At 33.9% G+C, this 144179-nt stretch overlaps 5 protein-coding genes, 1 long non-coding RNA gene and 2 pseudogenes across 9 annotated transcripts in view; 2 read left to right on the forward strand and 6 right to left on the reverse strand.

Moving 5' to 3' along the window:
• Window positions 1–1579: 1579 nt before the first annotated feature.
• Window positions 1580–64305, reverse strand: LOC144575385 (uncharacterized; annotated as a pseudogene). Its single transcript, XR_013518436.1, has 3 exons — window positions 63127–64305; window positions 6088–6612; window positions 1580–5562 (listed from the first exon to the last, which is right to left on the reverse strand). The product of XR_013518436.1 is annotated as an uncharacterized LOC144575385 (transcript).
• Window positions 43943–46023, forward strand: LOC144575337 (uncharacterized). The gene is made up of 4 exons (XR_013518399.1): window positions 43943–44363; window positions 45475–45541; window positions 45747–45845; window positions 45941–46023. It is a non-coding gene; the product is annotated as an uncharacterized LOC144575337 (long non-coding RNA).
• An 8908-nt stretch (window positions 64306–73213) lies between the features above and the next one.
• On the reverse strand, window positions 73214–83704 carry LOC144575386 (Spc97 / Spc98 family of spindle pole body (SBP) component). Of its 2 annotated transcripts, none has more exons than XM_078325499.1 (21): window positions 83432–83704; window positions 83201–83262; window positions 82983–83028; window positions 82333–82467; window positions 81733–81864; window positions 81577–81660; window positions 81230–81328; window positions 80574–80665; window positions 80387–80459; window positions 79977–80129; window positions 78801–78920; window positions 78626–78679; window positions 78157–78240; window positions 77829–77903; window positions 77565–77711; window positions 76373–76498; window positions 75492–75599; window positions 75338–75400; window positions 74992–75066; window positions 74436–74623; window positions 73214–73562 (listed from the first exon to the last, which is right to left on the reverse strand). In XM_078325499.1, the coding sequence occupies exons 1-21, from the start codon at window positions 83504–83506 to the stop codon at window positions 73433–73435; spliced, it is 2121 nt and encodes a 706-aa protein (XP_078181625.1). In that variant the 5' UTR covers window positions 83507–83704; the 3' UTR covers window positions 73214–73432. The 2 variants fall into 2 exon arrangements, with proteins under 2 accessions (XP_078181625.1, XP_078181626.1); XM_078325500.1 differs by having other exon boundaries at window positions 82333–82427; window positions 83432–83679.
• Window positions 83705–88813: 5109 nt separating this feature from the next.
• Window positions 88814–106129, reverse strand: LOC144575994 (uncharacterized). The gene is made up of 9 exons (XM_078326265.1): window positions 105284–106129; window positions 103794–103835; window positions 96120–97257; window positions 95373–95544; window positions 95258–95313; window positions 94673–94753; window positions 92640–93379; window positions 91035–91076; window positions 88814–90195 (listed from the first exon to the last, which is right to left on the reverse strand). Exons 1-9 carry the CDS (start codon window positions 105942–105944, stop codon window positions 89084–89086), a joined length of 4044 nt encoding a protein of 1347 aa, XP_078182391.1. The 5' UTR covers window positions 105945–106129; the 3' UTR covers window positions 88814–89083.
• On the reverse strand, window positions 90483–116998 carry LOC144575513 (LEAF RUST 10 DISEASE-RESISTANCE LOCUS RECEPTOR-LIKE PROTEIN KINASE-like 1.2). Of its 2 annotated transcripts, XR_013518457.1 has the most exons (3): window positions 116182–116998; window positions 112427–112913; window positions 90483–90520 (listed from the first exon to the last, which is right to left on the reverse strand). XR_013518457.1 is itself a non-coding variant. In XM_078325678.1 (2 exons), the coding sequence occupies exons 1-2, from the start codon at window positions 116939–116941 to the stop codon at window positions 112831–112833; spliced, it is 843 nt and encodes a 280-aa protein (XP_078181804.1). In that variant the 5' UTR covers window positions 116942–116998; the 3' UTR covers window positions 112373–112830. The 2 variants fall into 2 exon arrangements, 1 of the variants encoding a protein (XP_078181804.1); XM_078325678.1 differs by lacking the exon at window positions 90483–90520 and having other exon boundaries at window positions 112373–112913.
• On the reverse strand, window positions 110974–112176 carry LOC144575512 (LEAF RUST 10 DISEASE-RESISTANCE LOCUS RECEPTOR-LIKE PROTEIN KINASE-like 2.5 pseudogene; annotated as a pseudogene).
• A 9741-nt stretch (window positions 116999–126739) lies between the features above and the next one.
• Window positions 126740–133055, reverse strand: LOC144575769 (putative clathrin assembly protein At5g57200). Its single transcript, XM_078326002.1, has 15 exons — window positions 132858–133055; window positions 131876–131945; window positions 131607–131704; window positions 131011–131149; window positions 130353–130483; window positions 130044–130136; window positions 129888–129938; window positions 129715–129780; window positions 129539–129604; window positions 129378–129458; window positions 128975–129049; window positions 128558–128743; window positions 128026–128104; window positions 127591–127709; window positions 126740–127378 (listed from the first exon to the last, which is right to left on the reverse strand). The coding sequence occupies exons 1-15, from the start codon at window positions 132945–132947 to the stop codon at window positions 126968–126970; spliced, it is 1755 nt and encodes a 584-aa protein (XP_078182128.1). The 5' UTR covers window positions 132948–133055; the 3' UTR covers window positions 126740–126967.
• Window positions 133056–142798: 9743 nt separating this feature from the next.
• Window positions 142799–144179, forward strand: part of LOC144575702 (xyloglucan glycosyltransferase 4-like) — a 4352-nt gene continuing 2971 nt past the window's right edge. The window contains exons 1-2 of the mRNA XM_078325936.1: window positions 142799–142857; window positions 143267–143859. Of these exons, the coding sequence (XP_078182062.1) occupies window positions 143290–143859 (570 nt within the window). The 5' untranslated portion in view covers window positions 142799–142857; window positions 143267–143289. The remainder of the gene's footprint in view (window positions 142858–143266; window positions 143860–144179) is intronic.

Genomic DNA, 144179 nt, shown 5'->3' on the forward strand with positions numbered 1-144179 from the left:
CTTAATTCATCATTAATAAAGTTTTATTCTTTGCAAATAACTCTCTACTTTATGAGGAAGGAGAACATAGACATGAAAGAAATTAATTGCATCCACAGATACAAAAATATTTTGATACGGTCAATAGTGGTGGATTTGACCCGGCAGAGGCGTGCTCAAGTATTTATTTTTACACGTTGAAATATCCATTCATACATGTAGAAGTATGCAATCTCGGCAGAGGCGTGCTTGATTGGGATGGAGTAATGGATGATCTCCGGCAGAACGTCCGTTGGAGCGGGAGCTGCAGGCATAGATGAGAAAAATGAAGGCGGAGGTGGAGGTATGAGAGGGAAGGAGCTTATCGTATTTACTATTTCGAGGTGGGAGAGGGTGAGAGGTAGGAGAGGGAGATAACTTATTGATGGAAAACGGAGGGGGAGGCGAAGGTGGGAGAGGGAGATAGAGGTAGAAGTGGGAGAGGGAGGTAGAGGCGGAGGTGGGAGAGAGAGGTGAGAGAGGCAGAGGTGGGAGAGAAAGGCAGAAGCATAGATGGGAGAGGGAGACGGAGGTAGAGGTGAGAGAAGGAGGTGGGAGAAGAAGATTAAGGTAAATGATAAAAGAAATAAAGGTTGTTAGAAATGGTAATTATAGTTAAAATAGAAAGTTAGTTAGTTGGGAGATAAATGAAGACTAAATAGGTGGAGAATATTATAATTACCCTTTTATTTATTTACGACCACAACAACTATTAAAATAATTACTAAGATAAGAAAATATTTCTGTTTAATTCTAAACCGTCTGATTAGAATCTTCATGAATATTAAAAATATTATGTACATTTCAATCAAGCCGGATCTACCTCAAGTTGAGTTATTTTAAATGGTTCGGATCCTACTGATATATAGTCTCCTAAGCTATGTTACCATCATATATACTTTATATATGGTCCCATATTGTATCCGATACGTATCGTATTGTTGTATCGATATCATACCCATCGCCCAATACCCGTATCAGGTTGAAAATTTCCATATTATCATATCATCTATCGTATTCAGGATTCTAAATAGCTAACTATAGCTATGCAATAGCTGCGCTATAACTTATACAGATCTCAAAAGGTATATAACACTATTAACAGCTTTTCTTCGAAAATAATTTTAAATAGCTAGTTATAGTTGCACTATAATCGCTATTTAGAACCTTGATTGTATCTGATACGATACCCGTTACCCATATCCATAAAACATAACTCCTAAGATATCTGACTTTGTAGAATACTCACAACTGATTTGGAATTTTCAATGGTAGATTTTTAACTATGTTTTGATAAATGGTAAAGGAAATTTTAAATTAACCTTTTTGTTTTAACAATTCGGATGATGAAAAATAACAATATTTATGAGATGTACCATAAAATAGATGCATGCTAGTACCAACCACAGACTAATATTTCAGTTGGCGCTTAGTGAAAAATAGTAAAAATTCATCTCGTACGTAGAGGTTTGAGCGTGGGCTTCTTAATTGTTTATAACTTTATATGCAATTATCAATATGGGCTTATGTTCTTGTAAAATTTGCTATATGGGCTCCATCAAATATAAAATGTACAGTTTATAACTTTAGAATATTAAATGTCCAATACATACGCTCAATGAAGATTTCAACTTTCTATGGAGACATCAAAATAATCCACTTACTGTGAAAGAAGCCAAATCAGCTACCAGCTGCCTAAAGAGAGCAGATGTTGAAAATAAAACACATTTTATAAGAATTTCATGAAAGCAAGTTCAAAGTTCAATGAAGCAGCTACTTTTCCCTTGTAACTTCACCTATCTTGTACAGCCCATATATCATAGATCGAAATAGAAATCATCATGCAGCAACTAATTTGTCTTGTCGGTTTCATCTTTCATGCCCAACCTATTTATAAGAGTGTTGTAAGTACATTAGGCTTGAGCCCTTTGGATATCATAATATGCAGCACCTCATTTGCCTTCTCAATTTCACCTTTGTTGCACAAACAATCCATAAGAGTGTTGTAAGTCACGGCATTAGGCTCGAACCCTTTGGAAATCATGCTATCAATCACCTCCATTGCCTTGTCAATTTCACTATTCTTGCACAACCCATCTAAAAGAATGGTGTAAGTCACGACATTAGGCTTGAGCCCCTTGAAAATCATGCTATGCAACACCTCCTTTGCCTTCTCAATTTCACCTTTCTTGCACAACCCATCTATAAGAATGGTGTAAGTCACGACATTAGGCTTGAGCCCCTTGGAAATCATGCTATGCAACACCTCCTTTGCCTTCTAAATTTCACCTTTCTTGCACAACCCATCTATAAGAATGTTGTAAGTCATGACATTAGGTTCAAGTCCTTTAGAAATCATGCTATGCAGTACCCCCTTTGCCTTATCAATTTCACCTTTTTTGCACAACCCATCTATAAGAATGCTATAAGTCACGACATTAGGCTCCACTCGTTTGGAAATCATGCGATCCAGCACTTCCTCTGCCTTACCAATTTCACCTTTCTTGCACAGCCCATCTATAAGAGTGTTGTAAGTCATGACATCAGGTTCAAGCCCTTTGGAAATCATGCTATGCAGTACCCCCTTTGCATTATCAATTTCACCTTTTTTGCACAACCTATCTATAAGAATGCTATAAGTCACGACATTAGGCTCCACTCGTTTGGAAATCATGCGATCCAGCACTTCCTCTGCCTCACCAATTTCACCTATCTTGCACAGCCCATCTATAAGAGTGCTGTAAGTCACGACATCAGGTTCAAGCCCTTTGGAAATCATGCTATGCAGTGCCCCCTTTGCCTTATCAATTTCACCTTTTTTGCACAACCCATTTATAAGAATGCTATATGTCACGACATTAGGCTCCACTCGTTTGGAAATCATGCGATCCAGCACTTCCTCTGCCTTACCAATTTCACCTTTCTTGCACAGCCCATCTATAAGAGTGCTGTAATTCACGACATCAGGTTCAAGCCCTTTGGAAATCATGCTATCCATCACCTCCTTTGCCGTGTCAATTTCACCTTTCTTGCACAAACAATCCATAAGAGTGTTGTAAGTCACAGCATTAGGCTCGAACCCTTTGGAAATCATGCTATCAATCACCTCCATTGCCTTGTCAATTTCACCTTTCTTGCACAACCCATCTATAAGAATGGTGTAAGTCACGACATTAGGCTTGAGCCCCTTGGAAATCATGCTATGCAACACCTCCTTTGCCTTCTCAATTTCACCTTTCTTGCACAACCCATCTATAAGAATGGTGTAAGTCACGACATTAGGCTTGAGCCCCTTGGAAATCATGCTATGCAACACCTCCTTTGCCTTCTCAATTTCACCTTTCTTGCACAACCCATCTATAAGAATGTTGTAAGTCATGACATTAGGTTCAAGTCCTTTAGAAATCATGCTATGCAGTATCCCCTTTGCCTCATCAATTTCACCTTTTTTGCACAACCCATCTATAAGAATGCTATAAGTCACGACATTAGGCTCCACTCGTTTGGAAATCATGCGATCCAGCACTTCCTCTGCCTTACCAATTTCACCTTTCTTGCACAGCCCATCTATAAGAGTGTTGTAAGTCACGACATCAGGTTCAAGCCCTTTGGAAATCATGCTATGCAGTACCCCCTTTGCATTATCAATTTCACCTTTTTTGCACAACCTATCTATAAGAATGCTATAAGTCACGACATTAGGCTCCACTCGTTTGGAAATCATGCGATCCAGCACTTCCTCTGCCTCACCAATTTCACCTATCTTGCACAGCCCATCTATAAGAGTGTTGTAAGTCACGACATCAGGTTCAAGCCCTTTGGAAATCATGCTATGCAGTACCCCCTTTGCATTATCAATTTCACCTTTTTTGCACAACCTATCTATAAGAATGCTATAAGTCACGACATTAGGCTCCACTCGTTTGGAAATCATGCGATCCAGCACTTCCTCTGCCTTACCAATTTCACCTTTCTTGCACAGCCCATCTATAAGAGTGTTGTAAGTCATGACATCAGGTTCAAGCCCTTTGGAAATCATGCTATGCAGTACCCCCTTTGCATTATCAATTTCACCTTTTTTGCACAACCTATCTATAAGAATGCTATAAGTCACGACATTAGGCTCCACTCGTTTGGAAATCATGCGATCCAGCACTTCCTCTGCCTCACCAATTTCACCTATCTTGCACAGCCCATCTATAAGAGTGCTGTAAGTCACGACATCAGGTTCAAGCCCTTTGGAAATCATGCTATGCAGTGCCCCCTTTGCCTTATCAATTTCACCTTTTTTGCACAACCCATTTATAAGAATGCTATATGTCACGACATTAGGCTCCACTCGTTTGGAAATCATGCGATCCAGCACTTCCTCTGCCTTACCAATTTCACCTTTCTTGCACAGCCCATCTATAAGAGTGCTGTAATTCACGACATCAGGTTCAAGCCCTTTGGAAATCATGCTATCCATCACCTCCTTTGCCGTGTCAATTTCACCTTTCTTGCACAAACAATCCATAAGAGTGTTGTAAGTCACAGCATTAGGCTCGAACCCTTTGGAAATCATGCTATCAATCACCTCCATTGCCTTGTCAATTTCACCTTTCTTGCACAACCCATCTATAAGAATGGTGTAAGTCACGACATTAGGCTTGAGCCCCTTGGAAATCATGCTATGCAACACCTCCTTTGCCTTCTCAATTTCACCTTTCTTGCACAACCCATCTATAAGAATGGTGTAAGTCACGACATTAGGCTTGAGCCCCTTGGAAATCATGCTATGCAACACCTCCTTTGCCTTCTCAATTTCACCTTTCTTGCACAACCCATCTATAAGAATGTTGTAAGTCATGACATTAGGTTCAAGTCCTTTAGAAATCATGCTATGCAGTATCCCCTTTGCCTCATCAATTTCACCTTTTTTGCACAACCCATCTATAAGAATGCTATAAGTCACGACATTAGGCTCCACTCGTTTGGAAATCATGCGATCCAGCACTTCCTCTGCCTTACCAATTTCACCTTTCTTGCACAGCCCATCTATAAGAGTGTTGTAAGTCACGACATCAGGTTCAAGCCCTTTGGAAATCATGCTATGCAGTACCCCCTTTGCATTATCAATTTCACCTTTTTTGCACAACCTATCTATAAGAATGCTATAAGTCACGACATTAGGCTCCACTCGTTTGGAAATCATGCGATCCAGCACTTCCTCTGCCTCACCAATTTCACCTATCTTGCACAGCCCATCTATAAGAGTGCTGTAAGTCACGACATCAGGTTCAAGCCCTTTGGAAATCATGCTATGCAGTGCCCCCTTTGCCTTATCAATTTCACCTTTTTTGCACAACCCATTTATAAGAATGCTATATGTCACGACATTAGGCTCCACTCGTTTGGAAATCATGCGATCCAGCACTTCCTCTGCCTTACCAATTTCACCTTTCTTGCACAGCCCATCTATAAGAGTGCTGTAATTCACGACATCAGGTTCAAGCCCTTTGGAAATCATGCTATCCATCACCTCCTTTGCCGTGTCAATTTCACCTTTCTTGCACAAACAATCCATAAGAGTGTTGTAAGTCACAGCATTAGGCTCGAACCCTTTGGAAATCATGCTATCAATCACCTCCATTGCCTTGTCAATTTCACCTTTCTTGCACAACCCATCTATAAGAATGGTGTAAGTCACGACATTAGGCTTGAGCCCCTTGGAAATCATGCTATGCAACACCTCCTTTGCCTTCTCAATTTCACCTTTCTTGCACAACCCATCTATAAGAATGGTGTAAGTCACGACATTAGGCTTGAGCCCCTTGGAAATCATGCTATGCAACACCTCCTTTGCCTTCTCAATTTCACCTTTCTTGCACAACCCATCTATAAGAATGTTGTAAGTCATGACATTAGGTTCAAGTCCTTTAGAAATCATGCTATGCAGTACCCCCTTTGCCTTGTCAATTTCACCTTTTTTGCACAACCCATCTATAAGAATGCTATAAGTCACGACATTAGGCTCCACTCGTTTGGAAATCATGCGATCCAGCACTTCCTCTGCCTTACCAATTTCACCTTTCTTGCACAGCCCATCTATAAGAGTGTTGTAAGTCACGACATCAGGTTCAAGCCCTTTGGAAATCATGCTATGCAGTACCCCCTTTGCCTTATCAATTTCACCTTTTTTGCACAACCCATTTATAAGAATGCTATAAGTCACGACATTAGGCTCCACTCGTTTGGAAATCATGCGATCCAGCACTTCCTCTGCCTTACCAATTTCACCTTTCTTGCACAGCCCAGCTATAAGAGTGGTGTAAGTCACAACATCAGGTTCAAGCCCTTTGGAAATCATGCTATGCAGTACCCCCTTTGCCTTATCAATTTCACCTCTTTTGCACAACCCATTTATAAGAATGCTATAAGTCACGACATTAGGCTCCACTCGTTTGGAAATCATGCGATCCAGCACTTCCTCTGCCTTACCAATTTCACCTTTCTTGCACAGCCCATCTATAAGAGTGCTGTAAGTCACGACATCAGGTTCAAGCCCTTTGGAAATCATGCTATCCATCACCTCCTTTGCCGTGTCAATTTCACCTTTCTTGCACAGCCTATTTATCAACGAGCTGTAAGTCACAATACCAGGTATAAGGCCAGCAGCATGCATCTGTTTATACAAAGTAAATGCCTTAACAAGTTCACCCTCCTTGCTAAGCTCAGCTATAACCGTGGTATACGTGACCACATCAGGTTCACACTCAGCACCATGTTTAACCATTTTAAAAAACAACTGAAGAGCTAATCCAGTGTTGTGCTTGGAGCGTAGCCCCTTGATAAGAATGTTATATGAGATCACATTGGGTATGCATCCCATTTTAGGCATTGCGTCGATCACAATGGCTGCAGCCTCACCAACCCTATTATGAGAACAAAGGCCCTTGAGTATTGGAGAGAAAGTCGTGGCCCCAGCTATGAAACCTTCTTTGAGGAGCCGTCCGAGAAAAGAAAAGGCTAGGTTGAGCCGATTTGTTTGGGCACAGTAATTGATCATGATCCCATAGGTATAACTATCACATATGATTCCTTCAGTTCGGATATTTCGGTTGAAGAAAGAAAAAACGGTGGGATCAGAGTTGCGGACCAAGGAGGCCAGGTGCTGATTGAAACGACGGATTGAGTGCAAATCGCATGAAGCGACTCTTTCATACAAATGGCGCCCGCCTTTCATTGTTGCTGCACGTCGTTCCAAAACAAGAAATAGAAAGAAGGAAGATCAGCATATGTAGAATCTATATAAGAAATACAAGTTAACAATGGCATTAAACAGGATAAAAAATTACTTAAATTGATACTGCTGTTGCAGAGTCAGCAATGGGTCTGAGAGAATAAGTCATATAAATTAAGTTATAATATAAATTGATACTGCTGTTGCAAAATATTGTTATGTAACCCTACTGGTACTGATAAATCTCCTGCTTCCAAGTTCTTACCAGTTCCACAATCTGATACTGACAAAATTACAAATACTTCAATTAAACTCAATAACAAACAATTAATCACAACAGAATTTCAAGGGATTCAGGGGATCGATTTCCATGTTCCATACCAAAAGCAAAGTCTTAACAGAGCTCAGCCCACACACAATTGAAAAGGAAAACATAAATCAAAGCATTTTATAATTTACCGGTTAAATGCTTCCAAATCGTGCTTTTCCGTGGGTCGGTCGGTAACCAAGGCAAGCTAGCCGACCTCCTCCCACCTCGCTTCCGGCCAGGTGATCTTGGAAAAGAGGAGAGGGATAAACCCTAGATCTGATTTGGGAGGGAAAAACGTGAAAGAGAGGAGGGAGAGAGAAGAGAGAGACAGAGCCGGTTCGGTTACTGGGAGGGTTCAGCGTAGTAATTTGGTTTGAGCAGACACTTCGGCCGGTTCAGATATTGGGGTTTTTTTTAATTATAAACCAAATCAGATTACAGAAACCGAATAACATCAAGAATTGAACCGAACCAGTTCAATTTAACCGAAACCCTAATCATTTGAACCAAACTTTTACGATTCGGTTAAAATTCAAACAAACTGGTTTCGATGAGTGTATCAGCGTACTGATTAATTGTTGTTGAAGGTTTTGTACGATTTAATATAGTTTTAGACTTATATTATGATATAAGAGCGATGTATATAGAATTTTTATTTATTTTTGCATTCCATTGCCATTTGCTTATTTCAAATAAACATGAGATACAGTACTTTGAGGAGATATATTTTTTTTTATTTAATCAGTGTGTTAAAATTATGAAATACAACAACAACAACAAAAAAAAACGAAATTAAGGCACCTTCTGTTACTCTAAACGTAATTGTTTTATCAAGTTTATGCTATTAATTGGTACAAAGTGTTATGTTAATTTTATTTTACATGTTGAGAATCCAATTCTTACATTATAGTCTTTATTTGATGTCCATGTTTTTTGCAACATTATGTTAATTTGATTGGGTGCATAAAATTACAGCTTCTTCAATATAGTTTATATTAAAGACAAGATAAAATCGATAAATGTTTGTGTGAACTATAATTTTATCCTATTATCAATTTCTGCTTCAATTGTAATTTGTTCAACAAATATTTTTGTTTTGATTTCAGTCAGAATTTGGTACCAGTTAGAGCTATAGTATGTACCAATTATATGGAAGCTTGATTTTGAAATGCTTATAAAAACAACAAATAATCTCTCAATCGTTGCATACATGATGCAAGTGTAAAAAAAAAAAGGAACCTAAATTCCATATATAGCACAAACTTTTAAAAGACATTAAATAGAAAATCTCAAAATTTAATATATAACAGGTTTAATGATACTAAATATGCAAAATTTGATACAATGGATTGTAAGTTGAAATAAAAATACAATATCCACACTGGGTCAGGGTCATACAAAGGTTGTACCAAATTAGAAGGGGCTTTTTAATACCAGTAGGGGCATATCATTAACCAACTGGGAGTGATCAGTATGTCTTCCTAAGCAACATGGTGGAATGGGAGACGCAAATTTACAGACAAGGAACTGGTCATTTTTGATGAGATGGTTGTATAGTGTTGAAAATAATAAAGAATTGGAAGGTTGATCTTAGTCGTTCATCATCAATCAAGCAGTCTAGGATCAATCAAGGATAAAATATTTGTTCTTTTTATTATTTTTAGAAATAGATATAAAGTAGATGAATAGTACCGTTGGTACAGTAAATAGGAATAGTACCGTTGGTACAATAACGGCTAGTTGAGCCTTGTAAGTTATAAATACTACATAAATCATTGTAACAAAAAAATGAAGATACATCAATACAAAAATGCATTTTTACCATAAACCATTCTCTCTCTCTTCTCTATTTTTCTCTAAAATTCAACATGGTATCAGAGCGGGATATCTAATTCTGTCTCAATTCCGCAAATAACAAACTACAAGACTGCAGCTAACGAAGAACTGCAGCACCATCAAGGCTCGAAACACTGAGTCAGATCATACCAGAAAAAAATCAGAAAATCTGATCACATACCAGAAACCCTCAAGCATATCTGTTCTTATCAAAGTTCAGATCCATTCCGCAATCAACAAAACTGCAGTTAACAAAAACTGCAGCACCAACAAAAAACCCACAAAAGTTCAGATCTGAACAGAAAACAACAAAAGAAAAAAGGGGAAAGAGAAATGGTTTGGTGCAGCAGCCAAAATAAAACCTGCTCTAACCCGAGCTGAAGAAGGCTTTCAGCCATAAAATCAAAGAAAACAAGAAAAGAAAGAAAGGTTGACCTCAAGACTTCAAATCTTAGCCTCGCCTCTATATGGGAGAAGCCCAGTGACAGAGAGCAAGAGCCAGAGAAGAAAGGTGAAGTGCAAACGAGGGGGAGAAAATTCAAACCCGTAATACAACAACAATCTGGTACAAGAGGCAAGAAAATGGGTCTCAACCCTCAATCAAGGTAAAACGAAAAAGAAAAAAAGGAAGATAAGTAATATTTTCCTTTTTTGTTCTAACCAACAAAATCAATCAAATACCATAAAAAAACAGCCAAGTACCACCCAAACTAGCGAAGCTAGTCGGTACTTGAGAAACCAGCCAAGTACCACCCAAACTAGTCAATCTAGTCGGTACTTGAGAAAAACAGCCAAGTACCACCCAAACTAGCAAAGCTAGTTGGTACTTGAGAAAAACAGCCAAGTACCACCCAAACTAGCGAAGCTAGTCGGTACTTGAGAAACCAACCAAGCACCACCCAAACTAGTCAATCTAGTCGGTACTTGAGAAAAACAGCCAAGTACCACCCAAACTAGCAAAGCTAGTTGGTACTTGAGAAAAACAGCCAAGTACCACCCAAACTAGCGAAGCTAGTCAGTACTTGAGAAACCAGCCAAGTACCACCCAAACTAGTCAATCTAGTCGGTACTTGAGAAAAAACAGCCAAGTACCACCCAAACTAGCAAGCTAGTCGGTACTTGAGAAACCCAAGAGCCGTAAAGGCCATCCAAACAAACAAAATCCCAGCCGCTGAGAAAACAGAATACAGTTTCTTGGTATTGATTATTGGGTCAGAGTGGATGTAGAACCCAGTTAAAAAACCAAGTGCCAAGAAGGCCAGCAAGTGCTGAGTACACTGTTTCAGCCATCCAAAATCAAAACAACAACAAAAGGCCAATCAGGCCACCAAAAAACCCAGAAAACCAAATTTACCAGCAAAACCAAAACCCTCATACTGATATCTGTTCTTATCAGTACCAGAAACAAAAAGAAAAACCAGAATCAGCAGAGACTGAGCTATACTAGAAAGTCAAAAAAAAAAAAAAAAAAATTCCAAACAAAGAATCAACAAACAGGTACAAAAAACAGAACCGAAAAAAAACCAACAGTGAATATTTCGGATCTCTTAAAAAGAAATGGGAAGAGTTAAAAGTGTACCTACCTCACATAACTCGAGCTTGATGCGGTGAGATGACAAATTCCTCTCACAACCGAACTACCACCATATCTCTCAGCCGTATCCGCTATGATTCAACCAGAAGAGCCACGGCGCAGAGCCATGGGTGACCCGTAAGTCCGCTGAGGCAAGAGACACGAAACCCAGGCCTTTGCGGTAGAAAACCTTGCTCCCGTCAAACCCTAGCTCCAAAATTGAGACCGATAAGTGCACAAATAAAAAATGAAGGGCATGTGGTTGATCGGTGTTAGTTTCTCCATTTCCATCTTCGGCCAAAGAGAGGAAGGCAGCGGAGAAGGAAGGGGGCGAAGAAAGGAGAAATGGAGAGAGAAGAGACGGGATCAGAAGGGAGAGAGTGCGACAGAAAGAAGGCCAAGGGGTGCGAGAAAGAGAGAGCAGGCGAAGCAGCTGGCGCACAAGAGAGAGGAAGACAGGAGGAAAATGGTCAAAGGTGAGAAGATAGTCTCAGCGCGTTTAACAAGTAAAGCGGATTTAAAATTTATAAATCAAATCCGTTTAAGGAGTACTCCGATAATCAAATTATGGAATGATTGATGGAATCAGACGGTGGATGTGCCCATATCGAACCCAGAACTGGTCCAATTGGCATCGGAACAAGTTATAATCTCCTAAAGTTACTCAATTTTTTAGTTTAGATCATGACCGTTAAATTTGAATCGGACTGTTAGATTAGTTCGGATTCAAATCGGACGGTCTTGTTCTAAACTCAAATATTGAGTTACTTTGAGGGGATCCGGACCCCATCGGAACTACTCCCCTCCCATTGAAAATTAACAGTTTATTCTCTCTTTTTTCATCATTTAATCGTTGGTTAAGCTAATTTATGCTGAATTATATATATATATAATGTATAGATTGGAAATTTTTTGCCTATAGAAATAATTAAATTCAAACATATGAAGTATCTCGTTTCTAAAAAATCTAATTTATTGAGTCCGATCCAAATATATGGATCGAACTCAATGGTTCAGATCCATTAATATATTTTCTATTTTTTAAATGGTTGAAAAGGAAAGTAAAAGTACCACATTTCATTAGATCATAAGTGGATCGTACTCAACCAAGTCCAACTGAAATAGCTTTTTTTTTTTTTTTAATTCGGTATAAAAGAATAATCTATAGCTGTCATATTTAATCAATTCAGAATTGGATCTTCTTAAGGCTGATCCACATAGTATTTTTTTTTTTTTTTGGCATCCATATTCTGATTTTCTGTGGCATTCATATTTCAGATTTTCCTATCAACGTCTATTTTTTTTTTTACAAGAAAAATATATCAATGGATCTGGACCACTGAGTCTGATCAATATATTTGTATCAGTCTCATTAAATCAGATCTTTCTATATTTGTTGAAAACGAGTTACTCTTTTTGCTTCTGTATGTCTAGATTCAATAGATTTAATAATTTGTATAGATAAAAAATTTCCGTATAGTTCGGTAGATAAGCCAGATTTCTTATCTGATTTTAAGGTTGTTATTTTTATTATAACTTAGATCACTCTTAGAGTCTTAGTACATAAAATGCTCGAACATCATCAGGTAAAACTTCACAAGTTTTGAACTTGAAAATCGGGCAATAAACTTTCTTCGGCTTCTAATTCGGATGAAATTGTTGATACATTTGTAGTCATCCATTAAATAAGCAATCAAATATTTAAATTAAAAATATGACAATAGTTTTGAATCGAATTGCATGGTAAATTGATCCTATTTAACAAACTTTTGAATCAGATTCGCACACTCCAAAAACATCTTCTTCAGGGACATAAATATGACATTATTGATATAAAAAAAATGTTTTTGATAAAAATAAGAATAAAATATGAAGTCATCCGTTTTTTTGTTTACAAAATAGAAAAAATAATGAATTTATTTAATTCGTGTGTGTGTTTATAATGCTCGAAGGTGATGAAAAATTGATAGAATATATATAACTACGACGCATTGAAGTTTCGAAATTTTCTTTGTCTTCTCCGAGTTTTAAAATATTTAACAACACTATATCTACTCTTTAATCTGAACACAACTAAAATAATATATATTTTTTTATAAGTGCATGTGTTCAGTCTTTTTGTTTTGAAACATAGAATATCTTTTGTGAGTAGAACCGGGTGTTATTAAGTTCACCAAACTTCTTGGTGAATTCAAGTCTAAAATCCATCAAATCAGCTTTAAACGATGGATTTGAACAGTTAAAATCCGTCTACTTTACGAGTGATGGGTCTACATGTAAAAACTTTTAATTTTGAAATTAATTTTGCATAGAGTCAAGTGGTCAAAAAATGTTCAAAAAATGAATGCATTAAAATTAATTTATTAACCTTTTAATTTTGACCGCTTGACTTTATACTAAATTAATTCGAATGTTTAAAATTTTCACATGTAGACGTATCAATCATAAGGTAGGCGGGTTTCAACGGTTCGGATTCGTTATTTGAATCCGATTTGATGGATTTTAGACTTCACCGAGTTTAAACGTTTAGAAACTATTAAGAACACCCTAGTTCTACTCATCTTTTGTAACGTTTTTCAGTTGTCTGAATGTATGTATGTGCTTAATAGAAACTATTGAATTAACATATTGTTTAGAAAATAATCACAGTATAGTAAAAGTATTTAAAATAAAAATTATTAACTTTTATTTTCTTAGAAAACAAGATAGACAAAAAAAATTATAACGTTTTTAATTTTCAAAGAGTCAATAAACTAAAGAATTTTGTCTGTACACAGCAGACTGAAATACAGTTTACAGAAACACAGTTCATAGAGAGACCATTAATTGGTGTGACTGTCATTTTAAGTTTGACCAATGATCAGGTCTTGAGCCGCAGGCGAATCCATATCCACTGAGGTGACATATTATATATTTCTGTTTGGATCACAGCCATCTGATTGAAATCCGGATGGTCGGAGGTAGAACGCTTTTTATTAATAATCGTGTAGATTTTAATTGAATGGTCCATATTCAAACAAAAATATTTTGTTACTTTAGATGATACGAACTCAAGGCCGCAGCGCGCACCACCCGAACGCATGCACCGTGTTGATTTGGTGTTAAATGATAATTATCACGTTCTCTCAAAAATGTCAATGTCACGTTTTCTCAACAAATGTCAATATCACGTTCCCTAAAAAAAATGAGTGCGTATCCTCTGAGATATCTCAACTTTTGCGTGACCTACGTGTCCGGTTCCTATTCGGGGGTGATGTAGGGGGTCAGAATTATGTGTTTTGAGATTCGCGGAAACGTATTTAAACGGTTGGGATTTTCCATAAAGTCACGCAAAGTTTGAGATATCTCAGAGGATACGAATTCCAAAAAAATGTCAATATCACGGTTGTGCCCAATACGGTGGCAGAGTTGTGTAAGATGGTCCCAAGGACCTAAGGTTTTATTAGAACGTTAATTCCACCTCCAGTCCTCGCGTTCGAAATGCGAATCTGTCCGTTGTGTAAATCAGTGCGATAGGTTGTTAAGTTGACCCTGAGGTTTATTAGACCGTCGGCATTTCATGTGTCCCGGTTTTAACGTTCTCTCTTGCAATTCTGTTGGAGTAGCGTTAAGATGGTCCTAAGGTTTTATTAAACTTTTTCACTAGAAATCCCTTATCCAGTCCTCGCGTTCGAAATGCGAATCTACCGGTAGTGTGAATGAGTGCGATAGCTTGTTAAGTTGATCCTGAGGTTTATTAGAACATGCATGTATGGGAAAAGGGAAACGCGCGGGATCATATAAATAGCAACCTCCATTTGCAATCAGAGCTATATCAGAGCTAAAGATAAATTTCTACATTGCTATCAGAGCTATATCCGCTGGTGCAGAGTTTGGATTATTACTGATCAATTTCCTAACATGAGGTACTTGCTCATCCTTAATTTCATTTTTATTTCATTTGTTTTGTTATATATGCTAGCTGGAGTTAGGGGTTTTGGGGTTATAATCTTATTGTTGTCAGTTAATTACTTGTTTCTTTAACCAATGTTTAAGTAGCTAGTATTCGTGTCCATTAATTTTTGTTCGTTATAGGAATAATTCAAGTCTCAGACTCAAAAGAACTTTCCATATTCTGGATCATGTGATGTGTAATTGTACTATTAATTTCAAATTATCAAGTAATTAAACTGTAACATAACTTTCCCACCAGATCATAATTAACTAATTAAGAATACTCATCCAAAATAACCAAGAGAAAAAGGATATATAAGGAGAGTAGGACTAGCGTGTTCTTAAGCCCAACAAGCTTCTTTGTGAGCTTAAATCAAAAATCTATCAGATTGGATTCAAACGACACATCCAAACTGTTGAAACCGATTTACTTCAAGAGTGATGCATATACATGTCAAATTTATATATTTTCGAATTAGTTTTGTATAAAATCAAGCGGTCAAAAATGATAAAAAATGAACGCTTTAAAACAAACTTGTAAACTTTTTTTTTTTTTTTTTTATCATTTTTTGACCTCTTGACTTTACACTAAATTAATTTAAAAAATTATAAACTTGACAAGTAAATGCATCACTAGATCGGTTTCAAAGATTTGGATGCGTCGTTTGAAGACAATCTGATCGGTTTTTGAGTTAAGCTCACAAAGGGGCTCGGTGAAATTAAACTAGAAAAAATGCATTTATAAAAAAATAAATCATGACAGATCGATGTATATAAATGCATGAAACCTAGAATAATTAAGCTCTAATTCTTGCATGCCATATGCCACTTAATTCAAAGATAGCTTTAAGCATAATTTCATTCCGTTTGTCCTCCCTATGCAAGATGTCTGACATGGTATTATAGCTCGTATTTTCCGACTACTGAACTGTTTCAGTCTCAATTTGGTCTTTGGATTCTCAAGAGAATTATCTGAAACCTTGACCAGTTCTTTTCGCCAAATTTGCCTGTGAATGTGATTACCTAATTAAGTGCCTCTCACCTTATATGGAATCCACATCCTCTCCAGTCTCCATTACCTGAAAAGGAAATCTTTTACAATTAGCGGATCTGGACCGTTCTTTTTAACTTGGCACGAATCACAAAGTCCAATAATACTAGTTCTGAGATTTTAATTGAGCTCTTTTCGAATTTCTCATTTCAAGACCCAGCCCAAAAGTTTCACATATTTTCCCTTCAAAGTCAATGGTACCTAACCATGCACGGTCAAGCCTCTTGTTGTTTCAAATAGTAAAAACCTTTTCATATACATTGTATAACTTTATAACTAAAAGTTAGAATTTAAATATATTGTATCTATTATGATACCAAAGAACAGTTGTCAGTCAACTGTCTAACAATTTAGAGAAAAAAACAAAAATATGGACGACGCATAAATCAACGCACCAATTAAATACATTTGGCTTAATTATTTCTATGAATGGCCACCTGCATTTCATTTATTTTAAACAATAAATGAAAGTGGGACTACGTATAGTCTACGATTTAATCCGAAACCTGCTTTTTCTATTATTTTAATTTTGTTGTAAATTTATCATCAAATTATGTCCTGATATTTTTAAATTTTAAATTAAGATGCCATTTTTTCTTGGTATGTAATGTTATTCATTGTTAAGTTATTATATTTTACATTATTCCTAATATGAATGTAAAGGAGTCAAAAGATATTAATTTATGTCATTACTTAAGCCACACAAACTCCAATCCAATAAGAAATACTTTAAGTCATATTTAATTTTGATTCAACCAAACATAAAAAATTTAAACGATCTTGAATAATTTGAGGAGGGTTTCAATATCTCATGTTTTTCATATCCCATCATGCCTCATATTTTATTATCTTTGTTTTCAAAGTGTAAAATATCGATCCGAACCACTCAATATGATATCCATATTAAAATATGCATGGAGACCAAATATTATAATTTTGAAACTTTTTTACTATTTTTTCAAATAGTTACAAAATCATTGTTTTTGAACAGTCCAAAAACAGTGATTCTGTACCTATCTTTAAAAATAATAAAAAAAATTCCAAAAATTATAAAATTTCCTCCCTAGACATATTTTAGTAAGGATATTATGTTGAGCAGTTCAGATCAACGATTTGAATTTTGAAAACGAAAATATTAAATATAGAATATTATGAGATATGAAAAGTATGAGTTATTGGAATCCTATTCAAATAATTTACTTAGAACTCTTTAATTTTAAATATCAATCAAACACTCTCAATAGAATTGAATTGATTGACATCATAATTGACTCACATGTATTATTCTTCCAGCAGGGCACTTGCAATTGACATGACCTCCGGCCAACTACAGTATTCAAATTCATCAGATCTGACACAGATCAATAATGACATTGTAGCAAGGCCTGCATCAACCAATCAAGGCGGGCTGGAGAACGGGCTCAGCGTGTGGCAAAAAGTGAAGATAATCATCACCGTAGTGTGGCAAAAGGTGGAGAGGATTGTCACCGTAGTGGAGAGGATCGTCACCGTAGTGGAGAGGATTGTCAACATAGTGGCAATAATTGTTTCAGTGATGAAGTATTTTGGTCCGGTTTGATTTACAATAGTTCCTTTTCTTTTCTTTTCTACATGTTCAGTGTGATTTATTTTATGTATTGGTAACCACCGCTGCCTAGCGCAGCTTGTTATTAGTATCGAGTGATGTTTCTCTCTTTGTATATGTTTAATAAAAAAATTGGATTATATATCTTCATTCTTATATTATGCACGTAGTTGTCCTGATTCGCCAACGATTGAGATTGAAAAATAAATTTTCTAATTGAATATCAACTCCCCAATCACATAATTTGTCTTATTTTAATCAAATACATCTATTTTATGTATAGAAGTCTAAATTTAGTTAAAACTATACTCGCCACACAAACTGCTACATAGTTTATCACATTAAATTTGAATAAATCACAAGCAATATGTTTCCTTATTTCTCTTTACAACTATTTTCAATTCTTGCAATTAAATTATTTTCTTATTTCTCTAAGCGATCAATTTCCTTATTTCTCCTTACAACTATCTTCAATTCTTGCAATTAAATTATTTGCTTATTTCTTCATTTCCTTCATTTCATTTCTCCTCTTTCTTTATAGTTTCGACAATGAAAATGAAAACAATCTATTTTTTAGGTCTATTGTATCTTTGTTAATAGATAGTGTTGTGCTCTCGGGTAGGTACGGGTACCTCGGGTAAACCCGGGACGGGTAATGGGTAGGGCGGGTAGGGGTAGTCGAGTAGAACGGGTACGGGTAGGACGGGTATTTTTTTTAAAAACTGTACCCTACTCGTTTCATACCCGTGCACGTCTCGGGTAATGGGTACGGGTACCTCGGGTAGGGTACGAGTTTTTTTTTCTGGTTTTTTTTTTGTTTTTTTACTGTTTTTTTTGTGTTTTTTTTTCCTTTTTTTCTTTTCTTTAAAATTTTTTTTCTTTTTTTTTTAACAAACCAGCGGGAATTTTTTTTTAAAATTTGAATTTCAAAATTAAACGGGTTAATGGGTACGGGTTAAACAAGTAAAGGGTGTGGGTAGAACGGGTAAAGTATGCGGGTTCGGGTTCGGGTAAATGGGTGCGGGTACGGGTACAACGGGTCCGGGTAGGTGGGTTTTGGGTACGGGTAAGGCAGGTACGGGTTGGACGGGTTTTTTTCTCAAATATTGGTGTCCGGTCCGTCTCAAACCCGTACTCGTGTACCCGTTTACCCGCCTATACCCGGGCACGGGTACAAGTACCTGGGGTAATGGGTACGGGTACCTCGGGTAATGGGTACGGGCGGATCGAGTTCGGGTAATCCGTTTAGGGTATTAGCAAATCTTGTGCTAATAGAAACAATCATATATTTCTGAACTTGAGAAAATTTAAAAAAAATCATGTTATATTTGATCCTTTTTTTCATTTGTTATTGTTTCTTTTATTGTTATTTATTATTTGGATTTTTTTTCTTTTTTATTTGTCTTTTATTTTCATTTAAATATATTTTTTTATTTTGTGTGAATGTCAAACAAAAAAATCCCTTCATATTCTATTCAATCTTATAATATGTCTCGTTGCAACACACGGGTACGATACTAGTTGTAATAAAAGTAGGGATCCACTTATACCCTTTTTTTGGCAATACCGGATTACACCCTACATTTTTTAAATTCAAACAGTCGATCCAAACCATTCAACATGATGGATATATTAAAATGTGCTTCCAGATCAAATTTTATATTTTTTGAATATTTTTAGTATTTATCAAGATGAGTATAATTAATTAATTTTAATTACAAATAATTTCCTACTTTGTTTTTAAAGATGTCATCATGAAACTTTCACTAGCACATGTGAATTATATGTTTTATTGGGTCGATAGATCGAACAAAATGTATTGCTTAATGTAAGAAAAAACAGGATTTAAAAATATGAAACCTTCAAAACTTCCATTGCATGCACAAGACGCCTTTGGACAAATGCACGAAGCATTCGCCCGATAAACGACTCCGACTTGTCCCCTGAACTAATTTGTCGGCATCCCTTAATTCACCTCATTCCGGTTGATGCCTTAACATTAACCACGAAATGTGATTGGGAAAGAAAATGAAGAAAAAGCAGCAAATCTGAACTTAATTGGCAGAATAATTCCATGCATGAAATGGTTTAATAATTTTGTAAAAGAATGAGAAAAGCCGAAGAAAGAGATGTACCTAAATGCTGGAAAAAATTATCTTCAGTGCCACCCAATATCTCCTCTCTCTCTCTCTCTCTCTCTCTCCTGCTCTATCTCTCGTTCTCGTTCTTGCTCTTACGGGAGACTTTGACCTGTTCGACCGCATGGAAGAATCTTTCTTATTTAGGCTTGGTAATGCTTGTTTGTAGTATTGTGTAGGTCTTTGGACTGGGCCAGAAAAGCCCTGAGCGATTGATTGCTCAAGATCAGCTAACGAGTGAAATATATTAATTAGCATTCATCTCATTGAAACTTGAAAGAAGTCTGTTCCGATTAATCAACTAAATCATGGATCGCACTCGCTACTAAGTTGCAAGTCAGAAATCTTTTCTTCAAAGGCCATTCTAACAAAATATTTATTTCAAATGTAAGCCCAATATGGCCCAATTTACTTAAAACCCAAAATTTATTTCAAATGATCCACCTTTATGCACTTGGTGTCTTGGTGTTCTCTAATGCACCCCCAAATCCACAATCAAAATCACTCGTTAATTTGTAAGTACAATTTTAAAACATTAAGCGAACTTCATATAGGTCATTTCGAATTGGCATCATCTGAGATTCAACTACGAGTTAATCTGATTTATATTTTAAACAAATTTCAACTTAAAGTCAGATTTTACCACCTGTGAATGTACTCAACAAATAAGTGGTATATATAGCTTCATTTGACTTCATCCTTTCTCAACTTCATTTGCTCTGATTACTTAAAATGATTTCAAACATCAACAAGTAAAACTTCACAAGTTTTGAACTTGAAAACCGGGCAATAAAATTTCTTCGTCTTCTTATTCGGATGAAATTCATTTGACTATCCATTAAATAAGCAATCAAATATTTAAATTAAAAATATGACAATAGTTTTGAATCAAATTGGTAAATTGATCCTATTTAACAAACATCTTCTTCAGGGCATAAATATGACATTATTGATATAAAAAAGATGTTTTTTTTGATAAAAATAAGAATAAAATATGAAGTCATCCGTTTTTTATTTAAAAAAGGAAAAAAATAATGAATTTATTTAATTCGTGTGTGTGTTTAAAATACTCGAAGGTGGTAAAAAATTAATAGAATATGCATTGAAGTTTCGAAATTTTCTTTTTTTTTTCTTCTCCCATTTTTAAAATATTTAATATCTACTCTTTAATCTGAACACAACTATAAATATTAAAAAAAAAATTCTAAGTGCCGAAAACACATGTATACACTTACTGCTATGTGTTCGATCGGTCTTTTTTGTTTTGAAACATAGAAATTTTTTTTTTAACGTTTAATTTTCAGTTGTCTGAATGTATCTATGTGCTTAATAAAAGGTATTGAATTAACATATTGTATAGAAAATAATCACAGTATTTTTAAATTTTTAAAATAAAAACTTGTTATCTTTTTTTTTTCTCAGAAAACAAGACGGACAAAAAAATCATAACGTTTTTTTTTATTTTCAAACCGTCAATAAACTCAAGAATTTTGTCCCTACAGTTAAATACAATTTAAAAACTCCGCCGGGCATGGACAATTAACATTTTTTGTAGAAAAAAAAGGCGGGGACAATTAATTAACTAGTCAACATCAATATATTACAAGGTTCTAAATAGCGATTATAGCGGCATAGCGGGGAGACAAAAAAAAAGCTATTACGAATAGCATAGCTATAGCGGAAGCTATCACACATAGCGATTTTTTCTTTTCAAACTTTATATTCTATATTTCTACTAATTATCAACATAATCAATATTAAAGAATTGATGTAACAACTAAATGACAACTAATCTAAGTCTATACCTTTTATCAATTACGCAAATACGAAGGAAAAAAATCTAAAAAGTAACATTATTTAATAGTTTATACTTCATGGTATTACATATTATAATAGACAAAAAGCAATTAATTTTATAAGGTAAATGAAGTCAATATACATATTTAAACATTTTATAATTATAATAATAATAATAATCAGCTTTCAATTGAAACAAACGATAATAATTTTACAAATGAATACTATAAAAAGAGTAATCAAAATGAAGAATTAGTATTTGAATATTTCTCGATATAGAATGATAGAATAAATCACAAATAAAAATAGAAGCATATAGTTTGGTTTAGTATACTTATCGTAGAAGACCATGTAGCATTAGAAATAAGAATAGAAGTACAGAAGTCCATATAAATTGCAAAAAAAAAACCATGTAGCATAGCAGTAGCTATAGTGGGTCTCATATAGCGGTAATAGCGGTCAGCTATTATAGCTATAGCGGTCGTAGCTGAGTTAGCGCAATTTTATCTCGTAGCTCAGCGTTTATGGTCCGGAAAAGCTATAGCGTAGCTATAGCGCCGCTATAGCTAGCTATTTAGAACCCTGGTATATTGTCATATTAGGTTTGACCAACGAGTAGGGATGTAAACGGTCGGATATGGATCGGATAGTGGTCATATTTATTATAATTTTTCGGATACATATACAGATACAGATAGTCTCAAATACGGATACGGATTGAATATTAAACGTTACGGGTACGGATCAGATATCAGACAGATATGGATATTTTACATGCATGATTAGCTTGTTGATTACAAAACATCTATTATATTATTAAAATTTAGTCACTATTATGTCATATTATTATATTGTTCATCAAAATATATAACTATATGCAATTTAATAAATTACATTAAGAACATATAGCACATTTATTGTGGTTTAAAAGTATAAACGATCAGATATGGATAGTTAAAAGTTTTACCATATTCTTATCTGTTATAATTTTTCGGATACAAATAGTTAAAAGTCTTACCGTATCATTATCCGTTAGTTTTCTAAACTCTGAATATTTGTATGTGCTTAATAAAAACAATTGAATTATCATATTGTTTAGAAAATAATCACAGTACTGTAAAAGTATTTAAAATAAAAATATGTTAACCTTTTTTTCTTACAAAACAAGATGGGCAAAAAAAACGTAACGTTTTTAATTTTCAAACCGTCAATAAACTCGAGAATTTTGTCCGTACGTACACAGATATAAAAATATAGTGAGTAAGGCTACGGTGCTATGGGTTGCATAGAGGGTTACGGTGCTACGGCTCAATATTTGAGTTTTCAAAATTATAACGGTCGATCCGAACTGTTTATCTTGTTGTCCATATTAATATATATTTGGAGAAAATTTTTTATAATTTTTGAAAAATTTTTATAATTTTTGAAAAAAATTTATTATTTTTTTAGATAGGTAGAAAATAAAATATCTGAATGGTGCAGAATTTTTTAAATCAAGTGATTTTCTACCTATCTAAAAAAATAGTAAAAAAAATTTCAAAAAATGTAAAATTTGGCCTCCAAATACATATTAATATCGAGAACAAGATGAACTGTTCGGATCGACCGTTAAGATTTTGAAAACTCGAATATTGAGCCATAGCACCGTAGTCCTCTATGCAACCCATAACACCGTAGCCTTACTCAAATATAGTTTACAGAATAGTCATGCAAATTTTTTGTTTGAATCTTGAGTAGGGGTGCAAATGGGTCGGATATTAACCGACCGTATCCGGATTTTTCAGATTCGAATAATCAGATATGGATAATTTGCGGATACGGATACGAAAAATGCGGATATGTATTCGAATTCGAGTTCAATCTGAGAAGCGGATACGGATACAGATTAGGATAATTATCCGCATGTTATAATTTTCGGATATCCTTATATGTTTGTTGTTCGATTTTTTAAAAAATATCCAAAAAAATTTATTTTATTAAAAATAACCAGGTTCTGAGTGGAATTTTAAAAGAATCTAGGCCGCAGATTTTTTCAGCGCTCCGGAATTTTTATTCCGGGCCACGGAAAAAATTCGAGCTCTGAATTTTTTTATTTTTTTAGATTTTTTTATTCCGAGAGTTTATTTTTTCTGCGGCCGGGATTTTTTTTATATTTTTTAGAGTTTGGAGAAAGAAAATATCCATGGTTTAGTTTTTTTTATAAACTCATTTTTTTAATAATATATGTATAATATATGTGTATGTATATATAATATAATATATGTATAATATATGTATATGTATATATGGAGTACGGCTAACGCGCTTCCTCTAGTATATCGACAATATGCTTCCGGCGTTCAAAGTCTATCGAATCGGCTTCAAATGAAAAATCCGAACCATTCAAACCAATTTTCTTAATGAGAGCTTCGTTTTCATATTAAAAAATTTAAGTTTCGAATTTATTTACTATCAAGTCAAGTGGTCAAAAAATGAGCAAAATAGTGCATTAAAATGCGCACAAAATCCTTTATATTTTGACCGCTTGACTTGGTAGTAAATAAATTTGAAACATAAATTTTTTTTTATATGGAAACGAAGCTCTTGTTAAGGACATTGGTTTGAATGGTTTAGATTTATCATTTGAAGCCGATTCGATAGACTTTGAACGCCGGAAGCATATTGTCGATATACTAGAGGAAGCGCGTTAGCCGTATTTGTATATATGTATATGCGTATATGTGTATATAATATATGTATAACTCATTTTTTTATAATATATGTATATGTATATGTATATGTATATGTATATGTATATGTATATGTATATGTATATGTATATGTATATGTATATGTATATGTATATGTATATGTATATGTATATGTATATGTATATGTATATGTATATGTATATGTATATGTATATGTATATGTATATGTATATGTATATGTATATGTATATGTATATGTATATGTATATGTATATGTATATGTAATATATTTATATATGTATATGTATATATGTATATATAATATATGTATAACTCATTTTTTTATAATATATGTATAATATATGTATATGTATATATAGAGTACGGCTAACGCGCTTCCACTAGTATATCAACAATATGCTTCCGGCCTATAAAATCTATCGAATTGGGTTCAAATGAAAAATCCAAACCGTTCAAACCAATCTTCTTAACGAGAGCTTCGTTTCCATATTAAAAAAATTAAGTTTCGAATTTATTTACTATTAAGTCAAGTGGTCAAAAAATGAGCAAAATAGTGCATTAAAATACGCATAAAATCCTTCATATTTTGACCGCTTGACTTGATAGTAAATAAATTTGAAACATAAATTTTTTTTATATGGAAATGAAGCTCTTGTTAAGGATATTGGTTTGAACGGTTTAGATTTGTCGTTTGAAGCCGATTCGATAGATTTTGAAGGTCGGAAGCATATTGTCGATATACTAGAGGAAGCGCGTTAGCCGTACTCTGTATATATAATAGTATATATAATATAATATATATGTATAATATATGTATATATAAACATCTATAACTTTGACTAGGAAAGTCGGATTTGTGCGTATGAGCACTTTTCGGAAAGGGGAGAACAAGACGAATCCGATTTTGCACTGGTGGTACATCGGGCATCGTCGCACCGGAAGCATAAAAAAAACGTTGTTTAGTGCCTCAAAAACTCAGTTTAAGTTTTCGTTCGACGGTAGACCTACAACGACTGGTATTTTATTTAGTATAATTCAGATTTTTGTAGTGTAATTATTAATTGTGAAATTTTTTAGTTTGCATGTAGAGTAATTTAGGTTTTTGTATAATTATATTATATAATTATACAAAAATCTAAATTATATATAATTATATGTAATTATATTATACATATATTATACATATTTTATAAAAAAAATGAATCAAACCAAGGATATTTTCTTTCTCCAAACTCTAAAAAAAAAAAATCTGGGCCGCAGAAAAAATCCGCGCTCGCAATAAAAAAAAAATCTAAAACAAAAATTCGGAGCGCGGAAAAAATCTGCGGCATGGGTATTTTTAAAATTCCACTCGGTTATTTTTAATAAAATAATTTTTTTTGGGTATTTTAAAAAAAATCGGGTTTGCTGTGGTTTCAACTTTTCTGATTGATCTGAATATTAAAAAATGAAAGGATGTCCACTGTTTCTTTTGCACATGGGTCGTTGTAGAATGGAGCAATGATTTGTAGACTCGGCTTTGATATGGTCCATCAAAATGAAAAGGAAATTATAAGGATATGATAATGGTCCATCTGTGATTTGTCCATCTGTGGTTTCCGGTGTACCGAAAAAGTTATACCTAGTTCAGCATATAAATTAAAAAAATTGTCCATCTGTGATTGTATTTCTCCTCAAATTCAACGGACCTGATTCTGAATTGCATATAAATTTAATAATTTCTAGACCTCTGCAGTCTTGTAGCTCTGTGTTGCTGTTGCAGCTCTCTGTTCTATCTGAGACCGAGGACACTCATAGCTCTTTCTTCTCTTTCAGACGGAAGACACTCGTAGCTCTCTCTCAACGGAAGGTACTTGCTCTGTTTTTAACCTTTTTGGTTTGCAACATTTAGGTTAGCTTTTGCACATGGGTCAGAGCCTAGAGGATATTTATTTATCATGTCCACTGTTTCTTTTGTAGACTCGGATTTGATGTGGTCCATCAAATTGAAAAGGAAATTATAAGGATATGATAATGGTCCATCTGTGATTTGTCCATCTGTGGTTTCCGGTGTACCGAAAAAGTTATACCTAGTTCAGCATATAAATTAAAAAAATTGTCCATCTGTGATTGTATTTCTCCTCAAATTCAACGGACCTGATTCTGAATTGCATATAAATTTAATAATTTCTAGACCTCTGCAGTCTTGTAGCTCTGTGTTGCTGTTGCAGCTCTCTGTTCTATCTGAGACCGAGGACACTCATAGCTCTTTCTTCTCTTTCAGACGGAAGACACTCGTAGCTCTCTCTCAACGGAAGGTACTTGCTCTGTTTTTAACCTTTTTGGTTTGCAACATTTAGGTTAGCTTTTGCAATTTGCACAAGTTTTCTACGTTCTTTTATTAGATTAGGGATTGTTCCATGCATGACATAGGGGATTTGTGAATACATCGATGACCCCAGTGCAGTGCCGGACGACACCATATATAACCTACTATTTGGTCTTCATAATTAATTTAATTTCGTGCTACACCATATATAGCCTAAATATCAAAGATGTATGTTGCCCTCACAAATTTAATAACTCTAGTATTAGCTAGGCAAAGGCGCAAAGCTAATTAACATTTCATTCCAATCTCAAACCATATGAAAAGTACTAGGATCTCTAATATTATGCCAAGATTTTGACTCCAAGTCCTACGGTATATATATATATATATATATATATATATATAAACAACAAAATTCAACGTATACAATAAAAAATTGCACTATATTTTTAAGACAACTAGAAATTTATAAAATAATAATAAAGGAAAAATAAAATGTGTTTGGTTTTTTTTTTTGTTTGGATCTTGAGCCGCAGGCGAATCCATATCCTCTGAGGTGGAACGCTTGGGGATGTTTTAATAGTCGTGCGAATTTTAATTAAACGGTCCAGATCCAAACAAAAATAGAGCGGCAGCGCGCACTACCCAAACGCCTGCAACATGTTGATTTGACGGTAAATGACAATTATACCCCTGGCCACGCGGAGTGCGTATCCTCTGAGATATCTCCTATTTTGTGTGACCGACGTGTCCGGTGCCTATTCGGGGATAGCGCGGGGGCCAGTATTATTAGAGCTTGGAGATTCGTGTGGAACGTAATTTAACGGTTGAGATTTCCCAGAAAGTCACGCAAAATATGAGATATCACAGAGGATACGAATATGCAAAATACATATGCTTGTATGCTGATAGATGTTAAAAAAAAAAGCCAAAGAAGTGGTAACGACAAAACATACGTTGATACAAGTGCAGATGTTAGTTCCAAATTTGTTTACTTTGCATTTTTATTTTAGCGGATGTTATAAACAAACTTGTCCATAGATTTTTTTTGTTTTTTTGTTTTTAACTCCGGACAGGAATAATTGTACCGTTCTCTTTTTTTTTTCCTCTCCGCTAATGTTAGTTCCATCTCTTGAACAGGATAAATGATCCTGGTTGGTCTACCTATATCCGTACTGATAGTGATAGTGACTTGTTAAAATCATGCAAAATGAAAATGTCAAGGTACGACATTTAAAATTGGTAGTAATAAACCAATTCCCACAGATATATAGATTTTTTTTTGCGGTCTTCGAATCATATTATAAATAGCCGGCTACCCTAGATTCAAATTATCAAACTAAAAATAAATTTCTAGATTTGCTATCAGAGCTATAGCCTCTTGTGCAGAGTGAGTCAATTTCCTAACATGTGGTACTTGCTCATCCTTAATTTCATTTTTATTTCATTTGTTTTGATATATATATATATATATATATATATATATATATATATATATATATATATATATATATATATATATATATATATGAGATGAGCTACGGTGAGTTGCGAAGTAAAGCGACTATTTTATTTCACGCTCATATTTTGCGCTTTTAAAGTTCAAAATGTCGATCCGAACTGTTCATCTTGTTCTCCATATTGAAATGTGTTTGGAGGCCAAATTTTATATTTTTTGAAATTTTTTTACTATTTATTAAGCAATTTTGAAAATCACTGATCCGATGATCCAGAAAATTTACTGTTTTTTACTGTTCATAACAAAACAGCAATTTTAAAAAATGCTTAATAAATAGTAAAAAAATTCCAAAACATGTAAAATTTGGTCTCGAAGCACATTTCAATATGGATTAAACATCTAACGGTTCGGATCGGTCGTCTGGACTTTCAAAATAAAAATACGGCGTGAAGTAGAAACGCATTTTACTTCGCAACTCACCGTAGCCCATCTCTCTCTCTATATATATATATGCTAGCTGGAGGAGTTTTAGGGGTTTGGGGGTTATGTTGTTATTGTTTGTCAGTTAATTACTTGTTTCTTTAACCGATGTTTAAGTTGTATTCGTTTCCATTAATATGTGTTCGTTAAAGGAAGAACTCTTTCTAAACGTAGTTGCCATCTTCCGGATCATGTGATTTAATTTTACTATTAATTTCAAACTGTCAAGTAATTAAAATATATTCTAATATAACTTAATTTCTCACTAAGTCATAATTAACTAATTAAGAATACTCGTCCAAAAGAAGCAAGAGAAAAAAATGATATATAAGGAGAATATAACTATAGTGTGTTCTTAAGCTCAACAAGTCTCTTTGTGAGTTTAACTAAAATAACTATCAGATTTGCTTCAAATGACACATTCAAACTATTCAAACCAATCTACTTTTACGAGTGATGCATTTACATGTCAATTTTATAAAATTTCAAATTAATTTCGCATAAAATCAAGTGGTTAAAAAAATGATAAAAGATGAACACATTAAAATAAACTTATAAACCATCTTTCTTATTTAAATCATTTTTTGACATCTTATCTTTATACTAAATTAATTCAAAAAATTATAAGTTTGACAAGTAAATGCATCACTCGTGAAGTAGATCGGTTTTAACGGTTTGGATGCGTCGTTTCAAGACAATCCGATCGGTTTCGAGTTAAACTCACAAAGGGGCTTGGTGAGCTTAAGAACACCCTAGTTCTACTCATAGTCACAAGCTTTGCGAATTAAACCCGATTAATTCATTTTTTGGTGACGCCCAATCAACACCGAATTATTTGATAATTGACTGAACTTTGACCGAATTAAACCTGAATAATTCGTGACTTTTACGATTTTTTTCCCAAATGTTGCGAATTATTCGTGAATTTTTTCCGAACTTTTCTCAAAACATTTTTTTTTGCTATCTTGCAGGACTGAGATCTCTAATTTGAATAATTCTGAATCATTCCCGGATTATACCCGAATTATTCCCGAATTATAAATTTTTGACCTCGTCGAACTGAACCCGAATAATTCATTTGTCACTATGGTTCTACTCTATTAAGAATAATGGCTTGTGATTATAGTGCTTAATTTTTTAATTCGTCGGGTTTTTTAAAAGACAGCATAACAGATCGATGTATAAATGAATGAAAACTAGAATAATTAAGCTGTTTCTTGCATGCCATGCCACTTAATTCAAAGATAGTTTTAAGCATAATTTCATTCCTTTTGTCCTCCCTTGGATATATAGATGTCTGATCAGTGACATGGTATAGCGCGTATTTTTCGTCTCAATTTGGTCTTTGGATCCTCGAGAATTATCTGAAACCTTGACCAGTTCTTGCCAAATTTGCCTGTGAATGAGATTATCTAACTTGGATCCTCCTCGCACATTGAGCCACCATCTCAACAGCCTGCCACAAATTAAGGCAGGTCCTCAAATTGATCAGGAGCAACCATAACCTTAATTACGTACAGTTACATATATAATAAATTTTTCCCCTCTAGTCCTTGTGCTAACTTGGATTTGATCCGATGTCTCTGCTAGCAGGAGATCTTTTTGTGCCCCGAGAACCCCATATATACAGCACACATAGAGTCCCATACACTAGCTAAATGAAAAGGATAGGAAATGAAAAAGAGGAAACAAAAACTCTTAAATGAAAAATGAAAAATGAATAAATGAAAAAGAAAAATCACCACACTTTAGCTTAGTTAGCGGCCTTCCAATTTTCAAGTTCTGAGATTTTAATTGGGCTTTTTCGAATTTCTCATTTCAAGGCCCAGCCCAAAAGTTTCATATATTTTCCCTGCAAAGTCAAAGGTACCTAACCACGGTCAAGCCTCGCGTTGTTTCAAATAGTAAAAACTTTAGTTATCGAGTTTAAATACATTGCATCTATTACCGAGTTTTTTAAAAATATCCATTTTCATAAATATTTTATTAAAAATAACTATAGTTCAGTCGAAATTATAAAAATACTCAAATCTTGAATTTTTTCCACGGTCAATTCCGGACCGTGAAAAAAATTCATGATTTGGGTTTTTTTTTTATAAACTATTTTTTTATAATATATGTATATTATATGTATATGTATATTTATATATAATATAATAAATGCATATGTATATGTATATGTATAATATAATATATGTATATGGGACTTGGCTACAGTGCTATGGGTAGCTAAGAGGCCTCCCGTGCTACGACTCAATATTTAACTTTTCAAAATTCTAACGGTCGATCCGAACCGTTCATCTTGTTCTCCATATTAATATGTGCTTGGAGACCAAATTTTACATTTTTTGGAAATTTTTTACTATTTTTTTCGATTTATTGAAAATTGCTGTTTTTCAGACAAATCTGGACCATAAAAAACAACGATATTCAATAAATCGAAAAAAATATTAAAAACTTTCCAAAAAATGTAAAATTTGGTCTCCAAGCACATATTAATATGGAGAACAAGATGAACCAGTGTTATCAGAACCGGACCGGACCGGGCGGTTCAACCGAAAAAAACCGGAACCGGTCACCTGTCCGGTTTGGTTCATCAATTGGATCGCTTTATGTATGGAACCGTCAACAAGTGATTAAACCGCCCGGTTTCCAGTAAAAACTCGCTGATTTCAACCGACGTAAAACCCCGGTTCAAAACATATTCTTCTTCAAATCTCTTCCCTGCGATTTCTTGCCTCCTGAATTTCTCCTTTCTCAAATCTTTCCCCCATTCTCCTCTGATTTCTTGCCTTCTCTTGGTGGTAAAGATGGAAAGTTATTTTTCTGAAATCTCATTCAAATCCCCTTCTACTTTGACCTCCTCTCTATTGTTAATTTGGTGGTGGATCAATATCGTTTTTCAGACTTCAATTGAATCTGAATCACAAAAGAAGCTACTGAGAACAAGAACAGTGAGTAATTTCATGACAATTTTCAGTTAATTTTATTGAATAGTTCATGCATGTAAGATGTTTGACGAAATGCTCAAACCAAAGAATATTTTAGTCCAGTACCACCTTAATCCAGTTAGTACCAAATTGATTTGAACTTTACAGTAAATTTGATCTACATGCTTAAAGCACAACAGCCAACGCAATTTGATCTATATTGGTTATTGCATAATAACTTCTTTCATGTTTTATATTAAGCTTAAATTGCCACGTTATTTGGTATAATTCATTTTGTTTTAGGATTCGAATTGTGTTGCCACCAATTTAGTATATATATAGTTTGCTTTAGGTTTCGGATTAATTAGATACTATGTTTAGGTAAACTTTTCTTAGGGTTAGTTCATGCTGTTTTGCATTAGGATTCAATTTATAATGTTTAGGATTCATATTAAAGCTTCTGACTTACCAGTACAACAGTGAATAGAAAAAAAAAACGAAAGGGAAAGAAAAAATTAAAGCTTCTAACTTACCAGTACTAGTACTTTTAACTTGGCGGTACCAGTATTACTTTTTAGCAAAGTTTCCACCAAAAACCTCTGAAGCAACCTTGTCAGCCAAAATATGCGGTGGTACCCTTATATTTATGAAAATGACAGCATTTCACTGTTAGATGATAAGGTTATGTTTTAAGCTGATTTTTGAAGCATCTAATTATTCTTGTTTTAAAGCTGATTTTTGAAGAATCTAATTATTATTGTTTTAAAGGATCCATGTCAGCAATTAACCTTGAGGGAAATGAATTTGTATCCCCAACTTCTCCTAAAGCTGCGACAAGAGGGAAAACAGATCCGGCTTGGGGACATTGTGTTGAACGCATTGTTGTTGTGAAGAATAAAAATGTGAAGGTCATTGCCTGTCTCCATTGTGAGAAAACATTTCAAGGCGGTGGCATTAACCGGTTTAAGAAGCACCTAGCCGGTGTAAGAGGAGATGTAGTGCCATGCAAAAAGGTACCGCAAGAGGTCAGTTTTCAAATGCAACAAAGTATTGACGAATTTTCCAACAAGAAACGGAGGTTAAATGAACTAGATGAACGAAGTCATTCCGACGAAGACCAATCTCCTATTGATCTGACTAATGAAGAAGAAGGCAATATGTCAGCCCCTTCCAGCTCCAAGGGCAGACATGTTGCTTTAAGTGGAGGACAACTAGCTGCTAGCCAAAAAAGATCAGAAGTAGTAAAAAGAAATGCAAAACTTGGTGCTGGCCACTGCTTCATGCCTCGTACCACACCCGGTGCTCAACCATCTATGAAGAGTGTTTTGCAATCAAAAGAAGTCAAAGAGAAGGTTGATTTATCAGTGTCCAAGTGGATGGTTGATGCTGGAGTCCCTTTCAATGCTTCTAACTCCAAGTATTATCAACCCATGTTGGATGCGATTGCTAGTTTAGCAAATTTACATTTGTCAATACTTTTGTAGATGAATGGTGGATAACATTTGGTAGCAGTGCACCAAATCTACAAAAATTAGCCGTTCGCATCTTGGGTCAAACTTGCAGTTCATCGGGATGTGAGAGAAATTGGAGTGTGTTTGAGTTCATTCACTCAAAAAAAAGAAATAGGATGGAGCACCAAAGGTTGAATGATCTTGTTTATGTTCGATATAATTTGAGATTGCATCAAAGGTATGAAAAATATTAGTCTTCTTAATTTGCCAGTCATTTTTCCCTTGAATTTTAGTTCTCCCTTTCATGATTTGGTTATTGACTTAAATTTACTACTCATATCAAACCCAAAAAGAAAGATATCTCTATGAAAGGTATAAAAAACATATCAAGATGTTATCTTATTCTTATGTTGTCTGGTTGTGCTTTGAGAAAAAGAGGATGAATCTCTGGTACTGGCTTCATGTGATACCAAAATAAGTATCATCTTGGAGTAATGTGGGTCACCAACCTAGTAAATAGATGTCTGGTAAGTATAATGTACTTGGTACATATTCAATTTTGTCATGACTGATATGAAATTGAGGTTCTGGTATTGCATGAAAGGTAGAAAAATTCAATTTTGTCATGACTGATATGAAATTGAGGTTCTGGTATTGCATGAATGGTAGAAAATTTTTTACATGTATAATGAAATTATATTTTCCAAATAAAAATGTTTATTGTGAATTACAGGATATCATCCCGTGGTAGAAATTATGATCCTATTAATTTTGAAGATTTTAATGATAATGGCAATTGGGTTCTAGAGGATGATCCACCATTTTTGACGGTTGATGAAATTGAGGAATTTTGTAAACAAATGGCTGGACTTAAGATACAAACTAATGAAGACAATGGTGAGCTTTTTATAATCATTTTGAATTATGAACTTAAATATAAGATATTTTAGAATTCTAATTACACTATTACTTATACTTATCATTTTGTAGATGAAGTTTTGAATTTGGATGAATTTGATTTTGATGATGAGATTGAAGATCCATGCACAGATAACACAGGAGTCCAAGAGCAAGGAAATCAAAGTGTTGAGGCTAGAGAAACCATAGAAGAAGAACCAGGATATGCAACTCCTAACAATGATATGTATCAGGATATTTCAGTTACTGCGTGGCATTTTAGCTAGTCAGCCTTAAAATTCTAATTCTTATTTATTTATGGTTAATTTTCTTAAGCTTTTGTATTAAACAATTATTTTGTTGTATTAGATTATTTAAAGTGTATGATTGTGAGGCTACTTTATAACATGGAATGTGTCAACAATTCAAGTCAGTGCTATCAAAATATTAAACTTCTATTATGTTATTTTTTTTTTCCGATTTTATGATTTTTATCTATTTTTTAGAGATGTTATTCTTTGTTAAAGTTACATATATGTTTTATTTAATCAAATATGTACATAGAGATAAAAATAAAGAGCTATTTTAGCTCTCGGATAATAAGTTATATATGTTTTAAAAAATCAGCGGTTGAACCGATTGACCCACCGGTCCGACCAGTGAACCATTGACCCGAAGCTTTACCGGTTCGATGTCCGGTCCGGTTCTGATAACATTGAGATGAACGGTTCGGATCGACCGTTAGGATTTTGAAAAGTCGAATATTGAGCCGTAGCACGGGAGGCCTCTTAGCTACCCATAGCATATTAGCCAAATCCTATGTATATGTATATACATATATTATATATTATATATTACGGAATATGCTAGCATGCTACGCGTAGCATAGAGGCCCTCCGTGCAACAGCTCAATATTTGACTTTTCAAAATCCTAACGGTCGATCCGAACCGTTCATCTTGTTCTCCATATTAATATGTGTTTGGAGACCAAATTTTACATTTTTTAGAATTTTTTTACTATTTTTTTAGATTTATTGAAAATCGCTGTTTTCAGCAAATCTGGACCATAAAAAAACAGTGATTTTCAATAAATCTAAAAAAATAGTAAAAAAATTCTAAAAAATATAAAATTTGGTCTCCAAACACATTAATATGGAGAACAAGATGAACGGTTCGGATCGACCGTTAGAATTTTGAAAAGTCGAATATTGAGGCGTTGAACAGAGGGACTCTATGCTACGCGTAGCACCATAGCAGGTTCCTATATATTATATATTATATATTATATATACATATATTATATTATATATTATAAAAAAATAATTTTATAAAAAATAATAAAAGAACCCAAACGACGTTTATAAACAAAATACCAATCGTTGTACGTCTATCATTGAACGAAAACTTAAACTAAATTTTTGAGGCACTAAACGACGTTTTTTTGAAGTGGTGATATTCGGATCCATCTCGTCCCCACTTTCCAAAAAGTGGTTATACGCGCAAATCCGACTTTCCTAGCCAAAGTTATGGATGTTTAAAGTTTTTTCGAAAGCTGAACTTTAAAAATTCATAACTAACTGTAGAAAAATCTAAATAAATTGAAATTTCTGTCAATTATGTGTATTTTTGAATGCTCTACATGTTGGTGTAATCACTTTTGTAGTTTGGTCCCTGTATCAGTCAAGACTTGTTGATTTACCAGCAGAGGTCAAATTTAATATACATATACATTTATTATATTATGTATACATATACATATATTATATATACATATACATAGAGGTTGGCTACTCTACTTACGTAAGCATATGAGGGTAAATGCTTATAAGTCATTTTTTCGTTTTCAAAATCCAAAAAAGTCGATCTGAACTGTTAGATGTGATATCTATATTGAAATGTACTTGGAGACCAAATTTTACATTTTTCTGATTTTTTTTTACTATTTATTAAGCCACTTTGAAAATCGCTGATCTAATGGTGGCTTCTGAATTTACTGTTTTGTTAAGCCACCGTTGGATCAGCAATTTTGCCAATATTAAATCGATCTGAACCAGCTGAGTGTACACCCTCCAATCCACCACTTGAAGTTGCTGCAGCTTTATTATATTTTCTCTCTTATAATTAAAGTATATTATAATACAAACTAATCTCTGATTTTTTTTTTGTTTGACCGAATTTTATTAGTATACAAAAAATATAGTATACCAGGAGGTCTTGAGTGAGGAATAAGGTATGAACCATATTAATTCAACCATTCTAATTTTACTATATGTTTTCATATTTTATTTCTTCATTTAACAAAAAAATTAATCTATTTGAATAGGCGTGGGTATTGCATAAAGCTGGTATGCCAAGGAGGTATGTGATTCAATTGTAGCAAAGTGTCTCATTGGGAGGCCAAAAATTGTGGAGAAGGTCCAACCATCTTTTGCATTCCCTTTCTATCATGTCAAATTTTATTTTAGACAATTATGTGATATTATTACTTTTTTAATAAAATAATTATTATTTTCATTGAAATATTTCTTTAATAAAAATATATTTTTGTTTTCTTATAATATATCCCGTTGCATCGCACGGCACAATACTAGTATATATATATATATATATATATATATATATATAACTTCATTTGACTTCATCTTTTCACAACTTCATTTGCTCTTATTAAGTAAATTGCTCTCGAACATCAACAAGTAAAACTTCACAAGTTTTGAACTTGAAAATCGGGCAATAAAATTTCTTTGGCTTCTTATTCGGATGAAATTGTTAATTCATTGATAGCCATCCATTAAATAAGCAATCAAATATTTAAATAAAAAAAAATATGACAATAGTTTTGAATCAAATTCGCACACTCCAAACATATCTTCTTCAAGGACCTAAATATGATATTAGTTCATATGAAAAAGATGCTGTTAATAAAAATAAGAATAAAATATGAAGTCATCCGGTTTTTTTTTTTAAAGGCAAAAAATAATGAACTTATTTAATTCGTGTGTGTGTGTTTATAATGCTCGAAGGTGATAAAAAATTGATAGAATATAATTACGATCAGGACCGGTCCTGAAGATTTTGGGGTCTGGGGCGGGAGAAAATTTTGGATTCTTTATATATACAGTTTTTTTATGAGACCGACTAATACATTTCAAAGTCCAAATAGTCGATCTGAACCGTTCAATATGATATCCATATTAAAACGTGCTTGGAGATCAAATTTTACATTTTTTTAGAACTTTTTTACTATTTTTTAAAATAGGTAGAAAATCCATTAATTCAGAAGATTCTAAACCATAAAAAAAATTGATTTTCTACCTACCTTAAAAAATAGTAAAAAATATATATATAATTTGATCTCCAAGCACGTTTTAATATGGATATCATGTTGACCGGTTTGGATTGACTATTTAAACTTTTAAAATGCAAAAACGACTTATAAGCATTTGGTGTTGAAGTACTTATGGAAGCAATTAGTCGGTCTAATATTTTATTGATATGCCAATAGATTATACTTATTTATAGAAAAATTTGAGCCTTTTATATATACAAAATTTGCACCTTAATATTTTATTTATTTTTAATATATACAAATTATTATTTTTTATATATATACAAACATTTTTTTTAGGCCTTTTAAATCTTGAGATCCGGGATGGTCACCCTAGCTGTCCAGCACCAGGGCCAGCCATGATTACAACGGATTGAAGTTTCGAAATTTTCTTTTTGTCTTCTCCGAGTTTTAAAATATGAGAAATTTGGATATATACCCATCACAACTTCTTTAATTAGATATTTACCCATCCAAAATTGAAAATTAGATATTTCCCCATCTAAACATAACATATTTATTAATATACCCATTTTCAACTATTCTCACTAAAAAATATTAATTAATATTAATTAAATATTTCAAGGACCATACTACCCTTCACACGGTTCTCTCCCCATTCCACCTTTCTCCTTCCTTCTTCTTCTCCCCAAGTTTTGAGCAACAAAGACGTAACGACCCGTAAGAAGATGAAGTCGGTGAGAATGCAAACAGATGTGATGGTCGATTGTTCGAGGTATGTAAAAATTTAAAATTGTAACATATGATTAATTTAGAGGATAAAATTGCACTGCATATGTTTGTGTAAGTCCCAAATGCTCCAGTAATTTTTTTTAAGGAAACCAAATGCTAACTAAAGAGAACTATACAAATTGACCAATTAAAAGCTAGTATGAACTAAGCAAGCTTCAATTATTAGTTACCCGTATTTGACATGTGAAATAGTGATTAAAAAACTTATCTGATTTTACCGGCTTGAGAGAGACGAGACAATTTTTACCTGTTTGTACTAAGATGAAATGAAACATCAATATTTAAATTAGCAAGTGGATGACTTTTTTTTTTTTTTTTTTTTTTTTACTTTGCATTTTTCAACTTAATTCACTGTATCTTTGTTTATATCACAAATAATTGCTGAAAAACAACCATAACAATTATTGAGATTCATTTTAATTGTTGAACTAGTTTATCTAGAATGGTACTGTTATGTACCTTGATTGGTATTGTTATGTAGTTTGACAATGCATGAGCTATTTGATTTTTGTGCTATTGTATCGCTTCATCCTTATAAATTCAATTTGATTGAGCATCTCGTGAATTTGTGCAATTTAGATGCTTTAACAAATTGAATTCATTTTTATAAATCCAATTTCGTTTTTTTTGTAACTGGAGTAAGTGGAGCTATTTGATTGAGCATCTAAATTGCTTTGACAATGCATAAGCTTTTTGATTGAGCATCTAACTGGAGTCTCATGAATTTGTGCAATTTAGATGCTTTGACAAATTGAATTTCATTTTTTATAAATTGAATTTCGTTTTTTTTGTAATTGGAGTCAGTGGAGAGGGAAGACGGGGGGAGAGGGAGGGCGGGAGGAGAAGAAGGGTGGGATGGGGAGAGAAGAAATGAGCGTTCCTTTATAAATCCAATTTAGTTGCTTCACAGTTCTTTTTGTAACTGAAGTCAGTGGAGGAGAGGGAAGACTTGGGGAGAAGAAGAAGGAAGGAGAAGGGTGGAATGGGGAGAGAACTGTGTGAAGGGTAGTATGGTCCTTGAAATATTTAATTTATATTTTTTAGTGGGAATAATTGAAAATGGGTATATTAATAAATATGTTATGTTTAGATGGGAAAATATCTAATTTTTAATTTTGGATGGGTAAATATCTAATTAAAGAAGTTGTGATGGGTATATATCCAAATTTCTCTTAAAATATTTAACAACACTATATCTACTATTTAATCTTATCACAACTAAAAATATATAAATTTTTTTCTAAGTGCCGAAAAGACATGCATACACTTATTGGTATGTGTTCAATCTTTTTGTTTTGAAACATAGAATATATTTTTTAACGTTTTTCAGTTGTCTGAATGTATGTATGTGTTTAATAGAAATTATGAATTAACATATTGTTTAGAAAATAATTATTGTTAAAGTTTTAAAAAAAAATTGTTATCTTCTCTTTCTTCGAAAACAAGATGGACGAAAAATCATAACGTTTTTAATTTTCAAAGCGTCAATAAACTAAAGAATTTTGTCCCTACACATACTGAAATTCGAGTAAAGCTGGGGTGTGATGTGCTCACCAAGAGGATATGGTGAGCACAACTCCAAAAGTATATTGGATCGACTTTAAACTCCAAATTCAAACCGTTGAAACCCATGTACTTCATGAGTGATGTATGTACATATAAAATTTTGAAAGTTTCGAGTTTATTTGCTATACAGTCAAGCGGTCAAAGAAATGATAAAAATTGAATATATAAAACAACTTATAAATTAAGTTATAAAAAGTTCATTTCTTTGACCGCTTGATCTTGTAAAAATAAAATCGAAACTTTCAAAAAAATTCATGTACAAGCATCACTCATGAAGTATAAGGATTTCAAATGTTTGAATTCAGCGTTTGAAGTCGATCCGATATACTTTTGGAATTGTGCTTACCAAATCTTCTTGGTGAGCACATCACACCCTAGCTTTACTCCTGAAATTCTGTTTACAGAAATACAGATTATAGAGAGACCATCAGTATGATTGTCATTTTTTTTTTTTGAGAAGAAATTTAGGAGTCTAGCTCCTATATTCCATTAATAACAGACACCAGTGGTGTCCAGAGTTACAAAAGTGAAAATAAAATTGCGTAATTTAAACATACAATTGCCCCTAATCTACATCCTTTATGCTGCTATACCCTTCTCAATGGATTCTCAATCGATTCCAAACCAACTCCTTACTTCCTGAGCCACTTCAATTGCTAATAATGTGTTTGTTTTACAATGTTTCTGAAAAATGCGTTTACATCGCTCTCTCCAAGTGACAAAGCATGCGGTCAACGTGATTTGCCTATTTACCAGAAGCACCTCCTTGTCAATCATACACGTGTAATCAATGGTTCCATTGCCATCCCTGTTCTGCCATGTTGAGATATGATTGCACATTTGTCTTCTTATTCTCTTTCCCACTTGACAATTTAGGAAGAGGTGTTGAATTGTTTCCTCCTGTTTCCTACACATATGACATATGTTTGCCATTTCCCATCCCTTTTTCTTAAGATTATCGACTGTGAGTAGTCTATTGTTCATCAGCAACCATGCAAATATCATAACTCTCCCAGGGCCTTTGATCTTCCATATCGTTTCCATTTGTATCTGCTCCCAGGGGCCTTTCTCTATTGCCTCATAGAATGACTTTACTGAGAATTGTCCCTCTTTTGTCCATATCCACTGTACCGTGTCCTGCTGTTGTGGTTGTGGCCTTTCTCTCCTGAGTTCTGACATTAGAGCCTCCCTTTCCTCTTCTGCTGATACAGTCAGTGCTTGCGGCACCCCTATATCCCATTCCTATTGCCGGTATGCTTGGCTAACCGTTAACCTTTGATTTTGCGCATTGCTGTAGAGCTCTGGGTACATGTTTTGGATTGAATTCTACAACCAGACATTTGTCCAGAATCTGATTTGAGTGCCTTGCCCAATTTTAAATTTGACCGAGACTTGCATGAATTCTATTACCCCCTTCATATTCTTCCAAAGTGGTGTAGGGTTTTGCACTTCCCATGGTCTGACGTTTTACCTGTGTGCTATTTGCATCCACGGTTTTTTTTTTCTGACTGATGCCATCTCCAGATAATTTTTGCTAGCAGAGCTCTATTCATTAATTGTGTATAAATTTGTCACACCCCAACCCCCTTGCTTCTTAGGTAATATGACAATTTCCCACGCCACCAGACTCATGTATCTGGACCCCTGTGTTTGTGATTTGTTTCCATTCCATAGGAATGCTCTTCTGATTCTATCTATTTTACTGATGACCCACTTGGGCAGGAGAAATACTTGCATCATGTATATCGGCATTGCTGTCAGCACCGCATTTATCAACATTACCCTTCCCCCAATGGACAGCATTTCAGCTTTCCACTTTGTTAACTTTCCTTCTATCTTTTGGATCAGTGGTAAATATTGTGCCTTCTTTAGTTTTTTATTTGATAAAGGTAGTCCCAAATATGTTATTAGGAAAGCAGATGCCTTACATCCCATGATCTCAGTCATGTCCCTGATGTTCTCCTCCGGTGAAACTGTTGCAAGAAATTCGGACTTCTACAGATTGACCTTCAACCCCGATAACTCTCCATAGATGTGTAATACGATTTTTAATAATTTCAACTGCTGTGATCTCGACTTTATTATTAAGGGTACTCGGAGAATGCCCACTGTCACCATTCTTTCGGTCCATCTCGATAAGAAATCCATTGCCAGGATAATCCTATAGGGGGACAATGGATCCCCCTGTCTGACTCCTCTTTTTAATACTATTTTTTCCCCTGCACTGAATTAAGTAATATCTTTGAGGATCCTTGAAACACGCCCTGCATGACAATCTGTATCCACTGCTCTAGCATCCTCCTTGCTCTCATTATCTGTGTCATGAACTTCCATGACAAGGTGTCAAAAGCCTTAAAAATGTCTGCCTTAAACAAACCCACTTTTTGCCTTTGAGTTGTTGCTCGGGTTACCACTTCTTGTGCATAAAGGAATCCTTCACTGATATGCCTTCCTTTGATAAAACCAGATTGGTTGGTTGATATGAGCCTATCCATCAATGGTTGCACCCTATTTGCCAAGATCTTTGGAAACAGCTTTTGAAATGAATTGATGAGGCTTATTGGTCTGAAATCTGTAGGGTTTTTAGGATTGTTTTTCTTTGGGAGCAAAGCTATGTGTGAGTCATCTAATGGGAATAGGGATTTATTTGGGCCTATGAGGATGTTGTTGTATACCTGTAGTAAATCTAGTATAAGAATCGAGTGGAACTGCTTAAAGAATTCTCCTGGCAGCCCATCCGGCCCCGGTGATTTATGAATAGGCATGTTCATGATAGTTTTCTTGAGCTCTTCTTCTGTTATTGGATCTATCAAACATTGCATATTTGGGGTCTCTTGTTCACCATATAATATTTCGTAATCAAAGGATGTTGACTGGCAGTGGTCAGTGCCTATGAGTTGGACGAAGTGCTGGAATAAGGTTTGTGCTTTTCCTTTGTGTTCTGTGATCTAGACCCCTTGATGATCTAGTGTTTCTATTTGATTCTTTCTCTTTCTGTTTGATGCCATATGATGGAAGAATTTGGTGTTTTTGTCTCCTGTCTTCACCCACTGTTGCTTTGATCTTTGTTGCCATCTTTGTTCCTCCTCTAACACCAATTGCCGATACCTCTGCGCCAATATCTCTTTTAAAATTTGTTCTATTCCATTTAATTTTCTATCTTCTGCTTTTCTATTCATCCATTGCAAGCAATCAGTGCATAGCTTTCTCTGCCTGTTTATTCTTTGCTTGTAATCCTTCTTCCACCGTATAATCTCTTTTGTCAGTAACTTGAGCTTCCTATCCAATTGTTCTGGGTTTTGGGCCAGTTGGGAAGTGTCCCAATTCTGCAATACTTTTCTTTTGAAACTCTCTTCCTTTAACCACTGAGTCTCCATTCTAAATACATTCGCGGAAGGAAATTTAGTTTGGGTACTGCACAAAACCGGTATATGATCAGAGAGCTGACTTCTTAATGCCATTTGTGTTGAATTTGGGTAACTTCCCACCCATACCGAGTTAACCAAGAAACGATCCAGCCTTGCATGCGTTTCTGCCCTTGACCATGTGTATTTTTGACCTTGCAACCTCAAATCTTGTAATTGCAGCTCATCCACTACTGCCCTGAATTTCATCATATTGTGTGTTGGATAATTCGCATTAGATCGATTCTGCCTGCATAGAGTCACATTGAAATCCCTTGCCACCACTAGTGGAGAATCCACAATTAGTGTCGCCTCATTAGTGTCGGCTATACTTTAAAGACTGACACTAATAACTTAGTGTCGGCTCTTTCTTATTAACCGATACTAATATGTGACATTTAGTGTCGGATCCTTGTTATTAACCGATACTAAAACTTAGTGTCGGCTGATTATAAACAACCGACACTAATAGGATACAATTCGTGTCGGCTGTTTATAGAGAGCTGACACTAAGTATTAGTATCGGCTATAGTTTAACAGCCGACACTAATTGTTGAGTATTAGTGTCGGTTGTATATTATTAGCCAACACTAAGTGTTAGTATCAGATAATTTGATCGGCCGACACTAATAAGTATAATTTATATCTGTTTCTGGCTAGGTTTTAAGATGAACATAAACAAACGACGCTAGCTGAGCTCTCTCTCAACTGCTGTCTCTATACGCAAATCACTGAGATTTTTCATTTTCTGCACTTTGATCTCTCTCCACTGTATTGTAAGTTCGACTTTGTATATTTTTTGATGATCAGGAACAATTTTGTATGATGAGCCAAATATAATTGGGTTTCACTTCTAAACCTTGGACTTTCCTCAAACATTTTCCAGTGCTTGATGTTAATTATTGATTCATGTGGGGTATATTCCGAGGTAATTGAGTTGATGAGTGAGTGAGTCTATGGTACTATCTTCAAAAATCTACGTGATCGGTTTGTGAAGCAAGTAGGCAACGCATTCCAAATCGATCCACCAATTGACCTTTTCAATAGCGAGGACCTCATTTCCGTTCATGCAGATGATTTGAAGACTTTGATTACACCAGAGACAATGCTCACTGGACCAATTTTGCAGATCTTCATGATGTGAGATGCAAAGTGTAATAGTGCCAAAATTTACTAGTAATTCAAATTTACTAATAATGACATTTCTGTCTTTATTTGCAGGTATGCTCATAAATACTACAAGGACGAATATCCCAATGAGCTCGTTGGTTTCATGGACCCTGGAAAAACATGTGGCCAATTTTTGAAGGGTGATGATCATGACAAACAATTTGTCGAGGATTACATAACAGCAACATTGAAAGAAAATAGGGACAAAAAGATTATATTCTTACCGTATCATGAGGAGTGAGTTATCTAACTCTATATTTATATAATTTCTTCCATTTCTTTCATTTTGTAGAAATTAAAAATTATAGCATGTTTTACATAATATGCAGTATCCATTGGATATTGCTTGCGTTGATGCCAAGAGAGAGCACGTTTTACGTGTTTGATTCCATGAGTGTCAGATGCCCGAAAAAAGTTTACTTGATCATCAAAGCACTTGAGGGGTAAGCTTTTCAAACCGCTAAGTATAATTGTAAATCATGCTCTCTTTTTTCTATTTCCATATTTTTCTTATTTAAAAACTTACTGCCCTCATATCTGTGACGGCATATACCAACTGATATTATACTCCTTAATGTTTACCTTATTTCTCAAGTCTTAACGACATTTAATCTTCAAATAAAAAGGAACCTTTTCATATTGTTTATTTCCTGCAAATGACTTGAAAGCTATCTGGAAAAGTCTATATAATTTTGATCAAAATTTTGTTCTCATTTAATCAAATGAGAAGGATTATAATTATCCCCACAATAATAAATTTTGATCAAAATTTTGTTCTCATTTAATGGCAATGTTGTTCTCATTTTGCAAAAAAGAAAAGGAGATTGTGTCCAGTGGAGTACTGGTTGGAATCCTCTTGCTGGTACGCTACTGGTGCTGTTGCACCAAGTACCCATCTTTGTCAGTAATCCACTTGAGACAATTATTCACTTTAGTCTACGTGTATTAGACATATCTAGCTTTCTAATGGAACGAAGATGAGTTTTATTTATACAAGGGTTGTATATAAAAGAGTAAAAGACGCAAGGGTTGTATACAAGAGTTTTATTTATACAAGGGTTTTATTTATACAAGGGTTTCTATTTTAGTTGCCATTGGATCCTCATCAAGGTCGTATTTTATATAATTCAAATAATTAATTTTTTGTAGTCATTTTGAATATCTTCTATCTTTCATCAGGTTACTTAATTCATATATTATATTTGCTGATGCCCGTATGAAAATGACCTAATTCAATTTTAATTTCAAGTCTTATTAATTCATGTTACATGTTTCTTTTCTGTTGTGTTTTATTAAAAAATATTTTCGTTTTTCATATTGTGGGAGGGAGAAAAAAGAACAGAAAGGAAGGGAATAACTTAGAAGAAGTGGAAGGGAGGGAAAATGAGAGGAGAACTGGGGCCACAGAGTCATTTGTTAATAATTGTAGAGAATGGGTATTTTGTTTGATCATTTTGGAAAGAAGGGCATTTTATCAAATTTCCCTTCAAATTCTCGTGCAACCCATAAAGTATCGAATTTATGCGCTCTCACAATTGAATTCTTTTCTAACAGCCCATTCCTAACGGATTCATGTACCGGAGGACCTGGAAAAACTAGGTGGAAGCGTTCAAATGTTAAGGTAAAGCAACTCAATTTTTGTGATTCAAAATAAAGTTGCTAAAGCAGCTCTGTTTTTGCATTTTTTAGGACTAAACTGTAATTAATTCAAATTTGTTCATTGGAAAGAGATGACGTGAATAATTCATATCTTTCGACTTCATATATGTTTGTATCTTTTGACATTTTGGATAGTGTTCTAATTTGAATTTTTTTTTTTAATGCAGTGCCCACAACAAGTTGGAGGTTGGGAATGTGGATATTATGTCATGCTATTCGTGTATGACATAATAACTCGATTCCTTGATATTTTTCCGAACCTCACGGTATGCATATATTTTTTTTTTGCAAAGTATGCATAATTAATTTATCTTGCTCCAAAAATATGAAATTTTGATATTTTATCATTTCAAAAATGCAGCACTTCCCCAAAGACTACACCGGAACAAACATCGAATACATGCGGACATTGTGGGGTAAATTTTTTTGGAATGAAGTATTAGGAGTTCAAAGTAAATCAATTTAGGAAGTGTTATTTTGTACTATTTGGTGAACCTTGTAATTTAAACATGCTTAATTTTAGGATGTGTTATTTGGGATGTTTAATTTAGGATGTGTTTTTCGGGATGTTTAATGTAGGATGTATTTTTTGGGATGTTTATATAAGCCAGCAAAAACATATGGTAGCTGGCCAAATCATAAAATTTTTTTTAAAAAAAAAAAAAACAAATAGTGTCGGATATTTAATCTGTCCGACACTAATAAATATTAAGCATCGCCTCGCCATATAATGATTTAGTGTCGGCTCATTATTAATAAACCGACACTAATTAGTATTAGTGTCGGACAATTATTAATAGTCCGACACTAATACCAATTAGTGTCGGACTATTAGTAAATGTCCGACACTAATACTAATTAGTGTCGGTTTATTAATAATGAGCCGACACTAATTGTTAACCTTTAGTGTCGGTTGTTTAAGGAATTAATATCAGCCCGATTAGTGTCGCCAGTAATCCGACACTAATACTCAAAAAACAGCTGACACTAATTCCATGTTCTCCACTAGTGCACCATCCATGGTAACTCTATCTGAGGCGCTGCTTGCTTGAGCTCTTGATAGAACAGGTGCTTATCCTGTTGGTTTGGTGGGCCGACGGATTGGATTAATAAAATCAAACTCACAAGAAAGAGAGGGACGAAGAAGTGAAGAGAGAGATGTTTTTCTCAATGCATGAGCGAAAGTAAAAGAAGCAACAACCAAAAATGGGAGAAAAATAAAGAGAGATTATATGAAGGGGCATGGGAGAAAGAGGCACTTAGAGAGAGAGAGAGAGAGAGAGAGGAGTGGCGTAGGTAGCGTAGGGTGCCTCCAAAGCAGTGTTATCAGAACCGGATCGGATCGGTGGTTTAACCGGAAAAAACCGGAACCGGTCAGCTCTCCGATTTGGTTCTTGAGAAATATTGTTCAGTTAATGAACCGGTCAAAAGAGGTTTAATCGGCCGATTTTATCAAAAATTCGCTAAATCAAACCGACACAAATGTCCGGTTCAAAACAGAGTTGCTAGTTTTTTATTTCCACTATTTTATTTGATATTTTAATGTTTAAACATGGTTCACATAAACCACTAACAAACCCCTTCAACAGGTCATGTGCACCAAGCTTAGATGAGTCAAGGGGTCTTCTTCCCATCTAAAAATGCAAAAATAATATAAGATCGATCAGATCCAACAACGAGGAAAGAACAAATAGCAAAGGTGGAAATGAGAAAACTAGCCTTCTTACGATAATGTCTTGCATCCACCTAAATAAAGATGAGGAAAATATGTCCGAGCCGTCAATCCCGAACTTGGTCATCAGATTTGAGAAAGAAAGGAATGCATTCCTCGGAGTTGACTTCATCAAAAGGCCAAATCTAGGACAAGAGACTCTAAACTCAAGTACAGGGAGGCTCGTGGGAATTGGACCATGCTTCCTGGTTTTTTTATTTAATCTGAGAGCGCTAGTATGTTAAGGCATGATTCAATGTACCAGGAAAAACTGAACTTAAAGAAATTTAACAATTGTAATCAGCAAAATAGCATAATAGCATAAGCATGAAACTAACATAATAGAAAATGTTTAAACAATTGACTTAGTTTTGTTAACTTTCTATAAGTACATACTGCCGATCGGACGAATTGTTAACTTTCTCCAAAGTCGTCCCTTGTGTGGTAGACATATTGCCGATCGGACGGATTGGACGGCGCGCGTACGGAGGAAGAAGAGAGAATAGAGGAGGACTTCCTTGTCCAGGAAGAAAAGAAGAGAAAGATGGGTTTAAATGGGGTGGGGCCAGATTGTAGGTGAGATAGGAGGAAAAAGGTTTGAGTGAGAGTGGGGTCTACTTGTCACAAAATTAAAAGAGAGAGTGCGGATCTCAATTCAAATGGAATGGAATTTTGGAGAATTTAATTCCTTCTCCCGTAAGGAATAAAAAGAAGAGAGAAAGAGAGGAGGGATTTTAATGAGGTGGGGTCCATTAGCAAAAGAAATTAGGAGAAATGAGAGTTTGAGGTGAGATCCATGTGGTCTTTCTCGTGTCGAATCGTTTTGTTTTCTAAATTATTATTATAATTCTCTAATCCTTCTCGAATCGATTGGGAAAGTTTTTGTCTCTTTTAGAATCGAATTATTGTTTCATTTATCTATTTATGTTAAGTTTTGATTTGGCGCAATTTATTCGAACGGTCAGATTATTTGTGATTTTTCTAACGTCAATTAACGATTAAACGAAACTAGACATTCCAATTTATTCGACAAAAATCAATGGAAATTTATGTTAAATATTTGTACGAATATTCGTTGTATTAAATTTTTAATTTATTTATGATCTATGATTATAAAGGTTGTATTTTAATTAAGCAACGTTTAAAATTTGAATTCTTATTCAGTTTGCAATTTAATTAGTGATTCACATAATAAACAAACAAACAACAAAAATTGGTTCAAATTTTCTGCGTGTTGCAAATTTTAGTTATCTATTAAATTTTCGTTTTAAATAATCATAATTTATGATTTATAATAATTAATCAATCTTAAAAATACAGGATATAACAGTATAACCTTAAGTTAATTGCGTACAGTCTGAGTATATTACAGATATAGTTAATTTGTCTCTCGTGCTAGCTTGGATTTGATCCAATGCGTCTGCTAGCAAGATTTTCTTGTGCCATAAGAACTCCATATATACTGCACATCGCACACACTAGCTAGCTGTACAAAGATGGAAAATGAAAAAGAGGAAACAAAAACTCTTAAATGAAAAAATGAAAAAGAAAAATCACCACACTTTACCTTAGTTAGCGGGCTTCCAATTTGGAAGTTCCAAAATTTTGATTGGGCTTTTGTCGAATTTTTCATTTCAAGAGGTGCTAGAAAGAGAGAGCAAGCGAAGCAGAGAGACGAGGTCAACAGTCAAAGGCGGGAAGATGATCTCAGCGCGTTTAATAACTCAAGAGGATTTAAAATTGATAAATCAAATCCGTTTAAGGAGTGCCCCGTTAATCAAATTATGGAATGATTGATGGAATCAGACGGTGGATGTGTGATGTGTCCTGAGTTATTTTAACATAAATGGATCGGATATTATCCGTTTATTCGGATTCGAATCCATAAAATTACTTAAATTATCCGATCTGTATCTGTATTTGAGACTATCTGTATCCGTATTTGTATCTTAAAAATTATAACAGATAAAAATACGGTAAGATTTTTAACTATCTGTAATTATTCGTATTTGACCGTTTACACTCCTAAACCACAATAAATGTACTCTATGTTCTTAATCGCATAGTTGCATTGTGTGATTTTTTTGGATTATTTTCTGTCAGAGAGAATGAATTAAACCAACTCTAATATTTTCAGTTTGAATCGAATAAATCGAAAATTACTTCAATTCACTAGTGGAAAAACTGGAATTAGGTTTGGTTATTTAGGCACATTAAGATCAGAATTTAACCAATCTTGATCCGGGCGATACTAATACTAAACTAATCTGGATCGGTTAAATAACCGATCATAAAAGTACTAATTAGGATCGGTTATTTGAAACAACCGATCCTAATTCGAGTTTCCGCCAAAAAAAAGGAATTAGGATCGGTTGTTTCAAAATTTTGATCCTAATAGTACTATTAGGATCAGTTATTTGAAACAACCGATCCTAATATTTTTTTTTGCAGAACCAACAATAAAAAAAGGGAATTGAACAACCGATCCTAATGCTTTTTTTTTAATAAAAAAATGGAATTAGGATCGGTTGTTTCAAAAAACCGATTCAAATAGTACTATTAGGATCGGTTATTTGAAACAACCGATCCTAATTTTTCTTTTCTTTTTTGTCAGAACCAACATTTTGTGAATCCAGATATAATGCATTACATATTATAACAATAAATTTAAATCTAAAAAATTTAATTAAGAAACATGCAAGTGACTGATTGAGCTATTTCTTCAATTAACACACATTTATGCAATAGACACATTTATGCAATAGACACATTTATGCAATTAATGTAAAACACAACAATAAAAAAAATGATAATTACCTCTTTTGCAATCACATCACTTGAGATTAGAAAAGACCCAGAAAAACAAAAGCAAAGAAAACAATTAGATGGAAAAATACAAAAAATAAATGTGTTTTAAAAGTATAATAATGAGAAAATTAGATAAAGCTAATACCGTGGTAGTTGATTGGTCGGATGATTAAGTAACTTGAGCGAGATGTCATCACGACTGTAAAACAATATACAAACGCCAATAATTAAGTTTTGAAACAATAAAAAAATTAAAAATTGTCACAATTGAGTTGGAAGTGCGAGAGGCTTGGCTTTGAGAGGGAGAGACGGAGACAGAGAGAGAGACACGAAGGAGAGGGAGAGACGGAGATAGAGAGAGAGAGACTCGGAGGTTTGACGATTTGAGAGGGAGAGACAGAGACACACAGAGAGAGAGAGAGAGACGCTAAGTTGAAAATGAGAGGCGTGAAATGAAAATAAGAACCCTAAGCAGGTTATATAGGGAGTTATCAGGATCGGTTATTTATTGAACCGATCCTAATAGTATTGAGAGTCAAAATTTTTGGCTAAGTACAGAGGCGCGAAATGAAAATAAATCCTAGTGCCAAATTAGAATTAGGATTTGTTAATTCAAAAAAACCAATCCTAATAGTATTATTAGAATCGGTTATTTGAAACAACCGATACTATTTTTTTTTTTGGCAGAACCAACATTAAAAAAAAATTAGGATCGATTGTTTCAAAAAACGAATCATAATTTTTGTTTTTGCAGATTTAGGATCGATTAATTCGAAAAAATAAAATATAAATAAATAAATAAAAATAGAACAGTCTTTATGCTTAGTGTAACAAAGTAATCATCTCCATTATATGTGGAGAGTGGTGCAACCTTTCCTCCTGGAACAGGTGCCCCAGAAACATTTGAAATAATAAATTCTTGGCACAGGGGGCTAAAGTAATCATCTCAATTATTTATGAAGTGATGCCGTAACTCTTTATAACTTTGACTTGATCTGTCAGTTAGATATTACAAGTCTAAAGATAATACTAATTAAGGACTTGGCCTTGATTCTTAATAATTTATTTTATTCAAATATACAAAAGAAAATATAGTTAGATTGCCTCAATAATGTCAACTTTTATTTTTTTAGAGAATAATTGGAGAGCGGGAGAGAGAATAATTGGATTATTTGATTATTGTTGACATATACCATTTGCTCGGAGATAGACAAACGAACATAATAAATAGCAAATGCATTTTAAAATAATTATATGAATAATTCTTGAATAATCTCTTAGGCTTTTGACTATACAAAATACCGATCATTATACGTCTACCGTCGAACGAAAACTTAAACCAAGTTTTTGAGCACTAAACGATATTTTTTTTGAAATTCTGATGCTTTGGATGTTCAAATATGACCCCCGAGGTGATACTCGGATCCGTTTTGTCATCCCATTTTTGAAAAGTCGTCATACGCGCAAATTCAACTTTCCTAGCAAAAGTTATGGCTGTTTAAAGTTTTTTCGATAACTGAATTTTGAAAATTCATAACTAACTATAGAAGAATCCAAATAAATTGAAATTTGTGTCAATTCTGTGTATTTTTTGAATGCTTTATATGCTGGTGTAATCACTTTTTAAAATTTTATGTTTTTAGTGCACTATACCAGTGGTCTTTGCTTATTGCTTGACTGCTGAGTTTGGACTTGGTACCATACCAGAGGTCAGTCTAGGGTGCTTTGCGCCGCTATAGTGCGCTATTTAGAACCTTGTTTTTGGCATACAAGAAAATTTTTTCTTCACAAAATTATTTAAATCAAAATATTAAGATCTCTAAAAATAATAGTATTAAATTATTTACAAAATAGTATTAGGATCAGTTATTAGAAAGAACCGATACTAATTCCTTTTTTTTCTGCAAAACCAATATTTTTGCAGAATTAGGATCGGTTAATTCAAAAAAACTGATCCTAATAGTATTAGGATCGGTTATTATAAAGGATCGATCCTAATTCTTTATTTTTGCATAACCGACATTTTTTGTAGAATTAGGATCAGTTCTTTGTAAAAACCGATCCTAATAGTGCATACATTAGGATCGGTTCTTTATATAATTGATTCTAATACTATTAGGATCGATTTTTTCGAAGAACCGAACCTAATGTATACACTATTAGGATCGGTTCTTTAAAATAACCGATCTGAACACTATTAGGATCGATTTTTACAAATAACTGATCCTAATTAGCATAGTATTAGGATTGGTTCACTTAAAAAGTCGATCTGAATAGTTGTTAGGATAGATTTTTTTTTAAAAAACCTATCCAGATAGGTATTAGTATCGGTTGTTTCATATAGCTGATCCAGATAGGTCTATACTAATTTCAGTTTTTCCATTAGTGGTTGTTCGATTCGGTTCTTAATAGGTTGATAAATTTAATTGGTTCGGTTCGGTTTTATTTTTGAAAACCAAAAAACAATTCTGTTTGACTATTTTATTTCGGTTTGGACCGAACCGACCGGTTGAACACCCCTACTTGTTTGGATGAAGAGTAGAGGAAGGGAGGGAATGGAAAGAAAAGAAAATTTTCGATCTAATCGTATTTGGTTTACAAAATTATATCAGAGGTGAAGGGTACAGGAGGTGAAAAGTTTAACCTTGCATAGTTGCATTATTGTAATTAATAGAATCGGTTTTTTTCCTTATCTAGAGTGTAACGGATGAAAAGAAATTTTGTTGCAAATATTTTTAGAAAAAATAACACAAATGTCAAAATCTATAACTTACATATATAATTATTATACAATTTTTTTGTCACAATTCTACAACCACCACCTAATTTTCATTAACCTTCTAAATTTTAATCAACCAAATAAAAAATATGACAGGAAAGAAAATTAAATTCATTTTTCCTCATTAATCATCCAAACACGAAAAAATTAAATAAGTTAATCTTCATTTATATTCCATTTCATTCCCTTCTATTCTTCACCTCCACTTCCTTCCTCTGCTCTCCATCCAAACATGATGCTAACATCAAATTTGTGCAGCTCATGCGGCAGGGGTATAATTATCATTTAACATCAAATCTAAGCAGAGTCTGCAGATGATTAAAACTTATTTTGTTTTTTTTAGGAAATGGCTGGGGTATAGTTGTCATTTGACATCAAATCTAAGGAGCAGCAGAGCCTACGGATGAGAACTGAATCTACTGCACCCTGAGAGTAAAGAATTCCTGCCCCTAGAGTCACTGCCGGATGGATTTGGAGTGGCCTGAGATCAAATATTTAAATGTTAAAAGTCACTCCAAATCCACCCGGTAGTGACTTTAGAGGCAGGTGATCCAGTTCCCTGCAGATGAGTAATTTTTTGTTTTTGTGGAGAACTGTTAAGATGGTCCTAAGGATTTATTAGAACATTTTCACGAGGGAATCCCTCGTCCAATCCTCGCGTTCCAAATGCGAATCTGTCCGTAGTGTGAATCAGTGCGATAGGTTGTTAAGATGATCCTAAGTTTTATTAGAAAGAACATCAAATATAACGCGGACTCGCCTGCGGGTAACTTTTTGTTTTTGTGGGGAGAACTGTACGTTAAGATGGTCCTAAGGTTTTATTAAACTTTTTCACTTGAAATCCCTCCTCCCGTCGCTTTCGAAATGCAAATCTATCCATAGTGTGAATGAGTGCGATAGCTTGTTAAGTTGATCCTAAGGTATATTAGAACAAGTGGCGGGAAAAAATAAATAGCAGCCTCCATTAGCTACAGAGCTATATCCGCTGGTGCAGAGTTTGGATTGCTTATCAAGTTCCTAACATGAGGTACTTGCACATCCTTGATTTCATTTTGATTTCATTTGTTTTGATATATATGCTAGCTGGAGGAGTTTTAGGGGTTTTGGGGTTATATATGATCTTATTGTTGTCAGTTAATTACTTGTTTCTTGTTCATCCTTGATTTCATTTTGATTTCATTTGTTTTGATATATATGGTAGCTGGAGTTAGGGTTTTTGGGGTTATGATGTTATTGTTGTCAGTTAATTACTTGTTTCTTTAACCAATGTTTAAGTAGCTAGTATTCGTTTCCATTAATTTTTGTTCGTTAAAGGAATAACTCAAGTCTCAGACTCAAAAGAACTTTCCATATTCTGGATCATGTGATTTGTAATTGTACTATTAATTTCAAAGATAGCTTTAGGCATAATTTCATTCCGTTTGTTCTCCCTCGCATACATATATAGATGTCTGACATGGTATATATATATATATATATATATATATATTGCTCGTATTTTCCGACCACTGAACTGGTTCAGTCTCTATTTGGTCTTTGGATCCTCAAGGGAATTATCTGAAACCTTGAACAGTTCTTCCCGCCAAATTAAGCACGTCTCACCTGTGGCTGTTATGGAACCACATCATCTTGGTCTTTGGATCCTCAAGGGAATTATCTGAAACCTTTAACAGTTCTTCCCGCCAAATTAAGCGCGTCTTACCTTACATGGAATCACATCATCTTTTCAGAAAAGGAAATCTTTTACAATTAGTGGATCCGGACCGTTCTTTTTAACTTGGCACGAATCTCAAAGCCCAGTAATACTGCCCCCTGGGCTTCCAATTTTCTAGTTCTGAGCTTTTAATTGGGCTCTTTTCGAATTTCTCATTTCAAATTAAGAGGCTTCCAATTTCTCTTTTAATTGGGCTCTTCCAATTTTAAATTAAGATGCCATTTTTTCTTGGTATGTAATGTTATTCATTGTTAAGTTATTATATTTCAAATTATTTATATATGAATGTAAAGGAGGCAAAAAATATTAATTTATGTCATTACTTAAGCCACACAAACTCCAATTCATATTTAACTTTGAGATATCAATCAAACACTCTCCTAGGCACCCACGAAATTTGTTGAATAGAATTGAATTGATTGACGTCATAATTGACTCACATGTATTTATTCTTCCAGCAGTTCACTTTCAATTGACATGACCTCCGGCCAACCACTGGATTTAAATTCATCAGAGCTGACACAGATCAATTATGGCAACGCAGCAAGGCCTGCATCAACCAGTCAAGGCAGGCTGGAGAATGGACTTAGCGTGTGGCAAAAGGTGGAGAACGGGCTCACCATAGTGGAGAGGATCGTCAACATAGTGCAGAAAATTGTTTCAGTGATGAAGATTTTGGGTCTGGTTTGATCTACAGCCATTCCTTTTGTTTTATTTTCTATATGTCCGATGTGATATATTTTATGTATTGGTAACCACCACTGTCTAGCGCAGCTGGTTATGGTATTAGTTTTCCTACATGATACTCTGAGTTCGAGTAAAGTGAGTGGGTTGTGTGGGATGCCTATGGATTTGTAAATAAAAAAAAAAATTATGTATTGGTATTGAGTGATGTTTCTCTCTTTGTAGTATACTACAATCACTGATGTTTAATAAAAAATTTGGATTGTGCATTGTAATAAAAGGAGGGATCCACTTACACCCTTTTTTGGTGACATCGGATTACACTCTATATTTTTAAAATCCAAACAGTCGATTCAAACCGTACAACATGATGGATATATTAAAATGTGCATTAAGATCAAATTTTTTATTTTTTTTTTGAATATTTTTACTATTATTAAGATGAGTACAATTAATTAATTTCAATTACAAATAATTTCTTACTTTGTTTTTAAAGATGTCATCATGAAACTTTCAGCAGCACACGTGAATTTTATGTTTTATTGGATCTATAGATAGAATAAAATGTATTGCTAAATGTAAGAAAATTTAGAAATTAAAAATATGAAACCTTCAAACTTCCACTGCATGCACAAGACGTCTCCGGGCAGATGCAGCATTTGGCTGATGAGTACCTCCAACTCGTCCCCAGAACTAATTATTTGTCGGCATCCCTTTCACCTCATTCCGGTAGATGCCTTAATTAAAATTAACCATGAAATGGGATTTGAGTGTTTGAACTTCTTGTTGTTATAATTAACATAAGATAATTTCTTTCAGTAATTATGGGTAAACAAATGAAAAAAATAACAGCAAATCTGAACTTGGCTGAATTATTTCATGCATGAAATGGTTTAATAATTTTGCAAAAAGAATGAGAAAAGGCGAAGAAAGGGATGTACCTAAATGCTGGAAAAAATTCTCTTCAGTGCCACCCAATATCATATGCTCCTTTTCCCCTCTCTCTCTCTAGGGCTGTCAATGATACATTTTTAGCTGTTTATCCGACCCGTATCATATTTGATAAGACGGGTATGGGTAAGATGTTTTTTTCGTTAACTTATTGGGTATGAGTATGAGTGAAAAAAAAACTGTTAACCAAATGAGTAAGGATATAGGTAATTACTATTTCGTACACGTTACCCTATATGTTAATTATAAAATATACATATATATACAATTCAATTTACAACCCACTTAAATATATATATTCGTATTTTTGAATTTTCTTCATTTATTAAAACACAATTTAGTTGGAATTGATTACATATTTATTTTTTTATTATAATTAATTGTGAAATGAATGATTTTTTATATTTAATTTGTAAAATATAATAAAACTAATTATTATATTAGTATTATCCGTTGTCATCCACTACCGTTTTGTTACCCGATAATATTAACATGTAAGGGTTTAGTAGAATAAGATAAATTCTTAATGAGTATGGGTAGAATAATAGAATATGGATAAAATCAATTTTAATGAATATGAGTATGAAATTGTCTTTAGAAAGAAGTCTGTTCCGATTAATCAACTAAATCATGGATCGCACTCGCTACTAAGTTGCAAGTCAGAAATCTTTTCTTCAAAGGCTACTAACAAAATATTTATTTCAAATGTAGGCCCAATATGGCCCGATTTACTTAAAACCCAAAATTTGCTTCAAGTGATCCACCTTTACGCACTTGTTCTCTAATGCACCCCCAAATCCACAATCAAAATCACTTGTTAATTTCTAAGGACAATTTTAAAACATTATTATAATGTTTGAATCAAAAACATCAAGCGGACTTCATATAGGTCATTTCGAATTGGCATCATCTCAGATTCAACTACGGGTTCATGTGATTTAAATTTTAGACAAGTTTCAACTTAAATCAGATTTTACTGCCTATGGAAGTACCTCAGCAAATAAGTGGTATACTGGTATAGATAACTTCATTTGACTTCAAATTATTTCCATATTTGGAAAGCTAAATTTTTTGATCGAAAGTAAAATTAGAAAAAAAATCCATTATAGTTGATTGTGAATTGAAATTCTGGGATCGAATGTAAAACTATCGTGATACTTTAGCAATACAAACTTGAAAGCCAGTAACAAATCAGATGGTCCACCAATTTAACCCCAAATGATTCGTATATTGAGAAATTTTGCTTTATTTGACATCGACGTCAAATTATGATTCATAAAAAAAAAATGTTACAAATATGCACCTTGTAAGTTATAATATAGATAGATGATCGTGTATCAACCTTAAGGAATTAGAAATGCTATTGTCGCCGATTTAATGTTGATAAAAATAAATGTTCAGATGACTAATATAATATTATGAAGTGCATCGTCATTATGCAATGAATATTTGTCGTCATTATGATTGTGCTAGATGTGAAAAATTGTAAGGCATTTGTATATAATTTTGCCCATGTAATTTTTTTTTTTTTTTTTTTTGCAATATGCAAAATCTTAATTTTCATAAATAAAATTGGAGTGCCCTCATATTAGGTATTCATGTTCTTTTATAGTTGGTGGGCTTCATAAATAAAATTGGAGTGCCTTAATTTAATGTCTATCTTACTAATTTGTCAATTTGGTGTAGAAACATACCAATCATGTAAAGAATGATCCATTTACTTTAAGTATGTGCAACAAATTACGGTGCTCTACACTTGTGCTTGACTTGTAATTAAATATCCTCATAAAATTAATAGAAGTCGTGATACTTTAATTCTTCTTAATTTTTTATTCAGGAGAAGATATTTCTCAATAAATTATAAATTAGAGCTTTCTGTTTCTGGTCTTTCTTGTTTCCGTTTGCACATTCTGTTAAATTTTAGCATTTTTTTTTTTTTTGAAAAAGTGGTGACCCACCGATTGCCAATCTATCATACTTGGTTTTTTAAAATGTAAAGGCAATCCGAGATAAGTAATAGGTAACGAAGCAATTTTACAACCAAATAAATCAGCCAAATGTAACCCTTCATGATCAGATAAATTAAATAGTACCATTTCTGATTTTGCATAATTAATTTTCATACCAGAAAGATTCTCAAAGGCAATCAAATGTAGTTTAAGGGCAGCCACCATTCGAGTGTCAGCTTAAAGAAACAATAAAGTATCATCTGCAAATTGTAAATTCAAAACTGGACCAACATTTACAAAATTACCAATACCAGAAATAAACCCTGCTGATTGGAAATTTTAGCATTTTATCCCCTGTTTTCAATTTATTTAAATCCTCGCTAGAGTTCAAGCTGTAAGATGTTCTTTTGCTAACCTTGTGATGGCTTTAGATCAAGGGGTTCAATTTCAAATCATTTTTAATTCAATTTATATAAAAATAAAGTAAATTTGTACAGGGAGTTGATAGTTGATACAGATCAGACTGTTATAGTGTGTATAAAATAAACATCTTTATCTTTACAGAAGTGTATAAATTTGGTTTGATTGCAATTTATATCAAACAAGAATATTGCTAGCTAGTGAATGTAACTTTCTAACAAATAAACCAAATTGAAGTCAATGACCTTAAATAATTAATGTATGTAGTTGCAAATGACATATTTAATGCTTGTTTCTACAACAGATTTAGTTCTAACATGTTTTGGGTCATTTTCAAATAAGACCCAGTGGTCAAAACTAAGGTCAAGCAACATATTTTGGCTGTAAATTTTGTAAATCAAAATAAAAAAAAATCTATAAATTAAATACATAACAATGGTGAGGTAGCAATGTACTGCATAAGAAGTTTCAATTGAGTGAAATCATATTTTATTTTGATACTTTTTAAAATATTAAAGTTTCAAATTGTTCGTACACACAATGTTCAGAATTAGATTTCATGAATTATTGCATGAACGATAATACTATATTTTAATATTATTAGTCCCTTAACATTGACCTGAAACACAAGCCAGTGAGAGGGGCATTTTTGCAAATCCAGTGGTAAACATTGACCTGAAATTATTTTTTGTTGAAACATTGACCAGAAAATTTTTTGTTGATCATTTTCTTTTATGCCAGCAAACACCTGTCATCAAACCTAAGAAATCAAACCCAGTACTTGCATGTACCAGTACTGGCACAAACCAAACCAAGTAGTAGATATGGTCCCAATACACCTCATAAGTCATAAAGACCAACAAATTAACATTATTAAATTAAGATTCAATTAGCAGCAATAAACTAAACCATCTGTCAGTATATGTAGAAACAAATTAATTAATAGCATGAAAGATGACATCATGTAATGAATAACTAATTTATTTATAGCAAAACATTTAAAGTAGTAAACCATCGCCCGAGAGAACAGGTTTATCTCTTAATTTATAATTTATAAGAGGAGATTGGTCTAATCAACTATAAGAAAACGGGCTACAAAAAATTTGAAGGCAACGTCCACAGAGATTTATAACATGCAAATAACATGGGATACAAAAAAAAAAAATTGTTTACAAATATTGTCAAAATTCTATATGACCTATTAATTTTTTATTTTATTTTTAAGGTTAGTAAATTTTAAGTGAATACTTGCATATGTTCAAACAATATTTTTTTATTAACAAGATTATAAATAATTAGGTAAACATTATTTAATGACAAGCATAAATTGTATTCGCATAATTATGTCTTAAGTGTTTAATTAATAGGTTATATGAAAGAGATAAGTACAAAATAATTAGACACTACATCATCAAAACATTGTTTAACTGATTAATTACGAGCTTGTTCATTAAAAATATATTGGTTGAAGATATGTAAAAGTTTTGAAAATTTTAAAAGTTAAAAATGAGTTGGTTAATTATTTCAGAGCATTGACAACGAAATTCAAAAGTTTTTTTGTTTTGAGAAAGACAACGAAATTCAAAAGTTAATGAAAAGGTCGCACAATAAAACGATTCCGATAAACTTGATAATTTGATTCGAGTAGTAGTTGGAAATAATGAAAATATTTTTTTATAACTAAATTTTGTGAATACCTGAAATGCTATAAAAACATGAGACTACTCGTATTCTTATAATTTAGATAGGCTGTGAATTTTATGCAAGTTAGATATCTATTTACCATCGATTAACTATCAATAAAATAAAAGAAATAAACGTCAGATTTCGGGTAGAAAAATAAAACGGCAGTGGAAATTGAATTCGGATGTACCGCAAAAAGTAATATTTAGAATTAGTGGATCCGGACTGTTCTTTTAAATTATCACGAATCTCAAAGCACAAATAATACTGATCCCTGCGGCTATTCAAATAGGCACTATTTTTCAATTAATCTAAAACTGTAAAGTAGTGAATCTGATCACCTTATATATACTAGAGAGCGTGGAAATTGTGGAAGAGATTTACTAGAGATGTGACTCATGGTGGTTGTAGAGTTTGTGCTCATAGAATGCTGCGAAACTAAATAAATTTTAAAACTACAAAAAAAAAAAAAAAAAAAAGTAAATAGTAAAACTCATGAGGGCTTCTTTCGGCTCAGAAGTCCACTTGGTATAAGTATTTTTTTGTTTCATTATCCCAATTCTAGATTCCTAGGGGCTTGTTTTTTTTTCTTCGAATTTATATTTTAAAAGTTAACTTTACTCAAAAATATTTTAAAAGTTAACTCAAATTTTGAGTTCAAATCCGGACCGTCCGATCTTTGTACCTAGGTCTGGATTGTCTCAAATTTTTATTAGACGGTCCAGATCTAGACTCAAATTTTGAATTACTTTAAAGGGTCCGGATCCTACTAATATCTATTCTCCTAAGATATCTGACGGTGTAGAATACTCACAACTGATTTGGAATTTTCAATGGTTGATTTTGAACTATATTTTGATAAATGGTCAAGGAAATTTTAAATTAACCTTTTTGTTTGAACAATTAGGATAAAGAAAAATAACAATATTTATGAAATGTACCATGAAATATATGCATACTAGAACCAACACAGATTAATAACAATATTTGAGTGTAATTATCAATATGGGCTTTAGACCTTATACGGTTTGTAATATTAAGAAGTTACTATGGTCTCCATCAAATATGCAATGTACTGTTTATAACCTGTGATTGACCCTCAATTTAGTAGCTTATTAGACCTAAGAACTTAGAATATTGCAATTAGTACTCATTGTAGCTTTAATTTTCCGCCAAAACACAATTCAGATTATAGATAGTAGTACATAATATCAATAGATATTTTAGATACCAACAGTGATAATTGGTACCAGCACATTGGAAGTTTGAAACAATACCAAGACATCTCAACAATGTTATCACCCAGAAATATACTAAATCACCCATTTTAAATTATCAAAACAACCCCAAATCTAATCAAGTATAACATCCATCCGTCCATTTACTTCACATATGAAGGATTCACCACTCTAACAGACTCCTTCCTTGTCAAGAGCACAAAACCAGCAATGCATTTGAAACAATTGAAGCCAAATCAGCTACCAACCGCCTAAATCAGTAGGGAATAATAGCATCTCATGAAAGACAATAGAAGTTGAAATTAAAACACATTTTATAAGAATTTCACGGAAGCAAGTTCAAAGTTCAATGAAGCAACTCCTTTGCTCTCGTAACTTCACCTATCTCGCACAACCCATCTATCATAGATCGAAATAGAAATCATGTAGCAACTAATTTGCCTTGTCAGTTTCATCTTTCCTGCCCAACCTACTTCTAACAGTGTTGTAAGTCGTGACATTAGGCTCGAGCCCTTTGGAAATCATGCTATGCAGCACCTCCTTTGCCTTCACAATTTCACCTTTCTTGCACAAACAATCCATAAGAGTGTTGTAAATCATGACATTAGGCTCAAGCCCTTTGGAAATCATGCTATCAATCACCTCCTTTGCCTTGTCAATTTCACCTTTCTTGCACAGCCCATCTATAAGAGTGGAATAGGTCACGACATTAGGCTCAACCCCTTTTGAAATCATGCTATCCAGCACCTCTATTGCTTTGTCATTTTCACCTTTCTTACACAACCCATCTATAAGAGTACTGTAAGTCACGACATTAGGTTCAAGTCCTTTAGAAAACATGCTATGCAGTACCCCCTTTGCCTTATCAATTTCACCTTTCTTGCACAACCCATTTATAAGAATGCTATAAGTCACGACATCAGGCTCCACTCGTTTGGAAATCATGCTATGCAGCACCTCCTTTGCCTTGTCAATTTCACCTTTCTTGCACAACCCATCTATAAGAGTACTGCAAGTCACAACATTAGGCTCGAGCCCTTTGGAAATCAAGCTATCAATCACCTCCCTTGCCTTGTCAATTTCACCTTTCTTGCACAACCCATCTATAAGAGTGTTGTAAGTCACAACATTAGGCTCGAGTCCTTTGGAAATCATGCTATCCATGACCTCCTTTGCTGTGTCAATTTTACCTTTCTTGCACAACCCATATATAAGAGTGTTGTAAGTCACGACATTAGGCTCATGCCCTTTGGAAATCATGCTATGCAGCACCTCCTTTGCCTTGTCAATTTCACCTTTCTTGCACAACCCATCTATAAGAGTGTTGTAAGTCACAACATTAGGCTCGAGCCCTTTGGAAATCATGCTATCAATCACCTCCTTTACCTTGTCAATTTCACCTTTCTTGCACAGCCCATCTATAAGAGTACTGTAAGTCACGACATTAGGTTCAAGTCCTTTAGAAATCATGCTATGCAGTACCCCCTTTGCCTTATCAATTTCACCTTTCTTGCACAACCCATCTATAAGAATGCTATAAGTCACGACATTTGGCTCCACTCGTTTGAAAATCATGCGATCCAGCACTTCCTCTGACTTACCAATTTCACCTTTCTTGCACAGCCCATCTATAAGAGTGTTGTAAGTCACGACATTAGGTTCAAGCCCTTTGGAAATCATGCTATCCATCACCTCCTTAGCTGTGTCAATTTCACCTTTCTTGCACAGCCCATTTATCAACGAGTTGTAAGTCACAATATCAGGTATAAGGCCAACAAGGTGCATCTGTTTATACAAACCAAATGCCTTAACGAGTTCACCCTCCTGGCTAAGTTCAGCTATAACTGTGGTATACGTAATCACATTGGGTTCACTCTCAACACCATGTTTAATCATTTTAAAAAGCAATTGAAGAGCTAAGCCAGTGTTGCCCTTGAAGCAAAGACCCTTGATAAGAATGTTGTACGAGATCACATTGGGTATAGATCCCAGCTGAGGCATTTTTTCGATCACAATGGTTGCAGCCTCACCGACCCTATTATGAGAACAAAGGCCCTTGAGTATTGGAGAGAAAGTCACGGCCCCAGCTCTGAAACCTTCTTTGAGGAGCCGTCCTAGAAAAGAAAAGGCTAGGTTGAGCCGATTTGTTTGGGCACAGTAATTGATCATGATCCCATAGGTATAGTAATCACATTTGATTCCTTTAGTTCTGATATTTTGGTTGAAGAAAGAAAAAACGGTGGGATCAGAGTTGCGGACCAAGGAGACCAGGTGCTGATTGAAGTGACAGATTGAGTGCAAATCGCATGAAGTGACTCTTTCATACAAACGGCGCCCACCTTCCATTGTTGCTGCACGTCGTTCCAAAACAAGAAATAGAAAGAAGGGAGATCAGGATATGCAGAATCTAGAGAAGAAATATTAGGTACATAAGTAAACAATGGCATTAATCAGGACAGAAAATTGCTTAAACAAATATTCCCAGAGAGATTATAACAATGCAGATAGTGCCAGCAGAAGCAGCAATCGGTCTATAAGGAGTCGTTTCAGCCCTTCTGAGAGAATAAGTCATATAATTAAGTCATACTATAAACTGATACTGCTGTTGCAAAATATTGTTATGTAACCCTACTGGTATTGACAAATCTCCTGCTTCCAAGTTATTACTAGTTCCACAATCTGATACTGACAAAATTACAGATACTTCAATTCAACTCAATAACAAAATATTCATCAGAACAGAATTTCAGATGATTCAAGGGCTCGATTTCCACGTTCCCTACCAAAAGCAAAGATAAATCAAAAGCATTTGATAATTTACCGGTTAAATGCTTCCAAATCGTGCTTTCAAGGCGAGCTAGAACAACCTCCTCTTCCGGCAGGTGAACTTGAAAAAGAGGAGAGGGATAAACCCCAGCTCTGATTTGGGAGGGAAAAACGAGAAAGAGAGGAGGGAGAAAGAAGGTAAGAGAGAGATGCAGCCGGTTTGGTTACTGGCAAGTTCAGCGGAGTCATTTGGTTTGAGCAGCTTCGGTCGGTTCTGTTATAATTATAAACCGAACCAACCTATAAAAATCGAATAACAACAATAATTGAACCTTCCTCGAACAAACAAAAAAAATAAAAATTGAACCGACCGGTTCAATTAAACCGAAAAGTTGAATTATTTGAATCAAACTTTTTCGGTTCGGTTAAAAACCAAACAAACCGGTCCGATGAACATCCTAGGTTGTGCTCCAGACATAGGGATGCGAAAGAAAGGAAAAAAAATAATCATTGTGTGAGGGAGACGCTCACTTTAGACTGGTCCTGTTTGACGGTTTTCTCTGTTCCAGAAGAGAAGAAGCGAAGAGAAAGCGGAGGTGAAGAAGCACGGTTCAGAAGAAAGAAAAGCTTCGCATAGCGTTGATTTTTGACGAGTTCTGTCACCTCCCATTTAGAGTGAAAAAATCACTATTCAAAAGCTGTCTCATTCCCATCTCTTCCCTTCTTTTCTTTTAGGGCATGTTCGGTCTCTAATTGAAAATGGACATGGGTACAGAAATTGAGCTTTGAGATAGGGAGCCAGTATTATTTGAGCTTTGAGATTCGTGCAAAATGTATTGCAACGGTCGAGATTTTCCAAAAAGTCACGCAAAATATGAGATATTTTAGACGATGGGAATTCTTCAAACTGCAAACATGCTGAAAATAGAAATCGTTAAAAGTCGTGGTTATTTAATTTATCAATTTTTTTAGAATAATTATCTCAATCCCCACACTCCAGTACCTGCATTGTACCCCCATCTCTTACACAAATTTTAACTTCTCATAAACTAACTTAACTAACTAATTTAATTAAATTTATTTACAACACTGTGATCTTCCAAATTTAATTAAATTCATGGATATAAATATTTGAAAGATAATAAATTAATACTTGTAAATTAAGATATTAATACTTGCATGTCTAACTTGATATAACTATATAGAGGGACCACTCAAACTACATGGGAGAAGAATCATACACATTTTTAGAGGTGGGTTTTTTTTTTCAATATCTTCCACATTTCTCACGTTCTATAAGGAATTTGCGAATCTAAAACCATGAACGTATTCTACGCAATTTTATCTTTCAAATGAGATCCATAATGACGTACTTTCGGATTCATCGTCATACAAGTATTTATACCTCATTGTGCAGGTATTTATACCTCATCGTGCAAGTATTTATACCTATACTTGTAAGTATTTTATCCCTAATCGTGGACCCCGCATCTCCGCATCACATTTCTCTAATCGTCCCTGCGTCAACGTTTATCTAACAAAAATAGTTGACCACATAGGTATAAATACTTGTAATACTTGATATTAATACTTTTAAATGTCAGCAGTGTCATATGTGCAAAATACTAGGTATAAATACTTAAATGACGAGGTATAAATACTTGTGTGATGACGAGCTCGAAAGTATGTCATCATGGATCTCATTTGAAAGATAAAATTGCGTAGAAGACGTTCGTGGTTTTAAATTCGCAAAATTCCTTATAGATCATGAGAAATGTGGATGAGATTGAACAAATAAAATTGGAGAGATAATGGGAGGATGAGAGTGCGGGTACTCGCGTCCCTTTTTTTTAAATAGTATAACCGTCTAAATAAATTTCGAGTTTTTTTGAGCTTATAATTGTGGCAACCGTTCAACAAAGTTGTACGACCAATTTAGCTCTATTTAACTTTTTCTTTTAGTTAATTAAAAACAAATTATTAGTTGATATGTCGCAAATCACGAAATAATATATATAATGGTTGAAATTTATTCCACTTACTATCTAATTAGTGAACTAATTACTAGCCTTCCCTTAACAGCCACTGTCAAGATTTTCAAAAAAAAAAAAAAAATTACTAGCCTTAATACAAGATAATTTCATTTATCTGATCCTAATCACAATTCACACATCTTCTTCAAAATCAGATGTTTCCACAGATTTAGCGCGCTGCCTTAGAGATGGTGACGAGAATTTCATTCTTGGCTATAATCTCAAGTGTGCATGTATCTCCACATTTTATGTTGTTCTTCACACAGAATTGTTTCCATCCTCTGCAAAAACTATTGTATTTAGCAAAAGTGTTAAAATATACCTTCCAAGTTTCTTGTTTCTCATTCTTGAGTGTAATCATTCCTTTTTCCAAATTGTGTGGAGGCACCGAGCCAAATATTTTTCGAAGACTCTGCAATAGACAGTTCATTTCATTTAGGCACAATTTTTTGAACTATACGTGGCCCACATTGAGATTCGTGCTAGATTTAAACATAATACTCAGATCTCATTATACAAGGTCAGGTGTTGCACTGGATCTGAATTCAAACGTAGCCCAATCTTAATCAAAATATCATATAGCCATTTTCAGGAGCAACTGGCTATCAGATCTATGGTTAATAACCCTAGTATTTAATTTAGTGTTTTTTGTTTGAATATAGTAAAAAAGGACCATTTTATCAACAATATTCATTTTCTTCTAACTTGAAAATTGTTACGTTACGAAACTTTAACAATTAAATTCGGAATATCTTAAAAGCAAGAGTCGAAAATTGTGCTAATAAAATAGACATTTAAACCTTAATTAAGGTTCCTCTAAATAAGTAAATTAAGTATGAATCGAAACCGCGTCGAAATTTCAAAGTTCTGGACCATTATAGGTCCAGTGCGTCCGCACTGGTGGTGAGTGCGGGTGACTGACCCGCACTGGATTCTGTTTTCCTTAGTTGTTTTCTGAATTTCTACTCAGTGCGTCCGCACTGAGTTGAGTGCGTCCGCACTGAGAAATTCTGTATTGACTGAATTTTCCAGAATGTGACTAAGTCCTGAGTGCGTCCACACTGGATTGAGTGCGTCCGCACTGGAGTATTATTCTGTGTTGATTGAAGGTCACCACGATTTGATTTGATTTGATTTGATTTGATTTGATATGTATGTAAATGAATTTACGAAGTTAAGCACTTTGATCCAATGAATTTGCCAAGTCGGGCTGTATGCTGACTTGGATTCCCAGGATCCTAATGGCCTTAGGTGAACGGCCCTCGATGTTCCCAGTACCGGTTGGGACGAGGGAGGGTGATTATGTTATGAGGTGTGATTGGAAATCGTGGGTGACTAGTGTGTAACGTCTATGGCTCGGTGGCATTCTCCTACGTGTTAATGCATTTGGAAGGTCGATTGAATATTACGAATATTGGAAACGATTCTAAAGAAGATTTTCTTTATGTGACTTGAACCAGACCATAATAATTGTTAAGCCAAGCGATTACAGATGGGTGTCAGATAAAGGGTCCAGCTCGGTTGGCCATCTGTAGATGTCAGTAACCCTACAGATGTGGGTTTGATAAAGGGTCCAGCTCGAAAGAACATCTGTAATTGCTACAAGCCCTAATGAATTGAGTTAAGCCAAAATATCTGTTGTGTTTGAAATTCATCTTGGAAATTCCGTAAACTGTGATTCATCTGATTAATTGTTGTCGAGCATTGGCATTCTGTTATTTATGAATATATATCTGTTTGAACTGTTTTGGTTTGGGTTTCATTGTTGAATATAGAGTTTGATTGCAAGTCCAATAATCTAAACTGTGACAAATTTTGCACTGGGAATTTATTCTCACCCCCACCCCTTGGGTTACTTTACAGGTACTGGTGCGACTGATTCTGGAGAGGCACGAGAGTAGTAGGCCTTAGTAGCTTACCACTTGATAACCCTAGATATATTTTGTTGTATAGATTTAAGGTAGGCCTCATGGTTGGTATCCGGATGTGATACTTTTGTTGTATGATATTCTGACCAGACTGTGTACTCTGATTTGTGTATATATAAACTTGGTTTATATTATTTAGTTTTTGAATTGTTAAGTATAAATTGAGTAGCCTTGTAAGGATACACGGCGTTGTATGCTTACGGCGGGAGACTGTCATATCCCGTGGGCGCGGGGTGTTACAATAATAATGTAGCTTAGTTGCCAGTTATTATTTTTTTTTGAATAAGAAATGTTGGGGTCTAGCCCTTAGATTCCATTAATAAAGAGTTAAAGGCACCAAGAAGTGTCCAAATATTTACAATGTTAGGTGCCAGTTAATTAACTTATCATTCAATAGACATGTTGTTGGACTTCAATTTATTTGTTTATTATTATTTGGAGGGGGAGGGCTAATGCTACCAGTGGTTTAAATTTGGTGTTTGGGGTGTGTGTGTTTGTGTGTGTGTGTGTGGGGGGGGGGGGGGGTTGACCTAATTAAATAGAAATGAAAATAAACAAAAACAACTTGTTACCATCAATTTATTGATGCTGTAATGACTGATTCTTGTTTCAAGAGTTTGATGAGAAAGAGAAATGAGATTCTTATTTCTTTTGTTCTTGACATAGGATTTTGTTGTTGTTCTGCATTCCTCGCACATTTTGGAGCTCTCATGAGGTGGTGTCTCCTTCTCTATCACCAGCTCATGCTTTCTTTTTGTTTGTTTGCCTGAAGATGATGGCACTGCAGCTCAAAAGTATATGAATTCAATTAAAAGTAATCTAGTTTTAAAGTTTGTTTTGGCTGCATCAGAATGTATCTTCATTTTGTAAATTTTATCTTTTTTTTTTTCTTGTGTTATCTGGATATTGTTTCACGCTGCAACATCAGCTTACTGGTACTAGACCCTTAAAATGGCTACTAATATCAGATCTCATTCTTATCTTGTTTCAATTATATAACAATTGAGTTGTAGTTCAAAACAACAATAGAAACAGTAGTATAATAATTAAAGAAATTTCACTACAAAACAATAATAATAATAAAAAATAATATTAATAATATTAACGAGAAAAGAAAATAAAATTTTTACTTGCCTTCTGTAACACTTGCACATTTTGCTGGAGATTTCTCTCTTGAGGCATTGAATCCACTTCTCCTGAGAATAGCCACAGCATCTTGATTGTAATCCTTGAGGCATCCATTCAAACCAAACACCTTCACATTGAAAACCATGTTGCCTTCGTACCGAAACACCAGCTTGAATCCCGCTTCTAATTTATGAATTTTGGAGAATTCAGGCCAACCTCCTTTGAAAAAGGTGTCTGAGTGATCCCAGGTTAACTTGATATTCCAAGTTTTACCTATAGGGCTCAAGACAGTTGCAAACGAACGACTTTTGTTTTCGTCTTCCACATGCGTCATGAATTCTGATGGAAGTTTCTGGAAGGAGAAAATTGGTTCTGTATGATTTTTATTTTTATTTTTCAAAGATAGCTGCCTAATGATAGAATTACTGAAACTAGAATAAAAGTTGCATTTGCATCTATGTTGAAATAGTGTGTGTTAACAAGCAGAGGTTAATGGAACTTAGTTAGAACTGACGGTGGGGTTGTAGCTGGATCAAAACCTTTCAATTATTCCTAGTTTGTTTAATTGTTTCATGAGATTTTCAAGTAATTAATCTTGACCATATATAAACCTTTTAGTACCAAACAAAACAGAAAATTAATTTATAGCAAAACATAACAAGCAATAAACTAAGTAATTTACGAAAAAAAAGAATCGTAGCAAAATTTTACACAACAAACTTTAAAATTGCATGTTACTTTCTACTCTTTGTTATGTGAAAAAATAATTTCAATTTATAAAAAGGTCAAGGTCTTAGGGTGATGATATTTTATAAAGGGTCCTAACAATTATATACATGCACAAATAATGCAAGACATTAGGTACCCAATCAGCTCTATTATCACCCAAAAAAACAGAAATAAAATAACAAATTACCAGCATGTCAAGATCAGGAGCTTGTAATTCAGTGACAAATTGGGGTCTAAAAGAAGTGTTAGAACACCCTGCTCTCACCATGATATATAGTCGCTCACTGGAGAACCAAATAATGAAAATGGAAAAGTTTAATTTTTTATTTTGGTGCTTTAATAATTGGAGAGCAAATCAACCTTCAACGCTCACCAGTATCGATATATAGGAGCAAAGATAAAGTCCAAGTGACAAGTATCCCGATTTTTTTATTAATAGAAAATAAAATAATAAAATATCGAAAAAGGGTAAAGATTTTGAGTTTTGTCGAAAAATAAGTAGAACGGGATTAATAAACCCGTCCAGCGGGACGGGTCTAATTATCCCGTCCAGATCTAACTATCAATTAATTTAATGACGACGCTAACCAAACTCAGCGGAAAGGGAAAACAAAAAACAAAAAAAACCGGATGGTACAAGCAGACCCGTCCGGAGTAAAAAAAAAAAATCCCGGACGGTATAATATACTCTGGACAGGTCTCCTTGTACCGTCCGGGTTTTTCTGTTTTTGTTTTCTCTTTCCGCTGAGTTTGGTTAGCGTCGTTATTAAATTAATTGATACTTAGATCCGGACAGAATAATTAGACCCGTCCGGCTGGACGGGTTTGTTAAACCCGTTCTACTTATTTTTCAACAAAACCCACAATCTATATCCTTTTTCGATATTTTATTATTTTATTTTCTATTAATAAAAAAATCGGGACAAGTATCACTATCAGAAAGGGCCAGAATTTTATTAAGAAATAATATAGTTAATTAAATAGATGATGATTATGATATTTCGATGCTATTGAAGGAACCGAATTATTGATTTCTTTACGCATTTTTTAAAGAAATCGAATTATTTAGTATACCTTCTTACCTCACATATTTTGTGACAAAAAATTTATTTTTTCTATAAGATCGAATTAATGATTGTTTTTTTTATAAGATGGAAAATTTCAGAATTAATGATCGGTTATTTCTATAAAATAAAAATTATAAACAATTCATCAATTTGTAAATCATTTTTAATGTTACTATAAATAAAAAATTCCCAAGAAAAGGGATCGTGGCTGTCTTTTCCATGTCCCCTCTTTCCTTCTGCAGGAAATGAAGTGAAAGCTTGACTACTGAGTAGTCTTTTATTAGAAAATAATTTAAATCTGGAATGGTTAATTTGACTGGTCACATTCGTTGCAAATTTCAAAAAATTGTCCGGTTCATTTGACTCTTATCACTATATACATTCTTTTTTGCCTTAAGTAGATGGCATTGTACACATCAAATTATATTCAATTCAAGTTGCATAATTGGAGAAGAATCTAACAACTTTTTATGACAAAATAGCAATAAAAAAATTTATAGAAATTTGCAATTACACGGGAATATATGAAATACTGATCCACATTATAAATTAATATCTTCATTTTCAAAATTCAAATAGTCGATTTGAACCGTTCAACATGATCTCCATATAAAAATGTATTTGCTATTTTATTAGAGGTAAAATCTCACTATTTTGAATAGTCTAGAATTTCTAGATCAAGTGATTTTCTACCCTATCTAATAAAATAGTAAAAAAATGTAAATTATAAAAAATAAAAATAAATAAAAATCATTGAATGTATCATTTCCATAGATCTCATATTATCTCTCTTATTATTATCATTTCCATAAATCGTTTATTAGCAACAAGATTCATTCATAGAAGATAGAAGAAGAATTAAAAGCAATAAGAATGCAAAAACAACATTTGATTTTTTTGGCAAAAATTTGGGTACAGACTGAACAACGATTTCGAATTAAAAAAAAATTGGAGGAGAAAGAGAATCACAGAGGATTGGATTCTAAATCCCCAAGAATATTTTGTCCTTTCAGAAAGTGATGCACTGTTCAGAAGGATTCTAAATCCTCACAGAAGGAAAGGATCTAGCAGTGCGATTTTTTTCATGCAACTTTTCTTTCCATTACTTTCTTTTCCTTTTATTAGTTCTTTCATTAATTGGGGTGAGAGAAAAAAGTGCAAGGACAAAATCTGCATTTACAGAAAAAAAAAAAGTTCTCAACTCTTTCAAATGATGCTTTCAATATAGCATTCCCCAATGCATATTAGCTCCCACGTTTCAACTGTGGTTGATTTAACTTCTTTATTATTGATTGATAATGAAAGAAATACATGGAAATAAAGGGGACAGCAAAAAAAAAAATCATGCAATCAATTTATTTGATTTGGTCATATTACAATTCCAATAACTTAAGAAGTGACACATCAAACGATTCACTAAAAAGTCAGGATTCTGATGAAAGTTCAATACTCAGTATGTCACCCAAATTAACTTTAAAATGCCTAATGGAAGTAAAAGATACCGTAAAAGCTTATCTAATTTTAAAATGCCTCAAATCAGAAGGAATGACTAAACAGTCAATAGTAGTAAAAGATACCGTAAAAACTTGTCAAGGTCATCAAGTATCATAGTTGTATCAAGCAACAAATGTAAATCACATTGTTTATTGCAATTATAGTGCTTAAATTTGGTACCCATATTTGAAAAATTCAGCGATTCACTGACAGTGAAATGATGTCACAGTTATATGATAAAACAATAGAGAAAATATAATGAAATATACAATGTATTTGGTGTTTATAACACACAATTATAAAGGAGGCTATATGATGAAATTCAAGAACCATGTATTGTCCTAATTGCAATATACCTCGTGTTTTCATTCAACATAGTAGACTAGGCTCTCTATATTATTGCTACGGTGAGACATCCACTGAGATTCGTGAGAATTATAAAGAAATTATATTCATTATCTCCTTCTGTGGCAATCTATGCCAAATAAGATAAAGTACCAGTAAATGAATTTTCCTAAAGCACAAAAGAAAAGATATTACTAAATAATCAGATTAAGAAAACTAAGAAAAAAAATCAAGGGAGAAAAGTGCAAAAAGGTAACAACAATTTACATCCCTCATCAAACACTTAGAAACAGGTACAAAGAACAGCTCAAAATTAAGCATAAAACCTAACAAATACATAAAAAAGAACCACAGAGAGTGTAAATCCAACAATATATACTGGACATAACAATTGACATAAACCCAAGAGATAGAAAGAGATGAGAATTACTGATCGTTACGAACACCAACTAAGCATTGTGCTAGATGCGTCAGATATGGTTCAGACTGTGAACTGTTACTGCTCAGTATAGGGATGAGGCTTTGCAACTCTGCATTAAATTCCTTCTCAAATTTCCTGAAACAACAAAAATACACAACATTTGTTCAAAGGGAGAATATCACATCTCACATACTCTTATTCTGATGTTGTTTTGCAGGGTTATACGTGGCATCCGAGTTTTTCCTTTTATGTACACCAGTAAACAATTGTTTCAATGACTGCAAGATAATAACAACTACCATTTGTAACCCCAAAAAACTAAAGAAACAGGAAAACTATTATATAACCCCTCTCCCTCGCTCAAAATTGATGCCCAAAATACATATCCTTCGTCACAGTATATGTACACAAAAATGAGGAAGATAAAGGCTTAATCCAGGTCTGACAATTACAACCAAAGTTTCATGCAATTGAGCAATCAAAGGATGAAATATTGAGTGAGGCTATGTACTATGCATAGCGCGGATTGGTTTGTACTATGGATCACTATATCCCTTTTTCAAAGTTCAAATAGCCAATTTGAACTGTTCAACATGACTACCTTACCACAATGTACTTTGTAAATCAAATTTTACAAATTTTTTAAAATTACTATTTTTTAGATAGGTAGAAAATCACTTGATCTAGAGATTCTAGACCATTCAGAAGTAGTGATTCTCTACATACCTAAAAAAATTAAAAATTTAGTCTACAAGTACATTTTCATATGGAGATCATGTTGAACAGTTTAGATCGACCGTTTGGAATTTAAAAACAGATATTGATCCATAGTACGGATCAATGTGCACTATTTATAGTACCAACATATGTTGTCCTCATTTGCAATGAGAATGGTGCACAGTTGAATTGTCTGACTGCTCCATTGCACCAACCTTGATTGCAGTTTGCAATTCACAATGAAATCACCCATTGCCTTGTAAAATATGGAAATAGATAGAAAAAAAATACATAATAGAGTCAGAAATGGTAGTGTTTTGCAAAGCAAGCTTTAGTTGCTGCTCCATGAGGTGTGATTTTTTTATCCTTGCAGTTTTGGCCGACTTTATATCCCTCTCAGGCGGCACGCTTATCGATGGCATCAGAAATTGAATTGAAGTTGCATACCTAAGGCACACTGACTTCAATTTCTCCACTTTCTGCAATAATCATTACTTAACAATTATATAAAAATTGAGGGAAATTTTGGATCATGCTTAATTGACTCAGTAAAGTTTTTTTTTTAATGTAAACGCCATAAATTATAAATCAAGGACAGGTGAGCTATTTATTAAGCCACCCAATTAATATGACGACATTTTTGGATAAGCACTACAAGGATAATATAATGTATTATACTTTTTAAATGTCACAATAAAAAAATCTCAAAATAATCAGAACACTAATAGAAATGAAATAAATTATACTAAGATTAATAGAGATAATTGAGGCATGTGGTATTCAAAAACATCATTATTTGATGAACCAAATATAATATACACATAAAATATGTAACCATAGGACTTACCTTGAGGAGCTGGGGCGAAAGCAGCAAGCACTCTTTGAGGCATTTATGGAGAAATAAATCATGGAATTCAATAACCTGCACCAATTTGTTCTTCCATTTATTATCTAATTCTTTTTTTTATTCTTTTTCAATTAAACAGCATATTCTCTACAATTTCACTTGGAATTAGAGCTATTCCCGAGAGAAAAAGTTCACACACACAAAAACTTTCATGATCAATTGAAAACATTTCATTTTCTACAATCCAAAACTGGAGTAAAATCAAATACGAATCAGCTTATTCCTAGAATCTTAATCTTTCACCTAGAAAAAAACCATACCAAGAGGGTATAATCAACAATAATACCTCATCTATGCTCTTTGCAGTTAGTAACCGGTCATGCATTTTGTGCCAGTTAGGTTCAAGAACCTGAAAAGCAAATACAATTAGGTATTATACAAAGATAAAAATGTATATAGTCAGAGATGCTGTATAACTAGGAAGAAAAGGTGTTACTAACCTCAAATGTAAGATAATGTAAAAGGCTATTGATAAACTTGACCATGCTACGACAAAGTATTGAGGACCTCAAAATTGGCGTTCCCAGAATTTTGCATCCACGGAAACACTGAAAAGAGAATGAAATTAGGGTTTTTATAGGACAATTTACAAATAACACAGCTGTGAAAACCAAGGTCACACATAATAATTATTACCAAATCATTCATAACATTTTTTCGTATCAGCTCAACTATACTGATTGACAACCCAGTTCATAAAAATAGCAAGAACAAGAAAATCCTACTCGAGGATCTAGCACAAGATAAATGATCGAATCAAACTTGTAAATTTCAAACAGAACATACCCTTTCCATTACTTTCACTAACTAAGAGTGAGGCTATGGTATTATGCATAGCGCGGATTGGTCCATACTATGGATGAATATCTTCATTTTCTAAATTCAAATAGTCGATCTAAATCATTCAAGATGATATCCATATGAAAATGTACTTGCAGACTAAATTTTTACATTCCTTAGAATTTTTTTTACTATTTGTTTAGAGGTAGAAAATCACTACTTATGAATGGTCTAGAAATTTTAGATTGAGTGATTTTCTACCAATCTAAAATTTTGATCTACAAGTGCATTTTCATATGGAGATCATGTTGAACGGTTCAGATCGGCTGTTTGGACTTTGAAAATGGAAATATTGATCCATAGTACAGACCAATCCGCGCTATGCATAGTACCATAGCCTCACTCCAAGAACTATTGTTATTTGCAAACATATAGTATAGATTGTGTTGAGTGTGAATACTTAGTACAAGCACCGGAAAACATCACAAATACCAGAAATAGACTGATTATTATTTAACAAGCTATTAACTAATAAATTTACCTCATGAGATTGCCAAGCAGTACAAAGCTGGCGGCTTACATGCTTGCAGTGAAACAAAAGCCGAAAAATCAATTGGTACTTGGTCAAAGCTTTCCTTGATATCACAAGTGAGAGAGGCCATTGCACCTACATGCACCCAACATTTAGTCTTTTTCTCTCTCTTCACTAGTTGGGGACCGGCAATAACTCTTGTCAGGTTGACACATTTTATTATGAAAAGAACAACAGGATTAGACCTGATCTGTCTAGGGGTGTTCATTGGGACCGGTTTATTTGGTTTTCAATCAAACCGAAAAAGTTTGGGTTAAATGGTTCGGTTTTTTGGTTTAAAGGAATCGATTAAATTGAATTTCTGAATTATTTTGGTTTTTTATATTTGGTTCGTTTTAGATTTTTCTAAACCGAAAAGACCAAACTGATTAAACTCAATATGGTTCAAATCCATGCTTTATATATAATGTATGTAATATCAACAACTTATCTTGGTTTGGTTATTTCAGAACATCTACATATTTTGTATGGAATTGGAAAATGTATGTAATGTCAACATCTACTTATTTGGTTGACAAGTTTAATTTGGTTGGTTCGGTTATATTTTTGAAAACCGATTAAAATTTTGGTTTGACTATTTAAATTCGGTTTTAACTGAACCAACCCAATGAACACCCCTACTTAACAGATCAGGTTCACCTTTATGTTGCAAGTAAATTGATATCATTGGGAGTTCAACCTTTTAACTAGCAACACTCGAAATGATGCAATAAATGGTTAGGTCAGGTACTCAGGTTTGGTCCCAACCAGATGGTCGGATCATTACTAAATTCACCAGCGACTCAAGAAATTACAGCACCAGTCCTTACCTTAACCTGACTGCTAAATAGAAACTATGTTTTAATTAACAGGCCCACCACCGACGAGAATTACAAGTCATGCATGTGTTCATTTCAAGAATAAGAAAGGTAAGGTATTAAAAGGGAATGAGGGGCAGTCCGAGGAGCATCGGACCAAATTCAATCTGATGCTCGGCCAGAGCCGTTCGATCCACATCAAGATGCACACGGAACAGCTTTAGGATTCATGCAAATCAATTGCGCACGCGTTTTGATGCAGATCGAACGGCTTCAACCGGCATTGCCCCAACCCCCACACACACTCCATACAAAAGGTATCAGTTTAACATGGCAAAAAGCACCTTATAGCTAAGGGAAAATGCTTCCAAGCCACTAATGTTTACTGGTTCAACTAGGTCCGAGTCTTCAATAAGAGCATCATTTGCAACAGAAGCAGGTTCCGGAAGGTCTTTCAGAGTTGCCAATGTCTTTAGCAAAGACCCCTTTTCCTGTTGAGAATTAAACAGGAAAAAAAATATAACATTTAAGTGAAATACAGAGAATTGAGGCATCACATTCATATATGAGAACAATGAATTATTTTCTAAATGTGCAACTTTTTTTACCACACAACATGTTAACTCTTCATGGCATGGGTCAGACGCAGCAGCAGTCATTCGCAGAGCAAGATCTAGTAGAGACTATTATATAAATAAAGAAGCAAATAGTATTATAAAAAGGATAACAGTATAGATTGCATTACATATAGATTCAATTTTTTGAATAAATAATAAGAGTCATGTGCATTGGCCATATAGATGGGTCACCTATCAAATTTTATGCAATATGGATACTGTTTTATATGATAAAAGGTCTACCCTATCTACTTCTCTCATATATATGATATATAAAGTGTTTGTGTGCCTATAAAAAGAAATTGTATTGTATTAGAACCTGAAGCTTCTCAGAAGATACTTCTTTAGGACTCTTTGAAAATTCTTCTCGAGCAATATCCATAAAATGGACCAAGAAATCACCCTACAAGAAAAACGAGAAAACAAAAAAAAAATAGCATCTAAAGAACCCTATTAAGTCAAAGCATTTCAAGTACAAAATAACACCAACGTAACAACCCTAGAACGAAAAGAGGTAAAAGAGAAACATTAAAAGAAAGTGAGCAGATGTTGCATTTTGTGTAACTTCGTTTTTTTGTTGCTATGATTTTTTTAATATGCCTACTTTTAAATCCTATAGCTCATCAGTTTGACTAAATTTAGAAAGAATACACAAATGCAATTAAAAAAGAAATAGTTCAGGGCCTTGAGTGAAAAAAGTAACTAATAGACCAAAATAAACAGAAGAAAAGGTTCAGGGGGCAAAATGGACTTTCTAAAAAAATGAAAATGCATATAGAGATGTGCACCTGATCGAGCAGTAAGTAGCGCTTCAAGGACTTTAACTTCCCAATGAGATCATACTTTTGTCCCAACAAATACAAAAATATAAACAAATATAGAAATTGACATTGGTTCACAGAATCGTGTAAAAAAGAAAGCACCAAGCAATAGTAATAAAACAAATCAAATAGAAAAGAATACCTTATTTTTTATAAGAGTGAGGAGTTCACCACTTGCAAAATCATAAGCAGCCTTGATTCTTTCTAGGTACTCATGGTTTGGTCCAAAGCTTGTAAGTTTGGAATTCTCTGACAATGGGACCTAAACCGACTTTTCTCAGTTTTTCAATATATAATCTAAGAAATCAAATAATTTATTCAAAGATTGAAGCTGCAAAGCTATACTAGTCACAATTTTGGAAATTACACATGAATCATGATAATTTTATTCTTTGCAAACGTGATACAACCATTGGCTAGCACCATGAAGGTTATATTCTATCAATTATTGACAATTTTGTCCTCTGACATCATGAATTTTCTTTGGTTAAGCTCCAATTGCAACAAAATCAAACCAAAGTAATATGTATATTGGAGGTTCCAAGTTTATAATAAACTAAGAGTGAGTTTATGGTACTATGCATATTACGATTTGGAACCATGCTACGGCTCTATATTCGAGTTTTCAAATCCTAACGGTCGATCCGAACCGTTCATCTTGTTCTCGATATTAATATGTGTTTGGAGACCAAATTTTACATTTTTTTAAATTTTTTTACTATTTTTTTAGATATTTAGAAAATCACTTGATCTGAAAATTCTGGACCATCCAAAAACGGTGATTTTCAATAAATTTAAAAAAATAGTAAAAAAATTTCAAAAAATGTAAAATTTGGTCTCCAAACACATATTAATACGGAGAACAAGATGAACGGTTCAGATCGACTGTTAGGATTTGAAAACTCGAATAGAGAGCCGTAGCACGGTGTCAAATCGTAATATGCATAGTACCATAGACTCACTCATAAACTAATTAGAAGGGTACACACTGGAATTAGTACGAAAAGGTTAGCCATTCCTTGCTTTGATATAACCTCAGTAAATACACCTGGTGCTATTTGCAAATATGCCAAAAATATTCGGAACTGAATGCAAAGGTAAGAACTGAGAGGTATTGGTACACGAGTGGGACGCGGTCCAATTTGCATCGAGATTTGTGCGCACTTGATCAGCACAAATGTTAAAGTTGTCCACACGAATCTTGATGCCAATCGGACGGCTCCGATCAGGCATCATCGAACCACCCCAACTTCCATTAGGTACTAGCAAAGATGGAAAAATTTTAGAGTGCAAGTGTTGAAAACCCAAAAGTGGATACCTGGACATGGTGGTCACATTCTCGCATGACATTTAGGTACTTGCCAGTGGTAAGAATGGTATGAGAAACACTCCTCAGAAAAGAAGGTACGCCATCTTTTAGCTTGTACCTGTGTTCCCAATACTTAGCATCATAATCTTCTGTTAAGCTCTCCTGCCATTCATAAATTTAAATAAAATGTAGTTTGATTTTCTTTTTCTTTGAAAAAGATCAGTTTAAATGCCAAATAAACATCGCCAAAACAGGCCAACTATAACATTTAAAAAAAGTGATAAATAGAAACAAAATATTACTTATCAACTGACCAGCGAGTACCTGGCAGAACAATCCTTTATATACCATGACCTTTAGAGGTGAATACAAAAACACACAGAAAAGAAGCAGAGAACAAGAAAACAAAGGGAAGTTACCTTTTTCAACAACTTGTTTTCAGAAATGAAAAATTCACAGTAAGGATCATCTATAACTCCTTCATAAACCCATCTACAAAGAAGTGTTCAACAAGAAAAAAAATTAAAGAACTGAGTTTAAATTTACATATATAAGATCTTTTACAAAACAACAAGGCTGGAGAAAAAGTGGGTTTTATAGTTTCACCTCTCCAAGATTGAGAAGTATGCATCACTTGCACATTCTGTCATTCTTTCAAGCAAAGATCGAACAGCATTGTCACCGGCCATAGCCTTAACCTATGACCATAACACCAAAATATATCACATATAATTTATTAATTCAACATGATCTTTCTTCATTTGAAAATGTGCTTGAAGGCCAAATTTTACATTTTAAAAAAAAAATTGCTATTTTTTAGATAGGTACAAAATCACAACTTTCAGATGGTCCAGAATCTTTAGATCAAGTGATTTTGAACCTATTTAAAAAACAATAGTAAAAAAATTCGAAAATATGTAAAATTTGGCCTCCAAATACCATTTCATATGGAGATCATGATGAACGGTTCGGACCAATTATTTGGACTTTGAAAATGAAGATATAGATCCATAGTACGAATGAAAGTGCTCTATGCATAGTACTGTAGCCTCACTCTTAATTAAAATATTGGTTCAATTTGACTCTGACTAATTTTCTGTTAAATTGAACAAATAGAAACTTTCTGATGCATAATTTGGCAGTAAAGGTTACGCTCAGAATCAATTTGACTCTGACTAATTTTCTGTTGCCAAGGTACATCTTGGGCAAATATTCCAATTAAAAATTGAAAAATAAAGAAAAGACAGGATGGATAAGCTTACTTGACTCTGAAGGAGATTTAGAGTAGCAGAGCCAGAGACGTTGTCAGTTATGGCTTTCTCAACAAGTATTGCCAAAGCATTCATTGAACTCATCATCCTCTGTACGACAAAATTAACTTATTATATCTTGTATTACTTTGTCCATTCCAGTATTGCCTTTACCTACACTGAACCTTTACATTACTACAATTATTCTCTCCTAATTACTACAAAATATAAATAAACAGACTATCGTTTTTGTCATCAGGCCATCATCTTATAAATCTGTCTATCATTTTTCATCAAAGAGCTTTTGGTTTAAAATATAAATAAACACACGCATGCATGCACACACACACAGAGTGTACCTGACAAAAAAACCAAAGGCCTTGTGAGGACAGCTTGCCAAGACGAAATTGATGTTCCAGTTGAGCAACCATTGCCTGATAATCCTGTAATTAAGAATAAAAATTCTAATTACTGCTTGGAGGGTTACTTATTTTGAGCAGTAATTGAATACTTACCAGAAGGAAAGCTCTCATAGCAGCCGCTAGAGCATGGTTGACTAAACCATTCTTGAAGTACGACCTAGTCTCCACAAAATGACTAACCAACACATAAGCTTCGCACAAAGGGAATATCCTACTAGTCAATTCCTGCATGAAAGAAATAATAGGCAACTGTAATAACCAACTGAAATTTTCATTTCCTTTTTTGCCCCTTGGCTTGTTTTGGCAAATTTCCTAGCTTGCAGAAATGAGACCATCTTGAGGGTTAGAAAACTAAAAAGTACCAGTCAGTGCAATGCTAGTCAGTAATAGCATGATTTGAGATAAGAGTTGTGGCTTTATTTGGGACAGTTGAAGCAATTGAAATCATATAAATGTGATTGCACATAATTTATGCAACCTAGGTTAATTTAAAGCTCCATTGGTACAGTTGATAAAGTAAAACTATTGTTGCTGCACAGTCAAGGAACCAGCATGACTGGTATCAGTTAGTGCTTTTCGAATAGCAGCAAGCAATTGCACAGTTTGCACAAATTAAAGTAAAATGAAGGCTGGATAGCACATATTTAATGCTATGTTAAATTTGGGCATAAATTGCACAAAATTGAAGCTCACCTGTAAGGCAAGGTCCATGGATGTATCGATTTGAAAAATAACGTAACCCTCTTTTCCTTTAATTCTTTTTATAGAAATGTATCTCCCCTCTATCCCTACCAATGCATAAAGCAAGTCTTCTATCAAGAAAGGCTCCTGTTATTTTTTTTTTTAATATTACAGAATTAGTGACTATTAGTAGCTCTTGTTCCACTGACAAATTAACAATCAGTACTGAACATTTCACCAAATAAAAAAGCAAGTGAGGTTTGAACACAGGTCTGAGCATTTATGCACTTCAATCTAATTTAATTTCTTCTCTTTGGATTTCTAAGGTTGAAACATTGGCTTAATGGAGGCTGAAAATTGGTTTATATAGCGGTTTCGTGGAAGCGCAATTGCTGGGAGAAAATATTTTGACTAAATATGAGCATAATTGAGCACTGGATCATACTGGTTTACAAACTTTCCGTTTGTGTTCCATCCTGTTTTCACTCGATATTTGTTTGGTACTTGACTGCACAAATCACACTAATATAGGGTTAAACTAAGGTTTACAACAGGCATAATTGTACTAAACGGTTAGTTGGGCTGAATTTCGGCTTAAATGATCAGGTTGGACTAGTAACAAATCAGTAAAACTTGCACTATGCACACAAAACAAACTTAACCTGAACTGAAACTGCAAATGATGCAATATCCTTCTCATTGCCACGGCTGAAAAACACACAAAAAACAGATTGGCATGACATAAAATCCCCAATTTTGCTATCATTTAAAAACTTTCTTAAACCGATTATGTTTTCACTCTAATAGTGCTCAAATTGTAGAATGGAAGTACAATTAAAAATGTGTCAGGATGTTTAAGCAATAAAGTAAAGAAAGGCACCTGCTCAAGTCAAGATAAAAGGGCTTAGAAGCCTGCGTCTTCTGAGATGGTGACTTGACTTCCTGCAAGCACCCTCAATAAGTACAGTTCCGATCAATTTTGATACAAGTGGTGAAGAATAATGGGGTTTATGCATCTTTCAACTGCGGCAGGTTGATACATTTGGTTTTCCATACCTTTCCAGGTGTTTTATGCCTTTTCAATTGTAAAATTCTCAGAGAAAAGTAAGACCTGGTGAAAACGGCCAGTGAGGAAGGGACGGTCGAGATTCCATCTTGGAGTTGCTGGGATAGTAGTGTCCGACATTAGTCGAACAAGAGAAGATCCGAGGCGGTGAAAGAGGTGGAGCCGATAGATCGAAAGAGCTCTCTAGATCTGAAGCAAAAGAGCGAGAAGTAGAAGCGGAGGTCGGAAAGCGCAGAAACTGAGAAGCGGAGAGGCGGAGGTCTGGAAGAGAGAGAGAGTAAAGTGAAGAGCGACTGTCGACTGATGAATTTGCAGAGCGGGAGCGGACGATTCAGATCCAGTGCGGTACCGTACCGTGTAGAATGAGATCTGCATCGTCCCTTTTAACCTGATACGAATCTCGAAGCGGGCTCATGTAATCCAACAGTTGGATTCCATCTAGGCACCGAAAGTATTTTGGTTTGGAAGCTCATTTTACAGTACGTATCTCTGAGATATCTCAACTTTTGCGTGACCGACGTGTACGGTTCCGATTCTTGTAGAACGAATTTGAACGGTTGTGATTTTCTAATGGAGCACTCAAAGTTTGAGATATCTCAGAGAATGCGAAGGGACCCGACGTACATTTGGTTTGATCGGTTTGATTCGCATCAAGATTTGCGCGTCTGATTTTAGATTCAAAATTCTAATATCCGCACGTGTCTTAATGCATGCGAATGGATCAGACTTGACCTTAGGCTTAAACCGAATTATATGATCAGATGTTCAGAACGCTCCTGCCTCCTGTTTAGTCCAATCCAATCCAGTGGGGTAACAGAGTATTAATATTTTGTTTACATCCGGACCGTCCGATAAGAATCCGGATCATTCCGGCTGACATGAAATGTACGGAGTTCTTTTATTATTTATGTAAACCGTACTCGTACATTTAAATTCGGAACCTACGTATCTATCTACTAGTATCATACTCGTGCGTTGCAACGGGGACATATTATAAGAAATAAATATATCAATGAAAATAATAATTATCTAAAAATTAAAACACATGTTAATAGAAAATTTATATGATTCTGTATTTTTAATTAACTTTAATCGTGATATCTGATAACAATTTGATGATGTGATGATTTTTTATTTTTAAGTACCAATGATATCAAATAATAGCTCGATTCGAATCTAATATCAAATATCATACAACAATTCAATATCAACATATAATATGATATCAAAAAAATAAATAAAAAATGTTATCGTGTGTATGTATATGATATATACACACACACACATATTATAAGAAAAATATATATTCACACATGTTCCAATTTATATTCTTCTTTGTTTTCAATTTAGAACACACACACACACATTGATATATTCTATATCGGAAATATATTCTAAATTATCCACAGCAATATGTATAGAAACAAAGAAAGAGAAATAAAAAAATAAAAAAAATGATTTCCATTGTGATCCGTATAGAAACGAAGAAGTAAGGAAACAATAAATAAGAAAATAGAAGGTGGAGTCTTCTCAATTGAAGAGGTGAAATATGGAAACAAAAAAAAATAAGGAAACGGATAAATATATTGCTAAATTTCAGAATTTATTCAATTTTAATTGTAACGTATCGTGTGGCAGTATATGTGGTGGGTATGTTTTTAACTAAATTTAGACTTTTATACATAAAATAGATGCATTTCATCAAAAGAAGACAAAATATGTAATTGGAGAGCTGAGATCAAATCCAAAGTTTCATCTCTCAATCGTAGCCGTTGGCGGATCGGACACCCAACGTGCTTAATAATAGAATAGAGATTAAGTTTTGCATTTATTTGTTTTTGTTTTTATTTTTGGAATGGCTTTATGGCGCATAGTCAGGGGTGCAAACGGATTGACTAAGGATTGGATGGTGGTAAAATTATATTTGTATTCGTTTTATTTTGTGCATATAGATACAGATTGGATATTATTAGACTGATACGGATACTGATTGAGTATCTATTTTTTAATACTATTATTTCTTTACAAAATATCAAAATTTATAATATGTATTTAATTATAATGGTGAATAACATAAAATTTTCATTATATATAATAAAGTATATAGTATATATTTACTATTCGGATATCTTATATTATTTGTATATGCATTTTTCTTTAAAAAATATCAATATGCAATTAGTAAGATATATACTTTTAATAATTAAAATTGTATTGGTCACCATTATAATTAAATACATTACAAGAATTATTTAGTTTTGTTATAAAACTTTTTGTTGTTTATAAATATTGACATCAAAAAAGTCATTTTATCATACATTCAATGCATTTTATTATAATTTAGATAAGTTTTACTTTCATATTACATTTACAACTAGGTATGTATCCGTCATTTATCATTTTTTTTCATTAGTAGAAAATAAGAAAATAAATAAACAAAAACAGAAACAATATTGATTTTTTTTTCAAAAATAAACAGAAAGCCATATACTATGGCGTCGATTAGCAGAAAAAAATAATAATTATTATGGACGTCATAATCTCTGGTGTCTTGATCTGGATCCCGAAATCTCGACAACTAGTTTTCGTATTTTTATTATAACTTTGTCATCTCATATCAGATGGAGGTAAAATAAAATTTGTTGGATTGCACACAAAGAGATATACAACCCAAATCAAAATATTTTACCTATTTTTATACCTTTTTATTTTTTTTTTCAGTTTTGTTTTTGTTCACAGGGATGGAGCCAAGTGGAGTCATTGATCACTGCTTCCTTCTGAATTTTGAAATTTTATGAAGGTCGATAGGCTCGGATCAACTTTGCCTCTCTATGGAAATTTGTTTACTCCTCTCTATTTTTATCTTAAAAAAAACACTTAATAAATAGTAAATAAATTTAAAAAAAATGTAAAATTTAATCACCAAACACATTTTAATATAAAAAACATGTTGAATAGTTTGGATTAACTGTTTAGACTTTAAAAATCGCAAAATTAAATTGTTGTTAAATATTATAAGTGGATTCCTCCTCATATTTAATTTTCTCTGATCTTAATACAATATTGAACTATACAAAATTATGAATACAATAAATAGTGACCGATATTTATTCAAATTTTATGTTGAATATAAAAATTGACTTATTTGTTAACAGGCTTTGACTCATTTTATATACAAAAAATAGTAAAATATTTATAACAAAATGAAATACATGAGTAGTCATGCAATAATCATTTGTTTCTCTCGATCTCTTTTTCTCTCTCTACATTTAATTTTTTTTGTCTTAAATATTAACATTTAATAAAAACTTGTACAACATCTCTAGATTAACTAAAATTTTAATAAAATACATTACTTCAAAAAGGTATATATTTGAGGAGGAAATAAATTTCGGACATTTGACTTATAATATTTGCAGAGTGAGTCTATGGTACTATGCACATCACGGGTTATTATTGTGCTACGGTTCTATATTCGAGTTTTCAAATCCTAACGGTCAATCCGAACCGTTCATCTTGTTCTCCATATTAATATGTGTTTGGAGACCAAATTTTACATTTTTTGAAATTTTTTGACTATTTTTTTAGATTTATTGAAAATCACTGTTTTTGGATGGTCCAGAATTTTCAGATCAAGTGATTTTCTAAATATCTAAAAAAATAGTAAAATTTTTTCAAAAAATGTAAAATTTGGTCTCCAAACACATATTAATATGGAGAACAAGATGAACGGTTCGGATTGACCGTTAGGATTTGAAAACTCAAATATAGAACCGTAGCACAATAATAACCCGTGATGTGCATAGTACCATAGACTCACTCATATTTGCATCATAAATGAGGATACTACATTCTTCCGTGTAATTCCTCAAAGCACTTGATTTTGGTCAGTAACTTGAACACCTACCTTTCATGTATCTCATAACATAACATGTTATTTTTTTTTTGTTCAGTAAAAATATCAACACGAATAGAACATAATTCAACTTCATACTAAAAATATATCTCTTTTCGAAGCATTACACAAATTGAAGTTCATAAGTTCGTATCATAAACTCCAAATGGCGATGCTTTTGGATTTGGTAACCCCGAGAATTTGTTTTCCACGACGACGATTAGAGAGCAAAGAGAGAGGGGCGAGAGCAAACAGGTCACGTGATTTGGTGTCATGACCTTTATCCTGTAGAAAAGAGAAGCGGTTCGGTCCAGATTATTGAAGAGAATCGGGTTCAACTTCCAGATAAAATTGGATATCCGTTCATCCGAATTTGGATTTTTTTTTGCTTTTCTTTTCTTTTTATAGTAAATATCCGACTTCGGATTCACCAAATATCCACTCCGTTTATCTGTTTACACCACTAAGTGGCCATCATACTGAAAGCCGACATGATATCAGTTTGTGAAGTAATTGTGTGGGCTTTAATTCTCTTCTTAACTTTTTCTTGCGCTTTTCAGGGTCGAGCCTTTTTCCAAAGGTAATTGTTGGAGAAAAATATACTACCAGGTGGCCAATAGGCCCAGCAGAGCAAAAGGGAGTTCGATGAAATGTCTGTGAACTTCAGAAGGCTTGGATTCAAGAGGATGCCATTACTTAATTCAGACCCAAGTTCGCCTGATACCTGATCTGATTGGTTCTTCTTGTCCGAGTTCTGATTTGTTGTCAGTGTTGAAATCCAGGTCATTTCAACTTGAGGTAGGGCCATATTGGTGCAGCCTTATCTCACACCAATGGTTGCTGGTCTCTCTGTAATTGCCAAATTAGTAGAGGATAAAATTGCGTGTGAGATCAGGCCGAGTTGTATCTGTGTTGGAGTTGGTGGCGGTGCTTTGTTGACATGCTTGAGGACCCGGTTGGGATTTGATGTACATGTACTGGAGACTGATTTCTTTGTGGTAGAAGCAGCTAAAAAGCATTTCGGATTGGTTGGAGATGAGTTCATTTCTATGGAGATGGTGTTGAAATCAGCATTGGTGATGGTACTGAAATAATCAAATAAAGGGGCAGGAAAAGTTCGGAAAAACCCTCCTCCATGTTTTGATGCAATATGGTTGATTTGGATTCTGAGATGTACGGATTAGCGGGGTGAGTGCGCTACTATTGGAGTTTTATTGAGAAAGATGTCTTCTAGCTGTGAAGTCGATCCTAGGTAAGAAATTGTGTCCTAGTAATGAATAGTGGATCCTTCTATAGGCACTTTGTCAGTGTCCTTAGTGATGTGTTTAATTGTAGAGCTGTAAAGAATAGATGTAGAGGATAATGAAAATTTTGTAATTGTTGCTACAAATCACAGGTTCAAACTTTTTCAAGAGAGAGTGGTGAGCAATTAAGTAGAAAGTTGGAGAAAGTTGTTGGCCGACAATTGATTTCTAACATAGCAAAGATTTGCAGTAATTGACCTTAAAGATGGGAGAACTCTAGGAATGGAATTGCCTTGTATAATTGACTTCTCATTCATTTATAAAAAATGAAGGAAAAAGAATGACTTCTATTGGGTGCATCTACAATTGACGTTGTATAAGTTAGCTCAAACAAAACACCTAGGAGCTTGCACATATAACTCAAACCTGTGAAGCTGCGACAGAAACTAGTGAACTGTCATCCATATAGTCACAGTGAATTAGCTCAAACAAATAAATAAATCCTTTGCACATTATATACTTGCATAATGAAAACATAAAAGGGTATATTATGCAATTTTATTCCAAACTTGGAGTATGAGAAGTATCTGATAATATTGTGACATGAGGTGGAGAGGATAGGTAGGGTTTCGGTGGTAGTTCTAACTCGACTAAACTTCTCTCCAGCATTTCCAAGACTCTCTTCATTGAGGGCCGATTAGCCGGCATTGTCTGTGTGCACGACAAACCAACCATGCCCATCTTCCTTGCAATTTCTTCAGTTTCGATTGTTGCATCATAAGATTGTATTGGACCGCCTTCAGCAAGACGATCATAAAGCCAATGTGGAAAGTATTCTTGACTTGGGTTTTCAGTATTTGGTTTTGCATTCCTTCTTCCACCTACCATTTCCAGCACCACCATTCCATAGCTGTATACATCAGATTTTGTTGAAACAACCCCAAAACTTCTAGAGAAAACTTCAGGAGAAATGTATCCGATGGTTCCCCTCATCTCAGCCATTGATAGAATGCTCTCTTTTGGCGGACACAATTTTGCCAAACCAAAATCTGCAATTTTTGGGTTGAAATCTTCGTCTAACAGGATGTTCTGAGGCTTTATATCAAAATGCACAATACGTGCATTACAACCTCGGTGTAAATACTCTAAACCCCTTGCAATACCAATTGCTATTTCATATAGTTTCTCCCAACCAAGAACTGCTTTTGGATTTTCATAGTATATATAATTGTCCAGTGATCCATTTGGCATGTATTCATAAATTAGAGCATGCTTGGAGCCTTCAATACAAAAGCCTAGTAGACTAACAACATTGACATGAGAAGTTTTGTCAATGCTCTGGACCTCATTCAAAAGCTCTTCTCTACCACATGAAAAGTTGTGCAAAATTTTGACAGCAACCAAACGGCCATCCAGCAGTATTCCTCTGTATACAGTGCCAAAGCCTCCTTTACCTAGTCTATGCTGAAACGAGCCTGTAATTTTCTTTACCTCAGCATATTTGTATCTTTTTGGCGCAAAGGATCCACAATTTTCTAAAAGCATTTCAATATTTCCTTGAGGTCTGTCTTTGCTCCGTGAAATGCTTTTGGCAGAATTTTTGCTACTTCGAAGCTTTAAATATAAAATAAGGCATGCTACGATGAATGCTAAAGATCCTGCTGCTGCACCTACATTAAACCAAGTACAAGTAATCAGTATGTGTACACATTACAAACTATAGAGTGGAAATGTTTTTAATTATTTCTAGAAACTAACATATTTAATGCAAAAAGATGAAAAATTATAAATACTAAGAGGGTTGTTTGAACTGGCAAACAATTTCTTGCTTATATAACCCAGTGATGTCATTAATAGATATTATATGAAACTAAATTACCTACCACTGGTTATAATATTTTTTTTAATCTGGATCTTAATGAGAGCATGTTTGGATATTCTCAACACAGAGATCATGGCTAGGGAACTGGTCTGGCAACTGATATTATATATGCTCTTTGAAGTTCTACTAGGATCAGTTTCACTACAACCAAAGAATTTATATTTCATATCAAAGAATATTTTTTCGAGAAAAAGAGGAGAGATAAGAAACTAGGTAAAATAAATAGATTAGGAAACAATTCTTGAGAAATACTGAAATTAGCATGGTTCAACAAATATATTCAAAGATGATTAGGAAAAGGAATGGCATGAGAATAGATACCAAGCATTGTGCCGGTCTTATTAATTCAGACAGAACAAATCTGGTATCGAAAAATCTTTAATTTTCTATTATGCTACTTTCTTCATTCGTTTTGCTTTGACATTTCTTTTCTATAGTGGGCTGTAAGGTGAAGCTGGGGGGCATAGAAGTAAATTTAACCTAATATTGCTTAATTATAAAATTAAAGTTGTTTCAGAGTTTTTGGAACTATATCTAGTTTACTGAATTTTACTGAATGAGAGGTCAGGAAAAAACATGTAATGAAAAGGAATTAATAGAGAACATGCAAGCTAAATAATTTCTTACATATTATAAGTACATCTTGCTTTTTTGCTCCAACCATTTTCCCTGTAGCCCAAAGAAGCAAAATATAGATATCAATATAGAATAATGAGACATAAGCATGAAAAATTTGTTGTATCTAAGTAGCTTAAAGAAGAAACAGTTAAAATAATAGGAAACAAAATGGAGAGATCAATAAGTGGAGGGTGATTAGTACTGGTATCTGAAAATTCCAGAGTACATCAGTGTCAGAGAAGAGTTACATACCAGAAGACAAAATAAAATGTAAGCATTATGAATAAGAAACACATTATGAGCTTCAAAAAGGAAGCAAATTTAATAATCTTATTTCTGCTGCGAACCACTAAGTTGCCTCTGACAATGCTTTGACAGAAGCACCCTTGCTGAGATAGAATGTTATAGGAATATTGACAGGACAAGAGAATCACAATCCCATTATCATCAAATGAAAAACTTCCACTCAAAAGATGTATTTGGAGCTTTTCTATAACAGTTCATAGGAAAATATTTGCTAGTTGTAGCTAGAAAAGAACTTGATGTTTGTACTAAAAGATAAATACAGGTCATAATCAAAGTGTTCATGAGATTGAGTTAGAAAAGAGAATATGAGATTTCAGAAGTTAGAAACGAAATTGAGTTTGAGATCCACAAAAGGCCGCATAGTATTCCATGGGCAGCCTCTACTTAGAGGAGAAGTAGAAAAGACAGTAGACTTGGTCAAAGTCTTCTCCGGTCAACATTCGGAAACCACCATCACATTGATTTTTCTGACAACATTGAAAAGAGAATTGTTCTGTCACATTACTTTCAGTTTGAAAGCTTTTCTTAAAATTGACTTCACACTTCGCAGTTGACTAGAGGAAACAAGGTAATGAAATAGAGATAATTAAGGGTTTAGATACTGGTTTAGAATACCACAGAAAGAAAATTTATGAAGAACTGTTTATATCGGAGGGGGTATAACTGAGTTTAATATGACCTGACCTTTAGAAGAACTAAATCAGGTGATTATTTGCAACAACGTTTTCAACTTTTTTTTTGTTTAACCTGTCTCCAAACTCTTTCTCATGACTAGAAATCCAGATAAATGTAGGTGAAATATGACACTACCACTAAACTTAATCTTTGCATTTTTAAGTGAAAAAAAAAATCAGGGTGGTAGAAGAATATATAGTATAGAACCTTTGTGTGCATCCTTCACTTGCCTAATTTCAATTTTTTTGGTTTATTTTTCTTTTGGTATTCAAATAGATAGAAATTTGATTCCACCCATTGAGATATATAATTAGATGCCTATAAGAAAGCCTACATAATATACAGGATTGATAGTTGCAATGACAGTTGTGTTGTGTGGCAGCTGAGAAGAGATGCATGAAGAAAACTGAGTGCAGACAAATCCTTAAATATGCCCCCATAAAAAGAGAAGCTCCGATCTGGTTGACATAAACCCAGCAGGAAGATGCTCTTTTAGGCATTTCATCTTTTTCTTCATGCATAATTTACAAAGTAATTAAAGAAAATCTAAAAAAATAGGATGAACTGTCCATAATTTACAAAGAGATATAAGAAAATTAACAGGATAGATTGATACATAAGTAAGCTACTAACCTTTACCATCTTCAAAATTGAAAACATCTATTGAGTTTGCAAAGCAACCGGGCCGTGCTACAAGATTATCTGAGTAACTAGCTGATAGTAGAGAAAGCTCTGGACTGTCATTTTCAAATGACAAAATGTACTCAAAAGATTGATCAAGGAAGCTATGAGGCCTCGAACAATTCTTCGGAGATTTATCATCTTCATCATCAAGAGACGGCGAGTAGCTAAGTTTATAATCCTTTCCAAATATCTTGGGTGGTGATTTTATGTGATTAAGAGGGTCACATCTCACAGAAGAAAAGCTACTATTCAGTAACTCATAGTTGTCATAGTAAAAGTTATTGACAGGACTAGAAAAATTAAAATAAAGATTACCACAGCCAGATTTATTAAAAGAACTACTAAGGTAAGGATCTTGAACCGTAATGGTGTGGTTGTCATATGAGATGCTTTCCAATGGTAAGTACGAAATTTTCCATAAGAGAACTGGGATACCATTGCCACATTCAATCATTATAGAACGCAGGCAACTAGGATCCTTCATAGCATCTGATTGAAGGTAGAAAGGAGGCTTAATTTGAATAGAAGGATCACATGGAAGTGTAGTATTACATGAGTTGGAGAAGCAGAGAAGGAAGAAAACGAAAAAAAGACAAGCCAGTACTGAAGCAGCCATTAATGATGGAACCAACTGAGATATTAAGTTATAGCTATTTCTAAACTTTGGAGAAGATATGGATACAGAAATGCTATTATTGCAAGCTTATATAATGTAATTTTCCATGGATTGAGTTTGACATTGACTGGGATAGTGCAAGACAAGCAGTTAGGCCCCTACAATTATGAAAAATGCCTCCGACTTGTTTCCTCAAAAAAAAAAAAAAAAAAATGCCTCCGACTGTGCTTTAATTGACTGAAGCATCCTAGCATTTTGTACAGTTGTACGGTTATCCGTTATCCTGTTTATTTTGCAATGAAAAATGGTTGAGTAAAGGATATTGTGTGGTAAATTCGCCTCCAAATTAAAAAGAAAGGGAAATAGGTAGTGATACATTTTCTTTTTTTTCTAAAAGAAGAATAAAAATTATTCTATAACAAAGTAAATGTGCGTTGCAGTTCTCCTTACCTTTGTTCATATTTTTTATTTTTCTGCCGTAAAGATGCAAAATGCCTTCGTACCACACATTTTAGAGATGGAGATCGATATAGAGATAATAAGAGGAAAATAAAAGTGAAATTTGACCATTTCAAAAGAACAGTGGTATATTCAAAGTCCTCTAAGTCTAGAGAAGACTTTCATGTAGACTGGACAACGATACATAGACAATTAAAAACCACAGGCAATTTTCAAAGAAAAAAGGAGAATATAAGGACAATAATTGTTCGAATAATTATATGAATCCCTCCATTCCCCCCCCCCATCTCTTAAACCTCCATACACGTTTTTAAAGGTATTTTTTTTTTTTTTTCAATGTTGTTCATATTTCTCACGATCTATTATGAATTTTGCGAATCTAAAACTATGAACGTATTCTACGCAATTTTATCTTTTAAATGAGATCCATGATAACATACTTTTGGGCTCATCGTGCAAGTATTTATACCTATACTTGTAAGTATTTATCTGCTCCAATCGTGTTTAACTTCCATAAACTAACTTAACTAACTAGTTTAATTAAATTTATTCAAAACAATATGGTCTTACAAGTTTAATTAAATTCATAGGTATAAATACTTGGAAAATAATAAATTAATACTTGCAAACTAAGATATTAATACTTACATGTCTAACTTGATATGACTATATGGGGGGGAACCACTCAAACTACATGGGGAGAAAAATCATACATGTTTTTGGAGGTGCATTTTTTTTTCTTTTTTCAATGTCGTCCATATTTCTTACGATTTATGAGGAATTTTGCGAATTTAAAATCACGAACGTATTCTATGCAATTTTATTTTTTTAAATGAGATCGATGATGACATACTTTCGGGCTAATCGTCACACAAGCATTTATATCTCATCGTGCAAGTATTTATACCTATACTTGTAAGTATTTATTTTCCCAAATCGTGGACCTCGCATCTCAGCATCAACCTTCCCCAAACGTCCATGCGTCAACCTTTAATTAACAAAAATAGTTGACCATATAGGTATAAATACTTGTAATACTTGATATTAATACTTGTGTGACGACGAGTTCGAAAGTATGTCATCATGAATCTCATTTGAAAGATAAAATTGTGTAGAAGACATTTGTGGTTTTAGATTCGCAAAATTTCTTATAATTCGTGAGAAATGTGGACGAGATTGAACAAATAAAATTGGGGGAATAATGAGAGGATGAGAGTGGGGGAACAATTATCATAGCCCTTTAGAAATAAAGCTCATCGAATAGTAGTTAATACTGCTACAGCCAATGGTAAATACTTTTATTCTTTAGAATAAATATTTAACAATTGTTATTTTATTTGCTGGTCCCTCTATGATTGTTTTTGGTAGTATATGCGGGAATATTGCAGGGATGAGCCTGCAGGCACAATTATCAGCTCCCTATTTTTAAATCTCATGCTTGAGTAGATATTTACATGTTTTGGTTAATTGGTTAATTTAGTTTCCTACTAACATGATCTCCTCATTCTCTTGGTCCATACGTCCTATATGGGTCAAATAGTAGACAGCCTTTTCCAGTGGAAAGTGTTGAAGAAAATGATATTACTATTTATTGAGTTTCCTAATACCAGATCTACCCATAGGGCCAGCAGAGCAAAAACCCAACCCTGTTTTGGGGTTGTGGTGCTTTGAAGCGCGTAAGAAACCCCGTTTTGGTTTTGGGCTTGCTCCTTACCACGACCGAGCTTGCTGATGGACGGGGTGGAATATTCAAATTTTGTGCCTGAAGTGTTCCCCTGACTAATTAGGAAAAAGAAGTTGTTGAAATTATGTCGTCAGAATTCAGATAAATATTTCTCTCCGGTAAAGTTTTATTTTCGCTAATTGTTTAGGAACAATTTATGCACATTTGTCACACATAAGAGGATTTTTGTTTATGGCACAAGAAGATCAGCTCTAGCATATGAGGTTTTCAGGCCTGTGCTGATTGGTTATGGCTTTTTAATCAATTTTTCATTTTTTTTTCTGAACTGCATTCAAAATGATTAGCATTGTATGTAATATAACCTTTACTTGTTCATCCAATTATATATATTAAAAATCCATCTGTGGGGGATGAGACACAATAGGTACATGAAGTTTATGATGTGTTGTACCAGACCATAATCAACATTAATAAGCGGCACAACACGTATTAAGAAGACAGACCATTTCTAGTCTATTCAAATTTGGTTCCGCTTTCCCAAAAAAAAAACAATTATGAAAACAGTGTCAAATATAAAATTTCCAAATGTAAATGTAGCGTCAAATGTGAACTTTCCAAGAATAAACACGAATCTCAAATTTTTTTACACAAATAACATTGACAACCCATCTAAGTAGTGTTGTTTCTTTCATTTGGTGTTGGACCAGAGCATAATGGAGATGTATCTGATGGTATTGAGACATGATTCGGAGAACACATGTAAGGTTTTGGTGGCATTTTCAACTCGTCTAAACTTCTCTCCAGCATTTCCATGACTCTCTTCATTGAGGGCCGATTAGCTGGAATTGTTTGCGTGCACCACAAACCAACCATGCCCATCTTCCTTGCAATTTCTTCAGTTTCAATTGTTGCATCAGAAGATTGTATTGGATTGCCTTTAGCAAGATGATCATAAAGCCAATGTGGAAAATACTCTTGACTTGGATTTTCAATATCTGGTTTTGCATTCCTTCTTCTTCCCACCATCTCCAGCACCATCATTCCATAGCTGTATACATCAGATTTTGTTGAAACAACCCCAAAACTCCTAGAGAAAATTTCAGGAGAAATGTATCCGATGGTTCCCCTCATCTCAGCCATTGATAGAATGCTCTCTTTTGGCGGACACAATTTTGCCAAACCAAAATCTGCAATTTTTGGGTTGAAATCTTCGTCTAATAGGATGTTCTGAGGCTTTATATCAAAATGCACAATACGTGTATTACAACCTCGGTGTAAATACTCTAAACCCCTTGCAATACCAATTGCTATTTCATATAGTTTCTCCCAACCAAGAACTGCTTTTGGATTTTCATAGTATATATAATTGTCCAGTGATCCATTTGGCATGTATTCATAAATTAGAGCATGCTTGGAGCCTTCAATGCAAAAGCCTAGTAGACTAACAACATTGACATGAGAAGTTCTGCCAATGCTTACGATCTCATTCAAAAGCTCCTCTATATCACTCGAAGATTTATGCAAAATTTTGACAGCAACCAAACGACCATCCTGCAGTCTTCCTCTGTATACGGTGCCAAAACCTCCTTTACCTAGTGTATCCTGAAACGATTTTGTAATTTTCTTTAACTCTTCGTATTTGTATCTTTTTGGCGCAAACGAGCCATATTTTTCTAAGAGCATTTCAATATTTCCTTGAGGTCTGGGTTTGCTCGATAAAATGCATTTGGCACAAATGTTGCCACTTTGAAGCTTTAAATACAAAATAAGGCACGCTAAGATGAATGCTAAAGATCCTGCTGTTGTACCTACATTAAAACCAAATACAAGTAATCAGTATGTATACACATTACAAACTATAGAGTGAAAATGTTTTTAATTATTTTTAGAAGCCAACATATTTTAATGCAAAAAGATGAATAATTATAAATAATAAGAGTGTCGTTTGAACTGCAAACAATCTCTTGCATATATAACCCAGTGAAGTCACTAACAGATATTATATGAAACTAAAAATTGACAAAGAGGAAATGGTTCTAAAATGAATTGTTATTCTATTCCTTAGAAAGTTGGGCCTATATAGGCGTTACAAATTACATCCGTAACCCTATAATTCTCTATAATACCTTTCTTACCAATATAACCCTATAGTTCTACTAATGCGATAAACATACATAAATCTCAACACTCTCTCTCAAGATGGGCAAAAGATATCCATCAAACTCATCTTGTCACATAGTCTAACTAGATCCATTGAGCTAAGTCCTTTGATGAGGCAGTCAGCTACTTGATCTCCAGTAGCTACATGACTCAGCTCCAATAGCCCACTTTCCAGTTTTTCTTTTATGAAGAACCTATCGATCTCCACATGCTTGGTTCTATCATGCTGTACAGGATTGTTGGCAATGCTGATCGCTGACTTGCTATCGCACCACAACTTCATCTGAGCTCCGTGATTCACCTTGAGCTCTTCTAATAACCTCTTCAGTCACAGCATCTCAGCAACTCCTAATGCTATAGCCCTGTACTCAGCTTCTGCCGTCGATCTCGAAACAACCGGCTGCTTCTTGCTCTTCCAGGAGACCAAGTTGCCTCCTACAAACATGCAGTAGCCAGATGTTGATCTCCTGTCATCTTGGCAACTGGCCTAGTCAGAATCACAATAGCCCTCAATGTTCATGTGCCCATTCTGCCTGAAAATCAAGCCCTTCCCCGGTGCACTCTTCAGGTACCTCAGAATGTGATACACTGCATCCATATGGCCCTTCCTAGGGTCATGCATGTAGCGGCTCACCACGCTCACTGCAAATGAGATATCAGGACGAGTATGTGTCAAATAGATCAATCTGCCTACCAGTCTCTGGTACCTCTCACGATCAACTTGTTCTCCTGCCTCTGCACTTATCTTGGCCTTCACATCAATTGGAGAAACTGCAGGCCTGCACCCCAACATTCTTGTCTCTGTAAGCAAGTCTAGGACATACTTCCTTTGGGATAGAACAATCCCCTCTGCTTCGCGAGCCACCTCAATCCCAAGGAAGTACCTAAGCCTAGATCCTTCACCTCAAATTCCTTCCCCAATTTTGCCTTCAACTGTGCAATCTCCCCCTCATCATCCCCGGTAATGATCATATCATCAACGTACACAGCCAGCATAGTAATGTGACCACCACGTTGCCGAGTAAACACTGTGTGGTCGGCATTGATCTGCTGATAGCCCATGCCTACCATAGCCTTCCTGAACCTATCAAACCAGGCCCGAGGGGACTGCTTCAACCCATAGAGCAACTTCTTGAGCCTGCACACCTTACCCACTGTCTGGTTTGTGCCAAACCCTGGTGGAACCTCCATGTACACCTCCTCCAACAAATCACCATGAAGAAAGACATTCTTCACATCGAGTTGGTGTAACTGCCATCCCTCATTCACTACCATGGAAACCAGTGTCCTCACTGTGCTCATCTTCGCCACGGGTGCAAAGGTCTCATCATAGTCAATGCCATAGGTCTGACTGTACCCCTTCGCTACCAGCTGAGCCTTGTAGCGCTCAACCAGACCCTCTGGATTCTGCTTTACTATGAAGACCCACTTGCATCCAACAGCCTTCTTGCCTGGTGGCAGCGACACAAGTTCCCAGGTTTTGTTCTTGCAAAGGGCACTGAGCTCTTCTAACATGGCTGCTTTCCACTTCGGATCTCCTTTAGTAACCTGCCAACACTTAGGGATAGAGACAGTGTCTAATGATACAATGAACGCTCTATGTACCGGTGATATGTGTGAGTAAGAGACAAACTAAGCAATCTCATGCGGAAAACCATATCGGTCAGGAGGAATGCCCGCATTCTTGCGAGTAGTCTTTCTTACTGATAGGGGAGTGGGAGGAGTAGAGAGAGGAATCATAGCACATGTGTATTCTGAGTCTAAGGTGGACGGTGTAAGTGTCTCAGGAGTCGGAGTAGGCAGGGACAAGGGACTTGGCACAGGTGGCACTGTAGACACGGCTCCCTCACTCTGCTTATTTCTTCTCACATACACCTCACAGTATCTTGACTCCCCCTGAGCCTGAGTTCTACCACCTTCGAGCCTATTCCTCTCAACTTTAGGCTCACCCACAGCCGAATCCTCCCTTTGCGGCTCAACCCTTGTCGAATCCTCCTTTTCCGGCTCAACCCTAGCCGAATCCTCCTTTTCTGGCTCAACCCTAGTCGAATCCATCAGTGGGCAAGGAATACCACCCACACTCACTATCCTCCTCTCACCATCACTACTACTCTCCCTCTCTCGCCTCATACCTCCTGTATCGAGCGAGTTTCCAAATGGTGATGTAGTCTCTGAGGAGTAATAAGGTTCGAGCTCGCGAAATGTAACATCCATACTCACAAACAATCTCCTCTCTACTGGACTCCAGCACACATAACCCTTTTGAGTACCAGAGTAACCCACAAAAATGCATTTCACCGCTCTGGGATCCAACTTTCCCACTGTTGGTCTGTTGTCTTTCACAAAGCACACACATCCAAATACCTTTGGAGAAAGAATACCCCCATTATCTCCTTTCAACATCACACACGGAGTTTGCCAGTTCAACACTCTAGATGGCATTCTGTTGATCAATTGTGCGGCTGTCATGACTGCTTGTCCCCACAAATGTTTTGGAACATTCATGGAGATCATCATGCACCGGGCTACCTCCAACAAGTGTCTATTCTTCCTCTCTGCCACTCCATTTTGTGCTGGTGTGTAAGGGCACGTGGTCTGATGATGTATCCCATGAACTGACAAATACTCCTCGAATGCCTTGTTTGTATATTCGGTCCCATTATCGGATCTCAGTGCCTTCACCATAGCACCGAACTGAGTCTGAGCCGCCTTATGGAAATCCTTGAAGCAAGTACATCACTCTTGTTTTTCATCAAGTACAACCATGTGACACGAGAATAACAATCGATGAAAGTCTCAAAAAATCTATACCCATTTATCGAAGTTGTTGAGCAAGGCCCCCACACATCTGAGTGTACCAGATCAAAGGCATGAGAACTCCTACGAACTCCTTGTGTGCTTCCCAAACTCACATCCGTCACACACAAGTTTCTGTTTGTCAGCCTTCTCATACTTTGATGGAAACAAACGTTCCAGTAGGCTGAAGGAAGAGTGCCCCATCCGCCGATGAATCAGAAGCAACTCATCCTCCACACTCACCCCAGATCCTCCTGCCCCCACTCTATCGACCACAGATGCCAGCGCTGTGTCCATCCCTTTTCTATCCATGTACCACAACCCATCACGCCATGTGCCAGTCCCTAGTATCCGACCTGTCCCCTTTTCCTGAAAGACCATCTTCGGAATATCAAAGGTCATAATGCATTTCTGCTCACGAATAATAGCACTAATGGACACCAGGTTTACGGGAAAGGAAGGAGCATGCAACACATTTGTCAGAGTCACTGAATCGGTACACCTCACAGTACCCTTACCAACCACGGGCCGGACAGTACCATCGGCTATCTGAATGCTATCTGGGACTGCTAGGTGAGTATAGGAAGAAAACTCCCTAACAGCACCAATCACATGGCGAGATGCAACAGAGTCTACTATCCAATCTGGTGACCTAGTAGTGGGTTTAGAGGCAAGAGCAAATGTGTCAGCGACCACACTCTTCCCCTCACTTGCTCCTTTCTGCCTCCTCCTGACTATCTCCAAGATCAGATCCTCCTCGGAAAACCCCACAATAGCTTCTTTCGCTTCCTTTGCAACCATCAGATTTGCCCGGTTGCTTCCTCTTTCACTTTGTTGGCCCCCACGAACTCCAGACTGCCCCCTCTCACCTGCATCTCACTTAGGTGACTTAGGACAAGTCTGTTTCAAGTGACCTACCTCACCGCATATGTAACACCGTCGAGGCTCGCCTCTGAATCCTGTGTCACCTGTGTGACCTGAGTTGGAGACCGCTAGTGCTGACTTCACCTCTGGAAGTCCTGCTGCCCCAGCCTGTAGCCTAATCCGGCTCCCCCCCTTCGAGTCTCATGTCAATAGGTGACAGGTCAACATTCTGCCTCTTTGGCTTGCTCTCAACAGGAGCTTGGCACATGGCCAACGCTCGCACCACCAAAGCAGCCATCTCATCAGGGGTCAGCTTCGCGCAGGCCTTTGTGAATGCATTCTCGGTCACCTCATTCCCGGTCTTCTCCCCTGACATTGATCCGACTCAGATCTACGCCTCACGTATCGATCTTTAGTCCGAATCTCTTCTACTACTCTCTTAGACCCGATCTCGCATCTTCAAGACGGATCTAAACCATCTCCCCCTTTCTTTCTCTTCCTCTTGTCCCGATCTTGATTTAGCGCATCAAGACTCGAGCTTAAACCCAATCAAACCCAACCAAGAACTCGCTTCTCGGGTACCGTGGGATTTAGGCCTCCCACGCCGGCCAAATCAACACTCGGAACCTACCTTTGGTGGCTGGCCGGCCCTAGAAGTGGTGGCACGGCCTAGAAAAGAGGAAAAAACAGCCAAAGAGAAGAGAAAGAAAAGATGGCTGGTGGTCAAGGCGGAGCTACAGTGCTGCTCGGCCAAGAGAAAGGGAAGGCAGAGCAGAGAGAGAGAGGAGCAGCGGATCTAGAGCTGGACGGCGGATCTAGGTCAGAGAAGCCTAGATCATGGCAATGGCGGTAGAACTAGGGCGGGGTGGAGCTCGGCGGCCGGACGGAGCTCAGGCCGTGACCAGGAGGGTCAGGCGACCTGAACGGAGAGAGGCGGAGCTCAGGCAGTCGGGCGGAGCTGGGCGGAGGTGGCTCTGCCTTGAATCTGTGAAATCGCGGTTACTGTAGCGCTACAGTAGCAATTTTAGGGTTTCATTTTTTTCATCTCTCATACCAAATTGACTTCGTTTTTTTCAGCTCTCATACCAAATTGACAAAGAGGAAATGGTTCTAAAATGAATTGTTATTCTATTGCTTAGAAAGTTGGGCCTATATAGGCGTTACAAATTACATCCGTAACCCTATAATTCTCTATAATACCTTTCTTACCAATATAACCCTATAGTTCTACTAATGCGATAAACATACATAAATCTCAACAAATCTCAACACTAAATTACCTACCACTGGTTATAATATTTTTTTATCTAGATCTTAATGAGAGCATGTTTGGATATTCTCAACACAGAGATCATGGCTAGGGAACTGGTCTGGCAGCTGATATTATATATACTCTTTTAAGTTCTACTGGGATCAGTTTCACTTTAACCAAAGAATTTATATTTCATATCAAAGAATATATGTTCGACAAAAAGAGGTGAGATAAGAAACTAGGCAAAATAAATAGATTAGGAAACAATTCTTGAGAAATACTGAAATTAGCATGGTTCAACAAATATTCAAAGATGATTAGGAAAAGGAATATCATAAGATTAGATACAAGCGATCTCCCATTTCACCTCCACTCAACTCCATTTTCACTTTTTGTAGATCTCATTTGAGTCATTTCCAATACAACAGCTCCCCTCTCTCTTGGTACTACCTCCTCGAGCGAAGAGGATAATGAAAGAGGGGAGGAACCGGAGACGAGCAGAGATGACCAGAGCTGAAAATGTGGTATGGTCGGAGCTCGGAGCGTAGAGTCCCATCTTGGTCAGAGCATGATGGTGAGTAGATCCGGTTGTCGTCAGAGCGCTATGGCAGTCGAGAAAGCGAATCCGATCTTGGAGCGAGAGGGTAGATATTAGTGCCGAGCGGTGCCGAATGGAGCCAAGAGTGTGGTAACGTCGGAGCTTGGAGTGCAGAGTTTTCATCTCGACCGGAGTGTGATGGTGAGTAGATCCTATCGTCATTGAAACGCGACGGCGATCGAAGAAACGAATCCGGTCGTGAAGCGAGATTGAAAGTAAATTCTAAAATTGAGTATAAATGTAAATATTTATTTTTATGTTATATGAGGAGATAGAATTTAGAATTTTGTAAATAATTTTTTTTTGTCAATATATTTGTTAGTGGTAGTTTTAACCACTGACCATCAAAAAAATCAAAAAAATAGATACAAGCATTGTACCAGTCTTATTAATTCAGACAGAACAAATCTGGTATCGAAAAAGCTTTAATTTTCTATTATGCTACTTTCTTCATTCGTTTTGCTTTAACATTTCTTTTCTATAGTGGGCTGTAAGGTGAAGCTGGGGGGCATAGAAGTGAATTTAACCTAATATTGCTTAATTATAAAATTAAAGTTGTTTCAGAGTTTTTGGAACCATACCTGGTTTACTGAATTTAACTGACTGAAAGGTCAGGAAAAAACATGTAATGAAAATGAATTAATAGAGAACATGCAAGCTAAATAATTTCTTACATATTATAAGTACATCTTGCTTTTTTGCTCCAACCATTTTCCCTGTAGCGCAAAGAAGCAAAATATAGATATTAATAGAGAATAATGAGACATAAGCATGAAAATTTTGCTGTATTAACAAATAAAAAGGAGAAAAAAGAAGCATGTATCTAAGTAGCTTAAAGAAGAAATAGTTAAAATAATAGGAAACAAAATGGAGAAATCAATAAGTGGAGGGTGATTAGTACTGGAATCTGAAAAGTCCAGAGTACATCAGTGTCAGAGGAGTTACATACCAGAAGACAGAATAAAATGTAAGCATTATGAATTAGAAACACATTATGAGCTTCAAAAAGGAAACAAATTAATATGGTATTTTTTGCTGTGAGTAGGGGCAGACCCAGTATAGAACCGGGAGGGGATAGCCGCCCCCTATGGATTTCAAGTTTTAGTGGTGATCTATCGGTATCGATCGACTTTACCTCTTCTTAGAAATTTTTTTGCCCACCTCTGGATGTTTGATTTGTAATTCGAGTTAAATTCAGTGTTAAAATTAAAATAAAACTTCTTGAATTATGATTGATAATTAGAATTATAAGTTAAAGCATCAGAAATTATAAGTCGGAGCATTGAAAAATATAAGTCAAAGCATTGATTTTTTATCGAGTATTCAATTAGTTAATGGGTTTAAATCTAATAAGCTATTTAAATCCGATTCGATATTTTTTTGTCTCTCCATGATGAAAATCCTGGGTCCGCACCTGGCTGTGAGCCACTTATAAGTTGCCTCTGACTAGGCTTTGACTGAAGCATCCTTGCTGAGATAGAATGTTATAGGAATATGACTGGACAAGAGAATTACAATCCCATCATCATCAAATGAAAAACTTCCACTCAAAGGACTTGTACTAAAAGATGTTTGTACTAAAAGATAAGTACAGGTCGTAAACAAAGTGTTCATGAGATTGAGCTAGAAAAGAGAATATGAGGTTTCAGAAGTTAGAAACAAAATTAAGTTTGAGATCCACGAAAGGCCGCATAGTATTCTATGGGCAGCCTCTACTTAGAGGGGAAGTAGAAAGACAATAGACTTGGTCAAAGTCTTCTCTGTTCAACATCAGGAAACCACCATCACATGATTTTTCCAACAACATTAATTGGGAATTATTCTGTCACATTACTTTCAGTTTCAGAGCATTTGAGCATGTGATAAAGTGCTTAAAGGGTCAAGTACAAGGTAGATGGTAATGGAAATGTTGGAGTAAGCTAATATATATGCTTTCTCTCAAAGGCAAACGATCGAGCACCTGATATGCATTGAGGAATGCACCAGGTGGTGGCATTTTCCAAAGAGAATACAGAGAGGAGAACAGAAAGATCAAATTTCTCTGTCGAGTTTGACAAATAACAAAGTAATTAAAGAACTAAAAAAAAATAATGAACTGCCCATAATTTACAAAGAGATTAAAGAAAATTAACAGGATAAATTGATACAGAAGTAAGCTACTAACCTTTACCAGCTTCAAAATCGAAAACCTCTGTCGAGTTTGCAAAGCATCCAGGCCGTGCTACAAGATTATCTGAGTAACTAGCTGATAGCAGAGAAAGCTGTGGGCTGTCATTTTTTAATGAGAAAATGTACTCAAAAGACGGGGCAAGGGAACTATAAGTCCTCGAACAATTCTGCAGAGATTTATCGTCTTCATCAAGAGATGGCGAGTAACTAAGGTTGTAATCCTTTCCAAATATCTTCGGTGGTGATTGTATCTGATTAGGATGGTCACATCTCACAGAAGAAAGGCTACTATTCAATAAATTATACATCTCATTGTTAAACTTGACAGGACTAGAAAAATTAAAATAAAGATTACCACAGGCAGAATTTTTCAAAGAACTACTAAGAAAAAAATCTTGAGCCCTAATAATATTGGTGTTATATGAGATGCTTTCAAATTGTAACACCAAAAGTTGCCACAAGAGAACTGGGAACCCATTGCCACATCCAATCCTTAAAGAACCCAAGCAACTAGGATCCTTCATAGTATCTGATTGAAGGTAAAAAGGAGGCTTAATTTGAATAGAAGGATCACATGGAAGTGTAGTTGTACATGAGTTAGTGAAGCAGGGAAGGAAGAAAATGAAAGTAAGACAAGCCAGTACTGAAGCGGCCATTAAAGATGGAACCGAGATATTAAGTTATAGCTATTTCTAAGCTTAATTTGGAGAAGATATGGATACAGAAATGCTATTATTGTAATTGCAAGTTTATATAATGTAAGTTTCCATGGATTGAGCCTGACCTTGACTGGATAGTGCAAGGCAAGCAGTTAGGCACTTAGGCACTTAGGCCCCTACAATTATGAAAAATGCCCCCGACTGTGCTTTAATTGACTGAAGCATCCTTGCTGAGATAGAATGTTATAAGAATATTGAGCCGAATAATTAGCGCGGACGGAGTACAGATGTAAATAACTTTTTATTTTTAATATATAATATTGAGACGACAAGAAAATCTTGACTGAATTAAGTTTCAGTAGAACTGTAAAAGGTTACTTTGAGTGAAGGATATTGTGTGATAAATTCGTCTCCAAATTAAAACGAAAGGGAAATAGGTAGTGATACACTATTTTTTTCTAAAAGAAGAATAAAAATTATTCTATAGCAAAGTAAAGGTGCGAAATGCCTTTGTACCACACATTTTAGAGATGGAGATATAGAGATAATAAGAGGAAAATAAAAATGAAATTGACCGTTTCAAAAGAACAGTGGTATATTCCAAGTCATCTAAGTCTAGAGAAGACTTTCATGTAGAATGGACAACGATACATAGACAATTGAAACCACAAAAAAAGGAAAATACAAGGACAGTAATTGTTTGCGGTGAAATTAAGTCAATTGTTGAATTATTTTTAATATCTCATGCTTGAGTAGATATTTACATGTTTTGGTTAATTGTTTAATTTAGGTTCCTACTAACATGATATCCGGTTTTGAAGTAATTGTGTAGCCTTTAGTTATCTTCTGCTCACTCTCTTGGTCCTATTTATGTCATATAGTAGACAGCCTTTTCCAGTGGGAAGTGTTGAAGAAAATGATATTACTACTTGCGGGTTTTCATAATACCAGATCGGTCATATATAGGCCCAGCAGAGCAAAAACCCAGCCCTATTTTGGGTTTGTGGTGCTTTGAAGCGCGAAAGCAACCCCGTTTTGGGTTTTGGGCACGCTCCTTACCACGACCTAGCTTACTGATGGACGGAGTGGAATATTCAAATTTTATGCCTGAAGTGTTCCCCTAACTAATCAGAAAAAAAAAAAAAATTGTTGAAATTATGTGGTCAGAATTCAGATAAATATTTCTCTCTGGTAAAGTTAGATTTTCGCTAATTGTTTAGGAACAATTTATGCACATTTGTCACACATCAGAGTATTTTTGTTTATGGCACAAGAAGATCAGCTCTAGCATATGAGCCTGTGCTATTGGTTAGGGCTTTTCAATCAATTTTTAATTTTTTTTTTCTGAACTGCATTCAAAATGATTAGCATTGTATGTAATATAACCTTACTTGTTCATCCAATTATATATGTTAAATATCTATCTGTGGGTGATGAGACACAATAGGTAGAAGTTTATGATGTGTTGTACCAGGGCATAATCGACATTAATAAGTGGCACACCACATATTAAATTATAAGAACACAGACCATTCTTAGTCCATTCAAATTTGGTTCTGCTTTCTCAAAAAAAAAAAAAAAAAAAAAAATTATTGAAACAGTGTCAAATATAAAATTTTCAAATGTAAATTGTCACATTCCGACAACAGGACTGACAACCCGCCGCACTCATTAGCGCAAGGCGATTTAATCATCAATACTTAATTATAAATATGCATACATTACCAATGACAAAGGTAAGAGCCACAATAAAAAGAAGGAACCTTCTTTAGAGTTTTATACATGTAATAACAAACTGAAGAATAAACCTGTTATGGTAATAATATACAAACGAAACACCATAGCAGATTTATTGGAAATAAACAAATAACCTTCTCTGTGGAAAATCCCGCGAGTCTTCAAGTTCGACCTCTCATTTGCGTATCTTGCTATTTGAACCAGGAACCCACAGAGTGGAACGGTGAGAGATTTATAATCTCCCAGTGCGGTATTTAGTTCTAGTCGAGTTATCCTCAGATCCGACCAACTGAAACTAAAACAACACCGAGCACCAAAATAATATAGACTACAACAATAAGATCAAAGAATCTAAGTTACCATCTATAATTAGTTAAGAAGCAAAAGTATAAATTTACTTTAAGAAATGCTCAAATACCGCAAAAGAAATCAGCAATGCTAGAGAAACAATTTATAATACAGATAAGTTCATAATATGTAATGCTCACGTCAAATGCAAGTTCTTTCTCATTTTACTTGGAACCTTAATTAAATCATGCTTATGCAATCATACTAGAAAAATTATAAAGGATTGAAGTAAAAGTACCCCATTTGAAATACTAAAAGAGCAACAATAAATATCAAGCGAAATGAATAATTCATAACAAGAAATGCTCATATAATAAAATAAATGCACAACTACTCAAATATGCACAATTGTTCGAGTATAGTAATTCTCAAATATTTTCCTTGGTTTACCATGTGTTACAAGTTTTTGCACCAAGTGTAAATCCGGTCATGCGCTACCCGAATATGGCGCCTACACAATTTCTGTTATGGCCATAACCTGAAATTATGCGCTACCCGAATATGGCGCCTACACAGCTATCGCTATGTGCTACCCGAATATGGTGCCTACACAGCTCTCGCTATGCCCTACCCGAATATGGCGTCTACATGACCATAGAATTTCATGCTTACCTTCCCATCAAAGTACATACAATACATTCCATATATAAGCAAATCAATGTGGTCTATGAATGCAAGTCATATTCACATTTCTATTCATGGTTCATTTATAACAAGTGCGTGGTTAATATACAACTGTATCATGCATGCAAGTAAATCATGCAAAATTTATGGTTCAACTCATGTCTTATGTCATCTACGCATATGCCATGCAACTCAAATACACTTTGCAAATCATATGATATTCAAAACCAAATTCTAAATTTGAAAGTCATACTTAACTTTTTTAGATTTTTCTATATAAAAAATTATGATCATGCATCTTGATTCTTTAATTTAAAAATATAACATTAGCACCTACTATAATCTTGTTTTTCCACTAAACTTTTCCAGTTTGATCACAATTTATTTCTAAAATATATGTTCATGCTCCTTATGACAACTCATGAATCCATGCTATGCAATTCAAAAAAACATTCAACAACTTAACTAGAACTAAACCAATAAAGCAACAAAGCAAGCATCAACAATACAACCAATTAACAACTAAACAACAAACAAGCAAAGGAATTGACAAGCAAACAACAACAATAAAAGTAGTTAGAGGAATCTAAGAATAACTCGAAATCCGCACCTTAGCAATGATGAGACAATGTGATCAGCATGTTGCTGCATTGTGGATGCATTATACGATTCTACTTGATCCAATTGCACAAGATTCACTTCTATGTCGAATTATCAAAACTGAACCAATAGTTTAATATTGTCATTTATTAATTTCATTAACCATAGCCCTCAATACTTATTAAATTATTACATAGGTCCTTGTTATTGCTAGTGGTTTACAGTACACAAGAATGCATCGTAATTACTCGACACCGTAACACAGGAGGTACGGTGAGGGTTCTTAACATGGCTTAAACCAGAAATTAGTGAATACAATTATATAACTGATGAGGATGACAAAAGAAGGTTAAACTATAATTTAATCGAGATAGTGCATGAACATATCAGTACAATAATTTCTATTCAATATTCGTGGTTCGATATAAACGGAATCAGAAAACAAAACAAATCTAAAGTCTTAGCTCTTGCATGCAATCCTCATGTGTTACAAGACAAGAAAGTAAGTACCGATTATTTCTTGAATGTATGATGCAATGAAATCGATCGGCTCTGAAAAGAATGACAAGAATTTCGAGCGTCTCTACCTCTGTGCCTCTCGTTGTCGCTTGGTCACCAGAGAAGTTGTTGCCATCCTTTCTTTTCGTCTGTTCTTTGTTGTGAACTTACCGGCACCATCAATTCTCATCTCTCCGTTGTTTTCTCTATTATTTTCCTTTCTGAGTTTCTCCCTTGTATTTCCGATAATTTCAATGGTGGTTTACTTAAAGGGAGAAAGAAGGGAAACAAAAGGAATAAAATTGGAATGCAAAGTGGCACGTGTAGAGAAATTAGAAGTTAGATGAGTAGTAAACTTTTTAAAATTTGATAATATATAGGAATGAGATGCATGGCTGCCATGTGTCCCTTATTTATTTTTATAACATAATATGAAATTATATTATCTAATAGTTTTCATTAAATTATGAGTGATTTGGCATTTCACCCCTTGAACATTTATAAATAAACATGACTTTTAAAATACAAGAATTAACATAATGTTGCATACAAATGAAATTCAAGTAAATCATATTAGTTTATCATAACTAAATGAAATTTTAAATAAGACACGACATTTCCAGAATTTCTGATTTTAACACTAACAAAACTTATCAATAAAAATTTATTCGGGCTTTACAATTACCTATTTCTAATTAAAAAAATTTCTATGTATTTCTTGTATTTTTATTTCAAATTATTAAAATACCAAAGTTAATAATTATACTTCAAAATTCATATTGCTAGTTTTATACTCATTTTATTTAAAGTAAAATTTACACATATTCAAAAATTGAGATGTTACATAAATGTAACATCAAATGTAAACTTTCCAAGAATAAACACGAATCTCATTTTTTTACACAACATGGACCACCCATCTAAGTAGGGGTGGATCTACACTTAGCCTAGGAGATGCTAAGCCACCTTATGATTTTGAAATTTTTAATCATATATATTGAAATTTTATTTCTTTGAAGTTTTTATATAGTTGAGCCTCCTTATAAAATACTAAATGTATGTTTATAATTTAGTGGTTAAGGCACTGTTTTGTGCTTAAGATTTTGGATTCAAATTTCACTAACTACAAATTAATAATTATACATTGTAAGTTTCAAGCCCACCTCACCCCCACCCTCCCAACACAAAAAAAAAAAAAAAAAAAAAACTAAATTTTCTAGTTCCGCCCCTGCATCTAAATACTGTCGTCACTTTTGACTAGTGTTGGACCGGGGCAAAATGGAGATGCATCTAATGATATTGAGACATGATTCGAAGAACACAGGTAAGGTTTTGGTGGCATTTCCAACTCATCAAAACTTCTCTCCAGTATTTCCACGACTCTCTTCATTGAGGGCCGATTAGCTGGAATTGTTTGCGTGCACCACAAACCAACCATGCCCATCTTCCTTGCAATTTCTTCAGTTTCGATTGTTGCATCATAAGCTTGTATTGGACCACCTTCAACAAGACGATCATAAAGCCAATGTGGAAAGTACTCTTGACTTGGGTTTTCAATATCTGGTTTTGCATTCCTTCTTCCTCCCACCATCTCCAGCACCATCATTCCATAGCTGTATACATCAGATTTTGTTGAAACAACCCCAAAACTCCTAGAGAAAATTTCAGGAGAAATGTATCCAATGGTTCCCCTCATCTCAGCCATTGATAGAATGCTCTCTTTTGGCGGACACAATTTGGCCAAACCAAAATCTGCAATTTTTGGGTTGAAATCTTCATCTAACAAAATGTTCTGAGGTTTTATATCAAAATGCACAATACGCGCATTACAACCTCGGTGTAAATACTCTAAACCTCTTGCAATACCAATTGCTATTTCATAAAGCTTTGCCCAACCAAGAACTGCTTTTGTATTTTTAGAGTATATATAATTGTCTAGTGATCCATTTGGCATGTATTCATAAATTAGAGCATGCTTGGAACCTTCAATGCAAAAGCCTAGTAGACTAACGACATTGACATGAGAAGTTCTGCCAATGCTCAGGATCTCATTCAAAAGCTCCTCTCTATCACTCGAAGATTTGTGCAAAATTTTGACAGCAACCAAACTGCCATCCTGCAGTCTTCCTTTGTATACAGTGCCAAACCCTCCTTTACCTAGTGTATCCTTAAACGAGCATGTAATTTTCTTTACCTCTGCATATTTGTATCTTTTTGGCGCAAACGATCCATATTTTTCTAAGAGCATTTGAATATTTCCTTGAGGTCTGTCTTTGCTCCATGAAATGCATTCGGTAGAATTTTTGCTACTTCGAAGCTTTAAATACAAAATAAGGCATGCTACGATGAATGCTAAAGACCCTGCTGCTGTACCTACATTAAAACCAAATACAAGTAATCAGTATGTATACACATTACAAACTATATAACCATTGGAAATATTTTTAATTTTTTTTAGAACCTAACAGATTTAATGCAAAAGGATAAAAAATTATAAATAATAGAGAGGGTCTTTGAACTGGCAAACAATCTCTTGTATATATAACCCAGTGAAGTCACTAATAGATAATATATGAAACTAAATTATTTACCACTGGTTACAATATTTTCTTTTATCTGGATCTTAATGAGTGCATGGCTAGGGAACTGGTCTGGCAGCTGATATTATGTACTAACAATATTAATAATTTTTGTTGTAGACTTCAAAAACAAAAAAAATTCAATGGGTACTAGGGCATTGAATCCAATTCAGATGGTTTATACAAGAGAACATGTGAATTTCTTCATTTGCCCAATATAGTTCAGTGATACTACCACTGCCAATTTAGTGATTTGCCATACCACCAGATACTAACAGTATTAATAGGCACTTTCCATAATTGAGACCCACTTTACAGTTCAGCACCTCACATTAAATCAAATTTATTAAACAGGAATATCGCATTTGGTCAAGTTCATTTAGATGGATCATAAATAAATTTAAAACACAAATTAAACATAGAAAACAAAAGGGTCACTTTAAAAACCAATGGGTCACAAACAAAGCAAACAATGAAGGCACAAAAAATGGAGGCATTCAAACCCTCTTCTTCAATAACAGATGATGCAATGAGAGATACTTGCCTATATAAATTGTCCTCTTTACCCCATCTTTCTTTGCTGCAATATAAGAAAAATATAACAAATCTCTGTGAATAACTAACGACCTTGAAGTTAACAGTACAAGTAATATAACAAGATCATTAATTAGTTCCTTCGAATCTAATGACTTGACAAAGAAAGTTTAACACAGTGCAGCTCATACAAAAGAGATGCTAAAGATTTTTAACCTTCACAAGGTAAACTTTTGCAATCTGGGGCTGCTTGGCCTCATTAAAGATTTTTGCACGTAGAAAAATAAAATAAAAAAGGAAACAGTTTACTAGTGAATACTCTTGAGCTTAGAATGTCTATTTGATCAAAGTCTTCTCCATGGAAGGAAGTATCAGCCGATCCGGATCGGTATTGGCCGTGACAATATTTCCTAGGTCATGATTCTAATATGTGGATCGCTAACTTCCATGCGCTCCTGTCCGAAGCCAACTCTTTGGATACATTACATTCTTTCAAATCTCTTTTTACTACTTCCTCCCATGTCAATTTTGGCCAACCTCTGCCTTGCACTGTGTTTTTGATACAGCTTATGTTAATCAACGGACAAAACTTACAAATAACTCCGTTAATCTTCGTGCGGAAGCGGATCTTGCGAGCGTAGCAGTATCACTGGTTCTGCAAGGAATCACAAGCCGAAGCCGGAAGCCCTGCGTTTTCCACGACCTAAAACCTTCAATCCTTAACAGAATACTTCTTGGTGCTCTCTATCTTTTCTCTCTAATTTTGGCTGTTACTATTCACACGTTTTTCTGATTATTATTAGAGAGAGAGATATGAATGGTTTATATAAAACCAATGCACCTATTCATAAAGGGTTGGCATCTTTTCATAACGGGTCGGATATTGAATTTGGGTTTCCCATAACGGGCGTACCATTAATTAAATCCAACATCTCCCACTCGCACAAAATGGGATACCCGCTATAAACTAAGAGAACGTAATCTCTAATCTCTGTTAAAATTCATACAAGGAAATAGGCCGTGACCAGCATATCTTAATTTGAGAGTCTATGTTGTTATCCAACTGTTAGGTATGTATAACAACATCTAAGTAGAGCAAATATGCAGTACCCCAGATCATTAAATTACATTTTTAAGTATTACAGGATCTCTTTTATTTATTGATACAACCATACTTATATATTCACAATTATGTTACATAAACATAATTGGTGCACCAGTGAATATAACCTAATGTAACACTCAAATGATCTTTTTCTTTTATCTAGAATCTCTTAATTCCAAATCAATTTGCTATTCAGATATGTTCCACTAGATCGCATCATACATGATCATTGGTAACATTCCAAAATAACTAATTGAAAAGAAACTTCAAGTATTTAGTAAAAAATCGAAGAGTACTATGAGATCCTTTTTATCTCGCGGGTCTCACACAACAAAGAAGAAGAGATCATATCTTCTGTTACCCTGTTGGTCAATTGCACATATGGTATGAAACATATGTTACGGTATTATTCTCCATTTCTTATGGAGCGTATGTCTAATTTAAAATCCAATACCGTACAAGTGATAGTTCAGATATACATAATATCTAACTTGAGTCCACAACTCTACTTATCATATAAATTCACTAACAGGACTCCCACTTGGCATAAGACAGTTAAGGTGAATAGTGGGTATTTCACCTTCGGTCATAATAATATATTCATATGACCTCATCTTGATTCTTTATCAAGGCGATGTATATTTTAAGCACTTGCTCTCACATTTTGTATCATGTCTAGCTTAAAATCAATCTTATTTCTATGTCCTACCAAGACATAGAAGTGATTGCCTGTGTGAGAAGGCCAATCAACTGTCTGACATACCTTTCATTTTATATCTCATGTGTTATGCTAAATATATTGGTATTAAACATCATTTGTAATGAATAATGCATAATTAAAAAAAATTCAGATTATAATCATTGGAAATGAAACCATAGTGTGAATTATACTATTTTGTAGTATATTTAATTTATAGAATCAAGATGGTAACAAGAAAGTTGTTCTAGCATAGTGGTTAGGGTACTTGGCTCCCACCCAATAGACATGGGTTCTAGCCCCAGCGGCTTCAAGAAAAACTTTTATTTTTCGCGGTTCACCATCCCGGAATGGACCAAGTCTATTTAGTTTGAACCGATGCATACAACCTCTCCATTTCAAACAGTAATGGACTCATCCATTGGCACTGCTTGAACCAGAAATGGATGCTGTACAATCCAGAAGTATAAAAATTGTACACACCGATCATGAACCATCAAATCAGGAAAAAATAAAATTCGGCAAGATCCGAAAATTCTTGAGAAAAAATGGTTCTTTTGACGGTTGTGATTCATTTGGACCAAAAAATTGTCCAACCAGTTGTATAAGATCCATAAACAACTAAAAATGCATGGTTTTGCTTTGCATCTCCCATTTCCACTATACAACATCACTGTTTTGCAATGCATCTCCAAAAGATACATTTAAAAAATCTCCAAAAACAGTGAATACAATTAAATACGTTTTTTTAAAAAAATAAAATTCGTATTTAAATTGATCAAATTTACAAAAAAAATAATTGTAAATTAAATCTGAAAATTCGTTATAATTTTTAAACAAAATTATAATTTCAAATTATTTCGTTTTTCCTGAAACATGAAATTAATTTTCGGAAATTCTCAAAAAAAAAAAAAAAAAAATCTGAAAATTGCTATACAAAATTTTCAGAAAAATAATTTCGAAAAAAAAAATAATTTTATAATTTCAAATTAGGCGAATTTTCGGAACAATCCGTGTTATATATTAAAACCAGAATACATGCTATAAAAGCTCTGATACCAATGTTAATCAACGGACAAAACTTACAAATAACTCCGTTAATCTTCGTGCGGAAGCGGATCTTGCGAGCGTAGCAGTATCACTGGTTCTGCAAGGAATCACAAGCCGAAGCCGGAAGCCCTGCGTTTTCCACGACCTAAAACCTTCAATCCTTAACAGAATACTTCTTGGTGCTCTCTATCTTTTCTCTCTAATTTTGGCTGTTACTATTCACACGTTTTTCTGATTATTATTAGAGAGAGAGATATGAATGGTTTATATAAAACCAATGCACCTATTCATAAAGGGTTGGCATCTTTTCATAACGGGTCGGATATTGAATTTGGGTTTCCCATAACGGGCGTACCATTAATTAAATCCAACAGCTTATAATTCCAGTACACAATGGTGCTTCTGCATAAAAAACTATTTTCAAACTAACAAAAAAAAAATGCCAACGAAAAGTGAGATTACCTTTAGGATCGAGGCAACTCATCGGATACACATTTCGATCAGGGCAGTTGCACATGAAGGTGGAGGTGGTGGTATTGAACCCACACTGGCCACCGCTCTTCCGGCAATCAGAGCAATTGGACACCATCAACTCCACCAAAAATCCATCACTCACGAGGGTTGTATATTGATATACCGTCGACCCATTCCACCCCGACACCGGTATTCTCGAGATGCTACAATTGCTCAACAACTCCCCACGACCACTAGGATCATCACTATAATTTTGTAAAAGCCGCACAAACGACTCATTACCTCCATCAGATTGCTGGGCAACACATGGAACCGGCAAATATTCAACCGGAAGGGGCTCTATTTGTCCACAATTAAAGAAGAATACGAGCTCCTTGTTGATCTCACTTATCACCATTGGACCAAGACCCAATGAAACATTGAAATGTGGAATAAAGCAGCTGGTGGCCCCATTTACCAGAACGGAATTGATGAGCACGAAGGAGCTATTATCGTAAAACACTCTGTCGATGTAGTAATTAGAATTGTATGACTGCACTAGAAATGGTCTTTCATCGTGACAGTTGATTTCTAAGCTCGGATAGCCACAGTAGTCCGGCTGCTGCTTGGAAACCCAAAAGGGGTAAGAGATGTTAACACTCCCGCACTTCACTGGTGTACACGCCTGTATTCCGACACTTTCTGATTGAGATAGAGCTATGTTCCATAAATGTAATAGGAGAAAGACAGGTATCAATCGATTGCACATCTTTGAGGCTGAGGAATAGAGAGATTTAGAGATGTGAAATTCAATTAGGATAATTTCATTCACAGGCAATTGTACCACACAAAGATTGAGATTTAGAAATTTAAGAGAAATATAGGTCATCAGAAGTTTCCTAATAACTTCCAAAAGTGAATATTCCCTTGGAAACGTGTTCGGCAGCTCCGTTCCCACAGGAAATTGATGGGATTTGAGACTGATTCCCACTCAAATTCTCAAACCCGTTCGGATAGACAAATTTTTTTCAATTATTCCTATATATTCGTTCCCACCGCAGTTCCTATATATGAATGCAATTTGGTAGGAATTAAAAACGGAGCTCGGAGTGAATTTGTTTTTTCCCATCCTCTCTCTCCTCTCTTTTTCTCTTTCCACAAATTACAGCACAATTAAAACTAAACTTTTTTTTTGTCTTTTTCCTCTAGTTCTTTGTATTTGCTTGATAAGAGGTATTATATAAGCACCCTCTGTTCTCTATAATTTTAATAGTGAGACTAAAGACCAAAACTTTTTTTTTTTTTGAGTCGAAGCTCTTGGGCAAACTAAAGACCAAAACTGATTCGGACACAAATGCACTCAGACATCATTAAATATTTCCTATTGGCGCTCTCTCTATGTACTTTATTTATTATATAATACATATTAAAAAATTGAATCATGATAATGGTAAACTAAGTAATAAGAAGAAAACAAGTATTATACTCATTAAATACACCTTATATAATTATAACAATTTTATTAATTAAAATAATTATATAAAATTATGTTTACCAAATGTTACAATTTATAACCCATTGAAATATTAAATTTACAATATATTATTGGTCTAAATAAATAGATGGTGGCACAACAGTTTTTTTTCATTGTAATTTTATATTTAATTAATATAATTTGTTTTTATATTTAATTACTTTTTTATATTAAGCTAACTTTAACTTAATTGGTTAAAATCAAAACAAAACAGAATGCTATACTATTCAAAAATAATAATTAATAAAAAATTATTTATAACTAAACTAAACTAAAACAATTAAATAAATATTCATATTTCAAAATAAATAAAGATTTCCCACAATTAATCCCATGATACAAACGAACACTTATTTTCTCATATTTTCATAATTAATCACATGCATTCCGTACCCGTGGGTTTCCACTTTTTTAAAAGTGAATTCCCATTCCGTAATCCCGTGACATCTGAACACGCTAAAAGAGTAGAAAAGAAGGCAGGCAATGGTCCCATTTTTTTATTAATAGAAAATAAATTAAAAAAATATCAAGAAAGGGGATGGTTTCTGAGTTTTTTCGAGGTGTAGTTAGACCGGGACCAATTATCCCGTTCAAGGGACGGGACTAAATATCCCCTCTGGTTTACCCATATTGCTAATCCCTACGCCAACCTAATTAACTATAAAAAATTATATATACGGGATGTTAGGAAATATACCGTCTGACACAAAAAAAACACGAGACGGTGAGGTAATTCCCGTCCGCGAATTAGGAACAAAAAAAAGGACAAGATAAGGCAACCCGTCCCCCAGCAAAAATTACTCCTCCCCCCAGCTTCCTTTCTCTTTTCTCGCTGTCCCTCTCCTTCACGCTGTGCCACTTCACACACAGACAGAAATTAGCCTTCGGGTCCACATCGCGCATGCCTTCTCTTAGGACAGATTAAGGCAACCCGTCCAGATCCGCGAATTTCGCCATTTCCTCCTCTGTTGGACCCGCCTCTCTCATCTCTCCCATCGATCTCTCAATCAAGGTAATTTTTTTAATATATAAAATTAAAACAAATTAGTATAGAAATCAGTTAATTGATAATAATTTCTAATTTGATCTATTATCAAACTATTAATTATATTAAATTTTATTAATTTGTTAATTGTATTTTAAAAGAATTGATAAATTAGGGTTTAGGGTTTAGAAAAATTGATTTATTTTTAGACTCATTTGATATGGTATAATTAATTTATTGAAATTAGTCCATAGCATAGAATTGAGATTATTGATAGCATTATTTTAATTATTGTTGAGATTGACTATCTACTCTTAATTATTAGTTACAATTTATTAGATATGAATAATTCATAGTATTATTTTGACAATATTTTAGCCTAAAGTTCTTCAAACAAAATAAAGTAGATGGTTCATTCATTTTGGATTTTTGGTAATGCAAGTAATTTAGGTAATGTAGGTACTTATTTTCTTAATCTATTATGAAAATGAATTGAATTAATTAGATTTCATTTTATTAGTTTGTTAAGTGTATTTTGCAAGAAGTGATAAATTAGATAATTTATTCATCTCTTATTTTATTAATTTCTTGATTTATTTATTCATATGAGTTTTAGAGTTCATAGGTAATTGTTTAATTTAGTAATTTATTTAATCATGTGAGTATTTAGTAAATTTAGATTGTTATTAATTCTAGAGTAATATATGATTCTTTCCAAATATAATGCATGCAGAATGTCAAGCAGTCGTGGTCTGTGTGGCCCTTCAGATACTGCAGCTGCATATGATGACATTGTTTTTTATTCAACATTGTCAGCAAATAATTTTAGCAATTTATTATGGATGCTGCATGGCCAACATAAGGTCCCATAAATCCATGATGATGTAAGTTACTCCATGAATCATATAATATATTTTTTTATAAAATGAAATAAATGTTTGAATTACAATTTTTTATTTTAATCAATTTGTATAACATTGATAGGATTACAGAGATATATGAGTGGACTCTCGACATCTCCGGACTGGGATTGCGTACCACAACCTTTGCGAACCATTCTTGCTTAGACTTGGTTTGTATCAGGTTTCTTGAATGGATAACATAAATATTGGCATATCACTTCTCGCTGGTCTCATGGAGCGATGGAGACCAGAGACACACTACTTTCATCTTCCCGTGGGAGAGATGACAATTACGCTACATGATGTTTCTTGTCTCTGGGCGGTAAGAGATTATTCAAGAATTACCCATATAATTATTTTAAAATGCATTTATTATTTATTGTGTGCGTTTCCTTATTTTTTTAATGGATTACGGTTTCATTTATTATTCAAAGATAATTAAAATTATCTATGATTGTTCAATATATGTCCTTTACACGGTAATTATTAGTTTTTTTTCAAAATCAAAGAGATATATCAAGAATTTATTCTAAAATGTAGTTATAAAGTATTTTGTGTTTTTGATGATGTTTTTAATGAATTATGGTTACATTTATGATTCAAAAGTCATCGAAAGCATAAATTTATGATTCAAAAATTCAAAATTATCCCAAACTACATGATTTCAGAATCTTGTTCTTAATAAAAAAAATAAAAAAACCAAACTGTCAATTTATTGGACGGTTTGAAATTTTATTTGGCGGTTTGGAATAAATTTTTTATTCCAAACTGCTCAATAAATTAGCGATTTGAGTAGTTTTAATAAAAATTTTGAAACCTGAATAAATTTGATAATTTGTATTTTACGATAAAAATGTCAGCACATTCTCGTAGCTTATTAACTTAATAGTACAACAGGATGTTGGTCAACATGATATCAGAGTCAAAGCGCTAAGGAAAATCCATCAAGTCTCTATTATTACTCTTAAAAATTGACAATAAACAAATTAATAGAGATCTGGCGATGTACCAGCGGACAGTTCGTACAGTAGTTCAAGTTCATACTTCATACTAAAATATATCTCTTTCTGACACATTACACTAATTCAAGTTCATAAGTTCGTAACAGAAAATCCCAATGGCAATGCTTTTGGTAACCCCGATAATTTGTTTTCCACGACGCCGACCAGAGCAGAGAGAGGAGAGAGAGTCGGTCACGTGATTCGTTGCTCTCATCGTTTTTATCGTGTGTTCAACAGAATTGAGATGCTCAATCAAACAAAGATTTTAATTTCTTTATAACTGAATGTGACGGTTGTTATCTAATATTATGTAACAAATATTTTGTAATTCTTTGAATCAATACAATCACCGACCAGTTTTTGATAAAAAAAAAAGAAAACGAAAAAGAAAAGAGAGAGAAGCAGTTCGGTCCGTTCGGAGCTCACGTTATTAATTAGTCCCATAATCAGTACTTAAACCTTATATACAACTATACGACTATACGAGTCTCGGTCCGGATTATTGAAGAGAATTGAGTCCGAATTTCAGATAGAATTGGATAACAGTTCCGTTTAAGCATCTACAAATCTGTGTATGTTGTATGAATACAGATATAACGATACGTTAATTTTCAAAAATTCTTAATACAATGTCTATTAAAGATAAATCTAAAAAATTATGAATAGAGAATAACTCAATTATACATTCAATATAATAGTTATTATATTATAACAACAAATAAGAGTTAGTGTAGTGATAAAGGAATATGTTGCTACATCAAAGGGGTATGATTTGATTCCTGCAGAGCACTAAAAACTGATTTTTAGAATTTAGTCCATGAACGAGAAGAAAGAAGAAAGCTCTAGTTGTCTTTGTCATCTCTTTCCTTTCATCCGTCCATCTCCTTCATTCCATCTCTCCACCAGCAATCCTCCTTAGCCCCGTCCTCGCCTCCTGCTCCTCCTTGAGGGGAGAGGGGGGGGGGGGGGGGGGGGGGGGCGGGGGATCCGCACCGACAACCCTCTCCTCTTCTTCTCTGCCTTCTCCATTCCCTCCTCCGTCCTCTTCCACTCTCGTCCACTCCGCTTTCTCGTTAAAAAATCTTAGCCATCAGCAAACGCTACTCGTTCTTCCCCCCTACCCCAATACCTATCCGTCGGGAGAAGAGAAAGTTGATGATAATAATCATAGTCATCATCTCTCTTGTCTATCGGCATCTTCTCTTTCTTCACTATTGTTGGGAGAACTAAGGACAGTTGGCAGCAATAGCCTTAGTCGTCGGCTCTCCTCTCTCTTTACACTCCCACCACCGCAGCAACCTGCCTTCTCCGCCAACAACTCAAATAAAAAAAAATGTCTCTTTTCCTTGGGTCGCTAGCCAGCCAATATTGAAAGTTATCGGTGTTTACCACTAAATGATATAGTTTGTTTCTTTTGTTGTTTTAGTTATTTGTGTTGTTAGATGTTGATGTTTAGATATGGATATTTTTTTAGATGTTGATATAGTTTGAATAATGTTTTGAATGTAGAACGATGAATGCATTTTACGTTTTAATTAATAAAAATTACACTTGACAACCACTGTCAAGATTTAAAAAAATTTAGAATTTAGTCCATGAACGGTGCACGGATCTGAGATCTACAGCCCTGTATTCAGTTCAGACAGAGCCGTATCCTGCAATGTCAACTTGCATCGACGACCGTAGTATCAGTATCATATCGAGTGTCCGGATACGAAGTCCAATCTGAAGTACCGAGTAACTTAACCGAAAATTAATCCGAATTTGAATTTTTTTTTTTCTTTTATAGTAAATATCCGATTTCGAATTGCCAAATATCCACTCCGTTAATTTGCATACGGATAGAACTTCGAATTCGAAGCGGATCCGAACAGATATTAGCGGATATATATGTTTACATATTAGTTATACTGAAAGCTTATATGTTTTCTAGTCTCTCTATAATTGCCAAATTAGCAAAGGATAAAATTGTGTGTGAGATCCGGCCGAGTTGTCTCTGTGTTGAAGTTGGTGCCGGTTTTTTTATTAATACCCTAAAAACAAATTAAATTAATGAATATGGTCTCAATTTTTTTTTTAAAACTGCCCTAACTGTCCAGCTCTCAGCACCAGACCGCTCCACTGGCAACTTTTTTTTTAATATTATAATATTTTCATTTAAATAATTTTGTAGAGTTTTAGTTTTCTAGATGAGTGAAGTTGTAATTTTTTATAATTTTGATTTGATTTGTCAATTTGATATTACAAGTCTAAAAATAACAATAATTAAGGATTTGGCCTTGATTCTTACTAAATTTTTTTATTCAAATATACACAAGAAAATATAGTTAGATTGTCTCAATGATGTCAACTTTTTTTTTTTTAAATCTTAATCTTTTTATTTAAATAATTTTTAAAACAAGATTCTGAAATCATAAATATAATCATTATTTTTTTTATTCCAAACAATATTCTTCCGATAATTTTTGAATCATAAATATAACCATAATTCATGAAAAACATCAACAAAAAAGTTTAGAACAATATTGTAAAATGTAAGATGAGACAGTTTTGAATTTTGAAAAAAAAATTACCATGTAAATGACATATATTGAATAATCATAGCTAATTTCAATGATATTTGAATAATAAACGAAACCGTAATCCATTAAAAAAAAATAAGCAAACACATATTAATATGGAGAACAAGATGAACGGTTCGGATAGATCGTTAGGATGTTGAAAAGTCAAATATTGAGCCGTATTACCGACCAACCCTTGATATGCATAGTACCATAGACTCACTCTTAAAGTTATGATCGTTTATAGAGCATGGGTGCGAAACATCGATGCACTTTTGTTGTCGTTAAGCCAGGCATAAAGCGCATAATCGATGTTTTTGGACGGAAGAATTGTTTTTTTAAAAAAAAAAAAAATTTAAACAACCATAACTTTGGTTATGAAAGTCAGATTTGCGCGTATGACCCTATTTTGAAATGAGGAAAGAGACGGTTGGGACCTCATTCGGAGGAATATATCCAGACACTCGATAGAATCAGAATTGCAAAAAAAAACATCGTTTAATGACTCAAAAATTCAGTTTAAGTTTTCTATCAACGGTAGACATACAACAACTGGTATTAATTTTTTTTCAAAAGCCTAAGAGATTATTCAATAATTACCCATATAATTATTTTAAAATGCATTTATTATTTATTGTGTGTGTTTGCTTATTTTTTAATGGATTTCAGTTTCATTTATTATTCAAAGATCATTGAAATTATGTGTGATTGTTCAATATATGTCATTTACATGGTAATTATTATTTTTTCAAAATCAAAGAGATATATCAAGAATTACGTATGCAAATATTCTAAAATATAGTTATAAAGTATTTTGTGTTTTTGTTGATGTTTTCAATGAATTATGGTTATATTTATGATTCAAAAATTATCGAAAGTATAAATTTATAATTCAAAATTCACCTTAACTACATGATTTCAGAATCTTGTTCTTAATAAACAAAAAAATCTCAATAAATTGGCGGTTTGAGTAGTTTTAATAAAAAATTAAAAATTTAGATAAATTTGATAATTTGTATTTTAAGTTAGATATTAATAAAAATGTCGGCACATTCTCGTTGTTAATAATACAACTGGTTGTTGGTCAACATGATATCAGAGTTAAAGGCGCTAAGAAAAATCCATCAAATTATTAATCTTAAAAATTGACAATAAACAAATTAGCAGAGATGTGGCGAGGTACTAGCGGACAGTTCGTACAGTAGTTCAAGTTCACACTAAAATATCTCTTTCTCTGACACATTACACTAATACAAGTTTATAAGTTCGTAACAGAAAATCCCAATGGCGATGCTTTTGGTAACCCCGATAATTTGTTTTCCACGACGCCGACCAGAGCAGAGAGAGGAGAGAGAGTCGGTCACGTGATTCGTTGCTCGCCTCATTTTTATCGTGTATTCGACAGAATTCAGATGCACAATCAAACAATGATTTTTAATTTATTTATAACTGAATGTGATGCTTGTTATCAATACAATACAATTGTTATGTATGTGGGCCTGATTCTAGGAGTATGCGGGGGTGGCAGGGGGGCGGCAGCCTCCTGAGAAATCAAATTGCATGAAAATTCTTTATCCGACAATCCAGATTAGTCAAATTACCCATTAAGATGTGCGGTCCAGATTAATCCGTTTTTCGCACCCTTTCAGTGGATTTTGTATTTTATTTATACATAAAATTTCTCTGTAATTTGTTGTAACTGACTTTGAGAAATAGTGGATTTTGTTTGGCGAGCGGTCGTGGGTTTTCTTCCCCTAGAGAGTTTCCCACGTAAAATCTGTGTTCTCTTTGTGATTTTTCTCAATTTTCTTTCTTTCTGTGTTGTGTGATTGCTCTCTGGTACTCAAATTCCTAACAACTGGTATCAGAGCGGAGTTCTTTTTTTTTTGAGTGGGAGCAATGGCGGAAGAGGGGAAGTTCGATGGCTCTAATTTCGGGTTCTGGAAGATGCAAGTTGAAGACTACCTATATCAGAAGGATCTCTATTTGCCTCTCAACGGCAAGGCTGGCAAACCAAATGATATGGACGACAAGACTTGGTTCAGGCCGGATTTTTCGCGGCTGTAAGAAAAATTAATATATTTTTTTATGTGTTATTGGAAAAAAATAAAAATGTTTAGATTCTGAGTTATTGATCCCAGTTCAAAAGTCACTTCTAGGTAATCCAGAAAATATTGTGATCTTTCTAGGACATTTAATTTTTAAAAAGTTGTATCTATTTTTGAAAAAAAACAAAAACTTTAATTTATTTAATGATTATTTTTCAAAAAGAATTCTCAAAATATATACAATTTTTTATAAATTAAATGTACTAGAAAGATCACAATATTTTCTAGATTACCTAGAAGTGACTTTTGAACCGGGATCAATAACTCAGAATCTAAACATTTTTATTTTTTTCCAATAACACATAAATAAATATATTAATTTTTCTTACAGCCGCGAAAAATCCAGCCTGAAAAATATTGATCCGAGTTATTTGTTGCAGTCTTTCTAATAAATCAAATTATATTGTATTCCATCTATTTTCAAAGAAATATACTCAACATTTCTAATATTTTAATACAAAAAAAACTTTCCGGTTAGTGATTAACCGGTTACATTTGTTGAGTTCGGGAATTCATTGACCGGACATTTGTTCCAAATCCGGTTATTGGATAACTGGTTTGGGTAATTTTCGAATTTCAGTCAGGATTTGGATATTTTTTTTAAATTTTATTTATTTTTTGGATATAAATAAAAAAATCGGGTATATGTATGTTCCATATGATGACAAATAAATACAAATGTTACGAATGCAGGATGTCAGGCACTGATGAGTGCAAAATACAAAAATAAATTAATTATGGTTTTACTTGAAAAATAGGTCGAATGTTCTGATTTAAGTTGTAGATCTTTTGTGTGGCGAATTTTATTTCACCTCAATCCGATATAGAATGACAGAGTTATGATAGAAATACGAACATTCGTCGCCCAAATTTCGGGGTCCATATCCGGATGCCACAAACTATAGTTTATGGCCTTTTGCCTATTTTTGAAAAAAAAATCAATTTTGTTCTTGTTCTTGTTTATTTATTTTTCTTATTTTCTATTAATAAAAAATTGTCATTATTTACATCTATTTTATTTGTATTTTAATTAAAATTTATTTTTATCTATATATGTTCACATCCAAAAATCATAACATACGGGTACAGTTTGAATGTTACCCGATAAATATATGATCTGTTTTCACCCTGATTGAGTTATGGTATCAACCATATACCCTTCAAATATAATTTAGTTCATTAAAAACACAACAACATATTCATGTCCTCAAGCCAAAGAAAGAGAAAGCTATGCCAATTTGACTTCCAATATTATTCACAAATTAAGCCACTATCCTATCACACAGCTATTTTTTTTTACGCATGAGATTAATTTGTCAAAAATTTAAACGCCTGAAGTTCATGCCATCTTCCAATTTATTTCCAAAAAGTAACAATAGTCATATTAAGTCTATTTACCATTGGAAGAAAAAAAATGTATATTTGGATACTAAGAATTTCTCTTGAGATAGTAAGGGCAAAAATTGACAACCGGAAGCCATTTTAATTATTTTATATTTCACCAACTAAATTATTTTACATGACCCAAATTTTTATCCAAGGGCTAATTAATATGATAAAATACATCTTTACACTTGAAAATTGAAGCCAAGCACAATTTTGTAGAAACTATTGCCTTGTCATATGTAAATAAAAGAATTAATGAAAAATTAATCGAAGAATCGTTAGCAACATGGCCTATATATATATATATCATCTGTCTTCTCAGAGCAAGCTCGAACTGTTCCCTAGGGATGGGCGCTGTGTTGCGGATCCCACTAATGGGTCTCCAAAAGGGTTAGCCGATCCAACTTGGGGACTTGTATTGTAATGCTGATAACCTTGTGGTACAATCATCATTTGTTGCTGTTGTTGCTGTTGGTAGGGTTGGTAGTTATTATAAGCCTGTTGTTGCTGATAATACTGTTGCTGATAGTACTGCTGCTGTTGCTGAGCAAGCATAGACATTTGCACATTAGAAGGCGGTGCTATGCCACTTGACATGGCAAACGGATCTCGGGTCGACTCGAACGGGTTAGCGGATAGGCTGCCTGCATATGTCCCGCCCGCTATTTGTTGCCTTCTTGATTCATCTTCATACAGACTGTCAAGTAAGAGCTTGTCAAATCCTCCACCCTGTAGAAAGGAATAAAAAATTAGTCCATGAGAAAACTAAAGTCAAGTCATATGAGATTGCAGCACAGTAAATGAATTTGATTTGAACAAAACTATTGTAGATGCATATTCAAAATTGATTATCACTTGAATGTTATAACCGAGGGATTGACTTGACAAATGCTAACATCAGTGAAAGTAAATAAAATAAAATACATAAATAAAACTAGTACCAATTTGGCTTCTGCAGGGCGACTGATATTACTGGTTGGTGCAGTTACTAAGGCCAATTCCCATCCAGAAGCACTCGCATCGAATAAGTCACGACTCGTTGAAGCCTTTGCTGCTTCCTCTATGTAATACAAAGAAAAATAAAAACAATATAAGCTCTTGAATATGTTTCCCGTTACATTAAACTTGTGTATTTCTTTTGTTGACACATATTTTCTTTGTTTTTTTTCCCCCCTTTTTGCAATATGAAAGATTATAAATGATATATTGAAGTCTATGATATCTTTGTAACTGCTGAGAAGTTGATAATATTATTTATCATGGTCTAGATGATACGAAGTATAGAAAGCATACAGGTCCTTAATTGAGAAAGAAAACTAAAAACTACATATAAAAATGGTATATCGACAAATAAAGAGAAAAGAGATGCTATAAACCTGGCGAGATAATAGCTAGAGCTAAAGCATTGCTTTGTTCAAGCTCGATGGCAACTGGATTAATCTCTTGATCCAAACCCTTCATTTCAAAAAGATAAAAAGACAACTGTACATTAGACTTGTATAGTTATAAAAGCATTGAAATTACTCAACACAGAAATGTCAGGGAATTTCTGGTATAATACATAGAGTTACATCTGAAGTAAGAACAATCAATATTCAAGCTCCCAGTACACCAAATCCATCTCCATCAATGGAAAAAAGGTCTGATCATAAATTTTAGTGAACTGCACATATATAGCATTTTAGTTTGTTCCTTTTATTTCTTATAGGCCTACTTCCAACTCCAGATAGTTAGCCAGTGACTTTAGATTGCGCATGCTATTACAAAAGTTTTTACAGTTGAGTGCAATAGAGTTTAAAAATTATAAATTAGTTAAGCAACAACTATGCTAAATTTTTTACATCCGGGAATTAATAATTCAGGATTTTTGGTGATTAATTGAAACAATAATTATGCAAACAAATATACCAATAAATCGCAGGTGGTAGCCGGTTCAGGCTCAGGTTGAGGCTCTGGTTCTGGTTCGGGGGGCTCAGCTTCTAATTCTGGTTCTACAGGCACCTCTTCTTTCTCTTCTTGCACTGGTTCCTCGGCCTCTTGAGGGGCAGCTTCTTCCTCTGGATGGTATGTTAGAAGATTGGTTTCTGAATATTCCTATAATTTGCATAAATGAAATAATTGAGGAGTGTAACTTAAATTAGAAATCTTGTAGCTTGACAAAATATGAGCCAGGTGAAAATTTTACTTCACCAAACAAGTAACAGGAAAACAAATTGGCACTGCTAAACTCAACATCGTTTTTAGAAATGGATGTCTGGGCATGGTAATTGTTAAGTTTAGTAAATTTATATTCCTAGAAGTTACTAACAGAGTATAATATCTTACGAGTTGCTTCGTGGAACCATCTCTTGGTGCTTCTCTAATATACTCTTCCATGGTGGCAAGGAAAGATGGAGGGGGCTATACAAAAAAGTGAACACAATTTATTACTTGAATTTTTTTTTTTTTTTTTGCATATCTTAAGAATTCAACACTATTAGATGGTACTAAATTTACAATAGCTTCTTATTTGCACACATGACTACTTGTGGTATCGGAATCTTAAATTATGATAAAAAATACCGTTCATGTACGTCCTAAATAATGAGTCTTATATGGTTGTTTTCATAATAAAGAAATCATTTTTTGTGTTAGTTCCCCTATAGTTACTTACATTGCTTTTATGACTCTTCATAAGATGGTCTTAACTTGTAGAAAGTTTTATGTTAAATAAATCAAAAAATGGAACCTGTCGGAGTGTTGGAAACTGGAAAGTCCTTGCTAACTCGAGATGCTTGCAGAACTCATAAAAATCTGAAAGATTTTCTGCCTATGGAAAATAAAATTATTAGATAATTATAAGATGTGAAATATAAACTCTTTTGAGACCAAAGAGGGGAGAGAGATTACCTGCTGACCAGCTTTTTTATAGACTTCAAGAGCTTTGATAGCATCAAATTTGGGCATCTCAAAGAACTACACACAAAAAAATATATGCACATATATGATTTCACAAAAGAAAATAGTATAGAATATAGACCAAAAGTAAAAATTCTTAATGAGGTATAGGGCCAGGAGAGACATACCATATCAACAAGATTTATAATCCCATCATTGACAGCACAGTATATTTTGAAGCTCTCCTTTAAAACCTATCATATCGAAGTCAGAAAATAAAAAAAATTTAGGGTTATACCTGTAAATATACCTTAGTTCATTAAATTCTACAGTAGGTGAATGGGAAGAAAAAAAAGCATACCAGTGCTAGTGCATATTGTACAAGAAAGTTGGTGCAGGCTCCTCCTTCAGGCTATAATTATTAAAACAGATAGTAATTAACAGAAAAGAAAATTAATACATTTCTCAATAAAACAAATAATCTAACTTAAATCTTAATGAAAATTCTTCTATCTACCTGGCAACCAATAAGCCGAAATAGCAGTTGTTGCAAGGCTGGTAGCTGGTCCAAGAGATCAATTGATGGTAGAGTCCTTGTTCTACTATGCCCCTGTGTAGTTCGAAGTTAATTTCATTTGAAATGGAAAAGGAAATTGTCACTCATAGCATCACTATTTTATTGTTTATTTAATGTGCATAACTCAAGATTCAACTTGGGTATTATATTTTAGTGAACACAACCAACTTTAGGTGCATTTTAAGTTCAATGTATATGAAAAGGAAAGAAATTGGATGCCAGTGTACTGTATAATAACATGGCACAAACCTTGGTACTAGTACTCTCTGGAGATCTGACGAGACGCTCGGCCTCTATATCATACTTTAACACCCGGTAGCATTCAAGTTTTTCCTCTATGTACAATGCATAGGTTCTCAACCATGCCGAGCAATCCCAAGCTACATATTATAAGTTTTATTGAAAATGAGTTTACCTGACTTTCCAACAAATAAACATGCTCTGGAATTATGGCACCGACTCTCCAAGATTGAGTTTGCAAAATTATTTATGTGAAAAACCTTAACATAGTTATCAAATATTTTCTGGCCTATATCAAATATTACCTTACCAGCTGATAGTCACAGGTCCAAAGTGGTCGAACCACAATAGCTACTTGCTACAAAAATTGTGTTATATGTTGCCAATCTTTTTATCGGTAGCATAAAAGAAGAACAAAACTTTTGTTTTATATTTAGATCTGCATTATCATTTTTAGAAAAAACCGGCTACCTCATAACACATATTTCAACCGCTGAATAATTCATCGGTTGTGGTATAAAACGAAATTGTCTGAATTCGATAGTACGTCTTGAATTTTTTTATTGGTACAGATATAAAAATTGGTTTATATTGCATTTAAATAAGGCCAAGTCACTTGCACACAGTACGCACACACACACACACACTTAAAGGAGAGAAAACTAACCCAGAGCACTAGAATCATCTTTAAAGTTGGCAATATGCAAGATGTTTCCTCGACTAGAATAACTCAGCAATTCATCCTTGAATGAAGGATCACCTTCTCTTAGCAATCTGTGAAAAACTATCAGTGTTTTCAAAGCAACCTGTATTTGTTTTTCAGATGTTAGTCCTAATAGGTACTTGAAAATCAAAGAAAGAGAATATAAATTACTCTATGAACAATAATACAAGAATTGGCTAAAGCTAAACCACTAAAGCCAAATTTCACCATTACTTTAATTTTGACTAAGATCATTAACTATTTGATGGGAAATGACTAAATTATCTAAAGTTTGATTTTGTATTTTTGTTAAACTTGTGTTATCAGTTGGGATATATCATATAATAAGAAAAATGGTTACTGATTTTTTAAAGTTCTGAAAAAAGGTGCATGCATATTCACTGTGAAAAATACTAAAAGATACTTTATGAAATTAAGAAATTGATTTGCAGCCTCTGACAATTGCAAGTTTGTCAGGGGTGTCTTTGTCAAAATTAGGTATTTCCTACCCATTTTTTATAATAAATTATTTTGAGTTAGATTAGAAAAATGTGTAGTACCGTCCAATTGTGTGTCTTTGATAATCTTCTTGCAAGGGCATATATACAGTACGCAATATCAGCACGAGGACGACTTGCAGTAGTGGCAAGAAATATTTCTATGACATTATTTAGCACTTGTTAGCATTAGAACAGTAAAGTAGCTACAAGAAAGTAAAAAAAAAAAAAAAAAAAAATCAATTCCTGGCAATTTATTATTGTTCTTCCTCACAATTTTTTTTTTTTGAGAGAACTTAGCTAGTTATTCTATATAAATATATCGGACTTACTCCTGACATGCCGCTCCTTTGGTGGGCACTCGACATGGTTTGTTGCCTTGACAATGGCGACATCCAAATCCTTAATTCCATCAAAACAATTCGAAATTACAAACGAGTTATATATATTAGACATTTAGACTAAAAACAGAATTTGTGGAAATATAGGAATATTTTTTTTTTACAACTAGATCATATATAATGCTATTGAATCACATTAATTTATGCTAAGATTTCATTTTCAAAAGAATACTCATTACAATATATGTAGTCAAACTAAAGCTTGAGATTAACCTTATTAAAGATAATAATCCAACAATCAAAGTAGATAGAAACTCATGACCCTGTTTTTATAATGGAAAACATTTCTTGCTAGTTCACCATCTCTAGAACTGAAAGGCGATATGAAGCGGGAAAAAACTAATTAAAATTTTAAACTTCAATGCACATCGATCAGCATTGAAGATCAATTTAAAAGTTAAAACCATGATATTTAGAAAGAATTAAAAATGATCATGAAATTATCAGTTCGCACGCAGGGACGAATCCAGAATTTTTGTTGGGGGGCCAAAAAATATCAAATAAAGTTTAAATAGCTAATCGGATTTAAACCTATTAACTAATTGGGTAATCGATAAAAAATAATGTTTTAACTTGTATTTTTCAATGCTCTGACTTGTAATTACTGATGCTCTAACTTATAATTCTAATTACCAATTATAATTCAAAAAATTTATTTTAATTTTAACCCTAAATTTAACCCGAATTATAAATTAAAAGGGGGCAAAAGAAATTTTAAGGAATGACAAAGTCGGTCAGAACCGATAAATCTCCACTAAAACTCAAAATTCAGAAGAGGCAGCTGCCCCCCGTAGTACAATTAATGTGGGTCCGCCCTCCTTGTTAGCGCGTTCATGGATTCAACAATATTGCCACTAAGCATGACATGCAATTAGAATGCATGATAAGAATATTGGATAGAGAATATATATACCTTATATTCGCTATTGACTTTGGCAAGGCCAACCATGGTGGAGTCTTTAATTGCTCCATAGGCCTTACGCCATGTCTGAAGCGTCCCCATCAATGGCTGCCTGCTGCTTTCGTCGTCCCTCCTCACCAAACCTTAACCCCGATTAATTCTCTCTCTCTCAGTTATTTGGTTTTTTATTCTTTTTCTTTTTTGGTTATCCGTTTGAGAGAGAGAGAGAGAGATTATCTCCGATGAATGCGGAGGTGAATGAATGGTAATCTACTATCACACACCGTTGGTTTAGCATGCAAGTACCATGCATGTCTAATTTTGTCTATTTTAGGCTGGTCAAAGCCACAATTTGAGGCGTCAAAATTATTAACTTTTTTAGTGAGAAATATTATTATTCTCTCTTTCAAGCGTAATTGGAAGCGGGTCGATGGGTATTGGACTCAATTTGGTCTCATGTCCAATCAGATCATTCAATACGCATCAAGATCTGTGATCTGTGTGAACAAATCTAAAGTTGTGTGAATAAGTGTGCACAAATATTTATCAATGTTTAAAATATAATTTTGTTCATACATGTCTAAAGAATTTACCATATTAATTTATTGAAAATTAAGTGAGTATAATATCTTAAAATCTCAATTTATTGGAAGTCACTAATAATGGATATTGATTTTCATGAAATAAAATTCATGATAAAATTCTACATAAATATCATCAATTTTGATATAAAGAAACTCTAAAAACTCAAAAAGAATAAATTTATATGAATTTTTGAAGTTCCAATCCTGAATACATAGAACGAGCTGTCGAGCTCTTAACAGAAACCCTTATGTATCTACATAAATGGTGTCGCATTTAGTATTATACATCCGCATAACCGCATATATATCACTATATGATTTTAAGCATGGCAGCAAATTGTATATCGCATCAAACGGTTTTAATTAGATACATGACCGAATTTGATTTGGAAGCGTCAAAATGATTTAACTTTTTTAATGATAAATTATTCTTTCAAATGGCTTCTGCTCTCCGAACTTTTGAGTATGCTTTTTCAGATAAAATATTGACAGAGCTAGTTTGGTTTTATAAAGCGCAACAACGAAGCCATGTAGATATATTGAGATCAATTGACCTGATTTTATGATATTTGTTTCAATTTTCAGTGCATGCGTTCGGAGATACACGCACATTATTAATTTGGTTACTAAAACTGGGTATGATTGAGAGATCGATGGATGTGATTATAAGAGTTTTAGTGGCAATTAAGCTCAATGAATTTATAGTTCTCTTTTATATTTAAATAAACGTGTGGTTACTTTTTTTTTTTAAATAAAAAGTAAACTATGCATCAGCAAGGTTTCGACTTGTACAATATTCTTAATGGGCCTTTCTAAAAACAGAGATTGGGCCGAGATTTGATTTCCTTTTCGAGAAACAGAGTTTGAGTCTTAGCCCATGAGCCCAGTTTGTTGGGTTGCCTAAAATATTTCAAAACGGTGTTTATTTTACTTATAGATCAGAATCCATATATTTGTTCTTATGGTTCAGACAATCAATCAAACCGTTCAATATAATTTTTATATGAAAATATATTATATTTTAAGATCAAATTTAATATTCTTTAAAGTTTTTTATTACATTTTTAGATAGATAAAAAATCATCTGATCTAAAGATTCTGGACCATCTGAAAGTAAATGTATTCTACATATCTAAAAAAACAAAATATATATATATATATATATATAAGTTGATACACAACTACGTTTTCATATAGAGATCATATTGAATGATTCATATCAACTCTATAGACTTTAAAGATATATTGAGCAGCAAGAAATTCGTTAAATAACAGCCAACGTGCCTTAAAAACCAGATTTCATGTTTGAGTCTTACAAGTTAATTTTATTTTATTACAACAATCCCTCGTGGCCAGATTATGATAATATATTATTATAATGTGATTGATTGCATATTTCAACTGTGAAAGATGCATATGTGGGAACGGAAAAGTTGGAGATTAATTGTTTTATTGCAAGTCAAAATGCTGCTCAAATCCCTGCTGTCAGAACCCACAACAAATAATTAAAATATATTATGCGCAACCTGTGTTAAAGAACATTTACATTAGCATGCATATTTTATTAAATACGAATGAAAGATATGTCAACATTACTGTTGAATTCATATCACGAAGGTAACTCAAATTTTGAGTTTAGATCCAAACCGCTCGATTTGATCCACCTCGAATCGGATTAATCTAAATTATAATTAAAAAGTTTGAATCTAAACTCAAAATTTGAGTTACCTCAGAGTCCGGACTCATTACCCTTTAGAGTGTTAAAAAGTGGAGAGCCTTTTTAGCTAGTGACATTATTTTTATTTGAGTGAGTCTATGGTACTATGCATATTACAATTTCGCACCGTGCTACGGCTTTATATTTGATTTTTCAAATTCTAACGGTCGATCCGAACCGTTCATTTTGCTCTCCATATTAATATGTGTTTGGAGACCAAATTTTATATTTTTTGAAATTTTTTTAACTATTTTTTTTAGATTTATTGAAAATCACTGTAAAATTTCAAAAAATATAAAATTTTATATCCAAACACATATTAATATGGAGAATAAGATGAACGGTTCGGATCGACTGTTAGGATTTGAAAACTCGAATATAGAGCCGTAGCACGGTAACAACCTGTGATATGCATAGTACCATAGACTCACTCTTTTTTTTATTTTATTATTTTTTAGTTGCCCAAAAGTAAAAAATGTTGTTCAAATCTCTGCTGTCAGAACCTACAACAAATAAAAAAAAAATTATACGCAACCTGTGCTAAAGAACAATTACATTAGCATGTTACGAATGAAAAAGTTTTGCATGTATATTTTATTAAATACGAATTATGAAAGAGTTAATATATGTCTGCATTACTGTTGAATTCATATCACGCAAGGTAACTCAAATTTTGAGTTTAGATCAAAACCGCTCGATTAAACTAGATTCTGATCAAAAAGTTTGAATCTAAACTCAAAATTTGAGTTACCTCAGAGGATCCGGACTCATTACTGTTTAGAGTGTTAAAAAGAGGAGACCCTTTTTAGTGACATTATTTATATTTTTTTTTTGTGAATTGCCCAAATTAACATTTTTTTATTTAACATTTGACAAATTATCATATCAATTCGAACATGCATCTTGCTCACAAATGAAATTAACACTATTTTTACATATCATATCTGATAATCACTTCGCTCATGCATATTTAAATATGCGTGAGTGCATGGTAATATGTATTTTACGGATTATTAAATCTGTAAAATAAATATGAATTTTTATTTTTATTTCTAAAGTTTAATCAGTCGATCTAAATTCATATCAAAATATATCTGAAATTTTAGATTTTTTTAGATTTTGTTATTATTTTTAGATAGATAAAGAATTATTACTTTTTTATGACTCGGAATTTTCAAATCAAGTGATTTTTTATCTTTCTAAAAAGATTAAAAAAAATGTTAAAAAATATAAATTTTGGTTTGCAAGTACATTTCCATCTGAAGTTCGTATTAAAAAATTTAGACCAATTATTTAAATTTTAAAAATAAAATATAAATCTATAGCGCGGATTGTTGTGTAATATGCATATTATCATAGCCTCACTTTAAATAAAGGGTATTTAGAAAGTGAGAACTTACAAAAATGGTGGGTTCAAATTAAGCAGAATAGACCCGTAACTACCATTCCGTGTTGTGTTAGAATTTGCATAAAATATACAATTAATTAGTCACTAGACCTATTACATGGGATGGGATCAACTATATAACAATTTTCGTTTAAAAATTATATAACTAATTTGTCAACAAATATATTGATTGTTTGTTTTTTCGAAAACAAAAAAGATCGAATTATTAATTCGGTCACTTTTAATTTGGACCGAATCAATTGTTCAGTTCATTCTTGTTCACACTTTTAAATGACTGACAACAAAGAAGATCCAAAAGAATTTTTTTTTTTTTTTTTGAATTATTACTTCGGTCCATGCACTTTTCTTTTTGAATTTTAAAATTCTTGGTGGACCGAAGCAATATTCGGTTAACCTATTTTTAAATTTATGTGTTGCTAGTTATATAAATATGTGATAAAAGATGAAGCGGACTATTAATTTGCTTACTCTTCCACCTGAGCCGAATCAATAGTTTATTCTTTATTATATTTTGAGAAAAAAAAATTATCAATATTTTTCTGATGGATCCGCTCCAACAACCCACCCCCGGGTTTCCCCTCTTGATTTGTTTTTTTTTTTTTTCCAAAATAGGAAATAAAAAAAAAACTAATTAACCGATCTTCAAATTGTTACATGACAAATATAAAACTTATTATATTTATTAGTTTGGACTGTTCAACAATTTATTATTTTTTTTCAGTATAACACTTGATATATATATATCAAACTTATAAAAGTAAATTAATGAATTGACACCTTGAGATTGAAATGGGCTCAGAAATTTAATACAAACGAAGGTAAAAGAAATGAGTGAAATTATATACAAGTAATTAACAAATGTTATTAAAAATATAAACTACAAAATATTAGTTCATTTGTACAATACACCAAATTCTGCTTAATTCTTCAAAAATGCATGTATTTAATTAGTAGAATCTAAAAGGCTCCTTATCTATATTTTTAAGGTCCATTACTTCAAAAGTTGGTTTGGCTTTAGTTTTGTATAACAACTTCAAAATAAGAAAAACAAACACAATGTACAAAAAAAAAACACACTGACCCATACATGTCAGTATGAAAATAAATTTAAAAAATTTTGCAACACAAATCCGCAGATTAAAACCAAACAGTCCAATTAAAATTCGGATCACTCTGGTCCAAATTGAAATTTACAAAGTTCCTTTTTCAAGTTAAAACTGATTTAATGGTTCAAATTCAAATTGAAACATTAAATTACTTTAGAGAATCCGAATTACAGCAGATGACCTCATCCAAAAGAAGCATACCGGGAGAGCAAATTCAGATACCCTGAGGTAACTCAAATTTTTAATTTAGATCTGAGCGTCCAATCAAATTTAGACTGATTAGTATCATCAGAATTTCTAATCTGAGATAACAGTTTATAATTAGAGATGTAAAAGAGTTTCTTATTTAGCAACTATAAAGGAAAGTTTCTTATTAAGAAACTATTTATAAACTCCACGCTGACTAACTGATTGGCTAAAATCATTTCTCCTTTTTAATTTATTGCTAACGTGGTTTAATAGAAACTCTAAAATTAATTTTAGAAATGTGGGAGTTTATAAACTTTAAAGATATTAATTTTAAAAAGTGATTAACAATTATTTAGAAATTGATTTAGAGTTGTCGGAACGTAGATGCTCTTAGGCATGTGGTAAAATATGAGCACGCATCTTGCGAGATATCTCAATTTTTGTGTGAACCGACGTGTCCGGTGCCTATTCAAGGATAGCGTAGGGAGGCGGTATTATTTTTGCTTTAATATTAGCGCATAACATATTTGAACAGTTAAAATTTTCAAAAATACACGCAAAAGTTGAGATATCTCAAAAGATGCGGATTCATAAAATACACGGGACCTTTTTAACCTTCATGTCCAGTGTTGTAAAAAACAGCTGTTTAGGTCGATTAATCGTTGATGACGATCAAACTATTATGGATTTTTCAGACTAATTGCCTGATTATTTCCGATTATGACCGATAATTTCTGATTATTCTTAATTAATCGCTTAGAATATTCGTTATCATATCCGCGCGACGAGTGCAGAACGTTATTTACGACACTGCTCATGTCAAAGCTGATTGTACGGTCCGGATCTAAACTGAAATTAGGTGATTTTTTTTTTTTTGTTTAGGAAAAAATTAGGTGATATGAATTGGGCAGCCGGTAGGTACATAGAATTATTAAAACCTAAAGGCCCTTGTTTTATGTGGGATCCCACTTCTCTTCGTCTTGTTGGGCCCACCAAACTAGGAGGAAAACAAAGAATATGCTTCCCGTCTTATCAACCGAATAATGCTTACAGAACAATGACCTCTCTCCTAACTTGCGTGTTTATTTTCTATTTCTACTACTTTACTACTTTATTGCCAAGTCCAAATTATCACAATTATTGCACATGTGATGAGAGCTTTCTTGCAACTTATTGTTAGTTTCCTAGAAAACAACGTGACTATTAGAAGAGCAGAAGCCTGTATTTCTATTGGAACTTTTTTTTTTTTTAAAATTAAGTTTAACAATTTCTATTCTATTTTTTGTGATGTAAGTCTGGGGTTGCAAAAAAGCTTGTAGCTTGTGATTGGATTGAGTTTGATTCAAACAAAAAAAAAAAAAAAAAAACGGTTTTGAAACAAATCAAATCAACTTGGTTTTGAAATGAATCAAATCCAGTTTGGTTCGAATCGAACTCGAACTAAGTTTGGCTCAATTCGAAACTCTTTTTTTTTAGTTCTAAATCCTGATTCAATTTCCAGCCAATTCGGTACAAAACTAATTCGAATCGCACCGAATCAAACTTGAACTCTTATTTTCAGTTTGAAACCCTGCTTCAATTTTGAACCAGCTCAGTTCGAAATTGGTTGGAACTCGAACTAGGTTAAGTTCGATTCGGTTTGATTCGTTTGCAGCCCTAGATGTATTTATAATTTAAAAATATTTTTGTAAAATATATCGCTTTCTAATAGTTTCGATTAACTTTTGTTTACTCTTTCATAATAATAACAATTGACATGGTCATTAAAAAAATTAAAATTAATTGAATAAATGTATAAGTTTAGAAATTTAATTCGATTTAATTTAATATTAGAGTTATTTTAAATTTGGGCCCTGTAATTGTTCCTCCACTCCCATCTCTCCCATTATCCCTCCAATTTTATGTGTTCAATCTTATCCACATTTCTCACGATCTATAAAGAATTTAGCGAATCTAAAACCACAAACATCTTCTACGCAATTTTATCTTTCAAATGAGATCCATGATGACATACTTTCGAGCTCATCGTCACACAAGTATTTATACATCGTCATTTAAGTATTTATACCTAGTATTTTTCACATATGACACTGCTGACATTTAAAAGTATTGATATGAAGTATTACAATTATTTATACCTATGCACTGAAGTATTTATACCTATGTGGTCAACTATTTTTGTTAGAGAAAAGTTGACGCAGAGACGATTGGGGAAGGTTGATGCGGAGATGCGGGGTCCACAATTGGAGATAAATACTTACAAGTATAGGTATAAATACTTACACAATAAGGTATAAATACTTGTGTGATGATGAACCCGAAAGTATATCATCATGGATCTTATTCGAAAGATAAAATTACATAGAATACGTTCGTGGTTTTAGATTTGCAAAATTCTCATAGATCGTGAGAAATGTGGACGATATTGAAAAAAAAAAAAAAAAAAACCACCTCTAAAAACGTGTATAATTCTTCTCCCCATGTAGTTTGAGTGGTCCCCCCATATAGTCATATCAAGTTAGACATGCAAGTATTAATTTATTAAATGACAAAAAAAGTATTAATTTATTATCTTTCAAATATTTATACCTATGAATTTAATTAAACTTGGAAGACCACATTTTAAACTAGTTAGTTAAGTTAGTTTATGAAAGTTAAAATCTGTTTAAGAGATGAGGGGTGATGGGGGATGGGAATGGGGTATTTCATATAATTATTCTTTAACACCTTGTTTGGATGGAGAGTAGAGGGAGGGAGGGAATGGAAAGGAACAAAAACTTTATGTTGAATCGTATTTGGTTGATAAAATTATGTCGAAGGTGAAGGGTACAGGAGGTGAAAGGTTTAACCTTGTATCATTAATTCATTATAATTAATATAATCGATTTTCCTCCCAAATTGGAGTGTAACGGATGGAAAGAAATTTTGTTAAAAATATTTTTTTTTAAAATGACACAAATGCTTAACCCTGTATCATACATATATAATTCTCATACAATATTTTTTTTCCTCAAACCTACAACAGTCGCCAAATTTCTTATTAACCTCCTAAATTTTAATCAACCAAACAAAAAATTAGACGGAAAGGAAAGTTAAATTTATTTTCTCTTATTAATCATTCAAACACAAAGAGGTTAAATATGTTAATCTTTCTTTTTATTTCATTCCATTCCCTTCTATTTGTTACCTCTCATTCCTTTCTCTACTCTCCATTCAAACTGGGTGTCAATTTCTTCTTCATTTTGCTGATGTAAATACTCTTATCTTTCTAAATTATTACAAGCGCTGGAAAAGAAAATATTACATTATTGGATTTTGGCACCATTTAAAATCAAATCAGATTTTAGAATTATCTTTTCAAGTACCACATAGGCAGTCGTTATCAGAACACTTTGTAAATATGTGGAATCTTAATTAGTTAGTTTCTGTAAATAAGATACGCATCTACGAACCATATTTTGTTCTTTTTTCTTACCATATTTGATTGAACATAATTTATATTATGTCACGTGGTCATAATTTATTCTTATTTAGTTATACATGTGAAAGTATAAGAATTAAATAATAAAGATAATGGTAAAAATAACGATGGTAGTTGCATCATATTTCAATGGCAGTGATAATAAAATTAAAAGAACACGAACGAGTAATTATCATGATGATGGTAGTTTCCAACTTTCCATGAAATAAGGTTCATGGCACAAATTAATGTCAATGGTACTGTAGTAATTACAGAAAAGAAATTAGTCACCTTGTTATTAGTCACGTCACAGCACGTCATGTTACATGTGTCGATTTTGTGATGTGATTCACATGTCATGTGATATGATTATCATTTACTATTAGTCACATCATGTTACGTTTTAAATTGATTTGATCACGTTACGTGACATATTACGTGATTAATTTTTTAAACAGTATTTCTTAATTATAATTATTTTATAATAGTTTCTTATTTTGTTAATATATTTTATTATAATTTATTTGAAGTAATTTAAACTTGAAAACAATGATTAAAACTAATCAATCACGTCACGTGTGATCACATCTAAATGATTCAAAATCTGATGAGAAACAATTCTGAAAGTAGTCATGGGTTGATCTCATTCAGAATATTAATTATTCATGAGTTTTATTTGTCATTTTTTAATTTATTTATGCAACTTTTTATTAATTAGTATATAATAAACCTCAATTAGTAATAAATTTCAAACTAAATCGACGAGAACACAATAAAATGAATCAGATTGAGTCCAACTCAAACCCAACACAAATTTAACTCATTTAATCATAAGAAAATTGACATCTCTATGTGTCATATACAGGGGCGGACCCAGCTTAGTCTAGGGGTTCAACTACTACACTCAGAATTTTGAAATTTTATACAAATTTATAAATTCGGACCGACTTTGTTACTCTTTGGAATTTTACTTGCCTCTCTCTGAACTTTTAGTTTATAATTAATGGTAAATTTAGAATTAAAATTATGATAAATTTTATGAATTCTATTTGATAATTAGAATTAGAAGTCGATCATTGAAAATTAGAAATTAGAACATTGTTTTTATACAGTACTCGATTAATTAATGGATTTGAATATGATTAACTATTCAAATCCAATTATTTATTTTATTATCCTTTTATGACGAAAATGCTGAATCTGGCCCTGTTCATACACTTGTTGCATAATTTTTGCCGAAGTATTAATTAGTTCATTTTTTTTCCCTATGCAAGACTGTTGAAAATGTATCAGATATTTAATATTAAAATATTGCTAACATTAAAATATTAATTTAATACTCTTTGACAATTATACTTGGCTGTACCTCGTTGGCCTTGCATGGCTTCTTTCTCAGTTGCAACTACCGTATACATTTTTTAATTATACGCAGTACAAATATCCAATATAGTACATTAATTCTGACATGACATCCCTTCTAGCAAACATTCTCTCTCTCAGAGGTCGGTGTGTAAGAACAGAGCTTCTCTCCTACAAGCATATGCTGAGGTTCCCTCTCTCTCTCTCTCTCTCTCCTCTAAAACCCAGTAAAGTATCTTTCTCCTTTATATCATTTTTCTCTTTCACAACAATTGCTATTTTGTTCTTCCTGTAAACATTATATTAGAATTTGAGATGGAGTTTGAAGAAAAAGTATTTCATTAATTGATCATAATACTTGTAAATATAAAACATTACAATGCATCTAAAATCATTTTATAATGGTTAATGGATACAAGGTATATAGCTGTTAGGGGTAAAAGAAAAAAATTAGAGTGTATTTTTGTAAAATTTCACTTTTGAGTTTTGCTTGATGTACCCAGGATAGCATCTCCAATTTGTATGTTTTGTTTGTTAATCTTCAACACAATCAAATCTCTACTAATCTTCCAACTTCTTTCTTTCTTTCTTTTAGTAGGGGAAAGGCAAATGCTTTGAAAGATGGCTCCAAACCCCAGCAATTTATCTCTTGTACAATTTAACTGTCAAATTTCAGAAAAAGGGAACAAGATCAAGAGTACAAAGCAATTGACATGGCTTTTGGTTATGAGAGTACACAGACTCACTTGTTCTGTTTCGAATTCGATTAAAATTTTAAAGCGCCAGGCTTTCTTCAAGAGAAGAGAAGAGAGTGCAAGAAAAAGTGGAAAGATTTTAACTTTCCTTAAAATTATTTTCATTCTCTCTTTCTTCACTTTACTATTTGAGATATACGCACATTGGAAACAATGGAATTTGGGGCACATGATTAGGCCACATGAAGTTACTAATATAACTCATGCAGTATATTTGCAATGGCTTTCAATCAGAGCGGGTTATATTGCGCCGTTCATAGTTTATCTGTCGAGATTTTGTATAGTTCTTTTTCTGGTACAATCGATTGATCGATTCGTGCAATGTGTCGGGTGCTTCTGGATCAAGTGTAAGAGGCTGAAGCCCGTTTTGCCGAAGAATGCTAGTTCGTATTATCCGATGGTGCTCGTTCAAATTCCTATGTGCAATGAACAAGAGGTAAATGATCAATAAAATCCCCTACTTATTAAATTTTTTTAATTTTTCGTGCGTATGAATTGGTATTGATCAATTAAGGTTGCAAAGATAGATAACTGTTTCTTAACTTAAGAAGTCCATTTAGGTACTAAAAGTTTTTTAGCTGTAACAGAAGTGAATCAATATTGTTTTCTCTTTTTAGAGGGAATTTTATGTATGTCCCTTAAAAATCTCGAAATCAAGTATTTCCCCCTCTAGAATTCATATATCATATTTACTCCCCTAAATTTCAAAAATTCACAAATTTACCCAGTTTATTACCTTTCTATTAAAACTCATTT

Source organism: Carex rostrata, chromosome 24 (genome assembly GCF_964058835.1).
Source record: "Carex rostrata chromosome 24, lpCarRost1.2, whole genome shotgun sequence".
NCBI classification, from domain to species: domain Eukaryota; kingdom Viridiplantae; phylum Streptophyta; class Magnoliopsida; order Poales; family Cyperaceae; genus Carex; species Carex rostrata.

Excerpts from the sequence above, each read along its gene's own strand:
- LOC144575769 (XM_078326002.1), bottom strand. The coding sequence starts at position 132,947 with ATGGGGACGCTTCAGACATGGCGTAAGGCCTATGGAGCAATTAAAGAC. Across the intron at positions 130,137-130,352 it reads CAGAGAGTACTAGTACCAAG|GGGCATAGTAGAACAAGGAC; the intron begins GTTTGTGCCATG and ends CGAACTACACAG. Across the intron at positions 129,781-129,887 it reads TACAATATGCACTAGCACTG|GTTTTAAAGGAGAGCTTCAA; the intron begins GTATGCTTTTTT and ends TCGATATGATAG.
- LOC144575513 (XM_078325678.1), bottom strand. The coding sequence starts at position 116,941 with ATGTGCAATCGATTGATACCTGTCTTTCTCCTATTACATTTATGGAAC. Across the intron at positions 112,914-116,181 it reads GAGTTGCCTCGATCCTAAAG|CAAAGAAAGATGGGGTAAAG; the intron begins GTAATCTCACTT and ends CTTATATTGCAG.
- LOC144575994 (XM_078326265.1), bottom strand. The coding sequence starts at position 105,944 with ATGGCCGCTTCAGTACTGGCTTGTCTTACTTTCATTTTCTTCCTTCCC. Across the intron at positions 95,314-95,372 it reads TGGCCCTATGGGTAGATCTG|GCTGTCTACTATTTGACCCA; the intron begins GTATTAGGAAAC and ends CCACTGGAAAAG. Across the intron at positions 94,754-95,257 it reads CAAGAGAATGAGGAGATCAT|GTTGACGCATGGACGTTTGG; the intron begins GTTAGTAGGAAA and ends TGTTAATTAAAG.
- LOC144575386 (XM_078325499.1), bottom strand. The coding sequence starts at position 83,506 with ATGTCGGACACTACTATCCCAGCAACTCCAAGATGGAATCTCGACCGT. Across the intron at positions 83,263-83,431 it reads TCACTGGCCGTTTTCACCAG|GAAGTCAAGTCACCATCTCA; the intron begins GTCTTACTTTTC and ends GGGTGCTTGCAG. Across the intron at positions 75,401-75,491 it reads TACATTATCTTACATTTGAG|GTTCTTGAACCTAACTGGCA; the intron begins GTTAGTAACACC and ends TTTGCTTTTCAG.